Source organism: Pinus tabuliformis, chromosome 9 (assembly GCF_031772625.1).
Source record: "Pinus tabuliformis cultivar Carrire ecotype Pingquan chromosome 9, CPIR1, whole genome shotgun sequence".
In the NCBI taxonomy this organism is placed as follows: Eukaryota; Viridiplantae; Streptophyta; class Pinopsida; order Pinales; family Pinaceae; genus Pinus; species Pinus tabuliformis.
Window position 1 is genome coordinate 189,186,332 of NC_142307.1, and position 144,179 is coordinate 189,330,510.

Below are 144,179 nucleotides of genomic sequence, written 5' to 3' on the forward strand. Positions count from 1 at the left end.
GGCTTCTCCACTGTGGAAAGCTAGTATATCTCTTTGGAGGAGTAGGTGGAAGCGACTGTAACATTCTTCTGTCGGAACTAGTGGTTGGTCATGGTTTTATTGTATGAATAGAAATTTCACTCCTTAATATAACCGAGCCAACATGTTTCATGCATATGTCGTATTCTATTTCAGATAACGTTTTTACTCTAAATGATATATGTATATGTTTTCTTACGCATGTGTGTATAGACTCTTTCTGTATATGTATTTATGAATATTAGTGAAATGTGTTGTTGGTTTAACCATCAATTTGGATTACTAGCTTACTTGCCTTCCGTTATGTGATGCATCTTTGCTCGTGTGTTCCCTTCTTAACTCCGTGCTTTCACAGGTTTCCAAGGGACACACTCACCTCACCCTCCGCTTGTTAGAACCGCTCATGCACCTTCCTTAACTTGTTGCATATGTCACACCCTTGATACGAACAGGGATATCCTACTTACCTCTGTGTGCAACCATGGTTAAGGCGATACCGTATGACCCACTGCTAGGACTCCTACACCAAATGGTTTGAGGTCTAGTTGGGACTTCTTACTGGGGAGATCCCCTAACATGTTGGAGGGTCTAGCACTATCAACAACTTCCTAGGATTATTTTCACTCTCTTATTTTATCTCCATCTCTGTATCTATCTATAAAAAACCTTATCCCCATCACTCTTTGAAATTCCTGCCAACTGCCTATATTTTTCTTGTATGCATTCCACCATCTAGTAGGGGTATATTTCAGGGATACCAAGCCTGACAACCTTTGATTTTATGTACCTTGTTCTTCATAATCATTAAGAAAATTACAATAAAAACCCGAACGCCCTTTAGAAATAAAGGAAACAAACAAAGTATTCAAGAAAAAAGTAAGCAAGCAAGAAAAAAAAGTAATCAAGCAAGAAAAAAAGAAAAAAAGCAATCAAGCAAGTCACACCAATGATCAAGTAATCTCAATTGCACCAACGTCACCAACGATCAAGCAATCTCAATTGCACCAACGTCACCAACGATCAAGCAAGAAATAATCAAGAAAGCTCAAAAAGCCGCTCCAATGGCACCAACGATCAAGCAAGCACGAAGGGACATATAGCTCAACGGTAGAGCCTTAGTGTCGCATGGTTCGAGTCTTGCTATGTCCATCGAAATCTGAAGGGACAGTCATTGGCTTGGACAAGTGAGAAAGAGCCATTAGATTCCCCAAAGCAAGAGCCATCAGATTCCCTTGCTTCTGAGGTCACCTCACTGTAGGGTTATTTGACATGGCATGGCTATGGTTTGGGCCAACCAGCTTCCCGCAGAAAAGAAAGTAACCCCTATTAGCCTTACCTCTCCATGGAAGTGATGACTTCCAGATAGTGGACCGATTGGTAGTGAGAGGGTGGATGGGAGACTGTGTAAGGTGCTCCCACCAGGGTATGGCAACGGGAAGTGGCCAATAACATGAACTGAGCTCACCTCAGTTAGCCCGATAGGGTTCGTTTCTAGAGCTATCTTTGGGGGGGCTACACGAATTGGGTAGAAATCACCCAAGAAGTAGGTGCTAACCTCATGTAGCTATGACCTGGGCGGTAGCTAGATAAGGGATGGGTGCTCAAGACCCCAACTAGATGGTATATTTAGTAGAGTTCACTCGATTATTGTAGAGTTCATTTGGAAGGTTGCATCACTTTAGGATGTGACGCTAGGCCTTCAATCACCAAATAGATGGGACGCTAGTGAGAGACCCATAAGTCCCACTAGAGACAGGCTGCTAGCGAGTAGGGAGGCTAGCGAGTAAGAGTAGGGAGGCTAGTGAGAGACCTACACCTCACCAAATCAATCTGACTTGAAGACAATCACAATCAAGTCTTTCAGCCCACTTTAGTCAGCAGGAGATTGTCGAGCTTCAGAGTAGGCAGCAGTCAGTAGGCTAGCAGTAAGCATTAGAGTAGGCAGGTGCAGTAAACGAGGCCTTCAAGTTTCTAGCAGCATCAGAGCAGTCAGTGGGTCAGCAGGTTGCAGGCAGACCTATGACGGGTTTGGTTCTCTTTTGTTTTTCTTCTTAAAAAGAGAACCAAACGCCCATCGCCCACCCGAGCATGATCGGCTTGGCTATGAGGGAACGTGCAAGCCAAAGAGGGGATCCACTCGAGCCGAACTGTAGCCATCTAACAGAGGGGTAAGGCTTTCGAGGCATCAAAGGAAGATCCAGGGTTGTTCTATCAGAGTACGCTAATACGCTCGATTGCTAATGAGAGGGCTTTCTCCAAAGCCTATCTTAGAGCGCTGGAGCTCATCCGATGAGCAGAAGCGTACCATTCTCATATGTGTTGAAATGTTAAAAAATTCACTATATAATGCCCACGTAGTTCGTTGGTGAAACCAACGATTATTCGGACTAACTGAGGTGAGCTCAGTTCACGTTATTTGCCACTTCCTGTTGCCATACCCTGGTGGGAGCACCTTACACAATCTCCCATCCACCCTCTCACTACCAACCGGTCCACTATCCGGATGTCATCACTTCCATGGAGAGGTAAGGCTAATAGGGGTTACTTTCTTTTCCGCGGGAAGCTGGCTGGCCCAAACCATAGCCATGCCAGGCCAAATAACCCTACGGTGAGGTGACCTCAGAAGGAGGGGAATCTGATGGCTCTTGCTTTGGGGAATCTAATGGCTCTTTCTCACTTGTCCAAGCCAATGACTATCCCTTCAGATTCTGATGGACATAGCAGGACTCGAACCATGCGACACTAATGCTCTACCACTGAGCTATATGTCCCTTCATGCTTGCTTGATCGTTGGTGCCATTGAGTTTGCTTGAGCGGCATGTTGAGATTTCTTGATTGTTTCTTGCTTGATTGTTGGTGACGTTGGTGCGATTGAGATTGCTTGATCATTGGTGCGACTTGCTTGATTACGTTTTTTCCTTTTTTCTTTCTTGCTTACTTTTTTTTTTATTTTTTTTCTTGCTTGCTTACTTTTTTTCTTGCTTGCTTACTTTTTTCTTGAATACTTTGTTTGTTTTTTTTATTTCTAAAGGGTGTTTGGGTTGTTATTGTACTTTTTTACATCATCTAAGGCATCATAGTAAAGAAGGTTCCATACCTTAGATATCATACAATGAATTGATTTAGTAATTCTTGCACAACACCTTGTGGATACTTCATGTAGCCTATTCTGCCAGTTTTCAAATACTTCTTCTAAGTCTGAGGTACAAGAACTATCATGCTCCCAATGAAACGTTCCCTCTATAGTAGGGTTAACACAATCCTATTCCTTTGTTGTCATTTGATAGATATTGTCTATGTTAGTTGCACAATATTCTTCCTTGGTTGGTTCTGTATATCATACTCCTTCTGATGGATCCAAGGATACAATTACTCTCATATTTTTTCCTTCAAATATCATATGTCTCTTCTTCAGATTAATTATGGCCATATTTTCAAATGCCCAATCAATTTGAAGAAATGAAGGATAATCTTTACTATCATCGACAATATTTATTAGCTCAAAATCAGTAGTAGTGCGAACTCCTTCAACATCCACTGTGACACTTGGTAGTCTTCCTAGAGGGAAGATATTTTTCTGAGTTGTCATCCTTAACTGAATAGGTGACCACTATATCTTCAGCTTACCCATTAATTCCCAACGTTTGCTTCGTTAAGACATTAGCATCAGATCCCAAATCCAAAATAATTTCATCCATCTCATATTCTCCTATATACACACTAAGCGTCATTTCTCTTCCGATTATCTTCTATCGATGAAAATTATTGACTGCACACATCTCACTTCACGGTGTTTCTTTGGATGCCCAATAATCTATCAACTACTAAAGAACTTCTACATATTTTTGTTCTCTTAACAATTTCATACAGATCTGCAGAAAAGACTTTAAAATACCTAATTGTTCTCAAGGACCATCAAAAGGTCAATTTGTCAAAGTAAATAATCAAGTGAAAGGGTAATGTTTCAAAAATTTAAGTGAATGCCAAAGGGAGTTGTCTTTTCCCAAGGGTATTTAAATCATCATTTTCCACAAGCACTAAACCCTAAATTCCTCTCCCACTGAGCTAGGGTTGGCTACGGAATTAGAGACATCTAAATAGAGGAAGCCTAAGGGAGGTCATTTCAGCAAGTATGAGGCCATTCCAACTCATAAACATCATGCCTCCATCATTTTTCAAGAAGTCATTCCAAGGACAAACCATTTTCCAGAAATAGGACCAATTTTGCTTCAAAGTATGTCTCAAAGCAAATAGAGATGAATTTTACAAAAGTGAGAGGTTTTTTTTTCTATCATAAAAAAAACATGAAAAACCTCCTTACGCTTTAACACAGATGTCATGTTTTTGGAGAAATGTCAAAAATACAGTTGCTACAAGAGAGTTGCTGCACTTCTGGAGTGACCTTTGGAAACTCAATATTTCTCCTAGATGGATTGTCAAAATGACTTACTTGGTGAGTCAAATGATAACTAGGCAAGATGATATTTCCAATGAGGTATAAGAAAGAAGGGAGAATCATTAGACATGAGCAAACAAACACTAGAGAACTCATGGCATCTCCCATCACTGTGACAAGTTTTATGTATGTGGATTGTTTTGAGTTTTGTGAGAAAGTGGGAAGGATTCAGCATCATCTAGTGTTGACCAGATTATTCATCATCAACCTCCATGACAGCCACATAACCCTTGTTGGTGTCACATTCACTATATCTCTTGCTATCATAGCAGATGCCTCTGGGATCCCAAATATGGGGGAAAAATGGTTTAAAAAAGGAGAATTGGATCATTCTTATTACAAGCCATATCTTAAACCAAGATACAAGAACGAGAGAAAGAGGGTCCTTCCTTTCTCTTACCTCCTAGACAGAGATATTCCCATGATGAAAATCACCATGAAGTACTTCACATGTGAGGGTAGGTTTTCCAGACCCTATTCCTATCATATTCGGCTACTCATGCATTTTACAAGAGTCAAAATGCTCAATCTGCCCTACTATCATTACCGGGACATTGACAAGATGTCATTCATTGCTCAAAGGAAAGATTATGATCATCAAATGAAAAGCATCTTTCACCACTCCCTCATCAAAATGATAGTCCTACATGACCTTGATCAGCTTAACATTGCATGGGACACTTTCATATCTAACGAGATTTTTACAGTCCCACCTATTCAGCATGGCCAAGAATCACCTTCGTCTTCTCATACATCCACCTCCATTCCTCCACCTCAGCCCATACATCATCCATCTTCATCTGATGATTCAGCTGCACCATGACCTTCATCATAACCATCTCATGAGACTATTCATTCACTTGACAGAGATGAAGGTAGTGAGCAAGAAAACATTGAGCATGGTGATAGCAGTAAGTCCAAAGAGGCTGGTCTAGTTACCTTGGCATATACCTATCAAAGAGGGCATAGGAAAGTGTTTGCCCCACAGATTGTGGGAGGGGCCTTGCCTTCTTCATCAGAAAAGAAGTTACAGAAGGGTAAGCAAATGGTGACAGAGGTAGAGATTCAGTAGCAGGAGGAGGACCTCCATGAGACAGAGCATGATTTTTAGTTAGCTGACCCAAATGAGCATGATAATAGTGAGAACACAACCATTTTCATCAGGGAGAAGAATGCATTCATAGGAGATCTCCAGGTCAACTTGCAAAGGACAAAATACATTAACTCATACTATGAGCAGAGAACAGGCAATTTGAGGTCAAAAATAAGCTCATGGGGATTCAGCTTATCAAAGCAAAGAGAGAGGCTAAAAATGCTAAGGCCTTACTTGATGAGGCATATGGAAAATATGGTGAACATGTTGATGAACAGGTGCCAAGAAAAATTCCAAGGACAAGAGGCCTAAAGAGAGCTTTGGAGCTAGAAAAACTAAGGGAGGCCGAATTAACCAATTAGCTCACCCTAAATGAGCAATTTGCAAAAATGGTGAATGAAAACCAGGAATATTGGCTCGAGAGGGTGAAAACTCATATTGGGGGTCTCTTAGACAAGGCTAAAAGGGATATTGATATGCAAAGAAGGATGGCTAAGTACTATGCCATGAGAAACAAAACTGCAAGAGCCAAGCTCAAAAGAGCTCATGGAATCCTTGACCAAGAAAGAGGAGAAAAGAAGGTTAGATATCTTTACCGGAGCATCACTCCATGCCTCAAATAGATGATCAACCATCAGCTCACAAGTTTTGACAATTTTTTACCAAGTTTTGTAAGTTACAATTTTCTGTGTGTTTTTAAAGTATTTTCAACACAGTCAATATGTCAAATGTGCAGCACCTAGGGTGTTGTGCTCTTTTTTGAGGCATCTGATGGACAAAAGGCTAGAATTTGTGGATTTAGAATGAAAAGGACATGCAACTTGCTCATTTTCTAAGAATTTGGAGGAAAAGTGATCATCCAAAAGGATCAAAAACCATAAAAAAAAAAACAAAAACAAAAAAAATCACCTTTCTGCCTCTTTTTGGCCTAGTCACTGCGCCTTTACTAGTCTCAGGAGATTGGAATTTTGACATGGAAAATGACCTCCAAATAAAAAAATTAGGCATACATGGAAATTAGATTTGAAGGGATTTCCAACGAGCTATCTTGGATGAAATTTGGACACCGGGAAGGCACCCAAAAGCAGCTCTAAAGTTGGAGGGTGCATTTGACACTAAGAGGGTGCATTTGACACTCTTCTCCAATTTTCACTATTTCTCTCCAGATTGACTTTCACCTTTGGGAAATTGATGTTTTACTCATGTAACTGATCAATATGGTGCAAATATTGTGCTTTTTACTATTATCTAGGGTAAATACATCAGTCAAATGACCTACATGGCATGTAATGAATCAGTTTGCTAGAGTTAGGGATGAGTCACTTTGACCACCCTACACTCTAGCTATCAGTTCAATTTTTCTTGCAACTGATCCTCCTCTCATGGATTCAACCCCTAGGGCTAGGATGAGTTGTTTTGAGGACTATATTATGTATTTTCTCAGTCTTTTTATAGGTTGGAATTAGTTGGATGTTTGGCTATTCATCAGAGACACTAGTGTAATTAGTATTTGGTAGAATTTAATGAATGAGTTGTAGCTATTTTGGCGGCATACCTATGGTATGGAATTTTGACTTAGTTTCTTCTTATATTGCATATGTTTGAATGTTTTGTACTTCCATATTTCACTTCACTTCTATGACATGTATATTTTAAAGTTGATGAGCAGAATACATTTTATATGCTCTGTTTTGGGGAAATCTACATAGTTTGTCCAATTTCTTGAGTTTAGGAAGAATACATTCTTGTCTTTCTCTTTCTAGCACCTCACGAGTCTTATCCATCTCACTTCATAACCTTAAAGTGTTTGAGTGCCTACCTACCTTGCTCCATCAGATGTCTACAATCATACCCTCATTTTCTCTGACCTATTGTTTTTTACCTAATCCTCTTCCAACAACCCCACCAAATCAAATCAAACACCCTATGCACTTTACATCTAGCCTAAAACACTAATCTATCCAGCCCTCTTGGGTGTGATCCTTTGGATAGAGCCCTCTCTAGCTTGGTAGGGCTAGCTACCAAGACAAAAGATTGATTTGTGGTTACCTCAAATGGACTCTTCCTTAGCCTTGGAGATTCAAAGGAGTGCTAACAGATAGTAACCGTGTGTAGTAAGAAAAAAATAAACCATCCCACATAAGAAACACACATGAACACCAAGATTTAAGGTGGGAACCCAATGTGGGAAAAAACCACCTCCTACTGTCGTCTCTGTCTTCTTTTAATATAAATAAAATATTTTTACGATCTTGTACTGGTGGAGATGCATACCAGCACATAGGCACCCAAATGTAGAAGGCTACAGCCTTCGTTCATTCTCCAAATCCAACTAGAAGGGAGCTCCAACCCCCTCGCTCTTTTACTGGCGTAAACTTGTACCAATACGTAGGCACCAACCAGCTGAAGGCTACAACCTTCACTCTATATCCAAATGCTACTAGAAGGGAGCTCTAGCTCCATGATATAATTTACCAATTACTACTGTAAGGAAGCTCCAAATCACTCAACTCTGGGTACCACGTTTCACAGATTTTTATATTGTATCCACCTACTACAACACATCATAAATTGTAGGCCACATTTCATAAAATTTTCAGACTGGACCCACTACCAACATTTAAGCTCAATATCAATCATCAAACTATAACTCATCATTGTAACTCAATCATCAAACTCTGACACAAGTGAATCAACCAATCACTAAAACCCAATCAACTGAAACTCAATCAAAATCAACTAATCAGTCAGATCATTTTAACAAGAATATCACACATCATACTGCACATCACATAAACCAGATACCGTTACTATAAAACTTGATCAACCATTTGTCAAAATGTATATGATACTTTACAGTAGAAAACCCGCATGTGTATGCACCTTTCATAAAACATACCCACGTACAATTATTAAACCTCTAAACATTGTAAAACCAACAACTCCCAATCTAAAACAAACATTGAATCATACTAAGATCCACTATAACATTCTGAACTAATAACAAAACTCTCTCCTGTATTCAATTTCAATCAACATGTAACTTAAACATTCTTCAACTAATCAATTAACAATGAGACCATCACTATTTAACACTAGATCATCAAGAATACTTCATTGATAGACATAGAAACAAATCAAAATTGATAAACCTGATTAGACACCCTTTCATAAAAAACCGTACTTTATGTATGCGCTTTTCTCAAAGCATATCCACGTATGTATGTGATTTTTAGGAATCAAACCCATGGGTGTGCAACTTACCAAAAACACATCCGCTTGTGTACATGCCTTGCAGGCTATAAAACTCACATACAGATCTGCAAATTTAGAATCAATTCTTCGCTGCAACAAAGAAATTGACTCATACCCAGATCTCGACATACACAGACAAATCATGTATTAAGATGCCATCAACACAAATCAAATCATCCCATAATCATGATAGTCATCACAAATCTATTGAATCTCATCCATCATAAATCTCTCTAGTGCATACTTAGTTTAGGTCAAGCAAAGCATCAATAGCCCATAACATGCATATTTTCTTTATATCTAACTATTCATAATATTTCCATTACTTTCCCACATTGCACTATATAGCCACTTTGATCTTCATTACCTTATATAGATTAGTTTTTTTGGATACCACAAGTTAAAACCATACTTTAGCAGATGGTTTTCTTAGACAGGATCAAAACATCCATTACTAGGCTCAATACCACATGGAAATACCATGGTAAGGACCCTTGGTATCTATAATACCATGATGAGGAAACTGTATGTGCATTTGCTTCTTCAAACTCACGTGTTTATGTAGCTTTATGTAAGAGAACTCGTGTATACCTATTGAACTTTCAACTTTATCATACCTTTGCCTTTGAACTGATATTCCTTCGTCAAAAAACTCTGTCACATCTATAAAACACTCTATCACATCCTATTTACATATTCAACAAGTAGTTTTCCGTCAAGAGACAACTCATTAAGTAGGTTCCCATTCATCTTGTCATCAAGGAAAACTCATTAAGTAGGTTTCAATCAAGGACAACACTTAATTCATAATTCCAACAGTACAAATCTTGGCACCATTACGTAACCGAGAAACATCAAGTGGAAATTGTTGAGCTGGAGTTTCCCCAAACTCAAGGTTCGTTGTTTTGTCTCATTAGGTTTTCTAGTTGGCTCTACCCAATTTTTTCTTATATGGGTACATGTGTATTATAATCTTCCTTTGTAATTAATTGGTAATTGGAATTCCAAGTGTCAATATTAAAGTGTGATGAATGTAAAGAGCCATATTGTAAATAAGTTGAACAGTTACGATGGAAGTATAAGTGTCAAAAGGGGAAGTGAATAGTCACCCACTTTTTTATAAATAGAACCTCATAACTCATGTAAAGGGATCTTGGGGAGCCAAGATTTTGGCTAGGCTTGGGCTTAGAATTAGGATCTTGGGATTTTGTGAGAGCCTTGGCTTCTCCGTAGCATAGAGGGAGTATCCTTCTTTAGAGGAGCATGTGTAGACTTCATGTTCCACTATTGGGGCTAGTGGTCCTTCAATGGTATATGTATGATTGGATCTTTCACTTTATTAAAAGATTAGAGCGAGAACATTTTCATTCATATGATGTAAATATAGTAGGACTTTTCTTATTATGTTTGTAATGTATGTTATTTCACTTACGCTTATGCTTATGTACTATATCATTTTCAATGATACGAATCTTGTTGAATGCGTTCTCTTGTATATTTCCATCACATTTAACTTTTGAACTACTTTTCAAGATAGTTTGTGATGCCTTTATGATCGTGTGTTCCTTCTAAGATGCATACTATTATAGGTTTCTAAGGGACTCACTCACTTTCCATTCATGTGGTAGAACCTTCATGCATTGCACTTGAACTTATGTAGAGTCACACACTTGTTCCCACCAAATTCACCATACACCACTCTATGCATTATTGTCGCCAAGGCACATCATTAAAATCCACTACATCGACAACTTGACCATATTCCAGATGGGACCCCTACACCAAATGGTGTGAGGTCTAATTGGTACTTCATATCGGGGAGATCCCTTGAATGTTGGCGGGTCCAACATCGTCAACATTTCCAGTGCTAGAAGCGTGGCTAGATGACAAGATGAGCCCATCAAGTCTTTTTGAACTTTCTGCATATTTAAATGGATTCTTCCCATATCTTAACCCTAACATGCTTTTCCATAAATGAAAATATGAAAGTGCCTATGGAAATAACTAATGACTTGACAAATTTGAAATTCGATGGTGAGGGTGGAACAACCTTTCTTGAGCACATTGCTTGTTTTTTTTTAATTTTTGCAGTAAACATAATATTCGGTGTGAGGATACTGCGTACAGATTGTTTGTCCTCACGTTCAAAGTGCACGTAAAGGAATGGTGTTACACATTTCCAACCTCTTCCATTGACTCTTTCAAACATATTTTCAAGGATCTTTACCATGCCTTTAATAGCTATGATTACAAATATGTTTTCATGAAAATCATGTGATTGCGAAAAGCACCTGATGAATCTCTTAATGATTTTTGTGATCGTTTCATTCATTTTTGTTTTGAATTTTCGGAAGATGATATTTATTGGAATTTAATGAAAGAGAAGTTTGAATTCCTTGTTCATATTTCGATGAATCCACAGGAATATGTATCTTTCGAAAGTCTCCCAACATGCCTTGGTTATGGAGCTCCTAAACTATCGATGAAGTAAGTTTTTGTTCCAAGTGACTCTTTGTCTTCCCCTCATTAAATAGCCCCATTTCCACAAGTTGAGGTGGAAGAATGTGAGATTTAATTCACTGATTTACCACCATCTTATCCCATCCCACATTCTCAGAATTTTAGGGCAAGTTTGGATTGCGAATCTGATGTTTGTGATGATTTACTATCTCCTCACCCTCCATATATCAATTGATTTGGTCCTCTTGATTGTGGGTTGTTTGGATGTTTCCATATTTTCTTTTGATTTTCATGAGGATCAAGTTTAGGATGGAGTTAGTGTTGAGCAATAAACCTACAATATCATTTACAATGACTATGTGAGGGAGTTTATTTCTGAACAAGAATCTGCGATGAAGGTTGATTTTTCTCGTTCCGCACCTCTCCCTCATTATCTTGACATTTTAAATGATTCTCTAATTTCTATTGAACCTTCCAAAGAATCAGCTTTTGATGATGTTGTTTCTGATCACACTCAATGATCCTAATTGGATCCATGAAAATTATCAGAGTTCTATGACTATATCAAATCTTGATAGACTTCAAAAACTTGTGAACAATGAGCTATCAGGAAGACCTCTAGACAGTGGCAGTTTGTCGCCAGTAAGGAACAAAGAGGACCTCAGTCAAAGCACGCTGACTGAGGCCCATGGAGACTGCGCAGTGGCACAAACTGGGAATTAGGAAGCTTAGCAGAAAACGAAGGTCGTTTTTGATGCATGATTAGCACAATCGCGGATTGCTGGGAAGACCCCTTGAGAAGGAATAGCCTCGAGCACATGGTCACAAGGAAAACCCGAAAATTGTGGGAATACCATTGAAATGATAGGCGGGTCCCACTCTCCAAAACCGGTGGAATATAGGAGGCGTTTCGGGTAGTAAGTGGATTTGGCAGGGGGATGAGCGATTCCATACGATGATTGATGCGTGTCCGGCGGATGAGAGAGAAAAATGCTCTCATCGCGGGCTAATGTTTGAGCAAGTCAACCACACGATAAGAGCAAGAACCATAGGATTTGGAGGCCCCAGATCTAACGGCGGAGATTGCACCCGATGGAAAACCGGATTCGCAGGGAGGAAATAAGCCACAATGCATAAAGGTTGAAGTCTGATTTGACCGTTGAGTTGGCAGATGAATCATTACATAGAGTAACCAAAATACCGAACTGTTTGAGGAAAAGTTGGCGCAGTTCGTGAGAGGACAAGTGGCCACTTCCCTCTGAGACGTTACACAGTGGTGATGACGCAGAGGTAGGGAATTCCAAGTGAACAACAGCAGGTGATCCGAAGAGGTAGAAGAGGAAGTGAACAGTCATGAGACAAATTGGCTTTAAGCCGCGAATAGAGAACAGAGAAAGAGGACAGTGAAGAAGGAAGAAGGAGATAGTGAGATAGAAGAAACAGAAGCAAAGAACAAAGAGTCGAGCTGAAGTGCAGAGTTAAGGCAGCATCAAGCAGACAGAAATAGGCTTGAGAAGTTTAGCGATCCCAGTGAGGACATCTGTCAAGAACTGAGTACCAAATTGGACTCATCCCATTAAGACCAGTTGAGGTCGAGACTTGGTAAGGAAGAGCCTATGCACTCTAATGGCTTAGGGAATCCAAGAACCACCCTACTAAGAATCATCTATTCCAGAAGACTCAAAATGAGCTCCTCATTGTAAAAACTCTGTTTAAAGACACAATAAATGAAGGCCACCACTGAAAGTTGGACTGGAGACGTAGCCTAGGAGGATTAGGTGAACTCCTTATTAAATTTTTTTGTATTCTGTTTTTCTTGCTGTGTTTCTCTTACTGTTTCCAGTGTCTATTTATTTTGCAATCTTATCTATCTGTTGCCTAAGATAATATAGACACACACACTAGCACATGAGTCTATAATACCTTCATTCATTAATTAATTAACTAAGATCACTCTTGAGCGATTTTCAAATCAAGTGGTATCATAGCTCTAGGCTATTAAGGTTATACAAGATTGTTTTGGATTTAGTTGTTGAATGCTAACTAGATCAAAGCTCAAATTAGAAGAAGGAGAGTTGGTCAAAACTAATCCTGAAATTGGGAGAGTCTATCCTCAGAAGACAATGTCAGAGGAAGGTTTTGTGGGGCTAGACCCTCAATTCATAGATAGTTTCCTAGCCATAAGGTCCATGGTAGAGGAAATGTATAAGGACTTTAGAAAACACAAGGATGAAAATTCATCAGGCTCCAAGCAAGATAAAGGAGAAGATGAGTCTCTCCTCCATGACCACTCAAAAGGCAAAGGGAAAGAAGAAAGATTTCTCACACCTCCTAATAGCCCTAAACATAAAAAGAAGGAATCTTTGATTAAACTAGATGTTAAATTAGATTTACCTATATATGATGGGGAGTTGAATGCAGAAAAGTTGGACAATTGGATTAGACAAATTGATGTTTATTGCATAGTGCAGAGTATTGATTCAGACAAGAGCAAGATTCAGCTAGCAAGCCTATGCCTTGGAGGAACTGCCTTGGTTTGGTGGGAAGGCAGGACCCAAGCTGACATGAAGAGACATGGTAAGACCATTTCTATCTAGAGTGAATTTGTTTCTGCAATCAAAAAGCCGTTCTATCCACTGGCCTATATGCAGTAAGCCATGATGAGCTTGCAAACTCTTCGACAGTTGAAAGGGAAAAGTGTACAAGGCTACACCCAAGAATTTAGGAAGAGATCGTTGATTCTAGGAATCTCATTAGACTCACCTGAGACTCTATTGAAGTACATTGGTGGTCTACACAGCTACATGAGGCACACTATCCTCATGTTTAATCCCACTAGTATAGATGAGGTATCTGTTCAGGCTACTCATCTAGAAGCTAGAGGAAATAATGGAAACATAGAAGTTGGGGGATCATCCCAGCCCACTGCAAGCAAGAATAAGGAGAAAAGAAAATAGAAATGGAAAGCAAGGAAGGCTAACACTGCACAGAAAAGCAAGGCTTCATGCACTCACTATGAGAAGGATGGGCATGATGATGAGAACTATTGGATTCTGCATCTGGAGCTGAGAGCTAAGACGTTCGAGGGCAAGAAGAAGAAGACTACTGTAGCTATTCAGAAACATTTGGGGTCGGGCTCAGGAGATGAAACAACCATTGCAGCCATAGGTATTAAAGATAAGAATTCTGAAGCATCTACTAGTAATTCTGCAAAATCTACTATTGATGAAGAAAATGAGAGAAAAAGACATGAGCTTTTCCATATTTGAGTTATTTCCAAACATCAAAAGATTGATACTTTGTTTGATAGTGGTTCACAAGTAAATTTAATTTCTTAAGCAATTGTAAGGAAGTTGGGATTACTAACTACACCTCAAAAGAAACCATACCCATTAGGATGGTTGAATGATAAAGCACAACTACAAGTGACTAGACAATGCAAACTCAAGTTTTCTTTTGGGTCAGAATTTGTAGATGAAGTTGTGTTAGATATAATTCCTTTGGATATATGTGGAATTGTTTTAGGAATTCCTTACTTGTATGATAGAAAAGCTATTTTCTATAGAGCTGAGAACAAGTACCTACTTGTTAAAGATGGAATCAAATACTTTGTAAGATCTCATAAGCTCAAGAATAATTATGCTCTCATAAACTCAAGGCAGATGAAATGAATGATAAATTCATGCAAACAATTTTTATTGATGGTTGTAAAGGAGAAGAAACTTGATAAAACCAATCTATTTGAGGGCTATGATGCTAAACAACAAGCTTATTTAGAAAAATTTGTTTTAGAGTATGATATCTTGTTTCAAGAACCTAAAGGTCTACCACCAAAAAAGGAAATAGCGCATGATATTATTTTGCAACAAGATGCTCCATTGCCTAACATTGGAATGTACAGGTTGTCCGCTTTAGAGAACGCAGAAATCAAGAAGCAGGTACAGGAGTTGCTCGAGAAGGGGTTCGTCAGACCTAGCACATCACCATGTGGGTCACCAATCGTTTTGGTGAGAAAGAAAGATGGCTCATGGAGAATGTGCATTGATTACTAAGCATTGAACAAGATAACAATCAAAAATCGTTAGCCCCTTCCTCGCATAGATGATCTATTAGATCAATTGAAAGAAGCTGTTTATTTTTCCAAGTTAGACTTGCATAGTGGATATCATCAGGTCAGAGTTGAAGAATAAGATGCATGGAAGACTTCTTTCAAAACAAAGTAGGGATTGTATGAGTGGCTAGTTATGCCTTTTGGCTTAACTAATGCTCCTGCTACTTTCATGAGATTAATGAATGATGTACTCAGACCTTTTCTTGATGATTTTGTTATTGTATATTTGAATGACATTATGATATTTAGCAAAAAATGGGAAGAAGATTTAAAGCATGTTAAGCAGACACTAGATGTTTTTAAAAGAGAAAAACTTTATGTTAAACTCTCAAAATGTGAATTTGGAAAAACATCTCTAAATTATTTGGGACATATAGTAGGGGGTGGTGAATTGAAGATAGATCCCTCTAAGGTGGCAGTCATTGTGAAATTTCCTAAGCCCAAATTTGCTACAAAAGTTAGGAGCTTCTTAGGAGTAGCACAATATTGGATAAAGTTCATTTCTAACTTTTCCTTAATTGTAGCTCCCTTACATGCTTTAACAGGATTGAACAAGGTGTTTCAGTGGGGAGGCCAATAGTAGAAATCCTTCAACACCTTGAAAGAAAAGATTAGTACAAAACCTGTACTAGCACTGCTTGATATTCAAAGACCATTTGAGATCCAAACATATGCTAGTGACTATGCCATGGGGGAAGTATTGACCCAACACGGTAAACCCATATGTTATGATTCTGAGACATTTAATTCTACAGTAGTTAACTATCCTACATATCATAAATAATTGTATGTATTAGTACAGAGTGTGAAAAACTGGAAACATTACTTAATGGGCAAAGAGACAGAAATACATACTGATCATCAACCACTTCAATATCTACACTCCCAAACTAAGTTGCAACAATCAAGACACTATAGATGGATGGGTTTTATACAACAGTTTCATTTAGTCATCAGATATAAAAAGGGCACACAAAATAAAGTTGCAGATATGTTATCTAGACCCATTATAAATGCATCTACTATACTTAAGAATAATTCTGTGTTACATGAGAGCTACATTGAACAATATGCTCAAGATATAGACTTTAAAGATGTATATGCAACTTTAAGTCAAGGCAAACGAGTAGAAGAATTGGATTATCATGTCAAGGAACGACTCCTATATCATTGTGGGAAGCTATGCATTACACAAACTGAAAGAGTAAAGATAATTCAAGAATCACACACTTCTCTAATATCAGGTCACTTTGGGGTAAGTAAAATAGTTGCACAGCTGAAAAGATTTTTTTATTGGCCAAAAATGAATGAGATAGTTTTTAGATATGTAAGAGGGTGTACTATGTGTGCTAAAATCAAGCCCAGCAATAGAAAACTAGGCTTGTACACTCCATTACTAGTTCATTCTCACCCTTGGGAAAGTGTTTCCATGGATTTTGTTGGAGGAGTGCCTAAATCTAGGAAAGGTCATGATTATCTATATGTTGTTATGGATAGGTTCAGCAAAATGTGTATTTTGATACCTTGTAATAAATAGATTACAGTTGAACAAACAACAAAACTGTTCTTTCAACATGTATGGGTTCATTTTGGATTACCCAATTTCATTGTGTCTAATCGAGACACCTGATTTGTGGGTGATTTTTGGTCAAGTCTGTGGGAATTGATGGACACCAAACTGAAGAAAAGCACAACTTTTCATCCACAAACTCATGGCCATGTAGAAGTAGTGAACAGGACAGTGATCGAGTTGCTCAGGGGATATTGTAGCAAATCCTAAGCTTTGGGATGAACATTTATGTTATGTGCAACATGCTTACAACCAAGAAAAACATTCTTCTACATAGAGATCTCCTTTTGAGACATGTTTTGGTTTCACATCTAGGTCTCCTTTGGATTTTGTCTTTGGTAAAGACCCCACAGTTGACAGACACAGTGAAGTGGACAGGGAAACTAGGTTCATTGAACAGATCCAAGAGATCCACCAAGCAGTACAAGAATAGCTAGAAAAGAGCCAAGCCAAATATAAGGCAAGGCATGAAAAGCATCGGATAGAGCATAGTTTCCAAGTTGGTGACCAAGTCTAGCTGTATATCAGCAAGGACAGGATGCAAGGTGAAGGTAAAAAGCTAAAGCCTGTCAGGTATGGACCTTTCAGGATACTTGAGAAAATTGGTGAGAATTCTTTTCACCTTGATCTACCAGCTTACATGCACATCTACTCAGTCGTGAATGCAGATTGCTTGAGATTGTTCGAACCTTCACTAATTGAGGATCCTGAAGAGTAGAGTCAATTGCCTTCTATTGATGACCTATTACCTGAATATCTTAATGAATTGCAGGAAGACATAGTTCTCGACAAAGGTGAGAGCGACGCGCAAGGGAGATGTTGAGTACCTCAGAGTTGGGCTCAAGGGTTCAAAGCCGAGCAGTGCAAAGTGGATAGAGATTGGACGAGTGAGACAATTGTACCCTTACTTAGTCGATGCTTGGAAACCAACTTTTGGTGGTCCAAAAGCTTTTTCAGTGGGAAGGTCGTGATCTGAATTGGATCCATGAAAATTATCATAGCTCTATGACTGTATCAAATCTTGACAAACTTCAAAAACTTGTGAACAATGAGCTATCAGGAAGACCTCTGGACAGTGGCAGTTTGTAGCCAGCAAGGAATGATGAGGACCTTGGTCAAAGCATGCTGACCAAGGCCCATGGAGACTGTGTAGTGGCACAAACTAGTAATTAGGAAGCTTAGATCAGAAAATAGAGGTCGTTTTTGATGTGCATCGCTGGGAAAAACCCCTTCAGTAGGAAGAGCCCCGAGCACATGGTCACAAGGAAAACCCGAAAACCATGGGAAAAGCGCTGAAATGATAGGCGAGTCCCGCGCTCCAAAACCGACTGAATATCAAAGGCGTTTTGGGTAGTAAACAGATTTGGCAGGGGGACGAGTGATTCCATACGATGATTGACGTGTGTCCGGCAGATGAGAGAGAAAACTGCTCTCATCACAGGCTAACCTTCGAGCAAGTCAACTACGCGGTAAGAGTGATAACCATAGGATTTGGAGGCCCCAAATCTAATGACGGAGATTGTGCTCGATGGAAAACCAGATTCAGAGGGAGGAAATAAGCCACGGTGCATAAAGGTTGAAGTCCGATTTGACCGTTGAGTTGGCAGATGAATCAGTAAATAGAGTAATTGAAATACCGAACCGTTTGAGGAAGAGCTGGCGTAGTTCATTAGAGGACAAGTGGCCACTTCCCTGTGAGACGTTACACAGTGGCGATGACGCAAAGGCAGTGAATTCCAAGCGAACAACAATAGGTGATCCAAAGAGGCGAAAGAGGAAGCGAACAGTCATGAGACAAATTGGCTTTAAGCCACGAACAGAGAATAGAGATAGAGGACAATGAAGAAGGAAGAAGGAGACAGTGAGACAGAAGAGACAGAAGTAGAGAACAGAGAGTCGAGCTGACCTGCAGAGTTAAGGCAGCATCGAGCAGACAGAACTAGGCTTGAGAAGTTCAAGCAATCCCAGTGAGGATATCTGTCGAGAACTGAGTACCAAAGTGAACTCATCCCATTAAGACCAATTGAGGTCGGGACTTGGTAAGGAAGAGCCTGTGCACTCTAGTGGCTTGGGGAATCCAAGAACCACCCTACTAAGAATCATCTGTTCCAAGAGACTCAAAATGAGCTCCTCATTGTAAAAAATCTGTTTAAAGACACAATAAAGGAAGGCCACCACTAGAAGTTGGGCCAGAGATGTAGCCCAGGAGGATTGGGTGAACTCCTTATTAAATTTTGTTGCGTTCTATTTCGCTTGCTGTGTTTCTCTTATTGTTTTCCAGTGTCTATTTATTTTGCAATCTTATCGATCCATTGCCTAAGATAATATAGACACACACACCAACACATGAGTCTGTAATACCTTAATTCATTAATTAATTAACTGAGATCACTCTCGAGAAATTTCCATATCACTCAAAATTCGTGCAATGTCATTTTTACACCCAGATGCGGAGAAGAAAATTATTCTTTTCTTGATCTCTCCATTCCATCATTTGATCATTGTGAATAAACAAAGGGAGAAATTTCTTGTTTTCAGTATTCCCCTCTTTACACTTCATTAGGTCATGAGGATGCTTCTATTTTTTATCTTCAACTTTCTGATCTTAGCCGTAATGATATTTTCACTGATTCATCTAGTCACAACTCTGATGTTTATGTTGTTGATCTTTCTAAGCCATTGGTTTTTGATCATCTACCTTATGATGTTTTGGAACTTCCACAAGTTGTTAAGGCACTCAACCCGAGATTATGGTTATGTTATGTTCTCGTAGTCTCAAGGCTAGTTCCAATCTTGATCAGGATAGTTTTTTATCTTCAAGGCTCCTCATCACTGCTCCACGCAAATTGAAAATCATTTGTATCTCAATTTTTGCATCCTCCATATGTTTTCCACTATCATATCACACAATATTTGGAAGAGTCATGCTCAATGAGCTCCGTTGTGAACCATAAGTTTTCTTCTTTGTTTATGTTTGCCCAGATAGAAAGTTCGAAATATTATTCTTGCATGTCATATTTTCATAATGTGTTCGAAAACCATAATTCCTCCATAGAGTGTTTTTCTTGCATTTTTTTTGTTATTCTCTGCGTGCATTTTCAAAATTCAAATGTTATGGTATGTATTGCTCTATCTTTCTTATTTTTTTTTTATTGTTTAATATCTTTCTTGATATACATTCCCTCTCTTATATAGGCGAGCCAATGCGTTGGTGGTTACACTGGAAATTTAATTTTATCTAAGTTTTTCCTATTCTTTCCTTCATTTTGGTTTTGATTTACTTTCCACCTCACTCTTTTATTTTATTTCCAATTGTAGGATAGCTTCCTGTCACACGGAATCAGTCGTTTGTGCGGACACAACTGACCTTCCTAGAAGTCTAAGACATTCTAATGACAAACAAAACAAACTGGAGCTATCCTTCTCTAAACATACATTATGATATGAGAAATCAAGTGTTTCGTTCTTACCTTTGTCCAAACGCTGTTGTAGAAGTCCAAGCTTTGTTGATCTGGATGAGATCCTCCCTTTCTCCAAAACCTGCAATCACCAACAGTCAAACAATTAAATAGCACCTGATTATAACATAAAACAAATCATATTCAACACATAGACCAAGGAGTACATGAAATAACCCATTAACAACAAGTTATTGAGAAGAATGGACCAATTTGCATTAAAGGTAATCAAAAGGAACCATTACAACCTGAGCCTTGGTGTTGTGCAAGCTCCTTCCAGGGTCCACAAGAGTCTTCCTCTACTTTGACAAAGCTCACCCACTTCCAAATAGAACAAGTAAAGATGACAATCTCTCCTCACAAGCTTCTAAATGGGAGTCCTAATTCCTGCAGCATTTACCCTTAGAAATCTATAGCTTTCAACCTCCTCTCCCTCTGGCTCAATGCCTTTATTTATAGTACTGTAAAGAGGTTATTCAGGTCCACCATCAATGGGATAATCCCCCTCTTTGGGTGGGATAGCTCCCTTATTGATGGGATAAGTTCCTCCTTAATAGGGATACATGAACCAACTGGAGGCGCATCCATTTCATCAAACCGACCTCTAGAAAGTTCTAGAAGTAACCACAAGTAACTTTTTTAAGATGAAACTTGCGCATTTTGCCTTTTACAGAAGGACGCACCTGTCCCTTAACATACAGAGCGTCCAAGGATGCAGCCTTTGTGAACATTGTGAGCGTCCCCGCAGGTAAGGCTTGAGAGAACCTGCGTCCCCAGAGATAAACACATTTTTTACAAGACTTTCTCTCTTCTTTGAGTTTGAGATGGATATCAGAGGCATAAGACTTGCCTAAGAGGGTAGCATGACTGTTGATTGAGCCATACTAACTGTAAATAGTCATGGTGACATTTTTTAGTGTAACAGATTGCCCCCTAAAGTGCGAAGCCTGGAATAGATTAGGGTTTTGTAATTCTAGGAAGGGTGAAGCGCTTTATCATTTCAAGGATTGTCTTGTGGATGACCTGGTTGGAACCTGCAATTTTCAACACAAAATACATGTATAAGATTATATCATCACTGAGGTAGGCATTCCCATACTCAGATTCAAAACTTTAACTAATGGACTAACTACTCTGATACAGGAATGATCTTGCAGTACATCATTTTTATAGACTTTTGTAGACACAGTATGGACGCAGCCATCTGTTTATGATTAGTCTACATAGATAATGAATACAAAACTCCTCGCAGCCTGGATGGTAGAAACTAGATCCAGGGTCTTCACTTCTACTTCCCGAATTGGTACGATTCTAGCCATGTGATTAAATGATTTGATGTCGAACATGTTAGAAACCACTTGATTACCAGTCGATGATGTAAACTGTTAACAAGCGTGAGAGAGACCACCAGTAATGTCAATGGTTCTCAAAGTACCAAGCACAACCCGTGAAATGTGAATAGATGTTTTGATGTCGAACAATTCACGGAATCCTTTGATCGAAAGTCAATGATGTAAACTGACGTCAAAGGCGAGAAACCTGCCATTGATGCATGCAGACTTCAAGGTATTGTCGATTCCTAAGTCATCTTTCTAGATAATGTGTCGATGTCGATAGAAAGCGACCCGTTGCAGGCAAGCCCGCAACACGAAATCATTGTTCAAGTTGAAGAAATGTTGCTGTAAGGACTGACTCAGGGATGGTCAAATGGATGACAAGTATTTTGCAGATGAAAGTTTTGCTTGCAGACCTCTTGAACACATAACGACACGACAGATGGCTTGGTGACGAATAACTCAAAGTTAATCCCCGGAACCCGGTTAAAGACTTTCAAAGTGGTTTGGTCAACTGTGAGGTAAAAGATTTCCCAACCCAGGTGAATGAAAAGTGTCGTGTTCAAGAGTGGTAATAAAGTTTCTTTTGAGACAAAAGGTAACAAACAGGTTCATTCTTCTCTCTTTTCCCCCACCATTTCTGGCAAGTACCTCTTTATTTTTAACAAGCTTGAGGAGGATAACATATGCTTGATTATAAGCTCATCCTTCGGACAAGTCCAACCTAGTTTAAATTCGAACCCTAGGAAGGAGTGGTTCGTTCCTGTTTGTAATTGAACAGGTCCTCTACTGTAAAAGTTTAACGAGCCCAGTATAGGAGAAACTCGGCGTTTTTCAATTTTAGAGAGTCTGAAGAAACTAAAGGAGACTCCACGTTGAACTTTTTCATACATTTGTGTCCCTCAAGCCCGAAAAAGTATAAAATAATACCTGGGGGAACCGCTTGATCTTGCGACCAAGGAGTACTTTCATAATTAGTGCCACTGACCTGAAAAGTAAAAAGCGATCAAGGACACGTCGTTTTATTTCCGTATCGAGTTTGAAACGACAAAAACCCGGCAATATTTTCCTGTTTTTACAGTCAGAGAAGAGCTAAAAGGGGACCGTCTTTTAATTCCGTTTTAACGAGTGTAAAAGAAACGCTCGGCAATCTTTTCATGTTTTAAGAGTCTGAAAAGGGCTTAAAAGAGAACTCCAAGGTTTCACTTTTTCGTAAGTTTTAACGAGTTCGAAAAAGGGATAAAAATGTACTCATGGTTTTCACTTTTTCGTAAGTTTTAACGAGTTCGAAAAAATGATAAAATGTACTCATATGGCCGACTTTCAATTTAATTTACGAGTAGGAAAAGACGGAAAGATCTCGGCATTTTCATTTGTTTTACGAGAATGAAAGATAGCAAAATAATCTCGGTATTTTCATGAGTTTAACGAGTCTTGAAAATAACTGAAATTGACTCGAGATAGGTTTCATTTTTACAAAAGCTTGAAACAGACAAAAACTATGCTTCAAAGTAGTTTCATTTTTACACAAGCTTGAAACAGAGAGAAAACTGTGCTTGATGCCCCCTAAGCATAACTGCTAGAGCGCATGCCCCCCAGCTTCATTTGGATGAAATGAAGGTTGAGTTACGAGATCATTTGAAAGACTCGACCTAAAACTATAAGAAAACTATGCAAAACCGAAATAACTAACCTAAATATACAACTTAACATCTAGGAGGTCTAGTCAAACTTTCGACTCAATTAGAGGAGGATTTGTTTCATTTTTTAACGAGCTTGACACAGGAAAAGAACTATGCTCGGATTCGGTTTCATGTTTACGCAAGCTTGAAACGAAAAACTATGCTTGCTTCAAGTTCGCATGCCCCCAGCATAATGACGCAAAACTAGGTACATGCACAACCCGTGAAATGTGAATAGATGTTTTGATGTCGAACACTTCACGGAATCCTTTGATCGAAAGTCAATGATGTAAACTGACGTCAAAGGCGAGAAACCTGCCATTGATGCATGCAGACTTCAAGGTGCTGTCGATTCCTAAGTCATCTTTCTAGATAATGTGTCGATGTCGATAGAAAGCGACCCGTTGCAGGCAAGCCCGCAACACGAAATCATTGTTCAAGTTGAAGAAATGTTGCTGTAAGGACTGACTCAGGGATGGTCAAATGGATGACAAGTATTTTGCAGATGAAAGTTTTTGCTTGCAGACCTCTTGAACACATAACGACACGACAGATGGCTTGGTGACGAATAACTCAAAGTTAATCCCCGGAACCCGGTTAAAGTCTTTCAAAGTGGTTTGGTCAACTGTGAGGTAAAAGATTTCCCAACCCAGGTGAATGAAAAGTGTTGTGTTCAAGAGTGGTAATAAAGTTTCTTTTGAGACAAAAGGTAACAAACAGGTTCATTCTTCTCTCTTTTCCCCCACCATTTCTGGCAAGTACCTCTTTATTTTTAACAAGCTTGAGGAGGATAACATATGCTTGATTATAAGCTCATCCTTCGGACAAGTCCAACCTAGTTTAAATTCGAACCCTAGGAAGGAGTGGTTCGTTCCTGTTTGTAATTGAACAGGTCCTCTACTGTAAAAGTTTAACGAGCCCAGTATAGGAGAAACTCGGCGTTTTTCAATTTTAGAGAGTCTGAAAAAACTAAAGGAGACTCCACGTTGAAATTTTTCGTACATTTGTGTCCCTCAAGCCCGAAAAAGTATAAAATAATACCTGGGGGAACCGCTTGATCTTGCGACCAAGGAGTACTTTCATAATTAGTGCCACTGACCTGAAAAGTAAAAAGCGATCAAGGACACGTCGTTTTATTTCCGTATCGAGTTTGAAACGACAAAAACCCGGCAATCTTTTCCTGTTTTTACGGTCAGAGAAGAGCTAAAAGGGGACCGTCTTTTAATTCCGTTTTAACGAGTGTAAAAGAAACGCTCGGCAATCTTTTCATGTTTTAAGAGTCTGAAAAGGGCTTAAAAGAGAACTCCAAGGTTTCACTTTTTCGTAAGTTTTAACGAGTTCGAAAAAGGGATAAAAATGTACTCATGGTTTTCACTTTTTCGTAAGTTTTAACGAGTTCAAAAAAATGATAAAATGTACTCATATGGCCGACTTTCAATTTAATTTACGAGTAGGAAAAGACGGAAAGATCTCGGCATTTTCATTTGTTTTACGAGAATGAAAGATAGCAAAATAATCGGTATTTTCATGAGTTTAACGAGTCTTGAAAATAACTGAAATTGACTCGAGATAGGTTTCATTTTTACAAAAGCTTGAAACAGACAAAAACTATGCTTCAAAGTAGTTTCATTTTTACACAAGCTTGAAACAGAGAGAAAACTGTGCTTGATGCCCCCTAAGCATAACTGCTAGAGCGCATGCCCCCCAGCTTCATTTGGATGAAATGAAGGTTGAGTTACGAGATCATTTGAAAGACTCGACCTAAAACTATAAGAAAACTATGCAAAACCGAAATAACTAACCTAAATATACAACTTAACATCTAGGAGGTCTAGTCAAACTTTCGACTCAATTAGAGGAGGATTTGTTTCATTTTTTAACGAGCTTGACACAGGAAAGAACTATGCTCGGATTCGGTTTCATGTTTACGCAAGCTTGAAACGAAAAACTATGCTTGCTTCAAGTTCGCATGCCCCCAGCATAATGACGCAAAACTAGGTACATGCCCCCCAAGCTTCATTGCATTCAATGAGGTGGATGGAATGAAGCTTTACTTTCAAGATCTTGGAAAGACTCGTGGGAGTTGTTTCATTTTTTAATGAGCTTGACACAAGACAAGGAACTATGCTCATAACTACTTTCTACAATCTACCTAACAAAAAACTATACTCTAAAAAACCTTGATTCATTTTTTAACGAGCTTGACACAAGACAAGGAACTGTGCTCTAAAATCCTTGATTCATTTTTTAATGAGCTTGACACAAGACAAGGAACTATGCTCTAAAATCCTTGATTCATTTTTTAATGAGCTTGACACAAGACAAGGAACTATGCTCATGACTACTCTCTACAATCTACCTACTTAACCTACCCTTGTTTCATTTTTTAACGAGCTTGACACAAGACAAGGAACTATGCTCAAAAAGTTCGCATGCCCCCAGCATAATGATGCGAAATGAGGTATATGCCCCCCAGGCTTCATTGCATTCAACCGGCTGGATGAAATGAAGGTTTACTTTCAATATTTAACTTGAAAAGGGAGTTGTTTCATTTTTAAAGAGGTTGACACAAGAAAAGAACTATCCTCATACCTGATTCATTTTTTAACGAGGTCGACTCAGTAATAGGAACTATCCTCAAACCTGATTCATTTTTTAATGAGGTTGACTCAGTAACAGGAACTGTCCTCGCACACACTGATTCATTTTTTAATGAGGTTGACACAGTAAAAGGAACTTTCCTCACACACACTGATTCATTTTTTAATGAGGTTGACACAGTAAAAGGAACTTTCCTCACACACACTGATTCATTTTTTAATGAGGTTGACACAGTAAAAGGAACTTTCCTCACAATCCTACTTTCTAACTATCTATATGACCTAAAAACTAGCTGATTCATTTTTTAATGAGGTTGACTCAGTAAAAGAACTGTCCTCATACACTGATTCATTTTTTAACGAGGTTGACACAGTAAAAGGAAATTTCCTCGCATCTGATTCATTGTTTAATGAGGTTGACTCAGTAACAGGAACTATCCTCATACCTGATTCATTTTTTAACGAGGTTGACTCAGTAACAGGAACTATCCTCAAAACTCTGCTTTCTAAAATCTACCTACATATCCTAAAATCTAGCTGATTCATTTTTTAATGAGGTTGACTCAGTAAAAGAACTGTCCTCATGCTAGCCTATTTCATTTTTTAACGAGGTTGATACAGGAAAAAACTATCCTCGTAACATTGATCATGGCTTCCAACTGGAGGAAAGACATGTCAATGGACACACCTTGATCATGGCTTCCAAGAGGTCTTCATCCGAAGGAAGAATACTTCTTGGGAAGGAACACATGTCAAGGGACTCAAAAGGGATAAGAACATCGTGTTCAAGTAATCCCATAGAGTTTTCCATGTCAATTACCGGAGCTAAATCAAAGGAAGATGAGCAAACAGTGAGAGGCTCACTTACATCGGTAACTGAAATCATGGGACCGGTTGCCACATAATTAACCCGTGGCAGGGTAGATACCACTTTAGAATCAGGAACATTTAGGGGTGTCATATTATTGGTAGTTGAAACAAGACTAGGGAACGAAAGCTGGTCTACAGTCACAATACTGCCATTGTGAGGGAAAGACATCACGCGAAAGAGTGTCGATACGACAGCTTTCATTGCATAAACATAGTCTCGCCCAAGGAGTAAATTGAAATCCAAGGGACCTCGAACTACCATAAGATCAACACAAACAGTTTTACCTTCCAAGGTAATAGAAAACTTAGGAAGGATCCCTAAAGGTTCACTAATTGTTCTGTTAAAAGCTTTCAGATTCTGCGTAATAGGCGCAAGCTGAGGGGAACCCAAAGCTTTCCAAACAGCTGAGGATAAAATACTAACAGAAGCACCTTCATCTACCTGAGTACGATGTATGTCCCTACCACCCGCCTTGACAATGATTTGGAAAGGGATGGAGGAAGGAAGACGAGGTTCTGTCAGTCTATTCCAATCAAAGGAAAAGACCTCAGTACTTGGAGGGGGTTCTGTAGAAACAGGTGAAATGCCCCCCGGCATAGAAGAATCCGATGTAACAAGAAGAACATCAGCGGTATGAATTTTACTCTCGAAAAGGAGAGTGTGATCGACCGAATGTGAAATTGAATCGACCACTTGATCAACTAATGGATCATCAACCTGAGTGACATGAGTTTCACTCTCCAATGGGAGAGTGTGATCGACTGTACTTGAATTTAGATCAATCACTCCGTCAGTTGACGGTAGGTTGGGAGAAAGTTTACGGTAACCAGTTGGAAATTCTTGCTGTGGAACAGTAAGGTTTTCCAACAATGTTGAGGCTTCATCCATGTGAGGGCAAATGTGAGTTTGATGACTCCCTTTGCATAACTTACAAGGAAACCTAACTTTACCCTTTTTCCCAGGAACCTGACTATCACTGGTTGATGGATCAATGGAAAGTTGATGAGATTTTTCTGACCATACTTCCAAGACCTTTGGAATACCAGGACAATTGACAAGGAAGTGGTCACCCTTACAAAGCCTGCAAGGGTATTTGGGTTTACGATGCATGTCGGAATTTTCCTCAACACAACTAACACTTACATCCATGGTTGGTTGGTTGACTTCTTTCTTATCTTGCTTCTTCTTCTTCTTCTTCTTAGCCTCCTGGTTACTAACATCAAGGCTTTTACCAGGCAAAGAGGAAGAAATGGAGGAAGAAAAATTAGGCGAAGAAGGTAAAGGGTCAATAGAAGGTTGGTGATGTTGAGATGGTGAACTCTGTTGAGGTGAAGCATCCGGTTGAGATGGAACAATTGGAGTATTTTGGGCCAACGAAGTTGAAAATAACCATATCGGTAAACCTATTGTAAATCCAGGTAATGACAAAGTAGCCATATAAGGAGGACCAACATTTCCAAAGTAAGGAAAAGTACTAGGATTCTCATTAGGAGGGGTTCCTAGGTTGATAAATTCCGGAACATTTGCCATTATATTCAACTTCAGTGAATTTTATTAACAATTTAAAACTAAAATTAACAATTCACAATTCACACTTAACAACTAAAATTCACAATTCACACCTATGGTCTCTAAAAGTAAAAACAAACAAATTAACACGCGTTATCAAATCTAGGAGTCAAACCACACACAGACAGTAAGCTCTCCGGACCTGAAAACACTAGTTGGTGATGAAGCCCAACCTCGCAGAATTCAGTACAGAAATGGCGGGTGGAACAGTTACCCCGGCAACCTGCTTAATGAATAGATCGGCACAAGTTCCTCCACTTTAACCGTCTCGAAGTGAAGTGAACCCCCCGGAAAATCCAAGTGAGTATAACCGACGTCTGCTCCAGGTACAGTGGGACCTTCCCTCCACCGTCACCTCGGTAGAACCCTAAAGATTATGGTCACTAAGGTCACCAACAGTAACAAATACACCTGGGGGAACAGTCTAAACTCCGACAGCACGCAAGGGCAGAGTAGCAAGCTCAATCCCCTTACCGGTTCCTTGACAACAATCCAAAGTTTACCGATAAGTGACCCCTGGCTCCTCGACAATGGTTAATCCGAGGTTTACCGTTTGTAATACGTACTGTCTGGCGTCGTTCCCAACGAGGGGGGAATGATCCCCTCACTGGTTCGGACACAAGCTCGTGCTTCTCCTTTAAGAGGAGCTTTCCCAGAGTGCAATTGAAACAATTGGATTTATTCTACTCAAGATAAACTATATGTTTGGTTTTGTAGTCTTGGAGAGTTAAGTACTCACCTACTCCAAGACCCTAGCCTAAGCTATGTTGGTGTTTAAGAGCCCTAGAAATGTAAAAATTACTAGATGAATTTTAATTAAGCGCTGTGTTATTAAGGCTGTTATTACTCACTTGGGTAAATGGAGATGAAACCAATGGTGTTATGACCCGACTCAACTGAATGCAATCGAATATGATAATGCAATCCTTTCAATTCGATGAATCCTAACTAGAGTAAGGAGAGAGTTTCCATTCACTTCCAACAATGCAAAAAATTGATCATTAAGAGAAAATTTAACAAATTCTCTAATGCACTAATTTCATCAAGAAAAACTAATGCAAATCAATTCCAAACCAATTTTTATTTTTATTTTTGTGTAAATTCAAATCAAAGAAAGCTGATCTAAATCTACGATTGATTTTTCAAAATGTAAACTATGCAATTGTAATCTATGCACAATTCACATGAAAAGTATGCAAATGTAATCTATGCACATTTTTCATTCATATTCTGAAACTGAGAACTCTAATTATGCAAATGTGATCTATGCAAGAGAATTCTCAAACACAAGATGATTCTAATGTAATCTAAGAACCAATCAAGTGCAGGTCGAGAAAATTGGGTGAGAGTTCCAAAGATCAAAACATAAAAACACTCAAAGGCGATTAACACTCATACAAAATTTAGCCCCCCCCCGGCGAATGAGGGGGAAATTTTTTTGCAAAAACAAAAGCAAAAAGATGCAAAATTGTGAAAAGACTGAGAGAAACCTCCAAGTAATGACCAAAGGAAATCAAATTAAGAATTTCTCAAAAAAGAGACTCAAAACACCCAATTGATGAAAGCTAAAAGCAGGAATGCTAATGAAACAAGTTCAGGTGAAAATTTTTGACAGGGTACTAAAGGATCTGGGCAGAAAACACTAAGAAAAACCAAAATCTAAAAGCAATTAAAGCAAAAATGGAGTTTTCCTAAATTTTTACAGGAAGACACAGGCAACTGGTTAGAACAGGCGCGGGCCCGCTCTGTGCAAACGGCAACAGCGCGTCCAAAGACGCACTGTGCAGTACTCAGAGGGTGCGTCCTTCTGGAAAAGTTAAGAAAAACCAAATCTAACTAAATCTAAAGCTAAGCCACCCAAATACTAATTCTCACAGTCAAAAACCAGAAAATAAAAATGATTTTCTCAGAGCAAAGTTCACACAAAGGAAAAGACTTTCACATTAATGGATTCCCCAGTGGAGTCGCCAATTTGTCACACGGAATCAGTCGTTTGTGCGGACACAACTGACCTTCCTAGAAGTCTAAGACATTCTAATGACAAACAAAACAAACTGGAGCTATCCTTCTCTAAACATACATTATGATATGAGAAATCAAGTGTTTCGTTCTTACCTTTGTCCAAACGCTGTTGTAGAAGTCCAAGCTTTGTTGATCTGGATGAGATCCTCCCTTTCTCCAAAACCTGCAATCACCAACAGTCAAACAATTAAATAGCACCTGATTATAACATAAAACAAAGCATATTCAACACATAGACCAAGGAGTACATGAAATAACCCATTAACAACAAGTTATTGAGAATAATGGACCAATTTGCATTAAAGGTAATCAAAAGGAACCATTACAACCTGAGCCTTGGTGTTGTGCAAGCTCCTTCCAGGGTCCACAAGAGTCTTCCTCTACTTTGACAAAGCTCACCCACTTCCAAATAGAACAAGTAAAGATGACAATCTCTCCTCACAAGCTTCTAAATGGGAGTCCTAATTCCTGCAGCATTTACCCTTAGAAATCTATAGCTTTCAACCTCCTCTCCCTCTGGCTCAATGCCTTTATTTATAGTACTGTAAAGAGGTTATTCAGGTCCACCATCAATGGGATAATCCCCCTCTTTGGGTGGGATAGCTCCCTTATTGATGGGATAAGTTCCTCCTTAATAGGGATACATGAACCAACTGGAGGCGCATCCATTTCATCAAACCGACCTCTAGAAAGTTCTAGAAGTAACCACAAGTAACTTTTTTAAGATGAAACTTGCGCATTTTGCCTTTTACAGAAGGACGCACCTATCCCTTAACATACAGAGCGTCCAAGGACGCAGCCTTTGTGAACATTGTGAGCGTCCCCGCAGGTAAGGCTTGAGAGAACCTGCGTCCCCAGAGATAAACACATTTTTTACAAGACTTTCTCTCTTCTTTGAGTTTGAGATGGATATCAGAGGCATAAGACTTGCCTAAGAGGGTAGCATGACTGTTGATTGAGCCATACTAACTGTAATAGTCATGGTGACATTTTTTAGTGTAACACTTCCACATGAGATCATGCTTGGTTTTCAAAGCAAGCATGGTGAAGTTCAAGAGGAAATTTTACTATTATCAATGCTTGGTTACCTGTTTGTTCCCTCTCTTTGTGTGAATCTTGCATCCTTGAGTCAAACATACCCTGATGGAAAATACGTTCTTTCCAGAGAAAACCATAGTGGAATCACGATGGTTGAATCTTTAACTAGTACTACCTACTATAATGGTCTTTTATAATTTTTGGTTCCCTGTCAACTAAGTCAAGTAGAGTAAGGAGGGGAAGAAATTTTAACAAGTATGTCATAGGTATATAAATATCCTTCTCTGAAGGGAAAACCTCTTCTTATCTCAATAAGTCAAGATCCCTCTTCCGCCCAATGAAATTAATAAGTGCCCATGCACATTTCCTCAAAAAAAATACAAAAGGAAAAAAATAATAGAAGGCAAAAGAAGAGAAAGGATTCCTGCACGTAGAGGCAAAGAAAACAACACTGTTGGGTATTGTTTATGAGCACTGGTAGTGGAGCAATGTTTATGTCCCTAAAGTGACTCCATCAGGGTATTGTCGAGTCTTATTGGTAGTGGAGCAACACTAGATATGAGAAATAAGACTTTGACAATCAATTTAGTTGTATATCTATATACTCCTCATCCTGAACCGAAACAACTGAGTTTAAATTGGCTTGGTTAAGTGTGTCACTGATGAAGAGAATGGTAGGGACTACATATTTAACGTGAGCTAAGTGAAGAATCTACTGTGATAAATGAGCTAAAAAATAATTCTTTAAGAGATAGACCTGTTTTTCTTGAGACAAGACCCATACAGAGAGGTAGAGTTCTACCATTGTGTCACCAAGTGTTGTAACTACTACAAAAACCCTCCAAAAATTTTCCCATCCTTTGATTTTGGAGCCTCGCTTATGTCCATGAGAGCTTATATTTTACCGTCATCAAGTACTCATGCTATGATACAAGACTTATCTTTTCATGATTTTCTTGTGATGCACAAATGCTAGTTTAATGTATTCCAAAAAAAAGATAACTCTTTACTTGAGCTTGTAGCATTGTTGGGCTTGCCTCCAGAAACTGCGCAATATTGGAAGGTAGGCGAACCTTGTCTCCAGAAACTGCGCAATATTGGAAGGTTGGCCATCCTTGCCTCTAGAAGCTACAAAATTCTTCTTCACAGGCCAAACTTGAGCATGAAAACTGTGCAATTCTAGATGGCAGCCCAACATTGATGATGGAAACTACGCAAAGAATCTCATTAATGCAGAAACTGCATAATGTGCTGAGTGAAGGAGTTCCCCAAACCTTGGGGATTGCACAATCCTTCTTGGTAGTGTGCATTCCCAGTTCCTAAAAAATCAAAAAGAAAAAAAGAAAAAACTTCCCTAGAAAATAGGGTGTCATTAATTATTTTCCTAAAGGTTACACACTTAATATTTTTGGAACTTTTTGCCGAGTGTCATTTTGTCCTTGATTTTAGGCATTTGCATCATAAACCCTAATCGATCTAGATATATGTTATAGACATTTGGGCACTGCAACCCCAATCATAAATGTCCATAAACCAAGGGCTCTTAAGTCCCTAAAAGTGTTGTTCCAACCTCTAAAAGAGCAAGGTCAACTGATTACATCTTCTCCCAGAAGTTCTCCATGAAAAACTACTCAGAACTGGTCAAAACTGGACCATCTCACCTGCTCCATGGTCAAAGTGTGCTCCATCCCACCTAAATACACACAGGAGGTGTGATGCATCTTGAAAAGCCCTTCTATGGGGTGCGATGGGCGAGAGTGAACAAATGGCAGGGTCAATCTTCAAGGTGGAGGATCATGGAATCTTTTAGAAACTTATCCTGTGACACTTGCCTCTCTGCATTCGCCCAGGGATGAGTAAGAGATCATCAATCTCCAAGTGGAATCAGGAACTATCAGAGAGAGGACACTAATCAAATCTCAAAATATGACTCACCCCCTTGCAAACATCTATATATGGATCCCTCATCCCAGAGATCCAGGGAGGCTGGAATTTTGTATCTTGTAAGGAAGTGCCGCTGGTTTCTTGGTGCAACATCATAGTGTTAGGCGATCTAAGCTTTTCATGAGGTGAAGAAGGGCTTTCTTGCTGAGAGGATGATGCTGGGTCAGAACAATTGGTTGTAATCCTCTTTGCTATTCTTGATTATTAATAAGGCTATTCAATTTTTCCTACACATTCTTGTATGATTGATGATATATGCATTTGTGTGGTCAATATATATCTGGTCCTATATTGTTTATGATAATAGATCTATGTTCTTGGATAGTGTTATGCTGCTTTGATTCTACAGGTGCTCTTTGAAGTTGGGTATACGAGGAAGCAAGTGGCAATGATCTATTAGAAGGGAGAGGAATCAAGTAAGGAACCAAGCACAAGACAGAGGTTGGTCTCCTTTATTCCCCTCTTATCTATTTCTCATAAAGGAAAAGGAAAGTAGTTTTAGTTTGTTTGTTTCTAAGGTAGCTACTAGCCTTAGTGGGACTAGCAGCTCTACATAGACACTAGTTTTCCTGATAACAAAATGGTGACTCTGCTGGCAAGCGAATAGATTGTTTGTTTATCTACATTTGTTTACTTTATAAACTTACAGACGGAGCCTGAAGTCAAGCCATCTAGCCTTCGAACTACATTTGCTATGCAAGTGCAAAGTAGATCAACATTGCTTCAGTCTATCTCCGGGTTTTGTTTATGAACTGAACAATTGATTGACAAGCTCTCTAATTGCCCTTGTGGTGGCTCCAGTAACCTCTTTAGATCTACCCCTGTGATTGATTTACTGATTACCACTTGCTCGGCCTAAATCCCTGAGCTAAGTTGCAAACTGTGACCCGGAACCCAGATAAAGTCTTGTCCCTGGTCTAGCGCACTGTCTCTTCTATGAATTCTGGATGCATCACACCTCCCGAGTGTAGTAGGTGCACTGCATCTCTTCTTCACTGTGTTATAGGTGTGCTGATCAGACAAGGCCTTTCCTGCTCCTACATTTTGGTTTCTGTGTTCCCTCTTTTCAGCTCTATTCAAGAGTTTTGCTGCCTGTAATCAGTACACCTCTGTTGAAACCCCCTTCCTTGACATTATTCCCTCTCCATTGTGCAAAGGACTGTAAATGTTTTTATGTATTTTGAGCCATTTTCAGTTCTCTTTTACAAAGAAGTAGCATAATTGAACTGTCGTTTCTTGATTTGAAAGTGTCGCAAGTGTCGTTTTCAGTCATAGAAGAGAATCCAATTGTTCTTGATAGTTGATTACACTGTTACTCTTGTATTTGATTTGAATTAGTAGTTTTTCAAGTGTCGAAAGCAAGTTTTCAATTCCAAATCGCAAAGTGTCGTCATTGTCTTCATTTTGTCTTGAAAAGAAACTTGTTAGTAATGTCACTTTGAAAAATAATTCAGATTTGCGCTTAGCTTTCTTTTTATCATTCACACATTAAGAAGGCTGAAAACAAATACATGCACGTGAATTTGCATTTAGACTGTTTGTTGGTTTGATTTAGGACAGTGCATATAGTGTGTGCTCTCTGCTCTATGTTGAAAGAACGTCATCTCTCTTTCCTTAGTAGCTAGGATTTTCATTGCAAAAATAAGATTAAACAATTGTTTATCATCTTAGATTGCATTTTAGGAATTGTACATATACATCACGCGGTGAACCTGAAAGGAAAATTTCTTAAGCAAGATCAACTGTAAAATAAATTTAATGAATCTAAAAACTCTTTGGAACCTAATGCACAACATTTAGAAGTCTAGGCTAGAGAAGTATTCCGGCGTCGTAAAGCCTGGTAACTGTTGTTCTCATCGATGGTTGGGTGATTCCTCCACTTTGAGACGATAAGTGCTAGTACGGACTAGTGCTCCCACGTACCGTCGAGTATATATTGGGAGACCACAATAGACTTTATCCTTTATCCATAGGAAGCCGTGTCTGCTGCCCTATCGATTGCAATTCACTGAACACAACATTCGGGAAGATTGACTGCCGTACCGTAAAACGTATTCTGCAGTTTTGCGATTGGTTTGGTAATCCCTCTGTCTAGATTTCTAGAGCAGTCTCTTTCGTTCCTTCTCAGACTCCTTAAAGGAAAAGGTCCATCTGATCACCTGTCACTTCAGGCTCACTAAAAATCGAAGGAGACTAGAGTAATCTTTTGTTTTTCTCGACTCTTAAAAAATGAAAAAACAAGTTGTGTCAAAGCGTCTAAAATTTATTTTAATCTGAATAAATATCACCTTTCCTATGTTGGTCTTAGGTTGAGAAAGATGGAGTCCACCAACCAAGGAATTCCCCTTGGGGGAAATCCTAGTCCTTTCTCCTCTTGGGGAGATGTTGGTGCACCCCATATGGCCACATTGTCGCTTCCAGGATTGACAATCGGCTTGCCCGTATGGCTCTTCTCAACCTCTGTTGTTCAGAACACTGTGATTCCTAAACAATCTAGTCAGCAAATGAACGATACCAGAGTTACCCCCAGCCTTATACTTCGTCCAATTCTTCCTCTCCTCCTTCCTCTTCACTTGATGAAGCTGGTAAAGGCAAAAATCAAGTAACAAAGAAGAAGAAGGAGAAGAAGAAGAAGGGGCCAAAGGCGAAAAGGGGCAACCAAGCATCGTCTAGCGAAAATCCACACACTGCACCGTCCAGACCTAAATCGCCATGTGTCATTTGCAAAGGAGACCACTAACATCGAGATTGTCCTTGCATCCCTCGGATCTTAAGAGACTAGTCTCCTCGTTTGCACAATCCAGTGTCGTCAACCTCTGATGATCATGTTGAAAGTACACCGTCAACTAGTGAAAGTGAAGCCCCTGGACAAAAAGGAAAATGTAAATTTCCTTGTAAACTATGTGAAGGCGATCACGCCGTCCACCGTTGTCCCTTATTAGACGAGGCTAAAAGAGTTTTGGACGACTGTCCGGTTTCACCGTTACGGCTTCCTCCTGGGTATAAGAAGATCTTGCCAAGTCCGTCACTAGTTGAAAATCCGGCTGACATGCCCTCGTGGTCGGCCGAAGCATCTATTATTGAAGATAAACCATCTGAATCCACACCAGACGAAAGTCAAAAGGTCAAGGTGGTAGTTGACCCGGTCTTTCCTTCAGAGGATCCATCTTCATATGATACAGTCACCGAAGAGGACAAGAACGACATCGTTCAAATTCTCTTCGTAAGCACAGACTCCAATGAACATGGGGGCAGTCTACCCATTCCTTTACCGCAGGAAGGAAGTTCGTTAGAGTCATATCCGGCCATCTATTCGGTCCCACCTCCAAGCAACCTGGTTGTTCCTTTGATTGGAATCTACTAGGCAGACCCCGTTTACTGGCTAGTGTACCATTTCGAATCATTGCTCAAATATATAGAATGGTCATGGCCAGTACCATCATATATGAAGGGGCTTCTGTGAGTATCCTTTCCTCAACTACTTGGAAAGTGCTTGGTTTGCCATCGCTTTTGCCTCAGATGAGAAATCTAACAGGCTTTGACAAAGGAACCAGTCGACCGTTAGGGATCCTTCCCAATGTGCCGATAACATTGAGAAGGAAAACCATTCACATGAACGTGATGGTAGTCCAAGGACCCCTGGATTATAATCTACTCCTTGGACGAGACTATAGTTATTGCATGGGAGCCATTGTCTCCTCACTATTTAGAGTAATGTGTTTTCCGCATGAAGGAAGAGTGGTCAAGCTTGTAGACCAGCTTTCATTCCCTGGTTCACACATAGCAAATAGTCATATACCAACCCTAAATGGTCTTTTCATGCAAGGAATGTCTCATCAATCCCCAGTTCATCCTCCTGATGAGTGCGAGTGATTCGGAGGATATGACTGAAACCCAGGGAGCATGCATCCTGGCCTGTTTCGATAGGAAAACCTTGGGTATAGGGTAGGTTTCCGCAGAGGATATATGACTGGATGACACACCCGTCCATTTTGGAAAATGGGATTAGACCAAAATAAGATACCTCTGTTAAGGTAGGCCTTTCCCGATAGAACAAATGTTTTGTCTGCAAATTGAGGGGTAACCTAGAAAAGGTAGGCCTTTCCCGATAAAACAAGTGTTTTGTCTGCAAATTGAGGGGTAACCTGGAAACTCTACTTCGCTATACCTGGGGGCATGCAAACCTTTTGGCATGCAAGTGAAGAGAGACCATTTATTTTTTAAATTTATAGGTCCTCTAACCCTTTAAACTCATAGGATTGGTCGTTTCCTAACTTGCATAAAGAAAGGATGCGGGGCAAAGCTATGAAAAAATGTCGTTTTTATATGAGACATCCTTATTATATGACTGGATCGAGCAATTTTAACGTAGAATTCAAGCTCGTTAAAAAATAAACATAAGCAATGAGCAAATGTTCCCCCAGAGTTTAATCTCATTAAAAAATCAACCATTCTCCGGTAAATAACCATTGTGAATGTATTACCATCAGCCTTTGAAGCCTTGGTCATGTTCTCATCATCACCTCCACTTTGTTTTGGCTGATCATTCACCTCCATTTGATTGTTTACCCTTTTTGAGGAACAGTTGCGAAGAGTGATCCTCCTAGCCATCCTTGTGACACTGCCATGATTGGAAAATTCCAAACCTTACCTGGAATCAGCTGCTACCCAAATTTATCACTCGTTCCTCAAAAAACGAGTCTACTTTAAGCTCTTTTCAACTGACTCATAAAATATGAAAATATTGCCGACCCATTGGCCTCTATAGCTCATTTTTAAAGTGACCGGAAGTGCTATCCCTCTTTTATATTTTAATCTTTTTGGACTTGAGGGATTATTACACAAAAAGATCGATCGCTTGTTTTGTTCGGCTTGTTAAAAGTACCGAAAATTCATCCCTTTTGTATTGTTTTATACTTTTTCGGACTCAAGGGATTATATGACGAAAAAGGATTATTGGAGTTTTCTTTACGTCCCTTTTTCAGACTCTCTAAAATTGAAAAGGACCGAGTTATCCTTGTCGTTAAACTCGTTAAAACCGAATAGCGACAAACTTGTCCATACAGATAAGAACGAGTTTCACTATCGCTAGGCTCGTTAAAACATAGCGATGGGTTTGCCCGAAGGGCAAATTATAGAACAAGCATATGTTATCTTCCTCAAGCTCGAAAAAAATAAAGAGGTACTAGTCGGCAATGACTGGGGAAAAATTAGGAAGAAAACTTGAAGAAACTTTATTGGTAGCAAGTCACTCTTGAACATGACACTTTCACTCTGCATCCGAGTCAGGTTGGGTTGTTCCATTCACTGGTCACATCACCATGGTTCCATCACACTATCCATATTTGGGGTTAATGCTACCAATCCATCATGTCAGTGTCGCCGATATGTTCAAGAGAAGTCACTCAGGAATTCACCTGTCTCACCCACTGCAACACATTTACGCTCCATTCTTTCATGACCGCCACCCTGAACCTTATATCACCAGATCATTTTAACCTCCATTAAAATGATTTGCTCCGTTCCATGTCATTGATGTGGGATACACTACGGCCCTCCTATGATGGATCGCTTCTTGTCAACATCAGCTCAGTATCCAAGAAGTCGATCTAGGAACAACCCTTTCAGTACTTTGAAGCTTGCATGCCTCAATGGCAAGTTTCTCACTTCGGGCGACAGGTTTACATCAATGGCCTTCGACCGAAAGATTTTGTGTGGTGTTCGACTCCAAGTCCCTTATTCACACCACGTGAATTGTACTATAGTACCTTGAGGGTCATCATCATTATCGGTGACTCCTCTCGTGCCTGTTAACAGCTTACATCATTGGCTGGTAATCAGGCGATGTCTTTCCATGTTCGACTCCAGAACATCTCTCACATGGATCGACTTGTACTTTGAGTGAAGATCGAACGAGATTGAAGACCTCAGATCAAGTTTCATCCATCCGGGCTGTGATATATATTCAGGAAAATAAAGACATCAAATGTACATCATTATTGCACATATAATCATCCAACCTAAGGGATGATGGCTCTACCAGAATTATCATTCTACACTCAAACGATTGTCTGTCTTATGTACATGAAAATGAATTTATAAAGCTGAGCATGGGAATGCCGCCTGAGCTAGATCATGAAAATATTATGAAGATAACGTATTGTATTGTATCTTATTACAGGTCGCCTTCCAGCTTGAAATAACTTTAGATTCTCATGATAAAGCATTTCACCCGACATCAACAGATTAACGACCTCATGCTTTAGGGGGCAACTGTTATAGACATTTTTGGGCACTGCAACCCCAATCATAAATTTCCATAAACCAAGGGCTCTTAAGTCCCTAAAAGTGTTTTTCCAACCTCTAAAATAACAAGGTCAACTGATTACATCTTCTCCCAGAAGTTCTCCATGAAAAACTACTCAGAACTGGTCAAAACTGGACCATCTCACCTGCTCCATGGTCAAAGTGCGCTGCATCCCACCTAAATACACACAGGAGGTGTGATGCATCTAGAAAAGCCCTTCTATGGGGTGCGATGGGTGAGAGTGGACAAATGGCAGGGTCAATCTTCAAGGTGGAGGATCATGGAATCTTTTAGAAACTTCTCCTGTGACACTTGCCTCTCTGCATTCACCCAGGGATGAGTAAGAGATCATCAATCTCCAAGTGGAATCAGGAACTATCAGAGAGAGGACACTAATCAAATCTCAAAAGCTGACTCACCCCTCTTGCAAACATCTATATATGGATCCCTCATCCCAGAGATCCAGGGAGGTTGGAATTTTGTATCTTGTAAGGAAGTGCTGCTGGTTTCTTGGTGCAACATCATAGTGTTGGGTGATCTAAGATTTTCATGAGGTGAAGAAGGGCTTTCTTGCTGAGAGGATGATGCTGGGTCGAAACAATTGGTTGTAATCCTCTTTGCTATTCTTGATTATTAATAAGGCTATTCAAGTTTTCCTCCACATTCTTGTATGATTGATGATATATGCATTTGTGTGGTCAATATATATCTGGTCCTATATTGTTTATGATAATAGATCTATGTTCTTGGATAGTGTTATGCTACTTTGATTCTACAGGTGCTCTTTGAAGTTGGGTATACGAGGAAGCGAGTGGCAAAGATCTATTAGAAGGGAGAGGAATCAAGCAAGGAACCAAGCGCAAGACAGAGGTTGGTCTCCTTTATTCCCCTCTTATCTATTTCTCATAAAGGAAAACGAAAGTAGTTTTAGTTTGTTTGTTTCTAAGGTAGCTACCAGCCTTAGTGGGACTAACAGCTCTGCATAGACACTAGTTTTCCGAATCACAATATATATAATGGAAGCTACTATAGCTTATTTTCACATTCAATCTTGGATCTCTAGCATTCTCAAGGAGATCAAGGAGCCTTCAATGGAGTTTGTGGCACTTTTTTCGGTGAGTTTTTCTTTTAAATTCCTTTGTCACTTTTTCTGTGACTGTTTGTTGTTTGGCATATGTGAGTGTTGGTTTTCTTGTTTTTATTCATGGTTTCTTGTGTTTTAATGTATAATAGATTTTTGAAAGTGTTGGCTTGGTTCGTCGTTCGCCGTTTACAAGTGTCACATCAATTTTCTTATTTTTTCCCATTAGTGGTCGTCATTTTGGTGACTCTTCATGCATGCTTTTTTTCCTTTGCATGCTTATCTTTTTCACTTGATTCACACTGATCCATCTATCCTTAGTCATATCTGCACTTTAAACTTGCACCATCACTCAAATTTTCTTTTTTGCCACACTCTTACTAGGAATATATGCTCATCCCTTGGTCAGTGTTCACCTTGTCTAGATGGGCATTGCTCAAGTCCAAGGCTCAATTTGTTAGATTGGACTCTTAGACTACATGATGCGTAGTACCTAGCTAGCCTACCTACGCATTGTGTAGTTCTAGGGCTCAATCACATCCCTTGCCTAATGGGACTACACAATGTGTAGTCTCGACCTCTGTCGGCCCAAGAAGAACTACACATTGCATAGTATCTAGCCTCAAGTTGAACCACAGGCTACTAAGGCTACATAATTTCGAATTCAAGAAGCCAATCTCCCTCCTTCACCTCAAAAATTGGGCAATTTTCCTAGTCAATCCACTGGTTGTTGCTGTACTTATCTTCATCAGTCATTGACATGATGGCAACAAAGATATCTGCATCAAAGGACACCATAGAACGAAACACTAGGGAGGTAGTTGAGAGTACGCCAATTAACTTGCTAGTGTACTGAGATACTCGATTGTTCATAGAAAAGGAATAAAATATCACATGGTAGAAATTAAATGAAGCATTCTTAACAGGAAGCTTCAAAGAGGACCTTGAATACCAACAGGTGTATATCAATGTCTTGAAGTTGGGGTTACATAATGTTGCATGCAAGTACCTGGCTTTTCCATGTGCATACTTTGTCAGCTGGATAGTTTCTCATATAGATCCAAAGACTGTGACTCTGAACAATGTGAGCATACAAATGATTGCTTCTTTTCTGGCACCAAACTATCATCTCATGTAGCATTTTCCGGAGCCAAAATCGCTCATGGATTCCTACTTGTATACTACCACATGCTACTTGAGCACCAAGGATATTGTTAAAGGCTAGGTGAAAGAGACAACAAATTTACGTTAGACACCCACCAATAACTACAAGACAAAATCTCTAAGGAGGGTCTATCAACACCTGATAGTTCTATGTTGAAAAATATATGGTCAGTTGAGCACTGAGACCTTCCCTAAAGGTGGTAATTCTTACTGGACTAGGTTATGAACGAAGCTAAACCATTAAACTGGTCATATTTGTTGGCTCGATAGCTAAAGATCCATGTAGCCAATGGCCTGAATCCTACCAAGGGTAGGAAAGTTAGATTTTACATGTATGCATATCCACTGGATGCAATCTACGCACACAATGCATTCCCTAGTATGAATTGGACTTGGATACCATGAGACCCTACCTTGAAAATTCATTGCAAGATGCTTTCACAGTGCATCCATAGAGGATTAATGGAAAAGCTGACTCATCACTTCCTCATTATGTTGTACAAGTTTATCTTTGAGAAAGAGCCATATTGCATGTCACGTGAGGCAATCGAAGTAGTGTTAGAGATAGAATATTAGTTTGCCTCACCGAATGGAACTTTCTTTAGGGTGTTCGGTGGTCAAAAGTGTCCACATATTTTACCAAGGTATGTCGTCAATAAGTTAGTCATACAAGAAGTTGTGTATCATATCTCTACAGGGTTGTCAAGATCTTTGCACAGGAATAATAAGGCACCTTGCCCAACTCTTCCATTGAAGATTGAGTTGTACAAGATCAAGAATATGCAATTCACGGATATCGAAGGAAACATGATAGAGAAATTTTCATTTGGTACTCTAGACTTCAATCTGTATGATCCATGAAGGTTTTGTAGAGACCACTAAGTGAGGATTCATTTCTAGTGGCTAAGCAGGACCTTTCTCAGACCAGAAGAGGAAGCATGGAATAATTTTTATAATCCTCCAATTCCCATGAACCAATTAGCTTCGTTATAACTTTGCAGGTTACTCCAAAGAAAGAAATAACTTGAGAGGAAGTACTAGTAGAAGAGAACAACCTAGTGCACGAGAAGGGAAAGAAGATATTTGTGCACAATCCAAGGGGAGAGCAAAGCCACAATATGAAAGAAGTTCCAATCATACTTAAAGTAGCCATATCAGTAGAGAAGAAAAGGAAATAGAGGATGCAAGAACCAGAACATAAGCAGAGGAAATAACCAGAGAAAATGAGATTTGAGGAACAATGAAAAATTAGGAAGAAGAATAAAGGCAAAGAGTATAAGAAGAAGAAGTCACATGAAGACAAGCCGAAGAGTAGGAACATAACTGATAAATAGAGGAGAAGAGTAATGAGATGCAGGACAAGGAGCTCACTCAAGAGATTAAGGAGCTGATTAAGTTTTAAGACATGGATGTGGAACCGAAGCTGAAGAACCAAGATCTTGACTTGATGTGAAGTACACAACAGGTCACCATTTAGTCTCCCCACCCTCCAACATAGCAAGCTAAAAGCGATGAAGAGGAAATCATTCCTCTTGATGACGGTCTAGTTATCGACACGTACAATCTGACTTATGATGAGATTTAGAATAAGATTGTATAAGTGAGGAAGAGATGTTTTCATGATGACCTCAAATCTCCTCGATTCATCAGAGAAATGTTTATCGTGACAGTCACCAGAAGAAATATAGGTGCCATTTCCGTAACCAAAGTGGTCTTCGCAGGTGCTATAATGTCAAAGATGGACAATTTGATGGATAAGAACAAATAGTTGGCAAAGAACTTGCAGGCTACTAGGAAGGCAATTGAACAAAACTGAGCTGACTTACAGAATGTAGCTCCCGTATAGGTCTATCTCGAAGAACTCAATGCAACGATACTCAGATCAGTATCAACATTGGGAGAGATCATGTGGAATATTTATGAGGAGCTTATTAGCATGCATAAGGTAGTTTTCCACTTCCGCGGATTGTAGTAGACATGTAAAGATAATGTCGAAACTCTCAAGGTTGTACAATCAACTCTTACTACTCTTCATGAATGGTCAATGCAATATAAAGGGGTACCACTTGAATTGGGAAAAAAGACAAGACAAGAGGTAGAGTTGAAGAAAGAAAAGGTTATGATGCTCATCCAGAATAGAAAACAACTCATGTATTTTATTGCCAACACTCAGGCCTCATATGCATGATTGTATAACAACTTATATTTCTTGGTGAAATCACACAGGATCCCATCTGTTGGCTCACTCAATGAGACCAAGCGTATAAATCATGTTAGGTAGGAGGTTAAAGAATTTCTTGGAATATTTGAGATACATATCCATTAAGGACGATCTTGAAGTAAACAGGTAGAATGTGAAGATATACATTGGTGGCCCTGTCCAAATCAATACTATGTTGCTCCTGCTGAAGAACAAAACACAAACTAGTTCCAAATCAGTGTACCTAGATGCCATGGAGTGTAGAGCCTGCTTCCAGGCTAAGACCATCGCATATTTTGGGGATTTCATCACACAATACAAATTTTGGCACCATTATGTAGCCATGAAACATCATGTGGAAGTTACTGAGATGGAGTTTCACAAACTCAAGCTTAATTGTTTTCTCTTATTAGGTTGTCTAGCTGACTCTACCCAATTTTGTCTTATATGGGTACAAGTGTATTATAATATTCTTTTGTAAGTGGAATTCGTAGTGTCAATATTGGAATGTGAAGAGTCATGATGTAATGAATGTAAAGAGTCATCTTGTAAAGAAGTTGAAGAGTCATGAGGGAAGTCCAAGAGTCATAAGAATAAGTGAATAGTCACCCTTTTTGTTATAAATAGATTCTCGTAACTCATGTAAAGGGATTTTTGGGAGCCGAGCGTTTTGGTAGGCTTAGGCTTATAATCAAGATCTTGGGAGTTTGTGAGAGGCTTGGCTTCTCGATAGCATTGAGGGAGTGTCTTCATTTGGAGGAGAAGATGTAGACTTCATGTTCCACTATTGGGGCTAGTGTTCCATCAATGATATATGTATGATTGGAAATTTCACTTTAATAAAAGTTCAGAGTCAACACGTTTTCATGCATATGTAGTGAATATAGTAGGACTATTCTTGTTATGTTTGAAATGTATGTTGGTTCACTTACGGTTATGCCTATGAACTATTTTGTTTGAATTGGTACACATCTTGTTGAATTCATAATTATGTATATTTCCATCATGGTTAACTTGTAAACTATTTTGCAGTATCGCTTGTGATGCCTTTATGCTCATGTGTTCCTTCCAAGATGCCTACTATTATGGGATTCTAAGGGACTCACTCACTTTCCCTTCGTGTTTTAGAACCTCCATGCATTGTAGTTAAATTTCTATAGATTGACACACTTTTTCCCACCAAAGTCACCATACACCACTCTATACGTTATTGGAGCCAAGATGCATCATTAAAACCTACGTCATCGGCAACCAAGCTATATTCCATATCAGACTCCTACACCAAATAGTGTGAGGTCTAATTGGCACTTCATATTGGGGAGATACCCTGAGTGTTGGTGGGTCCAACATTGTTAACATAACATGTATCCAATCCCATGGATTGATGACCTTCTCGACCAACTAAAGGGGGCCAAGTATTTCACCAAGATCAATTTGAAGTCTAGATATCACCAAGTTCCAATAGAGCCCACAAATGTATTTAATACCACCTTCAAATCTAAGGAATGCCATTTTAAATGGTTTTTCATGCCCTTCAGGTTGATAAACTCCCCTGCTTCTTTTAGGAGGCTGACTGATGACATCTTGCAGTCCTCCACCAACTCATTTATGGTTTTTTATCTGGATGATGTCCTCATATTTAGCAAGAGTTCGTAAGAGAACTTTCAACACATTTGACAGGTCGTTCAAAACTTATGGTAGCAAAAACTATGGTAAAACTTGGAGAAGTGAACCGCTGGCATGAGCAGGTCTAGTATTCTTATATGTGGAGCCTGATTATCTTCCTAACTCATAGGTCTTGTTTTAGCCACATTTAGATCTAAATCCCAAACAATGGTGTGTGGGAGGGATTGCTGCCCCACTATTTCTTCCTGGGGTGTCCAGGGGACGATGACTAAATGTTTGGAGCCCCCCCTGGCGGGGTTTTGGGGGTAGTTCCCTCGAAGCTAAAAATAGATGAAAATTTATCTTGTAAAATATTATAATTTCACAGTCAATCTAGGTCATTAATTAGGAAGATGAATAGATGGTAGAAGTTATGTTAATTTAGGGGTTTTTTCCCTAGAAGGAAACCCTCATTTTATCTAAGGTAATTGTATTGTTGTTTTGTATTATTATTCTGAGCGAGAGAGATAGGACATTGTGTGAGAGAAAAAAGGGAAACTACAACAGATCTATTGTAGGTTGTATCTCTTCATTTTGCTAGATAATATAAAATGAAGGACTAGTTGTTTCTCTATGGATGTAGACCAAATTTGGTGAACCATGTATATCTATGTCTTTCTTATTTTACATGTTTTTGTATTTATGTTTCTATAATATTTTGTGTATTTCATTTCACTATTAATTAACAACTGGTATCAAAGTCGAAGGTTTATTTGGCTCATAAAATTGCAAGAGAGAAGGGTTCCTAGTTCGTGTGGGAGCGATGGAAGACGATGGTAGGTTTAGGGTTGAGAAATTTAATGGCCAAAAGTACCAATTGTGGAAGATGTAGAAGGAATATTATATGTATAAAAATGATCTATACCTATCATTAAACAGAAAATAAAAGAAGCCAACAAGTATGATGGATGCAAAATGGGATATTGTCCACAAAAAGGCACTAGGAACAATATGGTTGTGTCTAGAAACGTTAGTGGCATTCAACATTTCAAAGGAAAAAATAACAAAAGGTTTAATGACGAAATTGGACAAACTATATGAAAAAACCTCGACCTCAAATAAGGTATTTCTTACGAAGCATCTATTTAATATGAATGTGTCAGAACACGGATCTATTGCCGATCATTTAAATGACTTTAAGATGGTTACCAGTGAATTAAGTTCTATAGAGGTAAATTTTGATGATGAAGTTATGGCTCTATTATTTCTGTGCTCATTGATAGAAAGTTGGAATGGCTTAGTTATGGCTATTAGTAACTTTTTCTCTGGATCTAGTACTTTCAAGTTTGATGATGTTGTTGGTGCCATCCTTAGGGAGGAAATGTGATGAAAAATCTCTAGTGAGACATCAGGGAATGCTTTGAATTGTAGGTTTTGACGCTCTCCAGAAATTACCTACAAACTAGTTTTTAAAAATAGAAAATATACAATGGCGAGAAACATAAAACATAAAATAGATATATATAGATATTTCCCCTGGATGCCAAAGCTGGGACTACCAGATTGAATTTCAATTATATTCCTTTCAATGGTACAATACATATATATACATGTTGAAGCATCCATAAACCCGAATCCATTAACCTTGGGTTAGAACATAACCGTAGTTCCCTCGACCGGGTCTACAAATACCATGGGCAGAAAACCATCTTGCCCAAAACCATGTGCAAACTCCATGCAAAAAACCATAGATAGGATCTCCAACCTAATATAGGGCCAAAAAAAAAACATCTAGGGTGTTTCCCTTAACCTCGTGCAGGGGGTCTATCGCCCCATTTCACACCCCCCAACAAAGGCACTTTCCACCCCCCCGTGATCCCTTTGCTACATTCCACGCAATAAAGGGTGAGCTACTCGCGCCCCCCCCCCCCCCCCCCCTCCTCTAACCCCTGGTCTTCATGCCTGTGGCTAGTCATGGAAAGAATATAACACACAACCAACATTTTCCCACTTCTTGTCTTCTTTCCATAGGGGGGCCACAAGAGAGCTTAGTCATTGGTCGAACCCTACAACGCCCATTATTTCTGTACACCAAGATAACTTCTTAGTGCTCACATAATTTGTCAATGCATTTGCAGTATTGTTCAAAGTGTCCACCATTACTGGTAACAACTTTTTTTCCTCAACCATATCCTTCAAAAAGTGATAATGAACATCATTGTACTTTGTCTTTGAATGATAAGCATGGCTCTTTTCCAATAAAATTTCACTTTGGCTATCACAGTCTATCCTTATAGCTTGATGTAGTAACCACATACTTGAACACAATCTCTGCAACCAAACTGCTTCCTTGCTTGCATGAGTGGTTGCCATGTATTCTACCTCTGTAGTTGAAAGTTCTGCTACATATTGTCTCTTTCTCATCCAATTGACTACACCTCCAAATAGGTTAAACACGTACCCACTTGTAGATCTTCTCTGATCTAGATATCCAGCCCAATCTGCATCAACAAAGCCATGGACGTCCAAAACTATTTCCAATGTTGATCTTCCTTGGTAGCACAAGCCATAATCACTAGTGCCACGAAAATACCTTAAAACCCGCTTCACTATTTTCCAATGCTCTTTCCCTAGTTTTGACATAAACCTGCTCAATACTACCACTGCATGTGCAATGTATGTTCTAGTACAGATCATTTCATACATCAATCTACCAACTACACCTGCATATGGAACATGAGACATGACCTCTTCCTCTTCTTGTGTCTTGGAACACTGTTCAACAGATAATTTTACACCTACAAGAGAGGAACCTTCATTGGTTTACTATTTTCATATTAAACCTCTATAATATTGTCTCAACATACTTCCTTTGGTTTAACCGTAGCTTCCTCTTTGCACAATCTCGTTTAATTTCCATGCCCAAAATATAGTTTGCAACATCGAAATCTTTCATGTCAAACTTGGACTCGGACAATTGGGTCTTCAATTCCTGGATAATTTCTTAGTTATTTACAATCATCAACATATCATCCACATACAAGAGAAAATCAATAACACAGTCACCAATTAATTTAAAATACTTACATTGATCTGTTTTAGTTCTTGTGAAGCCAATTCCTTGTATATATGTATCAAATTTATGATACCACATCCTTGGTGACTTTTTTAACCCATACAAAGACTTTTATTAACCTGCATACCATTTCTTTCTTACCCTTCACCACAAAGCCTTCAGGTTATTTCATGTAGATCTCTTCTTTGGGATCGCCATAAAGAAATGTTGTCTTCACATCCATCTATTCTACCTCAAAATCAAAAGCAGAAGCAACAAATAAAAGTAATCTAATATAATCAACCTTGGTAAGAGGAGAAAAAATATCACCAAAATCAAATCCTAGCACTTGGAAATAAGCTTATGCTACCAAACTATATTTTCGTTTCTCCACCTTACCTATTCATCTTCTTCTTAAACACCCATTTTCTGCCAATGGGTTTCCTTCCAGCCGAAAACTCTACTAGATACCAAGCCTCAATTTTGTGCAAAGATTCCATTTCATCAGCCATGGTCTCCTTGCATAATTATCCATCCTCTGAATATACTGCTTCCGTGGCAGTTCTGGGATCATCATCAATAATAGATAAAGAAAAATTTGAATAGAAAGTAGTTGGACTATACCTTTTTGGTTGCCTTCTTTCTGGAACTGATCTTCTCATAGCTGGAGTTTGTGTCTCTTCATATTTTGATTCCTCTTCTACTATAGAGTCTAATTCTTCCTCCTTTAGCTCAATCTCTATCTTCTCAGGTTCCTTTGGTAGGACTTCATGTTTAATAACATATTTCACCTCTTTAAACATGACATCACGATTGTATGCAAATTTCCTTGTTTCTAGGTTCCAAAGCTTATAACTTTTTGAACCATCCATACACCCAATAAAGATTCACCTTTCAGATTTACTATCCAACTTGGTTCTTTTCTCCTTTGGAATATGTACATATGCATCACAGCCAAATACCCTCAGATGTGAAAGAGAGGGTTTCTTACCAGTCCATACATCTTGTGGAGTCTTATCCTCTAATGTTGATGAAGGTGATCTGTTGACCAGGAAACATGCAGTCTCCTCTGCCTCTACCCATAATTCCTATCCTAACTCAACACCATTGAGCATGCTTCTTGCCCTTTCCATCAATGTCATGTTCATTCTTTCTACAACTTTGTTATGCTAAGGTGTGTATGGAGTAATATTTTGTCGTGCTATACCACACTTCTTACATAACTCTTGAAATTCCTTCTTGCGTAACTCTCCACCATTATCTGTCCTCAACACCTTTATCTTCTTCTCTGTCTAGTTTTCCACTAGATACTTAAATTCCTCAAACCTATCAAAGGCTTCAGATTTATTCCTAAGGAAATATATCCATGTATTCCTTGGGAAGTCATTTATAAATGAAACATAGTACAAAGAATTACGAAGTGATGGAACCAACACAAGTCCCAACACATCATTGTGAGCAAGCTCTAATATCCCATTTTCCCTCTTATCACCAGAGGGGAAACTCACCCGATTATGCTTCCCATATACACAATGTTCACAAAAATCAAATCTCGAGAGAAATGAAACATACCTTCTACCCTACCATTACCATGAAGTATTCAAAGGCCCTTCTCTCTAGTATGTCCAAGCCTTTTATGCCATAGCATGGAATTTTCTCTAAAGACCACAAGGTTTTCTGCTCCACTTTAAGGAGCAATAGAACTGTTGCACCCATCAATAACAATGCTAACGAGAAGCTTGTGCAAAGTTCCAATCTAAAATCCCCACATACATATTAGGACTCCCTGAACCATCTTACAGGTATCTTTCTCAAACACTATTTTTACACTGACATCATCCATCCTTCTTTCAAATATCATATTTTTTGCCAATGCAGGAATATGCAGAAACCTCAAAGGTGATCTAATCCTTCCACCTTGCAACTTCATCTTGAATTTTATGCATCCTACGATTATAGCCTTCCTATCATCCCTTAAGAAGATATCACCACCATCATATTTATCGTATTCACATAACTATTCCTTATGGGGAGTGAAGTGAAAGGATGCACCTGAGTCAATCAATCCTGCCTCATTACCTACATGTGTACTTGAAGAAGAAGGCAAGTACACATTCCCACCTTCATCTGAGCTAGTTTTTTCCTCTGTATAAGGAGCATCATTAGACCCCTTTACTTTCTCAGGAGCCTTAGATCAAGAGTCCTTTTTGAAGTGTCCTTCCTTTTCACATTTCCAACACACCTTTATAGGATTTCCTTGAGATTTAGATCTCCCTCTAGATTTATATCTCCCGCAAGGCATCACCATTCTGGTCCTCCATATTTTTCTATCTCATCTCCTCCGATAGTAAGGATGAGACTATTTAATAAAACTATGAGGTAGTTTTATTGTTACCTATTGGAACAATGAGACTATCCCATGAATCTCCTAAAGCATGCAACAAACTGATGCACTTATCTTCATCTAATATTTTAATATAAAAAGATAAAAACTAGCTTACCACGATACTAAATGCGTTCATATGCTCTTTCAACAAGTCTCTGCCCTTCATCCTTAGGTTATACAACCTTCTCGTAGGAACAATTTATTCACAAAAGACTTAGATTGGTACAAATTCCATAAGTTGTCCCACAAATCCTTCGTCAAATATTCCCCTAATACATTCAACAATACTAAATCCGAGATACACAAACATATTGTGCTCTTTTCTTTCTGATCCACCTTCTTCCAGTATTCATTAGAAATTATCGTTGCTTTAGTACTTGGATCTACCATGATCCACTAATCTTTATCCACCAGCAAATCCTCCATCTAGACTTTCCATAACTCAAAACTTTGACCATAAAATTTCTCAATCTCTATCTTTCCATTTCTCGTCATCTTCTTTCACTGCAACAATCGATCTCGCAGATCACCACTGAATAGGGTCTACCATAGGCTCGAGTAGAAAACCCCTCAGCAACAAAGGTGTCCCCTTGAAGCCGAAACAAATATTCTACCAAATGTAGGTTTTAACCCTGTACAAAAATTACCTGCAAACGTATTCTTAAAAACAGAAAATATACAATGGTGAGAAACGTAGAACATAAAACATATATAACCAGAGATTTCCCCTGGATCCCAAAACTAGGACTACCAAATTTATTTTTCATTATATTCCTTTCAATATTACAATACATATATATACATGTTGAAGCATACATAAACCCAGATCCATTAACCCCATATTAGAACATAATCGTAGTTCCCTTGCCCAGATCTAAAAGTACCATGGGCAGAAATCCATCATGCCCAAAACCATGTGTGAAATCCATCCACAAAACCATAGGTAGGTCCTCCCACCTAATATAGGGTCAAAAAAAAAAAACTAGGGCACATGAAAGGGGGCCACTTCCCCCCTACAAAACACCTACAAGGGGGCTATTACCCCCACCTGCGCCCTATGACCCCCTCGCTACACCCGAAGCAACGAAGGGGGTGCTAGTTTCCCCCCACTAACCCCTCAGCTTCACGCCTAGGGCTAGTCATGGAAAGAATATAACACACACCCAAAATTCTCCCACTTGCTATTTTCTTTCCATAGGTGGCCACAAGAGAGCTTAGTCATTGGTCCAAACCTACAATGCCTTGGGATTAGTCGTGGCAAGAATATAACACACACCCAACATGAATGTAGAGACTAGGGAAAGAAATTGGAAAGAGAAAGGAGCACAAGAAATCACAATAACTCAAGAAAACGCATATCCAAATCTAGATCAAGGATAGTGTGCGAGAAATGTTGGAAGAAAGGACACCTGAAGAAAGACTACAAATCTTAGAAGGGAAAAGAAAGATATGGACAACAAGAGAATAATTATGAAGTAAATGTGACAGGAGATGTATGGAAATATGCATTGATGATTTCATTAGAGATTATTATTGATTCATGGGTGGTACATTCAAGGTTCTTTTTCCATGCCACACCTGATAGGAAACATTTTCTTGACTGTGTTCAAGGGGATTTTGGACATGTTCATTTGGGTGATGTTAAACCCTATAAAATCTTTGGAATGGGTAAGGATTTTATAAAGAAGAAAAATGGAAACTGTAGGATATTGAAGTAGTTAAGGCATGTTCTAGATATGAAGAAAAATCTAATTAGGGAATTTGGGTGGTGAAGGTTGCGTAACTACTTTTATAGACAAAACTTGGAAGGTCACTAAAGGAGCCCTGGTAATACAAAAGAAGATAAAAGGTTGGTACAATGTATTTATGTGATAATTTTTTTATTTTTTTTAATGCTTTAGCCTCCACAGGAGCATATACAGAACTTTATCATGATAGGATTGAGCACATGAGTAAGAAAGGGATGCATATTCTTCACTAAAGAAATTTGTTGCCAGGTTTGAAGCATGTTGATTTGGATTTCTATGAAAATTGTGTTTACAAAAAACAAAAGAGAGTTAGATTTATCAGCGTTGGGCAGGAAAAGAAGAGAAAAAAATTAGAGCTTGTGCATACAGATGTATGGCGACCTATTCATGTATCATCTCTTAGTGACTCTCACTATTATATTACTTTTATTGATGATGCAACTAGGAAAGACTATATTTATTATATTCAAAATAAATATGATGTATTTGATACTTTCAAGAAATGGAAAGCTTTGGTTGAGAATGAGACAAGAAGGAAATTGAATTGTCTCAGATCAGAAAATGAAGGTAAATATCGCAACAAAGAGCTTGATAACTATTATTCATATCATGGAATTTGCATAGAGAATATAGATCCAGGAATACCAAAAGAAAATGGTGTGTTAGAAAGGATGAATAGGAAAATCATGGAGCATGCAAGGTGCATGAGATTGCATGCAGGATTGCCCTTACAATTTTGGGCAGATGTTGTAGATACTATTGTTTATCAAATAAATAGAGGGACTTCAAGTTCGTTGCATGGTGGTATTCCAGAGGAGGCATGGACATGTAAAAAGGTAAACTACTCATTTTTAAAGACTTTCAATTGTGAATCCTTTGTTCACATTAATAAAGAAAATAGAACAAATCTTGAGGCAAAATCAAAGAAATGTACCTTTACTAGATATGGTGTAAATGATTTTGGTTATCACTTATATGATTATGAAAATCACAAAACTATTAGGAGCATGGATGTCATATTCAATGAAAATGTCTTGTATAAGGATTAGATGCAGGGAAAGAAACATGAAAAATAAAACAAAGAATACACAGTGCTTGATGAGATCATAGAAAAAGTAAATGTGTTTGAAAATCATAATGAACAACAACAACAACAACAACATGCACCTCAAACACCTAAAAGTAGTGTTAAAATATCTACGAGGATAAGGAGAACCCTTGAATGATACTCTCTATCATTATATTATTTATTGTTGACTCATCATGGTGAACCAGAAAGATATGAATAAGCAATGTAGGTAGAAATTAGGAAGAAGTGGGAGTAATCTATGGAAGAAGAAACGTACTCCTTGACGCATAATCAAACTTGGGACTTAGTCAAGTTTCTTGTAGGTAAAACAACATTGCAGAGTAAATGGGTTTATAGGTTGAAGGAAGAAGATGGGCGTAAATAGAGGTATAAGGCTAGACTTGTGGTGAAGGGATTTGCACAAAAGAAAGGTATATACTTTGATGAAATATTTTCTCTTATTGTTAAAATAACTTCAATCAAAATTATTTTAAGTCTAGTGGCAGTAGAAGATTTTCATCTTGAGCAGTTAGATGTAAAGACAATCTTTCTCCATGGGGATTTGGAGGAATAAATCTATATGCAACAACCATAAGGTTATGAGGTCAAATAGAAGGAGAAATTAGTGTGCAAATTGAAGAAGAGCTTGTATGGCTTAAAGCAAGCTCCAAGGCAATGGTATCTAATATTTGATAGGTTTATCTCTGAACAAGGTTATAATATATGTCATTATGATCACTGTGTTTATGTTAAAAAATAAAAATGATGGAAGCTATATTATATTGTTATGGTATGTACATGACATGCTTGTTTCATGGTCTAATATGTAGGAAATAAATGTGTTGAAAGAAAAATTAGCAAATTCATTTGTAATGAGATATTTGGGTGTTGAAAAATAAACCCCTATCATGAGAATAACTAGAGACAATAAAAATCATAAATTAACACTATCTCAAAGTGAATACATAGAAAAGGTGTTGGAAAGATTTAATATGCAAAAGGCAAAACCAATTAGTACAACTTTGGCTAGCCATTTCAAACTAAGTAAGGAGGTTTGTCCCAAGACTCATGAAGAGATGAATTATATGTGTAAAGTTCCATATGCATCAATGATTGGAAGCTTAATGTATGCAATGTTCTGCACAAGACCACATATTGCACATGTAGTGGGAGTTGTAAGTAGGTATATGAAAAATTCAAGAAAAGAGAATTAGAGCGCAGTGAAATGGATTCTCAGGGATTTGAGATGTACCACAAATGAAGAATTATGTTTTGGTGGTTCAAACATTGATATAGAGGGATATGTTTATGCAGATATGACAGGTGATAGAGATAACATGAGGAGCACCATAGGGTATGTGTTTACTATAGGTGGAACAACTTCTAGTTAGGCTGCAAAGTTGCAAAACATTGTTGTATTCTCAACATCAAACGCTGAGTATGTTGCTGCTACAAATGCTAGTAAAGAAGTTATTTTATTATAAAGGTTTATGGATGAGTTGGGAAAGAAGTAGGAGATGGGCAGGTTATAGATTTGATAACTAGAGTGACATTAATCTTGAAAAAACCTCATCATTTCATTCTAAGACTAGACATATACAACTTAGGTACCATTTCATATGGTGAGCATTGGAAGATAGACAATTGAAGCTGGAAACAATACACACTAGCCAGAATCCTACAAACATGTTAACAAAAGCTGTAAGGTTTTCAAGAATGATGATGAAGATGAGAAACAACCAGGTCCAAAGTGGAACCATTGTCCAAGGAGTGAAGCAGCGATGGAGTTGATATAATCAGTGTACAAGTGGGAGATTGTTGGATGTGGAGTCTGATTATCTTCCTGCTTCAAAGATATTATTTCAGCCATGTTTGGATCGCTCCCCCCCCTCAATTATTGATGCCTGAGGGCTTCAGGGGTGGAAACTGCATGTTTGGAGCGCCCCATGACGAGGGTTTAGGGGAAACACCCCCGAAGCTAAACATAAATGAAAATTTTCCTCGTAAAATATTATAATTTTGTACTCAATCTAGGTCATTCATGAGGAAGATGATCTAATGGTAGAAGTTATGTTCATTTTGGGTCTTTTTCTCTAGAAGGATACACTCAGTTTATATTAGGGAATTATATTGCAATTGTGTATTATTAGAGAGAGAGAGGAGGTTGTGTGCGAATGAAGAGGAAATTACAACGGATATACTATAGGTTGTATCTCTTCATTTTGTTAGATAATATAAAAGTAAGGATTGGATGTTTCTCCGTGGACATAGTTGAAATTGGGTGAACCACATATATTTGTGTCTCTCTTGTTTTATGTGTTTCCACAATATTTTGTGTATTTCGTTTCTTTGTTAATTAATTTCTAACAAGTATCTGGGTTAAATCATAGATGAGCAAGGTGTGCATGTGGATTTAGCTAAGATCTAATTCATTCATGATTTTCAAACCCTAACCACTCTAACAAAGCTTCACAACTTTTTAGGCCTTGAAATTTTTTATCAGAGGCTCATTTTAGGATTATCCCATATCACTTGTCCTTTGAGTCATATTACCAAGGGTGGAGAAAAATATTTGTTTTCTTCATCTGAGTCCCAATAGAAGGCGTTCATTGACCTAAAGCACTGCCTCTTCTCTACACCTGCATTAACATTCCTATACTTGTAGCAACCATTTGAAATTGAGATAAACACCTCTGACTATGCGATTGGTGCAATCCTCACCTAACACAAGCATCCAATAGCCTATCATAGTGAGACACTTTCTGATATAATTTGTAAGTACCCCTCCTATGATAAAGAGATGTATTCTATCATGCAGGCTTGATAACAATGGAAACATTACATTCTAGGGAAGGAGGTGTTCATCCACATTGATCACCAACCTATTCAATTTATACAGACACAAGGAAAGTTGCAAAATGATCACATTCAGAAGTGGCCTACATCTCTGCAACAATTCCACTTGAACATTAAATTAAAATAAGGGGGCACCAATCACCTTGCACATTGCCTCAGTCGGCTCCTAGTTGTAACACTGACTAGTGTTCTCAACTCTCGTGGCCACAATACCTCTGGATGGTCATAACTATACAAAAATGATCCATAGTTCTCCACCACATCCCAGATGCTTGTGGATGGAAACAAATTTCATGATTTCCACCTATAGGATGAATTATTATGCTACCTAGGCCACCTTTGTATTCCTTCTAGCGAGTGCACCAAGGTGATTTGGGAGGTGCACTACAGTTGGGTCACATGACACTTTCCTGTGGAGGAAAATGTGGTCATACTCCAAAAGTAATTTTATTAGCCAAAAATCTGATATGATGTTGGAAAATATATAAGGTCTTGCACATATTGGGCGATCACCAAGCCAACCATCAAGAAGAAAGGTATGTACACTCCTCTACCTAATCCCAGCTAGCCCTGGGAGTCCTTCTCCATGGACTATATGTTTGGCCTCCCTTATATGAAGCATGGTAATGACTATGTATTTATGGCCATGGACATATTTTCTAAGATGTCTATATTGGCATCTTCCAAGAGGAGTATCACAACAAAGGACACTGCCAAACTCTTATTTGAATGAGTGTGCATAAATTTTGGGATCCCACAAACCATCATATCAGATCAGGATAAACGTTCTTGAGCACATTCTGGTCGAGCTGATGGACACTATTAGACACCAAACTCACCAAGGTGACTACATTCCATCCCCACACTTATGGTCAGACAAAGGACACCAACAAGATGATAGTACACATATGGCACATGTAAAACTCGAAGCATCCATGAACATAGGATGAGAACCTTCCCTATGTGCAACAAGAAAATAACAAATCTCTCCATAGATTGATTGATCGAGGTCCCTTTCAAGTGGGTATGGGATTTTAACCATTTTGTTCGATCGATGTTGCCATGCCTCATGTGACTACATAGACATAATCCACACATGTACAGTCTGAGGCTGATAAAACTACTAGAATTATTGAACACATCCAACACATCCTCTAGAAAGTTCATGGCATCTTCAATAATTCCAATGCCAAGTACAAGAAGTGACATTATCAACATCAAGTTCCACACACGTTTCAAGTGAGCAACAAAGTTTGGTTGCATTTGTAGAAAGAATTCCTTACCAGAGCCCATCGAAAGCTTAGACCACTCTGATATGGGCCTTACACCATCAACACAACTATGGGAGACAATTATTTTGAGCTCAACATTCCCCATTACTTGGCTTGCACCCAATGTTCAATTTGGACCACCTTCAGCCATACTTTCCACCGTTGTTGGAAACATCAAACATTGCAGAACAACTCACACTAACATAGCTAAACCTAGACGCATCTAATAGGCCACAATTGATCGAATCATGGACATGAATATCAAGAACACTCTCTAGTAGAATATCCAACTATATCAGGTAATCAAAGCTAGTCAACTCCTACACCATTCTAAGTGGCTCACTAGGGACCAAGTTCATCACAAGTTTCCCCATCTCATGGAGGCACTCAACGCAATGGGGATCATTGCATCTTAAGAAGGTACAACTAATGCAAGTGGATATTTGTGGCCACCCACCTATTCCACTTGGACCCCCACTAGTATTTCTTTCAGTTTCCTTAGTTGTAGCACAATATACCAAATTTGGCAATTTTTATGGCCCCGAACTTTCAGAGTCGTTTTGAGGCCTTAAACAATATTTGTTTTGAAAAACAAGCACACTTATAGCTTAAGGATAAGATTTATAGATGAAATTTGTTTTCCTCATATATATATTTCTAACAAGGTATCGTACATGTCAAACAAAGATCATATGACAAAGTTACAACCTCGGGAAGTTGATGTATCAATTTACCCCAATGGAGCTCACAAAATTTTAGCACCTCATATCCTACGGTTAGGTTTTCAGATGTTTAGGATTTTCCATTTTTTCTCAATAATAAATAGGCCTTTAAGACTCATTGTAACATAGTTCAAAAGGCATGTAGCTACCACATCTCTTCTCTGAGATAAGTTACCATCGCCTGACCTAGTGTATTTAAACTCTACATCTAAACAATTTTTAGTATTTTGTTATCAATGAATTGAAGTTCAGTTTTCGATATAGATTCGTGTTTATGTTTAAATTTGTATTTCATTTATTTCCTGCATAAATATGGATGAAAAATTGACCCTGGTTGTACTTATTTCACTTAAAAAACTAAAAGCAAAATCACACTACATTTGTTCAATACAAATAAAAAACTCTTATGACTTGGAGGGGATAACATAAGTGACGCTCCTATGTTGATGGATATGTTGAGATCCCAATGTTTTTTTCCTTTGCGCATCCAACATATTTCAAAAAAGTAATGTTTTCATGATATTTTTCAAATGAAATATAGAGAGTGATAAGAAAACATCTTTGCTTCTGCAATTTAGCAAAGCACTCCCTGAGCTCAAGTTTGTTCACTTCTTGGAGGAGAAGAATTGGGCCAAAAAATTATGAGTGTGCCACTAGTACTAAATAATTTAGTGTCTCAAGTTTCGTTGCTTTTAAAGTCCAATACATAGTCTTCGATCGTGAGATCAATCTCAAAATTTATTTGATAAGTCATTTCTACTTTAACATTACCATTTCAAATCTTAAGCCTTTGTTTCATAGTTGAGAAGAAGGAGAAGAGGAAGGGCGTGGCTTCAATGTGTGCTCCCAACTATGATTTGGTTTGTTGAGCCAAAGCTTTCCCATGATAGGTTAAATAAGGGTCCATGGAAATGAAAGATAATAAGAGATAGAGAATGGAAGGGATACAAATAACATAATTGGAAGCATCAAGCATAAGGACATGATAGTGGGTTTTTAAAAGAAGCCATTGAACAACAATGGACGTGAAACCATACATTCCCCATATGTAATGAATTGATTATTGTACCTTTCATTATCATTATTACTACTTCTCAATCCATCATGTTGAAAGCTCGACCCTCTACTATACGAAAGTTCACCCTATGCACGATGTAATTGAGTGGAGGTGGCATTTGGATCCACATGAGATGGGGTGTGCTTGTGGTGGCACAAGTTCTCCTACTACCATGGATCATTTGATAATAATGTAATTAATATCGTCAACCCTTCAATCACTAGATGTGGGGGGGGGGTGGGGAATATTGTGTTATTCATTTTCATATGGGTGTGGGCATCATATTTGCAATACAATAGTGTATATTGTGTGGTACAAAATTTTACTAATGTTGAAATTTGAATTATTTGAACTAATTTGCCTAAAATCAATGTGAATGTTGTGTGAAGTTGATAGAGTTGTGTTGTGGGAATTATTACTAATGTCATGAAAATATGGATTTTTAATGCTATAACATGTTGGCTTCATGGTTGGCTTATTATTATTTTTTGGCATTTTCTGTATATTCTACATATATTATATTCATCATTGATGAGTCCATATTGCTACCTTATTTATCTTATGCTTGTTATAATTATTATCAAATTTATTTCTATTATGAATTCTTATTATTTTTGTAATTATGATGTATTACCAATAATAGTAATACAGTTAGTAAGTTAATGTTTTAACATGTAAATTGTAATGGAAATTTAGAAAATACTATATAGAAAGTTGACCTGTGCATGGAGTAAATGACTCGAAGTAGCATATGGATCCATATGAGATGGGATGTGCTTGTGGAAACATGTATTCTCTTGTTGCAATGGCTCATCTCCTAAGCATGCAACTAATCTCATCAACCCTTCAATCACTCGATGTGGGGGTTTAAATCTTAAGTTACACATTTCTATATGAGCATCTTATTTACATCATAGTAGTGTATAATGTATCATATTGATATTTTACTAGTCTTGATATGTGAAAGATTTGAACTAGTTTGTGTGAAATCTATGTGAATGTTGTATCAAATTTAGGGAAAATTTTAGGGGTGGAATTTCGTAAATGGGCTATTTTTTAGACATTTCCTGAAAAAAATATTCGTTAATTTGGTTAAAAATTCACCTAGCTTTTACATATATAAGATTAAATGGATGATATTCACCAAAAACAAATACCAATTTTACTAGTAAATTACATGCTTTTTAATGAATATTTGCATACATTATTATGTATGAATAGTAAATTGATAATGAGATTGTATTTCAGATTAATCACATTCTTGAGATTTAGTCAATGTTTTGAACCAACTAATGTAATTTGGTCCAAAAATATGATTAATCCGAAAAACAATCTAAAATTTAAAATATTAAATTCTAAAATATAAATCACAAAAGTCTAAAATCTAAAATATTAAATTCTTAAAAAATACCCTAATCAAATTAATCATTATAATTATTTTCACTTACTTTAATTATTAATTTATTATTATCATTATTCTAATTATTATGAATTATCATTATTATTACTTCTAATAATTGTTAGAATTATGATAAATTAGTACAGTAATACAATTAGTGCAAGTTAATGCTTTCCTTTTGCGAGATGTGAACTATAATAAAAATCTAAGCAATATTATACATAAATTCATGTGTGCATGGAGTAAAGGAGTAGGTGGCATCCAAATCTGCATTGGGTGGGGTGTGCTTGTAGTGCCATGTGTTCTCCTGTTGTGATGGCTCATCTACTAAGCATGCGATTGATCTCATCGTCGCTTCAGTCATCGGATGTAGGGATCAGATACCGTGTTATTCATTTTTATATGGGTATCATATTTGTCTCACAATATTGTAATGTGGTGCTGATATGTGGAGACATTGAACTAGTTTGTGGTCAATCAATGTGTCTTTTGTGTCTGTCGTGGCATTTATTATTGATCTTACATTAAGGTGAAAATATAAATTTTAATGTCATAACATCATTTTAGCGTCATCGTTTTCTTATATATTTTTTATATATCCTATATATTATATGTACCATAGATGGTTTTATATCGCATTACTATTTAGGTTAGGGTTATTATAATTATTGTCATTTGTTTTGGTTAATAATTTATTGTTATTATTATGTTAGTTATTATATTTGCGGTAAGCATGGTATAGGGCATTCATTTTTGTTTTTATTTGGGTATTAGTTTATTTTTGACAAAACATTTATGATGTTTATTAGAAATTCAATTTTTATTATTTTTTCTTATTATTGAAATTTATTTATTTGTAAGGTGATTGGTTGAAGTTTTATTATGGGTTGTTTAGTGAATTCTATTTTTATTATTTACTAATTTTTTATTTTTTATTTTATTTCGTTTTTATTTAACTTTTACTTTTATTTTTACTTTTTCTATTATTTCTATTTTCATGAATTATAACGTTTCCATGATATTTTCAAATTAAAGTGACTTATTATTATATTAAAAAAATATTTTAATAAATTTAATTATAAATAAATTATTTCTAATTATTTTTATTATTATCAATACTAATAATAAAATTAATAAATACAGCGTGAGTAAGCTTAATGGTTAGGAGCATGTGTTTCCTACTAAGAGGTCACAAGTTCAAAACGAGAGGGGGTAGAGTATGTATGCCTTAGTAGACTTAGCAGAATGGATATTATTATTATATATGTATTTTAATATAAATAATATTAGTTTATCATATTTTTTAATTTTTAGTGATGACATTCAACAATATAATATTTTATTAATTGTTTTATTATTATGATGAAATATTTATATTTGTTATTTTTTTGTTTCATTAAACTATATTTAAGCTAAATAACAAGTACTAACTACTATCCAACTCTTCTTATTAATCACCACCATTATTATTATTTCTAATTACTTTTATTATTATCAATACTAATAATAAAATTAATACAAACTATAAATATGTAAATTTAAAAAAAAAAAATTCCATATATATATATATATATAAATAAATAATTTTGCTTTTGAAAATGGTATACAATTTCTTAAAATTTACATTTTACTCAGAAATAATATGTTTCTTTGCTTTTTCGTGTAAGTAATGACAGAATAACTCAGAACAAATATATATATATCTATAAACAAATTTCATCTATTATTTATTATTATTAATTTTATATATTTTTAAATCAATAAAATTAATAACTCTATAACTTTAATTGGGCAAACAGCATCAGCAATTTGAAACCCTTAGCTCAACCAATCATAAATATATACTAAAATTATAAGATATATAAAAATTAAAAAATATATTATTTAATAAAAACCATATATTTTTATTTCGTGTCCATACCGTTTCCTCATCCATTACTTTTTAAACTAGACAGGTTTTCGGTTTTGCATTTTGTATGGTTGTCATTTAGTCATCATCATTTTTTTTTAACTAGACAGGTTTTCGCACATAAAAACATTATAATATATATGTTTGTGCATCGCATGATTTAAAAAATAATATAAAACATCATAATATATATGTCGAATTTTGTATGGATATCATTTTGTATGTATATCATTTATTGCAAATCAATTTTTTAACTAGGCTGCCAATGGAATTTTCTGGGAACAAGATTTCGGCATTTTATTCCTTCAAATTCGATTGTATTACATTTTTATTTTTAATAGCGCTTGGAAGCAGCAACTAGGTTATAATGTGTTTCATAAACTCCGACTGTCTTCCGTATTGTTGTATTCCAATCTATGTTTAAAGGTCAGCGTATCAATTATTATTATTATTATTGGTAGTGGTTTATTATTTAAAGGTTAGGGAATCAATTATTAATAAGAATCAGTATTGTTATTTTTAAATGATGGTTTAGTATTATAGATAATAATATTTTTTTGTTGGGAGAAGAATTATAATAATAATTTAATTTTGATTTTAAGGTTCAGTTAAATATTAAATTGGTGTAAGAATTTTTTCGTTACTTTTCATTTTTTTACTAAAATCTTTTAAGATGTATATACCTTATTTCTTTTATTTGAATTTGTAATTTTTATAACCAATATTAAAACACTGTCTATCCAAGTTTAAAACTTCTATTTATCCATCCAATATATTTATGAATCATTTCTTTATGTTAAAAAATATAAAACAATTTCTTTAACTCAATTCCAAACCTCCTTGAAAACCAAAAACCAAATACACATTAGTGAATTTATAAATAAAAATTCAATGAACTTCCCTATTTTCTCAAAAAAATTCCTTGGATCAGTTTCAATCCAAACTTATAAACTAGCATTTGCATCAGTGATTGCAAAGGAAATGTTGTAAGGTATAAATTGGGGAACAATGGTGACATAGGAATAAGCAAATCTAAATAAGATGCAGAGATGTAACAGAAATGAAATTCTATGGTTCACCGTGGTTAACCATGAATAATACCGGTGGTATGTTGACGAATAATAAGGGTGCTTTTTACTGATAATTTTAATTAGAACTCAGGTAATGATTTGATGATTAAGATGCAATCTTATGTTCATCGAAAATTATTTTCAAATTGATAGCATCCAACTTTTTAAATGAAACTAATCAATTAAGATTTGCAATTTTAGAAATTTTCCTCTGTCAATTTTCTAATAATATATATTTGATTTAAAACACTATTAACACTAATTCCAAGGAAACAGAACAAGATAATTAACCCAATTACTCTATTATGCAAATAAGTGTTTTTCACGAGTAATTATGTTAATTTTTTTATAATATATGTTTTATTTAAAACACTACTAACACTAATTCCAAGGAAAGAGAGCCAGATAATTAACCCGATTACTCTATTATGGATATAAGTGTTTTTCACTAGTAATTATGATTGAAGTTTGATCATGGATTAATGATTTGGGGCTAGCCAACATTCATTGAAAGTTATTTAAATCAACTGACTTTGTATAAATCAATTCAACAAGAGTGTGGAAATATTTTACAACATTCAAATTATTTTAAACTTTACAATTTTATGTATATCAAATTTCTAAAAATAAATATTTATTTTAGATATTATATAATTTTTTCGGGACAAAATTTGCAAAATAATTAACTCAATTATTCTACTCCATATTAATTAAATTCTACATATCTCTAATACACATAAAAAAACACTGCCCAAAACATATAATATGTTATTGAAAATTTTGCCAGAATAGTGTACATATTTATATAAATAAAAATGATTAAAAAAAATATCAATTATGAATTCAATTATTTATATTTATAATTATTTTTCCTTTCCACAATGTAAACAACTAAATATATATTTTACTAAAACACATGATGTACATTAAATTTGCTACCGTTATAACTAAGCACTACAAAATCTGAAAGCTATGTAAGTTTTTTTTTTTTTTTTTTCTAAGTAAAGGCTAATTCTATTAATAAAAGGTAAAAATACAGTTACAAGGAGGTCGAAACCTTAGAGGAGAGACGAAACTGTCCATCAGTACACACAGACTATCCCAGGGTTGGGAAAAGCAGATACACGGAGCCCAAAAGCCATACAAAGAGAACTGGCCATGTTGGTAAGCCATAGAAAGGTCAGAAGAAAAGTTGTAGCCATACTATCTATACTGACCAGATAACCATAGGCAAAACTACATAACCAAAGACTTGATACAACTGCATAACCAAAAACTGATACAAAAAGACATTAACAAAGCCATATAGGCATAGCACAGTGAACTGAAGAGCAAAGAGAGAAACTGGGTAAGAAGACATGGCCCAGGAGGCTTCAAGTGACTGTTTCGTGGTCCGGAGCTTCCTCCTCCACTGGACATGGATTTCCCATCCACGAGTCATCAACAGTGTCCTCCGCATCTATACCGCTGCCACCTGGAAGAGCTGCCAAACACCGGATGCCCCCGGAATCACTTGCCGGGTGAACAGAAGTCGTGACTCCCTAGAGGTTGTCGTCTGGTGGCTTGAAGACATCAGGAACACTTCCCTCTACCTGCATATCACCGCAATTGAACACAATGCCAACGTCTGCCCCCTGCCGCTCATTTCCATCCTGAGACTACGTTGTCGAGGTATGCACAGAGTCACTAGGCTGAGCTTCTTCCTCCACAAAGATTACAGTGATGATGGCCGAGAGAACAGGCTTATTGAGGCGACTTTGAAATTTGAAGTGGGTGGTCTGGAAAGAGTTATGCGGGAAAGGCTTGCCATTGGCTGAGGGAGGGGAAGCAGGAGCCAGAGGAATAATAGGCGAGGGAGCAGGCTGAGAACGCCGACAACCTCCACGACTACCACCGTGACGACAACTAGCGCGACAACACACCATTGTCAAGGTGGCAAGACAGCATGAAGGAGATATGGAGCAAGGCGAAACAAAGTAGGTGCCGAGGTAAGGGAGACGATTGATATTCAGATTCAAAAGCCAGACATTCGAAGTTACCTTCGGAGCACTGCAGGGATGCAGAGTCTAAGGCCAGAGGGAAATAATAGCAGAGAGAGCCGATGAAGCCATAATTAAAACCTCAGGCAAAGCGTCTCGACCAAACGGCGCATTAAATTTTGAATGGCAAGTGATCAGCAGGTACCCTGTATGATCCTGCTTCATCCGTGGGAGAGCATGGAGGAGTGTGCGGTCCTGCCACCTGCAGGACCAGATGCTGACGCTGTATAGCCCCTCCATTAATATGGCGTTAATACACCTGCATCCGGGTTGAAAGCTATGTAAGTTTTTCAAAATACAAATGATTATTTTTTTGACAAATAAAAATGATAGTGTCGCACAGTTCTTAGTGTGTGTCTTCCCTTTTCTTCTTTAATTTATGTCCAACCCCTTATCATCAAGGTTTGTAACATATTGTTTAAAGCTGGTGAAATCTCAAGGAATATTGTCCTGTCATTCCCCAAGCTAATTTTTCAAAGTTATTTTTCGTTTCTTTTCTACCGTCCAAATATTTTTGCTTGTGACACTCCCTCAAGGAGATGGTAGGCAAACATAAACTCACCTATTTTGCGTTTGACAATAGACTATGAAAGGGGATGTTTTAAAAAGATAAATTTTCCAGGGAGGCTAAAATTCACATCTTTGGGTTCTGCCAATCCCTGAAAGGATGCTGGAGAGAGGGAAGCCACATCACATGATGATTAGGGTCATTTACATTGAAGATTTGACAAGGAATTTGGTGTTATATTTTACTCGGGTATCTTTGAATTAAAAGAAGTGAATTTTACAGTAACCACATTACAGTATGATTAAGGTCCTTTCTATTGAATTTTATTTCTAACCATATTGTTTTAACACCAGTTTCTTTGAGAGGCTCAAACCTCAACATCTACACCATTTTTACATTCTAATTCCACATTACTTGTATTCTTGCGATATGAGTTACATATAACACTGAAGTTTAACTAGGTCAGAATAATTTATTTTTAATTTGTTAAATTCTTTTTTGACTTGCAAAGGGCTCACTACAGACGTCGAAGCCTTTTTAAGTCCCACTCCAAACCTCCTCCAAGCCCCCCGTGTCACAGTCACTAGCTAAAATCAAAGTCAAAGCATATCAAAATCAATCTCTTTGTTTATTGTCTGTACAGTGAGACAAAATTGTCTCAAAATCCAAATTTCCACAACTTTGTCTAGAAATTGAAAATCTTCTGGAAGTCAAATTCTCTATTTTTATCAAGAGAGACTTTGTACAGAACACGCTGAAATTGTTTAAATTGTATAGTTTCTCTAGTGTGATCAAGGGTACTAATCAAAATCAAAATCAAAATTCTCCATCTTTTGCAAGAGATGCTCGAACACCAAACACCGAATTTTCTTAATCTGATTAGGGTGATAATCAAAATTAATTTCTATGTCTTTTGTCAAGAGATACGCTTTGTAAATAGGGCACTAATTCTCTTTCATGGTAACAACCTCCATAATGTGATTAAGGTAAATAATCAATTATTTACTAGAGCATTAAATTTCCAAACCTATCTGAAATGAATTGGGTTTTACTATGGACTCAAATTTATAATGGCACACAACAAAGAATGTGTTGGTTTCTGAAAAAATAGTTGAGATCTAAAGTATAATGTAAAAGAAAGCTAATGATTTGCTAATTAACATCACATGATATTAACTTAATTAAAATCACCAAAATCAATACTAATCTATTTGAACCCCATAGCTTTTAAGCAACAAGAAGTTAATTTTTTTTATGTTAATCTCTGAACCCTGGAGCTTTTAAACAATAAGTCTACAATTGTTTCTATAATTTATGATCCCAAGGTTGAGAAGGATTGTTGCTAGTTTCACTACATGAAAATATTACTACATTCATCATTTAAACATATTCGTTAACCCAAAGACTTGAGATTAAATAAAATCCTTTTTGAATGAGAATTTGCCAACTTGATCACAAGAATGTGCTCAAAAACCCATCTGCAAAAAGCCATTCACTGTTTCAAAGGGACTAAACGTAGAATGCTCAATTATAGGCAACAAGTCACTTCCCATTAGGAAGATGGGAAAGATAAAAGAGTTGATTGGGGTATGCACAGATGAAGGGGTAGATCAATTTTTTGTAGATGGTGCCCATGCTATTGGGAATGTAGATATTGATATGCAAGAGATTGGTGCTGATTTCTATACCAGCAACTTTTACAAATGGTTTTTTTGCCCTCCCTCTGTGGCATTTCTTTATTGTCGATGCATGTTCCATCCTATTATGCATCACCCAGTTGTTTCTCATGAATTTGGAAATGGATTACCAACAGAGTTTGCTTAGGTTGGTACTAGAGACTACAGTGTGCAGCTTTGTGTGCCTTCTGCTTTGGAGTTTATTAAAAAATTTGAGGGTGGTATTAATGCTATCAGGCAGAAGAATCATGAGAAGGTAGTTGCTATGGGGGAAATGCTACTTGAGGCCTAGGGAACCAAGTTGGGGACATCTCCAGAATTATGCTCATCTATGGCGATGGTTGCTTTACCAAATTGTATGGAGGTTTCATCAGATCAGGACGCCTTAAATTTAGGGTCTCGTCTAAGGAAGGAGTTTGTTGTATAGGTTCCAATTTATTATAGGGCACCAAAGACATATTTGCATTCAAATAGAGGACCGAGTTTCAAATATTATGCAAGAATCTCTCATCAAATTTACAATACTTTGGATGACTATTTGAATTTGACCTTTTAAACAACAAGTCTACAACTGTTTCTAGAATTTATGATCTAAAGGTTGAGAAGGATCATTGCTAGTTTGACTACATGACAATCTTACTACATTCATAATTTAAACATATTAGTTAACCCAAAGACTTGAGATTAAATAATATCTCTTTTGAATGATAATTTGTCAACTTGATCACAAGAATGTACTCAAAAAACCATCTGCAAAAAGCCATTCACTGTTTCAAAGGGACTAAACCTAGAATGCACAATTATAGGCAACAAGTCACTTCCCATCAGGAAGATGGGAATGATAAAAGAGTTGATCGGGGTCTGCACAGATGAAGGGGTAGATCAAGTTTTTGTAGATGGTGCCCATGCTATTTGGAATGTAGATATTGACATGTAAGAGATTGGTGCTGATTTCTATAGCAGCAACCTTTACAAATGGTTTTTTTGCCCTCCCTCTATCTTCATTATTTCCGATGCATGTTCCATCCTATTATGCATCACCCAGTTGTTTCTCATGAATTTGGAAATGGGTTACCAATAGAGTTTGCTTGGGTTGGTACTATATACTACAATGCGCATCTTTATGTGACTTCTTCTTTGGAGTTCACTAAAAAATTCAAGGGTGGCATTAATGTCATCAGGAAGAAGGATAATGAGAAGGTAGTTTCTATGGGGGAAATTCTAGCTGAGGCCCAGGGAACCGAGTTGGGGACATCTCTAGAATTATTCTCTTCTATAGCGATGGTTTCTTTACCAAATTGTTTGGAGGTTTCATCAAATCAGGACGCCTTAAATTTAAGGTCTCGTCTAAGGAAGGAGTTTGCTATAGAGGTTCCAATTTATTACAGGGTACCAAACGAATATTTGCATTCAAATAGAGGACCAAATTTCAAATCTTATGCAAGAATCTCTCATCAAATTTACAATACTTTGGATGACTATTTGAATTTGAAATCTGCTATACTTCATATTGTAGTAGGGCTTCTCATAGCAAACTATATCATCCACGCCCAATTGGATGCATCAACGAAAACCACATTCATTAATGTCGTCATAGATGAAATCACACACAAGAAACAAAGAAAAATAAAAAATTTTCTTTAACCACTTGAGAGTATAAAATCCTTGAATCTATGTTGAAAATGCCTGGTACTAGCCTTTGCCTATCATAGGTCGGGCCACAATTTTATCTAAACCACCAAACTTCCAGAATCCGAGTGATCCAACAGAAATTGAACACCAAAAACCTTGGAATAACCAGCTACAAATATCTGCCAGAAATCTCTAATCTGTGTGTCAGTAAATAGGCCAGAGCTCCAAGGACCTTGCCACAAGACAAACAATACAAAGCTCTCAAATAAGTTGAAATACCTTCCCTTGAAAGTATTACCCTCCATTTTCTATTGTACAAAGCTTAAAATTAAGACTTGGTCAGTGTCGTAATCTATAACCCTAGGGGAACTCCATGCAACCATGAATACAATTAAGCAGAGCAAACGATAACCCAAATGCTAAGTAAACCCATTAAATTCTTCGAGCAGTTCAAAGGAGAAAGACTTACCTGGAAAGAAATTACATGACTGAGTAGTTGTATGTGGGAGGAGTTATGATAAAAGCTAAGATCAGTCACGGATCATTTACCTGAACAAAACAAAGCATACGAAGGCTCTGTCAATGAAACTGAGGGTTTCTAAAAAAACATAAACGAATAATCACAAGGAAAAGATAAAAAATACCAAATGTAACCAATTTCCTTGCCAAAGCAATAAAGGCCTTGTGCATTCTGGCACTAAAGGGGAATTGTCACACGAGTCATAGAAAATAGGACATTTTATCTATGAAAAGTATGTACTTTTAGCCAATTTACAGAAAGTGCACTTTGAAAAGGAATAATGAAAATATGAGCATCCCATGTGAAGAGAAAACCACCATATCAACAATCAATGAATAATATCGAAATGGAGCTGTACGTTTGAGAGATTGGGGTGTGGAGATTCAGTCCTTGTGCATTAAATTTAGCTGATAGTTTGATACCACTAGTTGGGAAATCTAGATCCATGTTGAGAGTTGCAGAAATGGAGCAGTTCGGTGTTAAGCATTGTAGAAATGGAGAAAAAGAGAAACCGTAATAGGGTAGTTAGGAAATCTAAATCCATGTTAAGCATTGTAGAAATGGAGCAGTTCAGTGTGTAAGTAAAACAGAGAAACCGAAACAAGGTAGGTGGTTACCTCGTTACCCTAATTACCAAGGGAATCATCTAACGACAGGAAGTTTTTTAATCATCTAACAAGTCATCGGAGGGCACAAGAAGGTACATGTGGCAGTGGAGGGAGTTCTTATCATAGGGGAATGTCTTACAGTGTACTTATGGTTTTACCATTATTAAGACCTTTCGTAGTAAATATTTGTAATCCTAATGTTAAGGTAATACTATAAGTTAATAAAACTAGCAATTAGGAAAGAGTAGCATAAAAGATAGAAGTAAACTTTTCATGCAACCTTGTTTATTCACTAGCGTTTGTGTGAAAAAAAATAAATTTAAATTTTACAAAATTGAGATACAACAGTTAGGAAGGACAATAGTTTGAGGAAACCCATCAATATATGTATCTCCTGAAGTATGCTCATAATGTGTGCTTCTTCAGAATGTCTGTAGTATGTACCTTTCAACTGCAGAGACCAATACTGGTGTGTGTTCTGTTGTGGTACAGACACATTGCTACCATAGTGCCACAACTAGGTAGATGGAAGCAAAAATGGAAGTGAATCCTAGAAGGTTCACATTGAAAGCATTAGAAACATTTTATTACATGAATTTTTATTATTATATATTTACATTATTTAAGTTCACTACAAAATTCAAGGGAAGAAGATACATTTATAAAGTGCCTCCATATTGTGATTAAAATCAAAGGTTTCATAGCACAAGTAATCTCATATCACCTTTAATTGACAATGCAATAATAATGAGTTGTAGATGAAAATCTTAGTGGAACAAATTGTATTTGCAATGATAAATTTCAATGGCTGGAAGAAATTATATTTGCAAAGGAAAACCTAAGAAACACCTATGGACGTAATTTTAAAACCTAAAAATTGATGCTCATGTTACAAGGAAAGAAATTGTCTTCCCTTCACAAATTATATGAAACCATCTAAAATAGTTGGTTCAAAAGTATCAGGTACCAATCTTCGTTCTTGAAGGAAAGAAAGATGATTGTTATACATCTTCTTGTTTAATAGTAAATATGTTTCTCTATATTCCATTTCTAATTTGCTTGATGCATTTTCAAGTGCAATTTGTATTAAGTGTTTGGTATGCTACAGGATGGTTGGATATGTTTATTTACTCCTATTCTCCTCTATTGTACAACTGGAAAATGCCGCACATTGACCATAAGGCTAGAAGCATCATGTCATTGATCCTTTTAATAAGAGGTCTTATAGACTTGTGGTAAAGCTTTCAAAATTATAAATTTGGAAGAAGGATTTAGTTTTCAACAGTAAATTGAATTAAACTTGGACTCCATCTCCTACTCCCAAATTAAAAAGAGGAAAGATTAAATACTTGCATGTTGGAGATATTATCACCAAAACAAAAAGAGAATGTATTTGATATCCTGCTCCCATCATAGTTCTAACTACTACATAAAACCCAATTGCTCATAATATTTCATATAATGTCAAACATACTAGATCCACAATTGCAGAAAATATTTCATATAATATGAAACATGTTAAACAAATTCCCAAGTTGGCCGCAAGATTCCATATAAGATCAAAACAAATTTAAGAAAATCTCACACAAGATCATTATGACAAAGCAGGAAACGTGTTTAAAATAGGTTTATCACTTTTTAAAATCCAAAGCAATACCTTGTGCAAGAAATAGAGCTTTACACTTAAAGTATCATCTTTACAAAATTTTCTTTTGACAGAAAATTATAGCTAGTGACATCCACTACCAACAGTGACTGAAACGTATTCTGAGTTGCAACTGCATGAATCAATCTTAGAATGGATGTAGAGTCTTGAGAATTATGTTGAACGTTTGAGGAACCAATATTCTCTCGCTCACATGCAAGAAAGAAGGCACCAGTTCCTATCATGAAGAGGAAATTCATGTCGGTTGAGTGAAAATTCAAGGATAGAAGGTGCAATGGAACTTCAAAGTTTACACATAAGATAGGAAAAAGGCTCATAATTTTAATATGGTAATGGAGGGGTAGAGTTGCTTGGGACCTATTTTTGTATGGTTTCTCTTAAGTACACCTTTTTATGTGTTACATAAATTGGAAGAAATCCTTTGTAGGAATAAGTTGATGGTCCTGCAACTATAGGCTCATTAGATTGAAAGCCATAGATTACCAGTTACACTCAAAATGTTTCTCTCTGAATGAAGTAAATCCCATGCTCAAAACATTACCCTTTAACAATGTCAATTTCTTCTTGTTTGAACTGATCATTGTAGATATGATGAAATTTACATTTTCCAGATCACATTGATTGCTCATTCATTTGACACAAACAATGGGTAGAAATGGTTTGTAGAGTTCTGTGGTGTGGTTTTTTAGAATCTAAATTCGGATATTCCACAGTTTTCATCTTTAATTTGTCGACATTTCGAGTCTAGACCAAGACTCATCATCAGGACTGATTTACAAAGAAGAGAGACAGTAGTAATAAATATGGTTATGGTTGTGTGAGATGTCAAGTATGTGAGCCGACCAACCCAATGATTTGAATTAACTTGATTTTTAATATTTAATATATTCTTATAATTTTTATGATATATTATAAAGTTCTTTTTAATTTTATTTATTATACATGAATATAATTATTATAGTTTTTTATTAATTGCTTGAGTTAATTTCTTGAATACATTATTTATATTTGTTTTTTGTTTAAGTGAATTGTTTATGTAATAAGTTTTCTATTATATTTTATTTAAATAAAATAATTTATAATAATGATTTTGTTTTAATTAATTGTAATTTTATAGTAATAATTTTGTTTATATTTATTTAATTTTGCAAGTTTTAGTTTTTTAGGAGGTTAATGTATTATTAATGTTGTGTTTCTAAGCTTATATGCTTGTTAATGAATTATAAAAAGTTTTATATGGTTAGGAGAGGAGCTGATTTGATCTAAAGATGAGAGGGTAAGAAGAAAGGGAGGGTCATTTTAATCCATGGGGGTGAGGAGTGAGGTCCAATTCCTACTAATTTCCAAGCCTCCATCCCTGTTGAGGTTATGTGGGTGTTTTATGATCTCAAGAGCTTCTCGGACTTTTCGCTTGAAATGGTGTTTTTCATTTGCAATGACTTTTGTGTTTTCAAGGCATATATGGTGGTTTGTCTTACCTGCATGTTCAGCCAAGGCTGAGGAATGGGTTCTTTCCCTACAGATATCTGCACTATGTTCTTTGAGCCTGATACTGACTGACCTACCTGTTTCCCCAATATATTGTTCTCCACAGGAACAGTTGATAATATAAACACCTTTTTGCTAGAGTTTTTTGGGTTGTCTTTGACCGATTTCATTCTTTGTCTAATAGTTGTCAAGGGTTTGAATGAGGTTTTGATATTCTTTTTTATGAGAATTTTGGCTAGTTTGTCAGTTACACCATGAATATACGGAAGGTAGGCACTAGTGGCTGGGGAATTATTAGTTTTGTTTTTATTGTTTCCAGATTTGGCTTTTTGAATGGCTTTGAAGATATCTTTATTATTGTATCCTAGTTTGGAAAATGTTCTTTTTAAGTAGGTGATTTCTTCCTCGGTGTGGCTCTCATTTGAAATTCTACATGCTCTAGTGAAGAGGGTTTGAAGAACACCCATTTTTTGAGCTGGGTGGTGGTGTGAATCTGCGTGGAGATAGTTATTAGTATGCACCTTTTTCCTGAACACTTTGTGACCTATGGAACCATCCTTGTTTCTAACAAGCATATAAGCTTAGAAACACAACGTTAATAATATATTAACCTCCTAAAAAACTAAAAATTGCAAAATTAAATAAATATAAATAAAATTATTACTATAAAATTAAAATTAATTAAAACAAAATCATTATTATAAATTATTTTATTTAAATAAAATATAATGGAAAACTTATTACATAAATAATCCACTTATACAAGAAACAAATATAAATAATGAATTCAAGCAATTAACTCAAGCAATTAATAAAAAACTATAATAATTATATTCATGTATAATAAATAAAATTAAAAAGAACTTTATAATATATCATAAAAATTATAAGAATATATTAAGTATTAAAAATAAAGTTAATTCAAATCATTGGATTGGTCGGCTCGCATACTTGACATCTCACACAACCATAACCATATTTATTATTGTTGTCTCTCTTCTTTGTAAATCATTGTTGATGATGAGTCTTGGTCTAGACTCTAAACGTCGACAAATTAAAGATGAAAACAACGGGTAGAATGTTTGAATAAATCCATAAACCTTGTTTGTAGCAGGTTTGGGAAGAGGATCTCAAAAGAGACATGTTAAAGAATATTTAAACCTAAAAAGATCGTGAAATTGAGAATCGAAGTAAGATTGTTATAGACATTTTTGTGCCTTACAACTCCAAGCATGAAATGTCCATAAACCAAGGGCTCCTAAGTCCCTAAAAGTGTTGTTCTAACCCCTAAAGGAACAAGGTCAACAGATTACAGCTTCTCCCATAAGTTCTCCACCAGAAACTGCTCAGAATAAGTCAAACATGCTCATTTCAGCTGCTCCACTGGCTAGGTGTGTTGCATTGCACCTAAATACACTGTGAGGGTGCGTTGCATTTCAAAAGTCCCTTCTGTGGGGTGCGATGAGTGAGAAATGACAAATGGCAGTGTCATTCCGCGAGGTGGAGAGACAATGGAAGCTTCCAGAATCTTCTCCTGTGACAGTTGCCTCACTGAATTCAACCAAGGATGAGTAAGAGGCCTTCAGTCTCCAAGTGGAAGCAAGAACTGACAGAGAGAAGACACTAATCAAATCACAAGCTGACTCATCCTCCTTACACATATCTATATATGGATCCCTCATCTCAGAGATCCAGGAGGCTGGAATTTTGCATATTGTAAGGAATTGTTGTTGGTTTTTGAGACAAACATCAGGGTATTGGGTGATCTATGATTTGTTTGAGGTGAAGAGGGGCTCCTTTGCTGGGAGGTTGATGCTGGGTCAAGAACCGCCGGTTGTAAATCCTCCTGGATCTTTTCTTGTTTATCAATAAAAACTATTTGAGTTTTTCCTCCATGCTTTTGTATCATTGATGCTTGTTACATTTGTATGGTTAACTTAAATCTAATCCTAAGTTGTCTATGAATATAGATCCATGTCTTTGTATAGTGTTCTTCTTCTATGATCTTACAGGTACTTTGTGAAGCCAGGCAAGTAAGGGAGCAGGTAGCTGGAGCCTGCCAAAGAAGAGAGGGATTGGATCAAAGGATTAGCGCAAGACATAGGTTGGTTCTTTCTATTCCTCTCTATCTATAGTTCATAAAGGAAATACAAAAGTAGTTTTTCTCTGTTTGTTTCTAAGGCAGCTGTCACACCTTAGTGGGATAGAGCAGTTCTAAATAGACACATTTCCCGGTAACAAAATGGCAACTCCACTGGGGAATGTCTAATTAGTTTGTTTGTGTATCATTCTTTGTTGTTTGTTTCATAAACTTATAAGTGGCGTTCGAACTGCATTTGCCATAACAAATGCAAAGTAGACATCTGCTGCTTCAATCCATTCATTGGATCTGTTTATGATCTGAACAGCTGATTCACAAACTATCTGATTGCCCTTGTGATAGCTCTTAGACCCTCCTTAGATCTACCCCTGATTGTGCATTATTGATTGCTTTTACTCGGCCAAAAACCAAAGACTGAGCTGCAAACTGTAACCCAGAACCCGGACAGATTCTCATTTCTGGCCCAGCGCAGGTACTGTTAAGAGATCCTGAATTTCAGCGCACTTCCCGAAAGGGCAACCTACGCTGCATTTCAGATTCTCTGTGTTACAGGTGCGCTGATCAAACTAGCCCTGTGCAGCTGTGGTTCTTGCGCTTCATTCTTTCCAGTTCTATCTCTGAATTTTGCTGCCTATGATCAGTATATGTCTGTTTAAAACCCCTTTTCCTTGTTGTTATTCCTCCTCCTTTGTACAAAAGAACTGTAGATGTTTTTGTGTGTTTGTTGAGTCATTTACAGTTTTCCATTGCAAAAGTAGAATAGTCGTACTGTCGTCCTTTGATTTGAATCTGTCGCAAGTGTCGATTTCGATCATAGGAGAAAGTTTGATTGCTGTTGATGGTCGATTATATTGTTACTATTGCCTTTGGTCTGAATCTGTGATTTTCTAGTGTCAAAATGAGTATTCATTTCAAAATCGTAAAGTGTCGTAATCGTCTCTATCTTTTGATTTCGAAAAGAAGCTTGTTTGTGTTTGTCGCTTGAGAGCAAATTCAGATTTGTACATCAACTTTCTTTTTGGCATCAATACTAAGAAAGTCGAAAACAAATACATGCATGTGCATTTGCATATAGACAGTCTGTTTGGCTTGATTTAGGAAAGTGCATTTACAGTGTGCTCCTTTCTCTTTGTGAAAAGATTGTGTCTTTCTTTTCCTCTAGTAGCTACGATTTTCATTGCACAAAAGAGATAAAAGTTTGTTTATCATCTTTAGATTGCATTTTAGGAATTACATCTACATCTCATGGTGAACCCAAAAGGAAAACTTCATAAGCAAGATCAACTTAAAATAAATTCAATGAATCTAACAACGCTTTGGAACTTAACGCAAAACATTTAGAGGTCTAGGCTAGAGACGTATTCCGGCGTCGTAAAGCCTGGTAACTGTTGTCCTCACTGATGGTTGGGTGATTCCTCCACTTTGAGACGATAAGTGCCAATACGGACTTGTGCTCCCACATACCGTTGAGTATATTTTGGGAGACCCCTATAGGCTTAAATCCTTTATCCTTAGGAAGCCGTGTCTGCCACCCTATCGATCGCAATGCACTGAACACAACATTCGGGAAGATTGACTGTCGTACCGTAAAAAGTATTCTGCAGCTTTGCAATTGGTTTGGTACTCCCTCTACATAGATCTCCAGAGTAGTCCCTTTCGTTCCTTTTCAGACTCCTTAACGGAAAAGGTCCATCTGAGCACTTGTCACTTCAGGCTCATTAAAAATCGAAGGTGACTAGAGTCATCTTTTGTTTTTTCTCGACTCTTAAAAACTGAAAAAACAAGTTGTGTCAAAGCGTATAAAAATTTATTTTAAACGGAATATTCATTACCCTTTCCTACATTGATCTTGGGTTGAGAAAATGGAGTCTACCAACCAAGGAATTCCCCTTGGAGGAAATCCTAGTCCCTTCTCCTCTTGGGGAGATGTTGGTGCGCCCCATATGGCCACATTGTCACTTCCAGGGCTGACAATTGGTTTACCTGTATGGCTCTTCTCAACCTCTGTCATTCAGAACACCACTATTCCTGAACAATCGAATCAGCAATTAGATGAGTCCAGAGTTGCCCACCAGCCTTCTACTTCCTCTAATTCTTCCTCTCCTCCTTCCTCTTCGCTTGATGGGGCTGGTAAAGCCAAAAGTCAAGTTCCTAAGGAGAAAAAGGAAAAGAAGAAGAAAGAGAAGAAGAAGAAGGAGCCAAAGGCGAATGGGGGAAAACGAGTGTCGTCTAACGAAAATCCACACACTGCACCGACCAGGCCTAAATCGCCATGTGTCATTTGCAAAGGATACCACTTTCACAGAGATTGTCCTTGCATCCCTCGGATATTAAGGGACTGGTCTCCTCATTTTCACAACCCGGTGTCGTCAACCTCTGATGATCATGTTGAAATCACACCATCAACTAGTGAAAGTGAAGCCCTAGGACAAAAAGGGAAATGTAGATTTCCTTGTAAACTATGCGAAGGCGATCATGACGTCCACCATTGTCCCTTCTTAGACGAAGCTAAAAGAGTTTTGGATGGTCGTCTGGTTTCACCATTACGACTTCTTCCTGGATATAAAAAACTCTTGCCGAGTCCGTCACTAGTTGAAAATCCGGCTGGCCCGCTCAGGTGGTCGGCTGAAGCACCTATCATTGAAGATAAACCATCTGGATCCATACCAGACGAAAGTCAAATGGTCGAGGCGGCAGTTGACCCGGTCTTGCCTTCAGAGGTTTCATCTTCAGTCACTGAAGAGAACAAGGATGACACCGTCCAAATTCTCTTCATAAACATAGACTCCGACGAACAAGGGGGCAATTTACCCATTCCTTTACCGCAGGAAGGAAGTTCGTCAAAGCCATACCCGGCCGTCTATTATGTCCCACCTCCAAGAAACCTAGTTGTCTCCTTCGACTGGAATCAACTAGGCAGACCCTGTTTACCAGCAAGCGTACCATTCCGAATTATCGTTCAAATATATAGAATGGTTATGGCTAGTACCATCATAGATGAGGGGGCTTCTGTGAGTATCCTTTCCTCAACTGCTTGGAAAGCGCTTGGTTCACCATCGCTTTTGCCTGAGATGAGAAATCTGACAGGCTTTGATAAAGGAACCAGTCGACTGTTAGGGATCCTTCCCGATGTGCCCATAACATTGAGAAGGAAAACAGTTCACATGAACGTAATGGTAGTTCAAGGACCCATGGATTACAATCTACTCCTTGGACGAGACTATATTTATTGCATGGGAGCAATTGTCTCCTCACTCTTTAGAGTAATGTGTTTTCCGCACGAAGGAAGAGTGGTCAAGCTCGTGGACCAGCTTTCATTTCCCGGATCATACAGAGCAAATAGTCATATACCATCCCTGAATGGTCTTTTCACGCAAGAAATGTCTTAATCTCCAGTTCGTCCTCCCGATGAGCGCGAGTAATTCGGAGGGATATGACTGAAACCCAGGGGGCATGCACCCTGGTCTGCTTCGGCAGGAAAACTCTGGGTATAGGGTAGGTTTCCGCGAGAGAATATGACTAGTCTGTACTCCCGTCCGTAATTGGAAGAGGGGGTTGGACTAGAACAAGATTCTCTTGTCAAAGTTATGTGAGTGGAGTAGCCTCCTTCACTCACCTTTGTTTATCTCGGTAGACATTGCCGAAGAAGTGTTTTGTTTGCGCTGTGAATAGAACAATCTTTGGGTAACCTGTAAGAGGTATACCCTTCATGATAAAACAAATGTCTTGTCAGCTCGAATAGAGGGTGACCTTGAAACTCTGTTTTATACCTGGGGGCATGCAAAACTTTTGGAGTGCAAGCAAAGAGCGACTATTTATGTTTTAAATTTTTAGGACCTCTAACCCTTTAAACTCGTAGGATTGGTCGTCTCCTAACTTGCATAAAGAAAGGATGTGGGGCAAAACTCTAAAAATTGCCGTTTTTATATGAGACATTCTTATCATACGACTGGATTAATCGAGCAATGTTACTGCAAGGTTCAAGCTCGTTAAAAAATAAACCCGCATTGAGCAGTTTTAGCACATAGTTCAAGCTCGTTAAAAAATAAACATAAGACATGAGCAAATGTTTCCACCCGCGTTTAAGCTCGTTAAAAAATGAACTATTCCCCGGTAAATAACCACCGTGAATGTAGTACTTCAGCCATTAAATCCCTGGTCGTGTTTGCACCGTCACCTCCACTTTTTCATTGGCCGATCATTCACCTCCATTTGATTGTTTAACCATTTTGAGGAACAGCTGCGAAGAGTGATTTCACTAGCCATCCTTGTGACACTGCCGTGATTGGAAAATTCCAAACCTTACCTGGAATCAGCTACTACCCGTTTTATCACTCGTTCCTCAAAAGACGAGTCTCCTTTAAGCTCTTTTCAACTGACTCGTAAAATATGAAAAGATTGCCGAGTCCTTGGCCTTCCAGCTCGTTAAAGGGATAGGAAGTGCTATCCCTCATCTAGATTTTAATCTTTTTGGACCTGAGGGATTATTACACAAAAAGATCGAGCGCTTGTTTTGTTCAGCTCGTTAAAACTATCGAAAATTCATCCCTTCTGTATTGTTTTATACTTTTTCGGACTTAAGGGATTAGATGACGAAAAAGGAATTTTGGAGTTACCTTTACGTTCCTTTTCAGACTCTCTAAAATTGAAAAGGACCGAGTTATCTTTGTCGTTAAACTTGTTAAAAAGATTAATAGTGACAAACTTGTCTTTAGACGAGAACGAGTTTCACTATCGCTAGGCTTGTTAAAACATAGCGATGGGTTTGCCCGAAGGGCAAATTATAGAACAAGCATATGTTATCCTCCTCAAGCTTGACAAAAATAAAGAGGTACTGGTCAGCAATGACTGGGGGAAAATTGGGAAGAAAACTCAAGGAATCTTTATTGGTAGCAAGTCGCTCTTGAACATGACACTTCCACTCCATGTCCGAGTCGGGTTGGGTTGTTTCATTCACCGGTCACATCACCATGGTCACACCATACCATCCACACTTGGGGTTAATGCTACCAATCCATCACATCAGTGTCACCGATATGTTCAAGAGAAGTCATCCAGAGAAGTCACCTGTGTCTCACCCACTACCATACATTATACTCCATTCTTTCATGACCGCCACCATGAACATTATATCATCAGATTGTTTTCACCTCCATCAAAATCATTTGCTCCGTTCCGTGTCATTGATGTGGGATTCATTAAGGCCCTCCTTTGACGGATCACTTCTTGTCGACATCAGCTCATTATCCAAGAAGTTGGTCTAGGAACACCCCATTCAGTACTTTGAAGCTTGCATGCCTCAATGGCAAGTTTCTCACTTCCGGCGACAGGTTTACATCAATGACCTTCGACCGAAAGATTTTGCGTGGTGTTCGACACCAAGTCCTTTATTCACACCACGTGAATTGTACTGCAATACCTTGAGGATCATTATCATTATCGGTGATTCCTCTCGCGCTTGTTAACAATTTACATCATTGACTGGTAATCAAGCGATGTCTTTCCATGTTCGACTTCAGAACATTCCTCACATGGATCGACTTGTACTTCGAGTGAAGATCGGACGAGATTGAAGACCCCGGATCTAGTTTCATCCATCCGGGTTGCGATATATATTCAGGGGAATAAAGACATTAAATGTACAGCATTGCAGCACAGATAATCATCCTACCAAAAGGATGATGGCTCTATCAGAATCATCAGTCTACACTCAGACGATTGTCTGTCCTATGTACATGAAAATGAATTTATAAAGCTGAGCATGGGAATGCCCGCCTCAGCTAGATCATGAAAACAGTATGAAGATAATGTATTGTATTGTATCTTATTACAGGTCTCCTCCCAGCATTGAAAGAACTTCGGATCCTCATAATAAAGCATTTCACCCGACACCAAAAGGTTAACGGCCTCATACTTTAGGGGGCAACTGTTATAGACATTTTTGTGCCTTACAACTCCAAGCATGAAATGTCCATAAACCAAGGGCTCCTAAGTCCCTAAAAGTGTTGTTCTAACCCCTAAAGGAACAAGGTCAACAGATTACAGCTTCTCCCAGAAGTTCTCCACCAGAAACTGCTCAGAATAAGTCAAAACAGGATCATTTCAGCTGCTCCACTGGCTAGGTGCATTGCATTGCACCTAAATACACTGTGAGGGTGCGTTGCATTTCAAAAGTACCTTCTGTGGGGTGCGATGAGCGAGAAATGACAAATGGTAGTGTCATTCCGCGAGGTGGAGAGAAAATGGAAGCTTCCAGAATCTTCTCCTGTGACACTTGCCTCACTGAATTCGACCAAGGATGAGTAAGAGGCCTTCAGTCTCCAAGTGGAAGCAAGAACTGACAGAGAGAAGACACTAATCAAATCACAAGCTGACTCATCCTCCTAACACATATCTATATATGGATCCCTCATCTCAGAGATCCAGGAGGCTGGAATTTTGCATATTGTAAGGAATTGCTGTTGGTTTTTGAGACAAACATCAGGGTATTGGGTGATCTATGCTTTGTTTGAGGTGAAGAGGGGCTTCTTTGCTGGGAGGTTGATGCTGGGTCAGGAACCGTCGGTTGTAACTCCTCCTGGATCTTTTCTTGTTTATCAATAAAAACTATTTGAGTTTTTCCTCCATGCTTTTGTATCATTGATGCTTGTTACATTTGTATGGTTAACTTAAATCTGATCCTAAGTTGTTTATGAATATAGATCCATGTCTTTGTATAGTGTTCTTCTTCTGTGATCTTACAGGTACTTTGTGAAGCCAGGCAAGTAAGGGAGCAGGTAGCTGGAGTCTGTCAAAGAAGAGAGGGATTGGATCAAAGGATTAGCGCAAGACACAGGTTGGTTCTTTCTATTCCTCTCTATCTATAGATCATAAAGGAAATACAAAAGTAGTTTTTCTCTATTTGTTTCTAAGGCAGCTGTGACACCTTAGTGGGATAGAGCAGTTCTAAATAGACACATTTCCCAGTAACAAAGATGGAAACTTTCCACTACTTCATAAATAGGTTTTCAGTAGTTTTGTGTTTTGAGATAAGCCATACTTATTACACATCAACATTTTTATATTGGCTAAGGAGATTTACATGGGATGTTAGAATTTTTTTTATCAACAAGGTTTACCTACTTGTGAATTCAATGAATCCACTAATATGACATGATCTTGAAGATATTCAACAATGTCATACACTAGTTATATTGTTGTGGAGGGTGGGGAGGGAGGCCATCAGAAAAACCTTTAACTCTCCTAGAAATCATACATAGAACATTTGAATCACTACCAGGGGAATCACTCAAACAACCCTTATCGTATGCACTATTCTCTTCCTGGCAAAGCATAGGCTCCATAGGAGCAAAAGTAATATTAAGTTAAATTGAAACATATGTTCCTTCACTGCAAAATGGTTAGCCATCTTACCATCAATACCAAACATGTTGATCATATTTTCCAAAGGCTTAAACCATGTAGGATCTATTGAAGAAATCCCTTCTACTGTAATTTGGCCACTGTATTGGCTAAACACTTCCTCAGTGGGGTGAAGGACGTCGGAATCTCTAATCTTCTAATTGGAAAACTTGTATGGTTGCTTTCTTTGATTTTCTCCATCTGAACACCTACAACATGGATGAAATTGCTTCATCAATTTAGAAGTAGACCATAGATATAATTTTAGAAGATATATATATATATATATATATATATATATATATATATATATATATATATATATATATATATATATATATATATATATATATCTATATATATATATATATATATATACAGATACATATATATATATATATATATATATATATATATATATATATACAGATACATATATATATATATATATATATATATATATATATATATATATATATATATATATATATATATATCTATATATATATATATATAGATATATATATCTGACTAGTTGCATACTTTGTAAAAAATGGATAGCGTGGGAACAATTCAGTCTCCTCTATGGAAGTTCAATTCCGCACACAGATATCTTTGGCCACATGCAGAAGGCATTTCATACACCAAAATGTGAACCTTTTCCACGTCCCTCACATCCACATATGCCTGAGCTAAATTTTTATACGTCTTGGTTGACCATGGAATCCATCACAATTAAATTATTAATTCACTTACCTAATACATAATGTATGGGTTTATTTTTAAAAATCATATCCATTTCTAAATCTTAAATCCTAGCCACGGATATTAATTATACTGAACCACAGGAAAAAATTTCAAATCCATTTTTAATGCATAATTCTTCTTAATAATGAAAAATGCATTTTTTATATTAGTAATGAAATTTGTTAGTAGAAAGAGAATGTACATATCCAATTTTTTAAGATTCCAAAATTTTCAAAATAGTTCAAAATCAAGAATTAAAATGACTTAAAATTTTGGATAAAAACCTAAACTTTTTCTTAGTAGATGATTGAAATTTTTCCAAAAATTGACCTATACAATCATGTAAATTCTAAACACAATTTTCATATCCATTTTGAAGTCATACATTATGCTTAGTAATGAAATTTGTTATCACAAAGAAAATATACATATCCAATTTTTTTAAAGACTTCAAAATTTCTGAAATATTTCAAAATCAACAATTAAAAAGAAAGAATTTCCTATAAACATCCTCTCATATTTTTCCAAGATTCAACATAGATAAAATATTTGAATCACTATGTCTAAGGAAAATTCAAACTTAAATGGGTTTTGGTTCAATGGTAAGGTAGGGGTGTTACATAGCCCCACCTTGGTTCAAAGGCCATTTCACCGGCTTAAGAAACCTAGTTGATGGGTAGTTGATGAGAAGAACTACAAGTCAAGACAGTTGATGGGAAGAACTACAAGTCATGGGAAAATTCGTATGAAGAGATAAATCCAGAATAGTTGTAAAGCAATGGCATCATCAAGAAAATAAAGAGAGAGAAAAATAAAATCAAAATGAGAACATGAACAGAAGCAATGAACACAATAACCAGGAAAATTGTTATAGATTGCTTACCTTATTATCCAAGTTAGTATGTAATAGTTTTAGACATCTACCCAGCCTTAATGATAATTTTGGTGAACTCTGGACTGAATGGTAGCAGAGAGTACTTTATGGAGTTTAGATCATAGCTAAAAGAATCAAGGCCCTTGGAAAAAAATCCATGTTTGTTTTTCCTTGGGGTATCATATCTTCTATTGGAGATAGAAAAATTGCACCCATTGTCTTCATCATGTGCATCCACATCTCAGATTTCATTTTCAAAATAAGATGTATAGGATTCAAAATGCAAAAATTCAACAATTCCATACACTAGTTATATTGTTGTGAAGGGTGTGGAGGGAGGCCATCAGAAAAAAATTTAACCCTCCTAAAAATCATACATAGAACATTTGAATCACTACCAGGGGAATCACTCAAACAAACCTTCTCCGATGCCCTATTCTCTTCATGGCAAAGCATAGGCTCCATTGGAGCCGAAGTAGTAATAAGATAAATTGAAACATATGTTCCCTTACTGCAAAATGGTCAACCATGTTACCATCAATACCAAACATGTATATCACATTTTCCAAAGGGTTAAATATTGTAGGATATATTGAAGACATCCCTTCTACCATAAGCTGGCCACTGTATCGGCTAAATACTTCTTCATTCGGGTGAAGGCTAGGCCCAAATATCTGAGCTTCTGACTGGAAAAATTGTATGGTTTATTTCTTTGATTTTCTTCATCTAAACACCTACAACCTGGATGGAATTGCAACAACATTTCCACATATTGTTTTGTTAAGACTATCCTTGCTTTCTACATATACTACTACTAGTAATGGCAGGCCCACAGGCTCCCCACAAGCGGAGACCGCATGCCCCATGTCAGATTTCTTACTCAATGACATTGGGTTGTGCCAGTCTGAGGTCTCAACTATGTTTAAAATAAGGCCAGCCTTGGTCAGAAAGAGATCCACTCGTACACCCCAAGAATTGGTTCACTTCCTGAGAGTTTCAGTATTCACAGAATACCATGTATAGAAAATCATTACCAAAACCCCAGGTATTCTTACTCTCAATACTGATAGGATGTTGAAGACTAGGCTTGAGTTGATGAAAACGTTGGGCCTTACTACATAAGAGTTTGGAAATTCCATATCCCAACAACCCAGATCGCTTGGCAACAATCTAGAGAAAACTCTATACCCTAACGTCAAGTATGTTCGAAACCTGTTCGAATCATACACTGATGTATCCATGGTTTTCAAATGGGCATCTCAGGTTTTAATTCTTGGTAATGGGATTGAAATTTTGAAAAGAAATTGAAGCATTTGGCAAGTTTTGGCCTCCCAGAAGATGATGTCAAGGAGCTTCCTAGGAGGAACCCAATCATACTAGATCTTTCCATGGATAAAGTGCAAAAAATCATGGACTATTTCATACATATTGTAGGGTTTCCTGGAAATTTTATTTTAACTCATTCTACATTGACGTTGTGTAGTTTGGAGTGTATAATCAAGCCTCGTCACATAGTTTTGAAATCTATTAGTGCAATGCAACCCTCGAAACATCTTCCCAATCTCACTTATGTTTTTCTTTTAAGTGAGAAACAGTTCCTTGAAAAGTATGTGAAATGCAATCCTCATGCCACAAAGTTACTTGAAATTTAAAGTGGCAAGCCATTTAATCTTGACATTATCCAATGACAATGTCCTCTTCCAAAAGAATGGAAAGTTAAGGGTTCCTATTCATTCAAGGTTGGATTGGATTGCATCATATTGCTCTTATTCAATGTGAGAAAGAAATTCAAGTACATTAACCAGAGGATCATTAGACTCTAAGGATCCAGTGTGATCCCTCTCACTTACATGAGTATAGAGTGAGAGTTAGTATATACAAAAGACATTCACATAGGTCATGACATAGTCAGTCTAGGCTAGGATTTTTGTTTCATTCATTTTATCATTTCACATCGTAATCATAGTCAACAAGAAATATTGAAGGATACTCAATTGTAATACAATTTTGCAGAAATGACCTCTGGGGTGTAGTAGGTAATGGATTTTGAAAGATGAAGATAGAAACTATCATCATAAGAGACTTTTTGTATGCTATTAATGTTTTGACTATTCTACATTGTTGCTCCCTTTTAATTATAACAAGGATAGATGTGGAATTTATACGTTTGTTTAAGTCATGGATAACGGTAATTTTAAATGCTCAAATCCCACATGAAAATGTAGGAAATTCAAATTTCTAATATTTTTTATAGTGGTATAAATTGTTTGTTTTGTGATCAGCCATATCACTAAAAGACAACTGGAATCAATACATATCTTAAATCCAAGCTAAAGATTGGATACTATTTGTTTACTACTGATATGCTGAGTTGAATTTAAGCAAGACTCTCATGCGTGCTTTCTCACTGTGCTCTCTCAAGGACTTCTATTTTTTCGCTGGGGGGAAATGCTCATGGCAATGAATTTTATTCCTGCTATCAAAAACTATCCTAGTGATAGTGGAATGAGATCCTCTTCAATCATGCCTATTGTAAAATATAACTCTAGTCACTATGCAAAAAGATTGCATTGCAATAATTTCTAATGTTGTAATCTATCCGCCGTTTCGGCTAAATACTTCTTCATTGGGGTGAAGGATAGGCCAAAATCTCTGAGATTTTGATTGGAAAACTTGTGGGGTTGCTTTATTTTATTGTCTTCATATGAACACCTATAACCTGGATGGAATTTCTTCATCAATTTAGAATTAGACAATAGATATAATTTTAGAAGATATATATATATATATATATATATATATATATATATATATATATATATATATATATATATATATATGACTGTTGCATACTTTGTAAGAATCGGATAGTGTGGGAACAATTCAACCAACATGTGAGTCAAAAATCCTCTATGGAGGTTCGATTCTGTGCATAGATATCTTTGGCCATAGGCAAAAGGCATTTCATACACCAAAATTTGAACCTCTGCCACGTGCCTCACATCCACAATGCCTAAGTTAAATTTTTATGTCTTGGTTCACCCTAGAATCCATCTGCAGGGCCTCGAACAAGAGGAAAATTTTTCAAATCCATTTTTAAAGCATAATTCTTCTTAATAATGAAAAAATCATAAATATTTCTTAGTAATGAAATTTTTTAGTAGAAAGAGAATGTACATATCCAATTTTTTTAAGATTCCCAATTTTTTTTAAAATAGTTCAAAATCAACAATTAAAATGACTTAAAATGTTGGATAAAAACATGAACTTCTTCTTAGTATATGCAAGCAATTTTTCCAAAAGTCAACCTATACAATGATGTAAATTCTAAACACCTAAAACCCTATACAATTAGGTTTCTTCATCTAAAACCTGCAACATGGATGAAACTCACAACTTACCCATTCTGTGGTCGGTAATCCTCACCCAATTCTCTTCAAATTGATTCATAGGTTGTACATCATTACAAACTTTGATGATTTTTCTTGTTTTCGAGCCATAAATACTAACGAACTCTGAAACCTAATTCACAAAATGCATGCATATCACACCACAAGAAAAACACAACTTACCTAAGAAAAAACACAGATTCTCAGTTGCCACTAGTGAAGCCACCATCCCTGGAGGTGAGAATGTCTCAACACAGAGCTCATAAAGCCTATGAATCATTCTCCTCTTATTATTATTATTACTATTATGCAAACCCTTAACGACCAAAGGTTTCCTGTTCCATTCAAACCCTTGTGTGGGTTCTCCATTTTTTGCAAACTTCTCCCTAACTATGGGCTTCACAGGGCCATTGTTCACCTAGAGATAGAGCTTCCCTTTGTTATTCTCCATAATTTGAGCTCTCATCAGGGGATAATGCACTAATGCAATCATTGAATTATTAATGCTCATTCCCTAGTCAGTTATTTTTCCATATTCTCTTCAAATTGACTAACAAGCCTGGACATCATTACAAATTTCATGCAAATCATGATAACTTTGAAACTTGATTCAAGTCTATAACTTTGAAACCTGATTCTAGTCCAACTAATAGGTATGGACATCATTACAAACCGCCAGCAATCATGATAACTTTGAAGGCTGATTCGATTCCAACTCGCAGGCCTGTGCATCATTACAAACGGCCTGCAAATCACGATAGCTTTGAAACCCAATTCGAGTCGAGTCCAACTCACAGGCTTGGATATCATTACAAACTATGTGAAAATCACGATAATTTTAAAACCCCATTCAAGTCTGGCATTTGACCCTCGCCATTGAACTCGAGGAGCACCCAACTTCTAAAGCTTCGTCACAAACTAACTTGCACTACGAAGTGCAACAACTAACATAACCCTAACCAACCAAAAGTCGCATCGATAAACCCTAACCAACCAAAAATTGCATCTAAGGGTTGATAATATTCCAATCATCTAACACACAAAATCAATGGTGGAAAACAGTACAGAGTGGTAGTTGGGGGAGTTTCTTTCAAAGAGGAATTCGTTACGGTGTAAGTAAATTTGATTTAAATAATATAAGTATAGTGCAATTATTAAACAAAATAGTTTTTTATGTAAAATTTTGACGTTAATTTTGCGAAAATCTAATAAAAGTTTATAAGTATCTTAAATTGTTTAATTTGCAAAATTCAGATATCATGGGGTTTTTCAAAATGTTGATAGATTTTAAACAATAAAAAACCATAATATCCCTCCAAATTATTTCTGAATTCAGGAGAAAATATCATTGTGTCTATTACCTAGACCGCCGAAATAATATTCGATTTCAAATAATTAAAATTATTATGATATATTAATATTCATAATCACATTAATTAATTTTATTAATAATACAATAATTTTATATTACTAACAAGGGCTACATAGTATCTAGTACATGTCACTTAGTTTAAATATATTTTAATTAAACTAAAAAATAATAAAGACAAAAATTACATCCCAAAAATAAAACAAGTAATAAAACATTGTATTGTTGAATGCCATCACAAAAAATTAAGAAATATGATTAACGAATATTGCTTATGTTAACATATATACACTTTAATATATATATATCTATATATATGTTTCATTTTTTAATAATATATATATATATATATATATATATATATATATATATATATATATATATATATATATATATATATATATATATATATAGATATATATATATATATATATTAAATGTATTAAAACATGTTGTTTATATAACAAGTGCTATGTAGTAGCTAGTACCTATCACTTAGTTTAAATATAGCTAAATTGAAGTAAAAAATAATGGTTTGGCATAAGCGACCATTAACCATATAAAATTTAAAAAATGAAACAAATTCTTGAGTATGTTCCAAGAATCCCCACATGTCCATGAACCTCAATTGACTACACAACATGAATGTACAATTTGCTAAAATGTGTTTTGTTCTCTAATTTGTGATATGATATATAATAATGTGTAGATATAAGGTTTCAAACTGAGTACCAATCAAACTTAATTGTCAATTTATTTGGACCAAAAATTAAATAAAAACAAATAAAATTTTTAACCAAATATCAACTAAATTAAAAAAAATAATAATAAATAAATAAAATTAATATAAATTTTGAATATGTTTAAATAAAAAAGATATTGATTTCATTATTTGCTTTAATATTTTTTTTCTTAGAAGAACTTTAAACTTTCAAAAAAGTGATGAACAATATTAAATTAGTTAAATCTTAGTCTGGAGTTTCTCATTCGTGGGCAATTTGTTAAAAAAATTAATGAGTCTTTTAATAAAATTTCACACTCTGAATGATAATATGCAAGATTAAACTCTTTGAAATCAATAGAATTTCATATATTTACGCCGTAAGGAATTTCCTCTAGGAAGAACTCCCCCAACCGCCTTTATGTCCTAATGTTGACTACTAGATCCATTGTTAGATGATTAAACAATGGTCTGTCGTCAGATTTAATAAAAATTAGTTTAAAAAACATTCAAAAACCATAAGCGACCATTACTTAATTAAATATTAGTTAATTAGTTAATTAAATTTTAGCTGATAATTAATTAATAAAACAAACCTACCTGACCCAACCCCTCTTGCGCACGAATAGTCGCATTTCCTGCAGGAGGAGGGGTAGGCATGCAAATAACCTTGTTTGCTATAGGAGGAGGGCCAGGAGGAGGACTACTGAGTTTCCAGTTTTCCCCTGCATCTAAACCTGGCGACCTCTGCATCAAAACCAGTTATGGCCCAATTATAGCCTGGTATTTATTAGTTAGTAGGTATTGTATACGTTCTAAGTTTTGGCTTATTGCTTATCACTCATTGAACGTAGCTCTCATCTCGTCTGGAATTTTTTATTATCAAAGAAGGACATACCAATCTCTGAGATTCACAGCTTTCATGTTTTCTGTGGGGCTCAGATATGGCCTTCCACCTCTTAGGTTGTTAGGTTCATTACTTTTCAAGGTAGTGTGGTAGTTTAATGTTGGCTTGCTTTTCTCCTTTAGAAAATGTAATTAATGGCAAGAAACTCTTGTAATGAATGTTTTAGTTTTGGTCTTTAGCTTTGTGCATGTTCATGCCACTATTCCTTTCTAGAATAACTATGTGACATGCTCATTACAGTGACTTATAATCCACGACAAAGACAACTACACCAGACTGTGAGTCTAGGGATGTAGTTGGTATGGTTGATAAGAGTTGTTTCTACACCTTGTGAGTGAGTAATCCATGGAATAGAATGATTACCCATACTTAATATAGATAGCTCTTCGATGACTGAATATATCTCCTCGGTGGGAAGCATTCGATTATCACCAGTAGTGTTAAATGCACCTTGAACCCACACCCGTTTGCATTTACAGCTTGGTAGACCAGACGAAATTTGCCCCAATAAATATGAGAATTGATCTATGCCAATAATCAAGCAAGAAAATGCATCTTAGGCCCTATCTTTGCATCTTCTGTGTTGGTTGAAATTATGATGTCCCAACCTGAACTCTCTGTAAGACCATGACCTTGATAGTTATTTAAATCTTGTACTTCTTACCATATCGGTTGTTGATATATTTTATTTCTTTGAGGCCTATTAGGTTTGGCGGATTTTGTTATAAGTGTTTGATTTCTTGTCACCAATATCCATCCCTAGTTTCTTTCTTGGAGAGCTGTTAGTTTACCATGCTAAAAGAAAATTTTGGTTTAAGTCATCTTATGGTTGATTTGGTCATCAATGGTCCCAACGTTTGCTAACTATGCTCTACTAAATATGAGAATTGATTGCTTCCCACTGAATATTCTATGTTAATGAGCCAGGGTGTTGATCCAGTCGTTTGGCTTACTAGGATTTTCATAAAGCCATCTAGCCATTCTTTCATCTACTGGACTTCAATTTTGCTAAGTAGATTCTTCCATCATAGCAGCAAATGATAAGTTGAAATAATCAATTCAAATAAAAATATGAGATTTGGACCTGATCAAAGGCACTCTCCTTATTCTGTGGTCCATAAACTCGATAGTTTTGCACCAACTGCTCTAACCAACCAATAATCACACCACATGTTTCGGGTATGCCCAGATGGAGTTTTATATTCAACATTTTCCTAGAAATTGGAAAAAAACACAATATTGAGTATTACTCATACATTAACTCCTATCTGTACTGAAATTTTGAAGATTCCATACCTATTCTTAGAATGTTACTATAGTTTTTAGAAAAAAATTGACAATCTTTAAAATACATTACACCACATCTCATAGTATTTACCCAAATCATTTTTTTAAATAAAAACTATGGAAATATTCAAGGTAACTGCCATCAAAATTTTAAAAGCAGAAAATATTTTCATGTATAACCATTAATCATAAAATGCAAAGAAAAACAAATTACTAGATCATATGTCATGGTCAAAAAAATATCCAAAGTTCATACTTCATTCACTTTTGTTATTTACTTTTCACTTGGTAAACCTCCCAACCTATTTGACATAGATGTTTAAATTGATGAATTTCAACTCGCAAAAACGATATTGGAACATCTTGTCAGAGAGGTGATCAAAATTTAGTGAAATCATGATAAAATTTAATGATTTTATGGAAAGTGTCTGTAAGAAAACGTTTCACTAGTAGTAGACCTATATGTTTAATGTTGTGTGTTATTTTCAACTATATGCATTTACAAATTATTGCTACATCCCAAAATATGCATATGATAGTGTGATTATATAAATACTCAATTATCAATATCATAAGTTCATCCTTCAGTGTAGTAGCTTTCCTAATTAAAATTGTCTTTCTCTTTTCCTTGTCACCTCTAAATCCTGAGTTGTTCTTTTAAATTGTCGATCATTATCCTTGGCCGTGAGATCAACATGAATCTTTTTCACCTGCACATTAGATAAATGTGTGATATTGATTCCGAATACTTTGAGGCCTAAAGGATCTGCATCATCAACATTGAAAATGTATTCTTTAGTCACTTGTATTTATGAATTCATCTTTGTACCTTGCCTTTTTTTTCTATATTACCTGCTTAAAGGATTTATGCATGAAGTAAAATTTCAATGTATCGATTTGGCATTTTGTCCCCATGTCTTGTTGAGTATTATGAGTTAATGAGCCAGGGAGTTAACCCAATTGTTTATCTTACTAGGCTTTTCATAGAGCCCTTTTATAGATCCAACTAGCCATTCTTTCATCTACTGGACATCACCTTTTCTGAGTAAATTCTTCCATCAAAGCAGGCAATAATAACTTAAAAGAATCAATTCAAATAAAAATATGAGATTTGAAAATATTATGTTTGTAATTAATTTAATTCTTCCATAATAATAATAATAAGAAGGTGTGTTGTATATTGTCCCAAAAGTTAATAGTGGTTCAAAATGATGGTCTTAGATCTATTGGAGCTGGAGGCCTCTCCACATGCCACCTACTCATAATCACATTTAATGTTGACCAGATCCAACTTTTCTATCAAATGAAATTCCTGCAGTTACAATCTTTTGACAAAGAGGATTCCCTTCTGTAGGGACCTTATCAAAGGCACTCTCCTTGTTCTGTGGTCCATTAACTCTGTAGTTTCTTGAGTTCCCATCATAGTCCATTGCATCCCATTCATAGATCCCAAGTTCATGTTCACACAACGATCATAAATATTTTCTTTAGTGCAGTACTTTTAGTTTTGTGTAACCATTGGTTTGTTTTGTTGTTTTATTTGTAGATATACAAAGCAACAAGTAACAAAAATCTAGAAATGAATAGAAATTGTTCAATTTGGACTTCAGAAAAAATGACTTGCAAAAATGAAATCTCTCGAAATAACTGTGGAAATTAAGTAGTAGATTGGATTAGGTCACTAGAGAAAATCTTCCCTCTCTGCCTATGCCATTCAAGAGTTGAAGTAAGTATCTCTACTTTTCATTATTTCATGTAAACTATATTAAAATTTTGCTAGCTAGATGTAGTGTTAAGGACCACAACAAATGTCGAACCAATTTGCAGTCCTAATTACATATTTCTTGCTTGGGTCCAAAGAGAATGATTTTCATGGTTGCATTGTTAAAGAACATATCATTAGCTTAGTGTAATTCATTTATAAAGATCAAATTACAATTATGTGAAATTTCCTTTATGTTTTCTCATTTTTTCTTGTTTCAATTTCCAGATTTTAAAGTTGGGACATGTTTTATCTTTAGATTTCACGGGAGGTTACATTTTTAAAAAATACTGATACTTTAATAAAAGAAAACCTTCATTATTGCATAAGTAATGGTCCAATATTTTTTAATAAGATCACGCCATACATTCTAGAAAATAAGCTCCAACTTTATTTATGTCTTATGTATTAACAAACTTAAACGTCAAATTCAATAAAAGTGTCAACTTTTACACAACTAAGCCTCCAATATTGGCCCAATAAAGTATCCCAAAATTGGATCTTTCTTGTTCTAGAAAATGAGCTCTAGCCTTTATTTACAATGTTGTGTATTCACAAACACATTTACTTACAATAAGAGCATCATCTCTCACAAAGCTTTTTCTAAATTAACTACATATAATTTTGACCTTATACATAGCCAACCTTTAAACTTCCTTAATGATTGTGGTTTTGCCAATAGTTTCCTTAAATTAAGCTTTAACATGGGTATAATATTACAACACTTCCATAAGTATAGTTTTATTTATCATCTTCATAATAAGGTCATCACCTTAATTTTTATTGTTTTCTTATCCTACATAGTGAATACATTACTAGAGAATCAATTGAAGACTAAAGTTTTCATGTTCCATAAGGAGATTTATGGAAACTTTCTTCTAGATATTAATTTAGTTTATTTTGCCACAAAATCATGATCAAAATTAGTTTACAATAGTATAAAATAGCCCTTTAAGAGATTGCTAGCATTTGTTATATATAATTTTCACAACAAAATATATGAGCCTTCAGGTTGTCTATAAATTTCAGATATCAACAAGAAGAAGCAAGACTTCCAAAGATGAATATGAAACCAAAATGATTGAGCTATAGGGAGTGTGCCTATAAATAGTTGTACACATTTACGAAAATTTCCAAAATTTTGGTTGTTTACAGCTTTTAGAAAAGGTGAATAGATATGTTGATATTTAGGTCATTGACATAATGTACACACTAAATGTTATTATGTAGGTAAGTCTTCCTATATTTGTAATAATCATAAAATGCATTACTCGAAAAGGACGCATCAATGCATCTTAACATTTTTCTGTTAAAATATTCAATGATGTTTAATTATTTTTAAAGGAGAGAAATTGAAGTATTTTTTTAAGCTTTATCTTTTGAACAAAATGTAACTTGTAGGCTCCACATTCTATGTTGTATCATATTTGTAGTCTCTATAAACATCTTATAATAATGTACTCTTAAAAAATTCTAGCCCTCTATTTTCTGTTTTATACGTTTTGCTCTGAAATGTTGTGTATTTTTTATTTCACATTTTTTGTTGTGAATACTCATAAAGATATTATTGCATGCAGTTTGAAGTTATGATACATAGGTAATTTCCTTACAATTAGGTAAAAGTTAAAAGCATCAACCATTAATAGTTGAGTAGGCATAGATGACCATCACGTCACAAACCTCATAAAAGGTACTTCTCATTTCTAATGCTTCCCATCCTCTAGTGTTCCCTCCAAAAAACAAAGACTTGAAGTGGTTTTATTCTGATTGCATATGAAATCAGCATACGTTTATTGAATATTATCATCGGGTGCTAGGGTGCCTATCTGATTGTTTCTATCACGCGTAGGTTTATGAAATTTCCAATTTACAGTTTTAACTATGTTTGAAAGAGAATATGGAAGTACTTGTCATAAATCTGTTCATTTTTATGTTTACAAGCCTGGATAACCACTCAACTACAAATTATATGAACATGATTCCTTCCCCTTAGTTCATAAATTTTTATATTGTGTTATAGGAATGTTATGAATGTTAAACATCTAACACGAGGAAAACCACATTAAAACAATTTTAAAGAAAAAAGCACCTTTATGAATATTTTTCTCTATAGTACTTATTTTGTTATCTATACTTTCCGAAAATGACAACAAACCCTACTGAGAATGTTATTTTCTCAATGCTCTCTGGATCTATTGTACCTCCCAGAGACGACCTTGGATTTCTTACAAGACCAATGCCAGAGCACTTCTAGATTTTGTGTATGTCATATGATTTTCTAGAGATAGAGACGTCACATATAGTATACGTGTATATATAATGGGTTATTTCATTCACCTAAAGGAGTAAGACATGAATTTCTTGGTACTTTTTCCCATATACAAATCTTAGAAATATGTATAGAACAGTGGAGGCCGAGTAGTCCAACGACTTATAGTTTAATAGACTTTTGCAGGGAAATATAGAGGATTAGGAGGAGTAGTAACTCATCATATGGAGCTTATAGCATCAAGAATTCTATGCATAACACATAGAGCTTGCAGCTTTAAGAATTCCTATACTTATCTGAGTTAGAAGTAGATATAATGGGAAGAAGAGAGGTTGTGTGCTATGATTCATGAAGAGAAATTGTTAAAGATATAATTTCAATAATCCATGCAGGCACTAGCATTAACAATGTCGATACAAATGAATCTGTGAGGAACTTATAGGCACATGCATAACATATTGATACCAGTGAATCTATGAGGAAGTCTTGAAATATTTCTAACAGCAGTAATTACATGAATTCAGAGAAGAAACATGAACAAAATGGGTTTTAATAGAGGGAGAACATATTGTAATACTTGGAGGGGGAATCACCACCATTTCTCTTCATATTCTGGAAAATTTGTATTGTAAAGCCATATGGTATGAAAATAACATATAACATTTCTTTATAATTTATGAACCTTTTTTAAGTCTTTCTTTCCCTTATTTATCTAGCGAGGAGTGCAAGAACATTCATTACAACAAAATATATCTAGTCTACGATCATTTGTCGGGTCGACTAGTTGTCTCAGTCATAAATGGCTCTATGGCACAAAAATATTATAGAATGAAATGCCTCATGAAAGGAGGCACATTATAGTACAACAAATAGAAAATAATCAGATAAAAAATACAAAAAAACTCTCCTTTCCCATCTCGTGATCATCTCTAATGTAGGGCTTGTTCTACTTGCTGTATGGCTCCCCGCACCACTTCGCCAACCTCCATCATTTCTGTATTTATTTCATTCGATGCCAACATCTGAATCTATGTCACAGTAGGATTCTTCTGGATCATCCTATCCCATTCTTCGAATGCACCATCTTTTTTTATTAAAACCACAACTGCCGACCCATCATTCCCTTTAAATCTTTGTCCTGCACTATCGGTGCCTTGATGTACTGGGTCAGTCTCTCTTGATGGAAATATGGGGGAACTCGCTAATTTTTGCCTCTGGTTGTACAAAATGTTGTGAAATAGACAAAACCTGACCTCCCTTAGCCCTTTTCACTTTAGCTCCCCTTTTGTAACTTTCTTCGTATCACTAGGGGTTGGAACTAGGGGCTTAGCCCTTTGGGCGCTAAGGCTTTCCATTGTTGTATGGGGGGGCTTTTCCTTTATAATACCAAAAAAACCTTTGATAACTCTTTATACCACATCGGCCAATATCCCAGACGCGAAATGTTTATAGACCATGTCGTAATAACTTATCACATCTGGGGGCCTTTTTCCTTATCGCAATTGCAATCGCATGCCAAGAGGGATATCGACGAAGAATTAACTTTCTCTTTGTGCGATCTCTGATCACCAATCCCAAGGTGATGTCATCACTTCCACATGTCACCCTCTGAGTGATGACACATGTCACCTAGAAACGGCCCCATAAGACCCATGAAAACGCTGAAACTGAGTGTTGTGTGTCCTCGGTACTACCATGTCAGCCATCAGGACCAATCACATTGCGCCACGTGGCCCCTAAGAAGAGAGAGAAAATGGCCCACCCAACCATGTTCTTGCATGGGTTTCCTCCATGAACCTTCTAATCGCATCATTGAGCTCCTTACCTTCTTCTATAAATCATTCGATCTGCTTAATAATCAGCTCAGAGCCTCCTAACACAGTCGAGCATTCGACATTCACATTCTTTGTTGTCTATAGCCCAATGAGCACTGCTTCATGTTCTACCACATTGTTTGCTGCCTCAATATATAGCTTGGATGATCCATCAATGTATAATTTACACACTTGATTTTCAATTGTATGCTAATGGTCTAACTACCTTGTTAGGTGTACTGATGCTTTCTCTAAGATGACCTCATCTTCTTCTAGGAATATACCGGAGTGGTCATTTTCTTTTCCATGAGCTCGGGAGTCCCCCACCTTGGAACCCCAAGATTTTGATAAGAGCATTCTGAACAGAGGAGGAATATAATCCACCACTATGTCCATTACCACACTCTTCACTGGGATCTGAGCTAGGTTCATGACCAGATCCTTTATCAACCCTAAGCATTTGACTCTCTTGGAGTCAAAGGAGTACAGGTCCTTGTATGGTTTGGTGATCTCCAAGCCCAGTTGTTCCATTACTGCTAGTGGCATGAGGTTTTGTAAAGCTCTGGAGTCCCACATGCAGTTGTGTAATAAAAGATCATGGATCACCAAATTCACATAGAAAGGTGCAGTAGAAGGATCAGGTTCTTCTACATGTGGCCCAAAAACAACCATTGGCCTCTCCTCTTGGAGGTTTAAACTATCACAGGTTGGTGCTAAGGTAGAGGGATGCATGAACTGAGAGACTTGAGCTTTATAATTAGGCTTGTTTAGAAGCTCAATCAGAAGGACATGAATCTTTACCTTTTCAATCTCCTTCTCGATATTGAATGTAGGTTGGGATTTTTCTATACATCTGGGCTTTGTTCCTTCTTCATTGCCACTACCAGTTTTAAGCGAGCAGGTTCCTCATTGTCAATGTGTCCCTCTGCACTATTTATTTCCTTATTTCTAGAGACTTTAATCTTGGAAGGGTCAGGATTTAGCTTTCCTTTTTCTTTGTTTAGTACAGGAGGAATAACTCGAGGAGTAGTTTCCTCTTGTTGCTCTTGTTCTGTTGACATCTTCTTTGAAGATATTAAATTATATTTATGTTGTGGTTGTGCTAGCATGAACTCTACAAACTGTTTGCAATAATAATCTATATCTTCCTCATGTGCTACTTCTCCATCACGACTGACCTCATGGTGAACCATATTCTCCTATTCTTCTTCAAGGAAAGTGGAATATAAATTTTCTTGCATCTCCTGTGTATCTAAAAATTGCTCGTCGGGACCATATTCAAAGTATAAATGATGAGGGATCTCGTCAAGCTTCTCATTTCTCTCCCTTGGAAGTATTTGCAATAGAGGTATTCTATACTACGGGTTGTAACCCCAGTTGTTGACTTCAACATTTTGTTTGGAGAGGCTCTTGTTCTCAATCTCAAGCTTTCCAACCTTTTGTGATAAACTCCTGATGTGTTTTTCTAGTTCATCCATCTTTAGGTCTGGTGATTCTCTATCTCAATCGGAGGAATATGCCTCTTCTTTCCCCTTTTGTTCTCAGTAGTTTCTTGCTTTCCTCCTGACTTTCCTGTTGAGGTGAAATTTTCCTCCACCTCAGTTGCATCGATTTGGAATTGATCTAGAGTGATATACCACCTTTCCATTAAATAAATCCGAATTCAAACTCAAATTCTCCCAAAAATGCTACTTGGGAAGCAGTTGGAGGAGGCTTTATCTTAGCTGGCAGGTTATTGGATTTCTTGTTGAGCCTCTTTATAAATTTTGAGATGTCCTCTTTTGGCTTCTTCTTTATGGAGTTAAACTCTGTGAGGAGGTACTCATAGTTTCTCTTTTCACCCCATTTCTTTGTGAAAGAGTTTTCTAGTTCCTCCCAGGTAGTGATGGAGGCATTGGGTAGGGATTTGAACCACTGTCTAGCCTCTCCATCGACGGATTGTACAAAAAGTCTCATGACCACATCCAACTGTTCCACGCTTATGTTCTTGAAAATATTAGTGAAGGTTTCAATGTGACTATGTGTCGTGTTGTCATCTTCTCCATTGAACCTCAACAACTACTTTAGGTAGTCCTGGGGCATTGCACTCAGAGGCTAAGGTAAATTTAGAGGTGCATATTTATTAAGAGAAAAACATGGAAGATCCATCTTGATAAAATGAGGGGGATTGAGGTTTTCCTGAGGAACTTGGCCCAAAATCATAGTTGCGTGAGTGGCTGGACTAAATGCAAGGTATGTGAGGACCTTAGAAACAACTCCTAAGTAGTGAGTAACAATAGGTTGAGGGCTGGACAAGGAAGCTCCAAAGTCTTGTGAGATGGTAGTATCAGCATGGGGTTTTCTCTTTCTAGACTTTCTTGAAAATTAATTTTTTGGGTTCAAATACAAATGGGGCTTTCTATTGAGATGTATCTGAGCGAGTGTGAGGTATTTTAAAGTCCAAGATGATGAATGACAATGGGGGGTGTGGAATCGCCAAGGTGATGTGGATGCAATCAGAACAGACTTTTCTCACCTACATAATGAGTGTTCAATTTGTCGTATCCCAAGGGAAAAATCCTTCAAGACGCTCCCCAACAACGACGCGAAAATATGTTGTAGCTCCCAGAGACATGCTTGGATTGCTTACAAGACTAGTGCCTAGGCACATCTAGATTTTGTGTATCTCATAGGATTTTATAGAGATAGAGACATCACATATAGTATATATGTATATATAATGGGTTGGTTCATTCACCTAAAGGAGTAAGACATGAATTTCTTGCTACTTCTTCCCATATACGAATCTCAAAAATATGTATAAAATAGTGGAGGCCGAGTAGTCCAAGGACTTACAATCTAATATACTTTTGCACAGCAATGATAGAGGATGAGGAGTAGGGGTAACTCATCATATGGATCTTACAACATCAAGAATTCTATGCATAACACATAGAGCTTGCAACTTTAATAATTCCTATACTTATCTAAGTTAGAAGTAGATATAATGGGAAGAAGAGATGTTGTGTGTTATGATTCATGAAGAGCAACAGTTAAAGATATAATTTCAATAATCCATGGAGGCACTAGCGTTAACAATGTTGATACAAATGAATCTGTGAGGAACTTACATGCATATGCATAACATATTGATAGTAGTGAATCTGTGAGGAAGTCTTGAAATATTTCTAACAATAGTAATTACAAGAATTCAGAGAAGAAGCATGAACAAAATGGGTTTTAACAGAGGGAGAAAATATTGTAATACTTGAAAAAGTTGTATTATAAAGCCATACAATCTGAAAATAACATGTAGAGTTTCTTTAGAATTTCTAAACCTTTTTTAAGTCTTGCTTTCCCTTATTTATCTGGAGAGGGGAGAAAGAACATTCATTACAACAAAATATATCTAGTCTAGACTTAGTTGTTGGGTCGACTAAATGTCTTAGTCATAAATGGCTTTGTGGCCCAAAAATATTATGGAATTAAATGCCTCATGAAAGGAGGCATGTTACAGTAGAGTAAATAATAAATACTCATATAAAAAATACATAAAAACTCTCCTTTCCCATCCTGTGATCATCTCTGCTGCAGGGGTTGTTCTACTTGTGGTATGACTTCCTGCACTTCTTTGCCAACCTCTGCCATTTCTGCCTATATTTCATTCGGCACTGACTTCTAGATTCGTGCCAGATTAGGCTTCTTTTGGATCAGCCAATCTTGTGCTTTGAACGCACGATCTGTTTTTCTTAAAACCACAGTTTTAATAGTCTCTCTTGATTGTAATATGGGGGAACTTGCTACTTCTGGCCTTTGATTGTACAAAATGTTGTGAAACAGACAAAACCCAACCTACATTAGCCCTTTTCACTTTAGCTCCCCTTTTGTAACTTTCTCCATATGACAGGGGGCTAGAACTAGCGGCTTAGCCCATTGCGCACTAATTCTTTCCACTGTTGTATGGGGGGCTTTTCCTTTATGATAGAGAAAACACCTTTGATAACTCTTTATACCACATCGGCTGACATCCCAGACATGAAATGTTTATAGACCATCCTGTAATAACTTATCACATCTGGGGGCCGTTTTCCTTATCGTAATCACAATCGCATGCCTAGAGGGATATCGACGGAGAATAGACTTTCACTTTGTCCGATCACCAATCCTGGGGTGATGTCATCACTACCACATGTCACCCTCTGAGTGATGACACATGTCGCTCGGAAATGGACCCATAGGACCCATGAAAATTCTAAAACTAAGTGTCATGTGTCCTTTGTACTATCATGTCATTGATGTCATCAGTTGCCATGTCATCCATCAGGACCAATCACATTGCGCTACATGGCCCCCACAAAGAGAGATAAAATGGCCTATCCGACCTTGTTTTTGCATGGGTTTCCTTTGTAAAATAATCTCGGCCTTCCCCGATGATTTTACACAATATCACAGAATCACAACCCACAAGGTTTTGGAGTGGTAGCCCCTCTGTTCTACTAATTGCCGATAATGCAGGATTGCAGGATGGGGGACTACAGGATTTCCCATCATCGACATGTTGTACCGCCACGTGGAGGAGAGAGAAGGAGGTCTCTAGGCCTTGGTCCTTTCATGAAATTCCTTTGTCAACCTCTCTCGACAATGTAACAATATATCACAAATTTGGTGATTCGCCAGTCTTTCAAGTTTAGAACCCTGTAGATATGCTGATCGCCGATATCGCTAGACTACAATATTTTTGTTTAGCACATTGAATCACTAATAACCATAAGTCTATGCCCCAAGACCCTAACAATAGTCGATATGAGTGATATACTGTGAAGCTGTAGGACTTCGGGGTGCAGTTTTGTAGGATGCGTGATATGCAGGAGTGTTGCATTTATTATATTCTGCCACGTGGAGGAGAGAGAAGGGGGCGGCCTAGCCTTCTTTTTTTCTTTGAATTCCTTTGTTAAATGAAATCAGACCTCCCTGGTGACTTAACACTACATCGGTGATTTCCCCCCACAATTCCTTAAGGATGGCCCATCAAGTATTGTGGGGGACATACGGGACTACGAGATGCGGGATATGCACACCACTGATCTCCGATAAGAATATGAACTCTCGGGGCCCACCAATATGTCTGATAAGCTAATGTGTGGCACTACGATTATGCAAGATGCGGGATTGCAGGACTGTAGGGTGCGAGACTGTGGGGTGCCCAATATGCTTGACTTGTTATGCTTGGGGTCCTATGATAAGCTCTTGTCCTTCATTTCAAGGGAATAAAACTCCTAATCTTCAACATGCCATATCTTCTTATCCAAAAGTCCATTTTGGGACTTCTATATACTGTTGGAAAGCACGTTTAGGGCACTATGAAATGGGGAGGGTCCAATTTAGCTTTGAGATCTTATGTAACCTAGGAAGGTGACTTCAAACTTAACTTCCCTTGGGCAACCTTGACCAACTAAAACCCACAATGCATTGAGTGACAACATGATCAACTCACATTCAAGCATTGCTACAAATTGTTGAACTTGACCCCATTCAATCAATGCAAATTTCAACTCTATGATATCACACTCCCATCTCTAATAGCACACATATGAAACACCTTGTGCTTCCAACAGATTTCAATGACCTCATAGCAACATGCTTCCTACAAAAGGGTTATGTTATACATGATAAAAGTTAGAATACTTCAGCTATTGGTCCATCAATATAAGTTTGTTATAAATTCCTTATTTCAACTATACATTTTATGTCAATACAAATTTTGAGTCTAACAATTAATCCTATGATTATCATCTAATGTGTAGGTCTATAACGCTAATAGACTTCAAGATTTTTGTTTCACTTGCACCCTTAATTGGTAATCCAAAAAAATTGAGTATTCTGATCACTTCTGAAGAAGACACTCCCTCCTCATCGAACAAAGATCCTTCATCAAAAAAGCCCTACCCTCTTCCAACTAATCCAACCCCATCCCTCATGCCAATCCAAATTCCCATCCACTAAATCCTTACCATTCAAACTCGTGCATAAAAGCCTACATTCAAAGAAAAACACCTCTTCAACAATTTCAGAATCAATACAGACCTAGTAAAGTGTTTGGCTTTGACCTGTTCAATACATAAGGTGAAGAAATTCATATTACATGTTTCAACAATGCCGCCAATTATTTTTTTGACAAAATCCAACTTGGAAATGTCTACGTTATCTCTAAAGGGACTATGAAAATGGCTAATAAGAAATACAACCACTTAAATAATGACTGGGAAATTTTGTTAAATGCAACATCTACCATAAAGCATGTTTCCAATGAAAAAATGCAAGCCAATAGTGCATTTCAATATAAAATTAATCCATGATATCAGAACAACAAATGTCAAATCGATTTTTGATTTTCTTGGTATTTTCACTGACATTTCCAATTTGTGCACTATACGTAGAAAAGACGGCTCTGAAGTTACTAAAAAAGAAGTACATCTTCAAGATATGTCTAGGTATAACATGGATGCCATCTTTTGGGGAGGACATTTTGATGTCGTATCACAAGAAATATCCTCCTTATGTGCTTCAGGAAATAACCCCATCATTGCAATCAAGTTTGCCCATGTTGGATAATTTAATGGAAAAAATGTCGGCACTACAACAAGATCCATTATTCTTGTAGATTCTGACATTGAAGAGGCCCACATGCTAAATTCATGGTTTCAAAAGGAAGGTTCCACTACAACTTCTACATCCTTAACAACAATATATTCAACTCCTTCTGGTCATCAACCAAAAAGGATAACAATTTCTTATATTTATAGTATGGATTCCTCAGAGAAACCGACATTCTTCCAATTGAAGGGCACAATAACAAAATTTTGGATGAATAGTGTTTACTACCTTTATTGCTTGTCTATCGTTGATGGGAAAAATGCATGAAAAAACTTATTCCACAAAATACAGGCATGTGGTATTACCCAAAATGCAACGTTGAAGTAACTCATTGTGATTACAGATACTCACTTAATATCGACATACAAGATCACACTAATGAGTTAGCTTAAAATTTTTCTTTTGAATATGCAACATCTACAATTATTGGGATTAATGTGAAGGACTTCTATTTGTTATCCTCAAATCGAGATCTAATGAAGGAAATTGTCTCCAAATCACTATGGACAAATCACATCCTCACACTATCAGTAAAGACAGAAACATTTAAAGGAATACCACAGTTGAAATGTGTTATCATGAAAGAATAAAGCTTGCAATTCACAATAGAATGCAACAACATCATTCGAGCAATCGATAACATGTTGATATCATATATAGATATTGCTCATTGTACTTTTTGCTTTTTGACAGTTTGTATTATCTTAGTTTGTAAATACAATTTGAGACCACATACTATTGTATGCCTTCTCGGCAAATTTTCATACTTAGAATTGAAATAAATATATGTCCTCCATTTTATCTATTATTGCATTATGTATGTACACTTATTCGCGTTCTTTTCACCTTCTTTCTTTTAACAAATGAGAAAAATTGATGCATTACACATGCAATTATCTACATGTATAAATGAAAATTACTTAAATGTTCTTTCAAACACATTTTTCTAATCATAAATTAACACAAAACTATTCAAAACTTCAATTTTTTTTTTTATCTTTCACTTCTATACAATAACATGGTTGTTCTATATCCAAATAACATGCTTGTTTTCCCTTGTCTAGCTTATAGGTACCATAACTTATGCAAATGTCTTCTTCTTGTGATGATGAATGCGAACAAAGATACTATGAAGCAAATAAAGAATGAATAAATGCACATCGACATGAGCTTTATCACGCAAAAAAAGGTGTCATAGATTTCCCAAAAAAAAGGAAAAGAAAAACCAACATTCATCATCTGAAACATATGATGCAAATTCACATTTTCCATCAAGCCTCTTTGTATTTACTTATCCCCACCCTGAAAGCAATCCTCCTTTCTAATTATCAAACTCTCTATCTTTTGAGAAAACCTCTCAAACAAATACATTGATAACTCATTTCCCCAGCCCCTCCATTTCACATGCTTTCAACGAAGTTCACACGAACGAGGCACATCGAGATTTCCGTACAAATATTGATAAACTTGCACCTATATGTCCATGCTCCATTTGTATTGAATCATATCCTAGAATACATATCCACAATTCGAACCAAATGTATTGTTGCTCCAGATGCATATCTAAAACAAAAAGTCATCTCTTCTCATTATCAAACAACATGGAAGCTGGACCTCAACCAGTCATCCTTGCTTCTCTTTCACAAATAGAAGAAATGTTCATTGCTAGGGTTAACCCTATACTCCAAGTAACACACGCACGTGGTGAACAATATAAATACACTAGCCACAAAATTTTGTTTCCACAAGACATTACAAAAACCACAAGCATGTTTCCATGACGTGTGGAAGACTTGGACATTCTAATTGTCACCCGTCATAGTAGTCACCATCGTGCTTATGATTGCATTGTCAGTAGATATCGTGTACTCACTGCATTAGAATACAAATTGGCAAATGACCCATACTATAAGAATGTTCATATTGAAAACAACGCACTAGCATCCTTACCAACATTCCCCATTTATCTCACCTCCTCCCTTCACCATTCCAATACCACAGACCCAACTTCCCACCTTTCACCTGAAACACCACTTGACCCCACTAGAGATTCTGCAAACCCATGCCTGCACCACACATCATCATTCATACCTATTATTCCTATTACAAATACATAAATCTAAGAAATACGACATTATTTACATGCCTACAACCACCATTCTAATACTACAATTGAATGGCCACTAATTGGCCTATCACAAATCAAGGAATACAACACATAAGGTCTACTCTCTATGGATTTCCCCACCCTTTTCCCCACAGGAGCTGCAATGCCAAATCAACCAAGAATAAAAGCAGTGTAGTTACATGAATACGTACTTCATCACATAGGTTACCATGATAACAGGTTTGAAAAGCACCCACACTTTCATTACTACATATACAATCTCATGATGCGACATCGCAGTCAAGCAACAACCTCCGTTTTTGTAAAAAAGAAATTCGTAGCTAACTTTCCAACATCTATTCAAGATCTTAACATCTAATTAGAACACTTCCCAGACGAGCAGTTGCCAGAACAAGTCATGCGATTTAGTTTCTCTTTACATGGCACACGATATTTTTGGAAGAAAGCTAAAAATTGACTAATAGACATGATAAATCAGCTCAGTTTCCCGATGTTGTTCTTCACATTAAGTGCAGGTGATACAAAATGGCACTATCTTCATGCAGTCATGCTTGGATGTCAACCTCCTGATATTGCAAAACAACAAAAGTGGAGAAATGACAACATTATCTCTAACCCCCATTTAACATATCTATATATGCACCATAGATTCACAACATTTCGTGAAGTTATTTTAGAGAAACAATTGCAGACAAAAGAATACTGGTACAGGTACGCACTCCACCGCATTTCTTTCGTATTCTATAAACATCAAAACTCATCTATTATAAAATTATCTTACATAAATTCATACTTGATAGGTATGAACGGAAACATAGAGGATCTACACACATCCATGGTTTCATTTGGATAGAAAATGCACCTGATATGGAAAGCCTCAACTGGGAAGACACAGAAGCAGTTGATATTGCTAATCATTCCTTGACAAATATATTTCATCTTGGAACCCTCACCTTCCTTCTCTTTCAAACCAACCCATTACTCAAGCAAATTCAAAAGACCCTTGTCTATTGTCCATGCCACATATTTTCATAATCAATCCTCTCAATGATTATGAACAACTTGTCAATTGAATTGAATGACACACAAAATGCACCGAAAGAACATGCCTAAGAAAGAAATGCTCCTCATTCGAATATCACTATAAATCACCTTGGGAATTACATCCAAAATCATCCTTGTTCATAGACTTGAATGGAAAAAAGCATACACCCCTGCTCGCAATGATGATGGACTCAATACCCATAACCCTACCATCCTATCTATTTGGATTGAAAATGTTGACTGCCAACCAATACTCTCCATCCATGTCGTACATAAATATATTGCAAAATATGCATCAAAAGCAGAAAAAAAATATGAAAGCTTCCACCACATGCTACATAGAATTGTCCTCACTTCACCCAACGTTGACCCACAAACATCCATGTTTCGAAAATTCCTTGCAGAAACCCTTGTTGATCATGACATTGGAGCAAAAGTAACCTGCCATATGCTACGAAAATTACTATTGAAATTGTGTAGTCAATCCTTCTTTTCTTTAAATGTAAGACAAAAAATGTATATGCTTCTTCCAGAAAATAACACTACCTCTTCTCCAACACCACACATCAAAGATACATATATCCAATGCCCACCTACCCTAGAATCCACATCACTTATAGAACTAGCAAGATCTTGGTCATATGATCCGCGTTGCAAGACAAACAAATGGAAACTTAGACCTACAAAAGCAATTATTCGGGTCATACCATGCTACTCCTCCATACCATCCACTATGAAACCTTGCTATGATAACTTTTTTCAAGTTGAACTTATCTTATATAGACCATTTCGTCATATTGCTGGAGATATAGGAGATTCTACTGAAGAATTCATCACAAACTAGCAAACATTTCATCGTTTCCGCAAACCTTGGCATTAACACTACACACTCTCTAATATTGAATATGTTGCAAATGATAACTCAAATATTCGTGAAACCAATCCTCCTGACAACATGGAAATAAATGAATCTAAATTACTCTCCCAATTACACCCTACAAATGAGCTCCTCATAAATGACCTTGACATGCTTGGCCTTCATGGTTTTGATGACAACCATACCTAGAATCATACCCATATCCCATTAGATCCACAAAATAATTGCATACAATTCATTGAGCATAGCCTCTTTGTCCAATGCATTCTTCAAAAACATAAACATATCATGACAACCCTTAACTCATTATCTCCAATGCAAAGAAAAGCTCTAAATATTATCTCTAATCATTCACTAAGAAGGATATTTTAGCTACTCTAAGAATGATGATATAAGGAACTGTTGGTACTAGAAAATCCCTCCTTATAAATTGCATCAAAGAAATTCTCATAACCCTTGCAAGCTCAAATCATTCACCAGTCATGCTCCTCACCCCTACATGCATTGCAGCATTCAACATGCAAGCGTCGACAATCCATTCTACCCTCCACCTTCCTATAAAAGATCTTACACCCTTAGAAGGCACTGCTCTTGCAAAATTCCAAGAATAACTTAAGCATATTAGTTACATTCTAAATGAAATGAGCTTCATTGGGCCAAAGCTTCTCTGCCAAATTAACGAACGTATTCGAGAGGCATTTCCACTGCAAAGAAACACTCCTTTCGGTGGTTGTTTCATTATATTAATTGGTCATCTCGGCTAGTTACCTCCCATCAAAGACATACCTCTATATGTAGGCACGAGCCACAGAAGCACATTGTGGAACACATTCAAAAAAATCATTACATTGGACACAATATTTCATCAACAAGGTGACAACATCACACAGGTTACTTTCAGGAATTTCCTCCAGAACATTAGAAATGCAAAATCCAACAATTGATGACTACAACATCCTCATGTCACGCACAAAATACTTCCTATCAAAATATGAAATACATTCTTTCTATGATTCCATGCATTTATTCCCAGCCAATGCTTAAACAATGGTCCATAATAAGCAAATGATTAAATCTCTAAACACTCTTGTCGCAAGATCCATTGTTGAATATGACAACACATATTCCAACCTTTCCTGAAAAGATGAGCATCTTGAGTGAATTGTCTTTCCACGCAAAGGCCAAAAAGTGATGCTGACTTTCAACCTTTGGGTTTCAGCCATACTTATTAATGGTTCCCTCAGAGAAATTATATCCATCTTTTACAAAGAATCAATTGCACCTCCACAACTTCCAATTTTTTTGTCGTAGCTTTTCCCAAATACATTAGGCCTCCTTGGGATGAAATAAATCCCACTCACTTGCTTATTCCAGCAATAAAAATAAATGGACATATGAACATTCCACTAAAGATGGCTTGTGCATTAACCACATATAAATATCAACTTATGACACTGCCAAAAGCAACAATTGACATTGGAAAAACTTAACGTCAACATCTCACATTCACAACAAATTCAAGAGTCCCTTGTTAAAATTGGCAACCAAGGCAAAACTTCATATGGGTCATCTTATTCATGGCTAATAATATTTTTATTAGATTCCTCTCGTCGAGAGGTGTAGGATTGATATAAATATCATCCAATTCCGATAAGTATTCATGGAGATATGAATTTATTTTGATTATGGAATTATTATCAAGCCGACCTACAACTCATGTAGGCTCAGAAGCCCAACAGTCGCATCTATTCACCCACCAACGTTGTGTATAAATATAAGAGGACTTTTCCTCATTTGGACTCACTCATCTCATCACATCTCTCTCTCTCTACTGCGCATATATGAGTCTCTTCTCTACTGCGCAGATATGAGTCTCTTCTCTACTGCGCTGAAATGGGTCTCTCTCTCTCTCACACATGTGAAGCCGGAAGCTGTTGAATTTGAAGCTGCAACTGCAGAAGTAAAGATTGACTTGCGTGGCCTAAAAGATCTCCTATTTGGAACTGTGCTGTAGGTTCATCTGAACCTCCTTTGAAAGCCGCAACTTTTGGTGGTGGAATGAAGTCAATCCGATGAACGGTTTGCAAGATATCGACTGCCCTAGTTTGAAGCCGAAAACTGCTGAAACTGAAGTTGCAACTACAGAAGTAAAGATTGACTTGCGTGGCCTAGAAGATCTCCTCTTTGGAACTGCGTTGTAGGTTCATCTGAACCTCCTCTTAAAGCCGCAACTTTTGGTGGTGGAATGAAGTCAATCCGACGAACGGTTTGCAAGATATCGACTGCCGTAGTTTGAAGCCGGAAACTGCTGAAACTGAAGCTGCAACTGCAGAAGTAAAGATTGACTTGCGTGGCCTAGAAGATCTCCTCATCTGAACTGCGTTGTAGGTTCATCTGAACCTCCTCTGGAAGCCGAAACTTTTGGTGGTGGAATGAAGTCAATCCAACTGTTGGTTTGTGAGATATGGTCTGCCCTAGTTTAATAATGAAGCCGCTAATGCTGATGCTACTGATCCTGATATGAATCAGATTTATTGTACTATTTCTCTCTGCTGAATTATTGAAGATAAAAGAAGATTTGATCAAAGGGTTTCCCCACACATTGTGGGGTTTGTCCCTGGCTAGCCGCCACATCTTGTGTCTCTTGTCTTGGCTTGTTTTCTGTCGATCGTTTAATGTTCTATCTACACTTTACTTTATGTACATGTGATTGCTAATCGGTGGAATATAATAAGAAAAAGAAGTAAATTGTTATAAGCATAGAACATACCATAACTTAACATGGTATCAGAGCTGAGGTGAAGACAAAGCCCAAGCAAGAGCAAGAGCAATCATCGAAGAGAATATTGGCAAGGCTATCCTAAAAGAACTATGGGGTCCTCAACACTCTTTCCTGCTGAAGACAAGCTCCATGAGAAAGATGACTATCACGGATGGAAGATGTCTATCGATCTAACCCTTGAGAATCAAGGATTGTTGGATCATGTGAGAGGCAATATTGTTGAGCCTCCATCAAATGCATCTGCTGCTGCCTGGAACAAATGAAAAAATGGAGAAGTCAAAACAATAGAAGATCATCCGGGACTCTATCGACAAGCACTTGGTGGCCTACATCTCTGAACGGGACACCTCCAAGGAAATCTATGATAGACTGGTGAGTTTATTTAAAGTAAATGATGCAAATCAAGTTTTGTTTCTTAGAAATAAGCTGAGGGAAATCAAGAAGGGTAAAGATGAAAGTATGCAAGCATACTTCTTAAGAATCACCGAGATCAAGAACGATCTCCTATCTATTGGGTAAACTATTACTGACAAAGAAATGGCACTCACAACTCTCGGAGGATTACCATCTGAATGGTATGTGTTTAGGACTACTCTTCTGAACAATAATGTAATTCCTAGTTTCGAGGAATTAATGGCTAGATGCATTCAAGAAGAAACAAGGGAAGAAGTGTAAGAAATGCCCATGCCTAAAGGTCCTCCTGCTGCCTTTTCTTCTCATGCAAAGAAAAGAAATAATTCCGGGACTAAATCGAAAGGAAAGGCTGGACCTAAGGCTAGAAGAAAATGACGATGTTACTTTTGCGATAAAGCAAGTCACTATGTATGAGATCATGGACATAAAGGGCAACATGAGATCATGGACATATAGGATAGCATGATGATGATGCACACTAGTTTGACCAGCATTATGATGGATAAAATCATGGACATGGGCAGCATGATGATAATCATGATTAGAGAAGCATGGTACAATATGCAGTGGTGCAACTCGAAATCCCTCTGATGGCAATCAAAGGAATGACAAATTCAACAGCGAAGGTAAGAGGAGAGCTGGGAATCAAGGAAGAGGACAATCATTCAAGAAGGCTAGAAATTCTAGGATGTATTAAATGCACCTGACCTCAAAAGGAACCTAGTTTCCATCTTGGCAATGGAAGACATAGGCTACAAGGTAACCTTCAGCAATGGCAAGGTATGTGTATGGAAAAATAATGTTAAAGATGCCTTTACTCTTGGGTTTAGTGTTGATTCATTATATCAGGTCGATGGAAGTCCACTAGGTGTCATGTCTTGTGACAAAACTCTTTAGTCCGAACTTTGGCATCGGAGGTTTGCCCACCTTCATTACAAAGCTCTACCCAATGTAAGACAGATGGTAACAGGGATTCCTGAATTCCAAGTAGAGAAAGAAGGTGTATGTCCGGGATGTGCCAAAGGGAAGCTCAAAAGGGGACCATTCCCCTCAAGCCAAAGCAAGACCTCCGATATATTACAATTGGTTCACTCAGGCATACCTGAGGTTGGCATTAAGAGGGAGACTACTACACCACATACTCCTGAGCAGAATGGTGTGGTGGGAAGGAAGAACCACATGATGATGGAAGCTGTCTGGGACATGCTACATGATCAAAGACTTCTGATGTTTCTATGGGCTTAAACTACAATCACCGCCGTATATGTACAAAATCGATGCCCTCATCAAGCATTGGGTTCTAAGACTCCTGAAGAAAAGTTCACCGCAAGGTGAACAATATTCCGACTTTGAGGAGCTCTCAAGAAGCCAACACTGGGGAACCGAAAGAAAAGGATGATGAATCAATGCCTGATGTAGAAGAACTCATGGATCTGATTGATCCTCATCCACATGAGCCTTCCTCTTCTAAGAAGAGGCCTTCATGGCTTAGGGGGATACTTGATGATGCTGAAGGACATGCTGCACCCTGAGGAACCTTTTGTGAAAGTAAGAAACTTAACAGGTATCAGGGATACCTGACCATCATGAGCATGATCATACAAAATGAACCTTCATCATTCTCAGATGTCATCAAGCATTAACTAGGGAAGGATGCTATGACCATAGAATATGAGTCTATTATGGAGAATGATGTCTGGGAAGTAGTTCCCAGACCCTGGACAAGACAATTGTTACTTCAAATGGCTTTACAAGATAAAGCATGCAGAAAATGGAAGTATGGAAAAGTATAAGGTTCATTTTGTTGCTCGTGGTTTATCCCAGAAGGGAGGTATAGACAATGATATTTGCACCTGTTTCTAGATATACGACCATCCACTTGATCATAGCCCTTGTGGCTTCACAAGGATGGAACCCACATCAGATGGATGTTAAGACCGTGTTCTTGCATGGTTCTATCAAAGAAGAGGTCTATGTGGAGCAACCTGAAGGATTTGAGATTTATGATTGAAAATCTCATGTATGCAGGTTGAAGAAGGCTCTCTATGGGCTGAAGCAAGCACCTCGAGCATGGTATGAGAGGATCGATAGCTACTTGATGAAGCTGGGATTCACTAGGAGTGAAGTTGATCCTAACCTTTACTTTAAGGTTGAAGATGACAAGCCTCTCATACTGGTGTTGTATGTGGATGACCTCTTTCTAACAGGTGCAAACCCTCTCATTCACAAATGTAAGAGGGAGATGAATTCTGAATTTGAAATGAAGGACCAAGGACTTGAAGTGTGGCAGAAGCCAAGGGAAATTTTCCTATCTCAAGGAAAATATGTGGTAAATATATTGGAAAGATTCGGTATGATGGACTGCAAGCCTGTGACTACCTCGAGGATCTTAACTTTTAGAAGTTATATGGTAGCGATGTCGGACCAAACTTGGGAAATGCCTCTAAGTTTCAAAAACTCATTCGCATTGATGTTCCTGGTGAACCTCCATCCGAACATATTTTTGTAGTTAGCATTGTGAGCTCATATTTGGTTGAACCTCACTGGATTGATGCCAGGAATCTTCTGAGATGTCCTCAGGACACAATCCCTCATATATTAAGATACACTACCAGAGATGTGAGACTACTTGGATATACTGATGTTGATTGGGCAGGCAGTGTGGTGGACCGTAAGAGCACTTCCAGGTACTGTTTCACCTTGGGATCTGCTTCGATATCCTGGATGAGCAGGAAGCAGAAGTCGGTGGCTTTGAGCACTGTCGAAGCAGGATATATTGTTGCTAGCATAACCTCGTGTGAGGCAATTTGGTTGCGAAATCTCTTCAGTGAGCTGTTTGGATTTACATTGGATACCACTGTGATTCTGATCCAGGTGGATATTGGTGGCCACCTGCCAAGTCCACCTGGACCCCCACCATTGTTTCTCTTAGCATTTTCAGTTTCCTTAATTGTAGTACAACTTACTATTTTTAGCAGTTTTTCGGGTCCTGAACTTCTGGAGCCGTTTTGAGGCCCTAAACGATGTTTTTTGGGAAATGTGGGGGAAACATGAGTCCAAGTGGTAGTGCTCGGATAGATCTTTCTAACGAGCTATTGTACGCGTCAAACGGGGATCATATGCCAAAGTTACGACCCCGAGAAGTTGATATACCAATTTACCCAAACGGGGCCCACAGTTTGGCGTTTCATCTCCTAGGGTTAGGTTTTGGAATGTTAAGGGTCTTCCATTGTTTCTCAACAATAAATAGGCCTTCGAGCCTCATTGTAACACAGTTCAGAGGCATGTAGCCACCACATGTCTTCTTAGAGATAAGCTACCATCGCCCTAGCTGGTTTATTTCCATTTCTGGTTGTAAGCATATTTCAATATTTTCCATTAATGAAATGAAGTATTATTTCCACTGCATCTTTGTGTATATGGTTATCTCTATAATTTGTTGCATTCCTGTTTAAATCCAGATCAGTGGTATCAGAGCGGTCTGCTTTTTCTCTGTTTTTCTTTGCATGTCCCCAACAAGGTCGGGATATAAGGAGTTAGGGCTTGAACTGGTCGAACCTTTGCAAGACCAGCCTCGCAAATCCCGACGACCTCCCATGGCAGATGAGAAGAAAGACGAGGGGGCAGGAGATCCCACCAAAATCTTGCTCGAAGAAGCCCTTGAGCGACAACGGAACGCGATGATGGACAGCTTTGCCCAGATCCTTCAGCGGCTACCCAGAAGCGACGCATCAGCTTCCAGCAGCTACTCTGGAAACGCCACGCCCTTTAAGGTACAAGTTAATTTTGAAATCCCCATATTCGAGGGTCAGATAGATGCAGATGCCGTAGATAAATGGTTAAATCTGCTAGAGGGTTATTTTTCTGTTCATGAATTTTCGAGTCAGGAAAAGATTGTTTTCGCTCTTCTCAAAGCAGCCCCCCACGTCAAGGACTGGTGGGAAACCTACTGTGAGCAGAAGGATGAAAGTACTGGCTCACTATTTTCAGCCACACCCACCTGGAATTCATTCCGGGATGCCATCAAGGAGCAGTACTACCCTGTCAGAAGCTATGAGGATGAATACATAAAGTGGACCACGCTGCGGCAGGGAAGGGACCAAGACGTGCCGGAGTTCACCAATCTTTTCCATACCCTTCGCCCAAAGTTGGGTATCAAGGATTCGGAGCAACATTTGATACTCAAATACCGTGGCTGCCTGCACAAGTACATCCAGGAAGAAATACAATTCCTGAACATCTCCTCGCTCGGCGCAGCATACCGATATGCCGTCAAGGTCGAGCAAAAGTTTAAACAAAAGAAGCGAGACTTTGGATCTGCGAATCCAAAGCAGGGGAAAGGTGCCCCTAAACCACAGAACAAAGGACAAAGCCAAGGCGGGACAGTCCAAGACAACCTGCCGAAGCTGCAAGCAAAGAACAGCACCGCGAAGCTGAAAAAGGACACTGGAAAATGGTGTGAGTTCCATAAGAGCTCCACTCACAACACAAGTGAGTGTCGGGCCAAGCAGTCACTAGTGGCTGAGCTAAAGGTTTCAGAATCAGATGCATGTTACGACTCTGAGTCAAAACCCGATAAGGGGAATGACAAAGGGAAGCAGATCATTGATGCGAATCCCAACGCCACTGTTGCTACCGCCAAGATCCAGAAAAATGAACCCGAAGATCCAGAGGAGGAGGAGCGTCTCTTCCACTCCCAAATGTGGGTAAAGGGCTCCCCGATATAGTTCATTGTTGGTAGCGGGAGTCAAAAGAACCTCATTTCGACAAAGGTCATGAAGCGGTTGGGCTTACCGACCACATCACATCCACAACCATACACCATTGGGTGGCTTCACCAAGGACGAGATCTTCGCGTGAGCCAGCAGTGTCGTCTTCCATACAACATCAAGCCCTTCACAGATGAGGTATTGTGTGACATTGCTCCCCTTGAAGTTTGTGATGTATTATTAGGACAACCATACTTGTGGAAGCGACATGCTGTGTATGAATCAAGGCCCCGTGCTGTTATTATTACATTGGGGAATAAGTTGTACAGGATACCAGAGGTAGCACCACCTACCGCCATCTCTTTGATTACTGCAAAACAATGCAGTAAGATCATTTCCAAAACCAGGAAATTTGTTTTCCTGATGATACGCCCTCAAGGAAAGAAGAAGACGATGGCCGCGGCCTCCAGACGCATTCCCTCTGCACGACAACTACAGATGGACAAGGTTTTGGAGGAATACGAGGACATCTTCACCTCCCCTGTAGGGGTTCCTCTGCACTGTCAGGTCAAACACTCCATCGATTTGACCCTAGGTGCGCCGCTACCCAATGGACCAATTTATCGGCGATCCGTTCTGGAGAACAATGAAATCAAGAGGCAGATTCAGGAGCTCCTACAAAAAGGTCACATCCGTCCGAGTTCATCGCCTTGTGGGAGCCCGATTGTGTTGGTACAGAAGAAGGATGGTACGTGGAGACTCTGTATTGACTATCGGGCACTAAACAAGATCACTGTCCGTAATAGGTACCCGATCCCGCGGATTGATGACCTCCTGGACCAACTAAAGGGGGCGAAATATTTCAGCAAGATCGATCTGAAGTCAGGATATCACCAGGTACCAATCGAACCCTCTGATGTGTGGAAGACTGCCTTCAAATTCAAGGAGGGCCTTTTCGAATGGTTGGTTATGCCTTTCGGATTGACGAATGCTCCTGCAACCTTCATGAGGCTAATGGATGACATCTTGCGGCCATTCACCAACTCCTTTGTAGTAGTATACTTGGATGACATTCTGATCTTCAGCCAGAGTTGGGAAGAGCACCTCCACCACATCCGACAGGTTCTCCAAACACTGCGGCAACACAAGCTATGTGCCAATTTGGAGAAATGCACTTTTGGCATGACCCAGGTTCAGTATATGGGATACATCATTGATGAACAGGGGGTGCATGTCGATCCAGCCAAGATCCAAGTCATTCGGGATTGGCCATCTCCAACCACTCTAACAGAGCTCCGCAGCTTTCTAGGTCTTGCCAACCTCTACCGCAGGTTCGTGTTGGGGTTTTCTCATATTACTTGGTCCTTGAGTCAAGTCACCAAGGGAGGGGCGAAAGCAAAATTCTTTTGGTCTAAATCTCAACAGAAGGAATTCATGGAGTTGAAGGATCGCCTCTGCATGGCACCAGTGCTCGCATTACCAGATTTACAACAACCATTTGAGGTCGAGACAAAGGCCTCTGACTATGCTATTGGGGCAGTCCTTACTCAACATGGACATCCAGTGGCATATCACAGTGAAACACTTTCAGAAACAGTCTGGAAGTACCCCACTTATGATAAAGAGATGTATTCCGTTGTACAGGCCTGCCGACAATGGAAGCATTACATTTTGGGGAAGGAAACGGTCATCCACACAGACCACCGACCCCTGCAGTTCATACAGACGCAAGGGAAATTGCAGAATGATCGCCATCAGAAGTGGTCTACATACCTGCAACAGTTCCACTTGAATATCAAGTATAAGAAGGGTAGCACCAATAATGTTGCAGATTGCCTCAGTCGACCACCGATCATGGCGTTAACCACCGTGCTCAACTCTTGTGGGCACGAGACTTCTGATTGGCCACTTCTCTACAAAAGCGACCCAGAATTCGGCCACACATACCAGACACTCTTGGAGGGTCGGCATGTTCCCGATTTTCACCTCCAAGATGCCCTGTTATGCCACCTGGGTCACCCTTGTGTTCCTTCAAGCGAGCGTGCCAAGATGATTTAGGAAGCACACTACAGTCGGGCTGTTGGGCATTTCGGGGTTGAGAAAACAATGGCAGTACTACAAAATTATTTCTATTGGCCGAATCTTCGACAGGATGTTGGGAAGTACATCAGATCATGTAGTGCCTGTGCCATTGCCAAGCCGACCATTAAGAAGCATGGACTCTATACCCCGTTGCCTATCCCTAGTCGACCTTGGGAATCCATCTCCATGGATTACATGTTAGCCCTTCCTTCCACTAAGCATGGAAATGACTGTGTTTTAAATCCGGATCAGATTCTCTGTAACAACCAGAGGTGGGATTCGATTATTGAGGAATCTCGTATTCGTCAATTGCTCCAGCAGATAGACATCATCTAGGATATGGTAAGTCGATGAGCAAGGAAGCTCCATCACATTAAGATGATGTACAGGTTGATACACCTTGTCAAAGCCCCGAGGAAATATCTAATCTGTGATTTTCCCAAACGAATTGGAGTCGGCAAGAAACCCTTGTACAAGGGTCCTGCATGTTGCATACATTGAGCTCTGGGAGCTCTGAGGGCTTGCGGTTCCTACTGGAGCAACATATGACCACAGGGTGACTCACCCTCCCCTAGTGGTGCACACTGGAACAATATGATTCGCTCTCTTGTGGGACAAGATGATTCACTCTCTTGTGGAACAGGATGATTTGCTCTCCTGTGTGGCAGGATGATTAGTTCTCCTGTGAGGCCTGGATTGATGTGTTCTCCATGGCAGCCTGGATTGATGTGTTCTCCATGGAAATTGTAGCAGGATTGATGTGTTCTCCATGGCAATTGTAGCAAGATTGATGTGCTCTCCTGTGAGGACAGGATTGATTAGTTCTCTTGTCAAGGCATCCTACCCATGCAGTCTAGGACTCATGGGAAGTACCTCTCATCTGATCAATGAGCAGGGAAATGAAGTTAGGGACCATAGTAGTATCGATGGACGCATCGTTGTAACTACCATACTCCCTACGCTAGGATGACCTCCATTGATCCGGGATCAATGATACTGGTCTGGGACCAGTGGTAGGAGTTGTACCATACTATGACGCTGACTTCGGGTCGGTTGAGACTAGTCTGGGATCAGTGGTACATACTCTGAGACTGACTTTGAGTCAGTGGAGGATGATATTGGTCTGGGACCATTGGAGTTGTACTCACTATAACGCTGACTTTGGGTTGGTTGAGACTGGTCTGGGACCAGTGGTACATACTCTGAGACTGACTTTGAGTCAGTATGATACATCCTCGATCATTTCTTCTTCTTCATAATTCGGACAAAAGCAGAGTAGAACAGAACAATGCAAGAGCAGAGCAGAGTAGAACAGAACAAAATAGTACATATTAGTGCAGAGCAGAACAAGAAAAAGCAGAACAAGCAAAATAGAGCAGAGCAGGGCAAGGGTCAGGCTATATAAGGCAGTGCATTTGATGGATGAATAGTAACCATCGATAGACAGATTACAGATGAATTTCTCCATGGTTGAGAGGGAGTGTTAAAATTGGCAACCAAGGCAAAACTTCATATGGGTCATCTTATTCATGGCTAATAATATTTTTATTAGATTCCTCTCGTCGAGAGGTGTAGGATTGATATAAATATCATCCAATTCCGATAAGTATTCATGGAGATATGAATTTATTTTGATTATGGAATTATTATCAAGCCGACCTACAAATCATGTAGGCTTAGAAGCCCAACAGTCGCATCTATTCACCCACCAACTTTGTGTATAAATATAAGAGGACTTTTCCTCATTTGGATTCACTCATCTCATCACATCTCTTTATCTCTACTGTGCAGATATGAGTCTCTTCTCTACTTCGCTGAAATGGGTCTCTCTCTCTCTCACACATGTGAAGCCGGAAGCTGTTGAATTTGAAGCTGCAACTGCAGAAGTAAAGATTGACTTGCGTGGCCTAGAAGATCTCCTCTTTGGAACTGCGTTGTAGGTTCATCTGAACCTCCTTTGAAAGCCGCAACTTTTGGTGGTGGAATGAAGTCAATCCGACGAACGGTTTGCAAGATATCGACTGCCCTAGTTTGAAGCCGGAAACTGCTGAAACTGAAGCTGCAACTGCAGAAGTAAAGATTGACTTGCGTGGCCTAGAAGATCTCCTCTTTGGAATTGTGTTGTAGGTTCATCTGAACCTCCTCTGAAAGCCGCAACTTTTGGTGGTGGAATGAAGTCAATCCGACGAACGGTTTACAAGATATCGACTGCCCTAGTTTGAAGCCAGAAACTGATGAAACTAAAGCTGCAACTGCAGAAGTAAAGATTGACTTGTGTGGCCTAGAAGATCTCCTCATCTGAACTGTTCTGTAGGTTCATCTGAACCTCCTCTGGAAGCCAAAACTTTTGGTGGTGGAATGAAGTCAATCTGACTGTCGGTTTGTGAGATATGGTCTGCCCTAGTTTAATAATGAAGCTGCTAATGCTGATGCTACTGATCTAGGGTTTGCTACTGCTGATATGAATCAGATTTATTGTACTATTTCTCTGTGCTGAATTATTGAAGATAAAATAAGATTTGATCAAAGGGTTTCCCCACACATTGTGGGGTTTGTCCCTGGCTAGCCGCCACATCTTGTGTCTCTTGTCTTGGCTTGTTTTCTATCGATCGTTTAATGTTCTATATGCACTTTACTTTATGTACATGTGATTGCTAATCGGTGGAATATAATAAGAAAAAGAAGTAAACTGTTATAAGCATAGAACATACCATAAATTAACATCCCTTCTCTACAAGATCTTCGGATTTGCCCCGCATTAAGTGATCATTACAATAAAATGAAAGACAACAAAAACATTGCTCACAGAAAACTTGCAAAAGAAATTCTCCATTCAATGCCACCTCGAGCCGATCTACTCCAATCTATACATTAACATCACCAAAAGGTTTCCCATATTTACTAAGATCAAATTATTTTATGAGATACCTTTTATATATATATTAACAATAGTCAAATATAATCATTATTAATACATGGTTGCAAATATTACATTTTTATTATATTTTTCGTTTACTTTCTTCTAACATTATCTATCTTATGCAACATGAGATATGGAATCACAAATATAACAAATATATATCTACTGCAACGAAATATAACCATCAATACTTACATTACAAAATATAGAAGGAATATTTCTACCAGTGCCAAATCCAAAAGTATCGTTATACAACCTTCGTCCAACTATGCAATTATTACTACAAATAAAATCTACCCTAGAACGCATAATCCACATTCATCAACATGACAGAATGTGAAAAATACGAGTAGACTAGCAATTAAGAAATATGCATCTTTAACTACGTATAAATCTTGAATGGTGTTCGATATTCCATCATCCGCATTGCATTTTCGACTAAAAGTATTTAAATTCCCATGACAAAGGTAAATTCATTTCCATTCATTCCAATTTCATTTTAACACAATTCGCATGCAAACTATGAATAATGAATTTCCAAAATTAATTTACATATTTCAAATACGAATAATACTTCTACATAATTTGAATGAAATATACATTTTGCAGGTTCATTAATGGTTCTTCAAGTCTCCGATGTCTCCAACAAGTTTTGATGCAATTTCAAATATGGAATGACAACCATGATGTTGTTCACAATGTTATATTTATTTTTTCACCTCTTCCATTACAATCTACTACTTGTATTTTTCTATTGAAACTTAAAAAGGAATATTTGAAGATCAAGAGGAAATCTCTGTTACAAACATTATACTATCTGTAAATTTCACCTAATGTAAATCATTTAGCTTTATATTCCACCTTTACATGCAATCTTGTTTATTAATTATTATTTTCAATAGACTTTTCCATGTCACGATTATTCCTCAACTACCCCAGATGTCAAAAAGCAATGCCATAAATAGGTAACATATGGAAAAATAACATTAATGAAGAAAAATATCATATGTTATGCAATCTTGTGTTCCTCAAACTTATTTAAAAATTAAAAACAACAAACCTTAAAATAATATACCATAACATGTTCACATAGACAATAGCAACTAAATGGATAATGGATAACCTCTACATGAGACTACTGTTATTTACAAAATATCCATATTCTGAATAATCACAAGTAACTCAAGGATATCGCTGCAATTGTAACTCATTATCCTCAACCCTTGCTTTCAACAATGCCCATTCACATGCCGTTATTCTTCCTCACTTTATGTCTTACGATGTTTCCTTTGCAACATCTGGTTCAAATGCTAGTTTATTCTTTGTATATGGAAAAAGGAAATTGAAATATAAATTAAACAATCAAATTTGTATATTTAATGATATTTCAACATCCAATGTCACCAAAAATGGAATTCATGAAACCATGACATGTGGAAGGTGCATTAATAAGGCCAAAAGGCATGACCAAAAATTCATAATGACCTTCATGAGTTCTGAATGTTGTTTTTGAAATGTGTTCAATATTCGTTCTAATTTGATGATATCATGAATGAAGATCCAACTTGATGAAGTAGATTGTTCCATGCAATTCATCCAACAATTCACCAATGACAGGAATATGAAATATATCTTTAATAGTGATCTTATTAGCTTCCTATAATATGGACACATACGCCATGATCCATGCCTCCTTTGCAATAATGCTACTAGGGGAAAGGAATAACTTTGGCTAGGTTGAATTATACCGACCTCTTAGGATTTCTACAACCATACGTTCATTTTCACTCTTTTGGGAATAGGGATATCTATAAGTCCTAATGTTTTGAGGAACACTTCATAGAATCAAGTGAATAGTATGATCATAATCACGAATATGTGGGATATTTTTGGGAGTCTCAAATACTGTGGAATGATTGTCCATGTCCTTTTGTAGATATGGAGAACTTAATGATTTCGATGTTTGAACATCTAGAGAGCATAATTGTGAAATTATGCCCCATTTTTCTTTCTTCAAAAGTTTTTACATGTCATTAGAGATGAGTATCTTCGCTGGTTTCCTTGCGATAATCATTAATTCAATTTCCTTTCCTTCCTAGAAAAAATTCAAGAAACGTTCTTAAAATTTAAAAGTTATCATCCCAAAATATTGCAACCATTGGACTCCTAGTACAACATTGACACCACCCATTGGAATGGAAAGCATTGGACTTTTCAATAAATATTCCCCCATGGTTATTTTTATATTTTGGCACTTTCAGGAGAATTTTATATTTCCTCCATTTACAACTAGCACTTGACACTTTGGTGCTGGATATATAAAGTAATTCAATTCCTTGGCTATATTACAATGAATAAAATTATGGATACTACCTGAATCAATCAACAATATTACCTTAAATTTTCTTCTTGATATATCCTTCTATCTTGAGATTTTGAGGAGTAGCGATTCCCCTCATTTCTTCTTTTTCCAAGTTTGGTTCATGGTGTATATCCTCTAATTTTGATGTTTCTTGTTCCTTTTCTTCCTCCTCTTCAAAATCTATGTAAAATAATTTCTTCTCATCACACTTATAATCTTTAGTGTATTTTTTATCACAATTATAACAAATCCATTTTTCTCCTTTTTCCTCTATTTTTTTTGGTGTCAACCTTGTAGGTTGTGGGAGGCTAGTAGAAAAAACACTTCCATATTTATATATGTGAGTGGTAGACTTCCTTGTTGCCATAATATTTCTTTCAAATTTTCTTTCCACCCTGAATGTCATCTCTAATGAATTAGCTTCCTAAATGTGAACCTCATGTTGGAGGTTATCCTTTAAGGTCCATATGAAGACACCAATCCTATGCTCTGATGGAATATTAGTTACCTTGATACTCAATTTTTGGAAGTTCTCAATGTGCCCTACCATTGAACCCTTTTGTTTGAGATTTATCAATTGGATATAGAATGTGTTGCTCTTTGTATCCTCATAATGTGTTATCATTTCCTCCATAAAAATTGAGCAAGTCATAAGTGGTTTGAGAGAACAAAGCCATTGATACCATACAAACCGATTATGTTCTAAACTTAAAGATCCAATGTGTACCTTTTGTGAGTGATGCACATAATGTAGATCAAAATATTGCTCCATCTATAATATCCATGTTACCAGATCCTTTCCATCAAAATTCCTCATATCGATCTTTGGAATGTGGTTGGTATTCAAACCAAATTTAGAGTCTCTAAAATCACAGTTAACATTCCTTTTGTTCTCATCATGAGTTTCATGGAATACCTTGTCGCCATTAGGAAGCATTTATTGTAGAAACTTGTCAACCCTGCCTTCAAACCTTCCATGTCTTCTTTTATTTAAGGTTTTAAAATATCCATGATTCCTTTAATTTCTATAACATCCCTCATATGTATGTAACACTCGATTTCTATCATGTCGGACCTAAGCTAAGACTAAGTGGTAAAACTAAAAAGCTAGGTCTAAGGTGTAACAATGAAAGTAAATACTTTATTATTAAATAAATAAAGATAAAGCAATTGCTTGGAAAACAAGACACCAAGAGATGATATTATTGCCAAATAAAATCCCATTTGTGAATGGGAATGGATAATTCTTTCATGATAAGACTTCTAGATCAAATTCTAGATAGGCTTAATGGAATGGGAGATAAATATCCATTAAGTTTCTTAGTTGGAGAAATATGCTAAGTTTAACATAAAAGCATTGCAGGAGAAAAAGGAAAGCTTTTATGGGAAAAGTATCGTGGTAGAGAAAGGAAAGAATTATAATCATAAAAGCCTTGCAGGAGAGAAAGACAAACTTCTATGGGAAAAGCATTGCGGGAGAGAAACGAAAGATTTTCTGGGAAAAGCCTAGGCAAGTGGATAAAAATATCCACCTAAAAGTGGGGCGTCACTAAAGGAAACCATATAGTTTAAGAGGGTATTAAATACCCATTTGCGAGATCAACAAGGGGAAATTGATCCATGGCAAGAACTCTTGGCTCGGGGGTGAACTGGAGGAATTCAGTTCTAGTTTGGGTGTTTCTACTCAGTTTTCCAAGTGATAGTCTTTACAACTAATCTGAGTTGATTCAATTGCATGGGATGTTTTGTATGTTGGATCCTTACTCTTTATCTTCTCAAATCATAAGAATATGAGAATAATTGCACATGTTATCATTGTTTATGAGATGATTGAATACTTATGCATGTGACAACTATTGAATCTAATTTAATCGAAATTAAATTTAGTGATCGAAGCATAGTAGGTGATTGTTAATATTGGGTCATGTGGTATGTGACAAATGGTATCAGAGCTATAAGTTCAAATATTGTGGCCTAAGGGTCAACCCACATCTGGAAGATATGAATGAGTTGAAGTTCCTATTAGCACTCCTTAGTGTCCCAAGGCTGAGAAAGGAGACTAATGGAGGTAACCTCAAACCACTTAGGATTTGGCAGCTAAGCCTGCCAAACCAGAGAGGGCTCTCTCTATGAACTCACAGCCAATGAATGATTGGAGAAGGAAAATATTTTAGGCTAGGTATGTTCATCTCCAGGGTTTTGAAATTTTAGGGTTTTAGTGGATTAAGAGTAGGGGTCAGGGAACTAGGTCGGGTTTGAAAAGATTCAGTTGTAAGGGATATAGAGGAGCAAGGTAGGTATGTTTCAGTGACACTTTTAGGTTTGTCAATGTAGTGTAGGTTTGAAATGAGCATGAATATCATGAATTCATTTATCATAAGATAGATAACATAAACGTGAAATTCCTAACAAGGCAGAGCTTAAGCTTAAGAATTATGTTTAAAAACTCATAGGAAGATCTCTGAAAGAAAAGATATGGAAAGAAGGATAACTAATCATTCTTTTGAGTGATTTATAGAAGAAAAACAATGTCACAAAATCATACCACAAGAATTCCTAAATAATAGATGCAATTGGTCGGTTAATTTCATGTAAAAAGATGATGAATACAAGCTCCAAATCCTTTTACTCTCTGATGTCCAACCCTTTGCTTGAGTTTGATCTGGGTAGATATAGACCAAAACAACTCCTTTCCACTCTCAGGGGTCGAACCCCTCATGATAGGAATAGTTTAGATGATTATCTCTAACCAAACCTAAACCTAGTTAAGTTAAAAACAAACTCCCTAATTAGACCAACTAGTTCATTTTGACTTTACAAACATAAGTGAACATGAATCTACATGAAATTTACATTGTCCACTTCATTTATATTTAATTACATCACATTATTACCTTGGAGGATTAATATGACCAACATCCTTGTCTTTTACTAGAGAAAATCCAAATTCATGTCTTTCTAGGAAAAGCGTAGCGAATTCAGGGAAAAGCCTGGCTCCATTTCGGAAAAGCACATCGCCAACTTAGAGAAATGTTTTGGGTGACTTCCAATGTTCAAAAATATGATTTGAAGGAATCATTGGAAATCTTAGGATGTCTAGTTATCCATAGAGTCCTTCAGCATGAAAAATGGTATGTCCAAGGCTAAGAAAAATAGATTCTCCGAAGGCCACTCTAAAAGCGCAGCGCTAGGGTAAAAACAATGGTAGAAAGTGGTTTTTTGGCATGTTTTGGGCATTTTTCTTCCATCCAGAAGGCTGGAATGGAATAAAAACTACATGGATGATACATGCAGGTCACAAGCTATCTAGGTATATAAACATTTTTTCATTTGGAGGCCTCAGGGAAAAGTGCAGTGCTAGGGCCCTGCACTTTTGGCTGATTGAAATTTCCTTTTATAGCCAAAATTCACAAAATTTCAAAATTTTCTTCCAAAATGGTTCTGACTTTCTCCTTTAAGTTTGAAAATCATATTCTAGGAAATGAGTGAGTAATCAGCCAACAAATCAAGGTTATCCCTCTTCCTTATCTTAATTAGGGTTTTCCTCAATTTCCTTTTCATGTTTTTGACCTTGATTTGCATGATCAAGTTCTGAGTGTAGTAATGCCTTGGCATGTGTATCTATAAGTTGGTGTTCATATTTTACTTCTTCAGGAGCATTTCCAAGTGATCATTAATGGTGTCAATCCAATACTCCTTCTTTTCCTCAAAATCTTCTTCAAATGATTTTCCAATGTCTTGCTAACCCAATGGAGGAGATGACTCACTCCCTTTCCCTACTTGTCTCTATAAACCTCTGGTATTTGGCCTTCTGAGCTTGACCTGAAACTTTGTGTCTTCAATCTATTCTAGATCAATAACTGTCTTTCCTTTGTGATGCTCTGCCACCACATCAGTTTTAGGTTTGTTTAGAAAGATATGTTTTACCTTTAGTTGCCTGTTTTCCTGCAGTAGGAATGCAATCATATAGTTGACCTTCTCCAAGTCATCCTTTAGTCCTCTAATTTATACCTCTTTCTCTTTTATTATTTTCTCATGTGCCTTGTCCTCCTCATGCATTGTTATATCTTCCATATAGGTGTAAAAGTCTACCTGTTATTCCTCTTGCAAAGGTGCCTCATGATGATGTGTCTTTCTCAACTAAAGTAGGCTTGGCCCTTTCCACACTGCTAGGAGAAAACACAAGCCCCTTTCCTTTGGTATATATATTAGTCACCTCATCCCTAGATGTTATTGTTCTAATTCTACTTCTACAACACACTTCTTGTGGTCTTCATGATGCCAAAGGTGTAGACTAACTACTAGATTGCGTTGGAGTAGGCAAAAGAGAGGTTGATTGCATGAATGCCTCCCAAGAAAATTTGACCTGTGTAAGTTGATGGAAAACAATGATTTTCACTAAGCCATGATGGAACAAGAATGCTTGATGGTCTTGCCCTTTCCAATGTACCTTTTCTGCCATTTTGACCTAACTTCTATAGAGGTAGTGAGGTAGGTTAAGAGGTTTAACACCTGTGAAATGCATCAGTAATCTAACATGGTACTGATATATCCTTGAAAACATACCCTCACATGTGAAGTATTTCATGATCATCTTCATGAAGGGCATACTTATCAAGCAAGTTTCTAAAAGGAAAATATTCTTTGGAGCAGCTTTGTGAGGAGGCTTCAAAAACATTTTATAATTTTCAATGTCTAGGTCTGTCCTTTTGAACCAAACCTCTCCATGATTTGGGAGCCCAGTGGCTATGGAAATGGCCTCTGCTGAAATGGTAAAAGTGACCCCTACAATATTTTCCTTATCCCTCCTTAGACTAGTGGCAAAGGTGCTTGTTAATTTATCACTAAAACCTAGTTCTTCAATATTTTGGCATAAAACAAGGCAACTAGCATCTTGGAATGACTACTTGAGAAATGATGAAGCCATGATATCATGTACTTTGGTGGGTTCATAGCTAATAATATGACCTCCTTTATGCTTCCTCTAATCAGTTTTTGTGGTCTCACGATCCATTGCAAAACCCTAGCTCACTAGGAAGGGGAATTAGGGTTTAGTATTAAGAAAATAGGGGATTAGATGTAGTTTTGTGAAAGGAGGGAGATAAATGGGTTTGACAGAGTCTAAATTCTTGGGGAAATTTTGGGGGGTAAGGATAGATGTTAGGGAGCGTAGGGAGGTGAAAATTTTGGAAATTAGTGAGGGGAATGGGCATAGAAATGAAAAACACAGTCCTAGCCTAGGAAAGTGTACTGTAGACTAGGGTTTGTAGGGAAATGAAGTAAATGAGGGGAATGGGCAATGAAATGAAAAAAAAATCCTAGCCTAGCAAAGTGTAGTGGTAGGGTTTGTAGGGAAATGAAGGAAATGAGGGAAATGGGTGAGGGGAAGTTTCAAGGAAGGTGTATGTAGCGTGAGGGGGGGTTTTTGAGCATGATATTTAGGGTTTTTCACAGCAAATGAATTAAAAACATTATGAGACCAAAAGTGTAGCCAAACCCTAGGAGAGGGTGAATTTTTGAGCTTTCAAGAATGAACTGAAGCAAAAGAAAGGTAGAGGAGGGAAAAATGAATCCCGCTTATTTGTTACTAATGTGTTGGAACCTAAGGTTTATGAAGAAAACCCCTCCTAAAGGTATATTTTTCTCCCTTGAGAAAAACGTAGCAATTTGGAGAAAAGCATAGTGCGGCTGACAAAATGCAGCGAGGGAGGAAATTTAGCACTTTTTTGCCAATAAATTTATTTTCAAAGGGTGGAAATGCTTCTTGTTGGTGGAAGGATGTCTTATGGGTGTGGAATGAGAAAATGGGTTGCTCCTTTGGTCTTCTTATAGGCTGGTGGGTCGACTTTCTCTTAGGTGGTGATGTGGATCCACCTTGTCTTTTCAGAAAATGATATGAAATGCTAGTATACTGTAGCTTCAAACCTTATTATACATAATTACATCTTAATAAAGATCAAAATGAACTTTAGAGATCATTATAGAACATTATTCCCTATTACTACTCGCACAATGATGATCTAGATTATATCATTACTCTTTTTTGACCTTTTGATGACTTGATCTAATGATGACACCTAATGGAGTATGAAACTGATGATTTGGACCTTGAAACATGGCTAACCATGAGATGATGACTTAGATGATGATCAAGACACTTCACTGATGACTCATCACAATGAGTGTTAGCATGATTCAGATGACAATTTGACCATGAACTGGTGGGAGTAGCAACATACCTAGACACACTAACCATTGATCAAATTTGTATTTGAAAAATTATTTGAAAATATAACAATTTGACCTAATGACCCTATCAACCACATGGAAAGAGTACATATGATCATTGGTGACTCATAGATGCTAACATCAGCTCCAACTTGGGATGGAATCTCCTTTAGGAGGTGTCAAGAACATGGTATACCAGGTAGCCTCCTCCATTGGGAAATGGAGTCAAAATAAAACACTTGACACTCAAAAGACTGACTAACTAAACTTAAGAAAAGCTGAAACTGACTTGACTTGACTGAAAAACTTGACTACTAACTGAACTTACTTACACATGGCAGCAGATCATTGGGATCTTAGGGCCTTCACCTCGGGCTTCAAATCCTGATGATAACCGCCACCTGCTAAAGATATATATACAAACGTGTGATATGATCCCTCTAGTGTAACCAATTCAACAAATGGCTACTTACTTGAATCATGCTTGTACTTTCCTTGAGAAAGCACAAAAAACAAAACATAGGCAACTCCAGGCGTCCATTGAAGATGTGCTCATGATCCATAAATACAAGAAAAATCATCTTCCCAAATGGTTGCAACAAATTGGTAGTAGGGTCTTCAATAATATCCAGAAAAACAGAATTTTTTTCTTGAAAATATGCATTTGAGGCAACCATATTATCAATAGAAAAATGTGCACATCCATATGATCTGGGACAAACTACTCTTCTTCAACAAACTCTTCATTTTCTGAACCTGGAGGAAGATCATCCTGTGCAAGAGGATCTAAAAAAACCTCCTCTTTATCGTTGCTCTCTTCTTCATACTCTGCTTGCAATGTTTGATGATTATTTTCTGCCATAATTACATTGTCTGAAACCTCCACACATGCCAATTCAATATTATAATTTGCACCAATCTACCCTTGAAATAGTGCTTCAGAAAATGGCTGAGCTCAAGAGACATATGAGTGATGAATGTCTAGAGATTTTTGTTCATGCATTTCATCAAAAACCTCATCTTGGTCTTCACAACCCTGATCTTGAAATAAAAACTCAGAGAAAGAACAATCTGAAAAAACGAGTGAATGACTATCTTCATACCTCTCATCCAAAAGATAGAGTTTTGGATTCTCATGGAAAACTTTAAATGCAACACCACCTCAAGTATATTTGATTCCTCATGTGCTTCAACAAGAAGAATATCAATTTGACTATCACAAGTATCAAGGAAAACAACTTCTTGTTCACTATTTCCTTGCAAAACTATATGATCATTACCATAAGATGGTTCACTACTTAAGTTTTTTGTATATGCAATTTTAGAATTCTGACTTGGACCAATTTCTGCTTGACTGTTAGGATGCAAATTTGTTTCATATTCAAGCAAAGAAGGAGTTGATGTGTGTTGTGAATGATCCTTTGTATAAAATCATCTAATCTCTGTTGTTTTATGTTAGGAATAAAATTCATAAAGGGCCTCTATGATCTCATAATCTAGACATTCTTCATCACCAAAAGTCTCTTCATGGTATTGAATCAAGTTTTCACAGGATTCACAACAATCTTCTAACAACAAGAATGAATGATGAGATTTTCCATAAAACTCAAAGAATGTCATGTGGAAATATTTAAGAGTGAATAAGCTACCTAGCTTCAATCCTTCATACCATGATCTTGCTTTTCCTTCCAAGGTAGCCATAAAAATTTTCATCCAACAATCCTCATGAAACCTAATCCCAAGCGTATGTATATGCCAATGAAATTTTATTAGATGTAGAATAGCCTCATCCTCATTTCCATCTATGAATTTGGGCAAATTAGTTTCCCAATCTATGCAAGGAATTCGATTTGAAAAATGAGGAATGTGAGCACAATTCATAGGAGCATACCTTCTAGCAATTGAATCCATCTTGAGAACAATAAATGATCTAAGGCATCCTTTAGGCTACTAATTCTTCTACCAATTGGATCACCAATAAAACCCTGATATCTAGATCCTGATGCTAGTGGAGTCTTTTAATCAGGTTCGAGTTGCTAGGTGAATGATTTTAGCCTTCATATGTCTCTAACTGATGTCCACCGTCAGCAAATCAGATCTAAACTTTGATGATCTTGCCCTAGGAATATGAAATTGTTCGCTCCCCAATGGATTCACCAAAAATGTTAACACTCCTCAGTGTGCCAAGGTTAAGAAAGGAGACTGATGGAGGCAACCTCAAACAACTTAGGATTTGGCACCCAAGCCTACCAAACCAGAGAGGGTTCTCTCTATGAACTCACAGAGAATGGATTATTGGAGAAGGAAAATATTTTAGGCTAGGTATATTCATCTCTAGGATTTTGAAATTTTAGGGTTTTGTTGGATTAGGACTAGAGGTCAGGGAACTAGGCCAAGTTTCAAAAGATTCAGTTGCAAGGGATATAGAGGAGAAAGGTAGGTATGTTTCAGTGACACTTTGAGGTTTATCGATTTAATGTAAGGTTGAAAAAGAAAAGTTTCTAAATGAGCATGAATATCTTGAATTCATTTATCAGAAGATAGATAACATAAACATGAAATTCCTAACAAAACATAGCGTAAGATTAAGAATTCAGTTTTAAAACTCATAGGAAGATCACTTAAAGAAATATATGGAAGGAAGGATAACTAATCATCATTTAAGTGATTTATAGAAGAAAAGCAATGTCACAAAATCATACCAAAATAATTCATAAATAATCGCTACAATTACCCTGTTAATTTCTTATAAAAAGATGATGAATACAAGCTCCAAATCCTTTTACTCTATGATGACCAACTCTTCCCTTGAGTTTGATTTGGGTAGATATAGACCAAAACAACTCTTTCCCCCTCTTAGTTGTCCAATCCCTCATGATATAAAAATTTTACGAGATTATCTCTAACCAAACCTAAACCTAGGGAAGTTAAAAGCGAAATCCCTAATTAGACCAACTGATTCCTTTTGACTTTACAAACATAAGTAAGCATGAACCTACATGAAATTTACATTGTCCACCTCATTTATATTTAATTACATCACATTATTACCCTGGAGGAGTAATTTGACCAATATCTTTGACTTTGGCTAGAAAAAGTCTGAAATCCTGACATTCTGGGAAAAGCACAACAAATTCTGGGGAAAGCACAATTCCATTTGGGAAAAGCATAGCGCCAACATGGAGAACATTTTTTAGTAACTTCTAGTGTTCCAAATTCTAATTTGAAGGCATCATTGGAAATATTAGGATGTCCAATTTTCCATATATTCCTTAAGCATGCAAAATGGCCTATCCAAGGTTGAGAAAAATGGATTCTCCCAAGGCCACTCTAAAAGCGCAATGCCAGGGTGAAAACAGAGGCAGAAAGTGGTCTTTTGGGATGTTTTTGGCATTATTCTTCCAACCAGAAGGATGACATGGCACAAAAACTACATGGATGATACATGCAGGTCACAAGCTATCGAGGTATATAAACATTTTGTGATTTTGAGGCCTTAGGGAAAGGCGCAGTGCCAGGGTACTGCGCTTTTGCCTCACTGGAATTTCGTGTTATAGCGAAAAGTCACAAAATTTCAAAATTTTCAAAATTTTCTTCAAAGAGTTTTTAACTTGCTCCTTTAATTTGGAAAATAATATGTTAGGTGATGAGAGAGGCATTAGCCAATAAATCAAGGTTATCCCTCTTCCTTAGCTTAATCAGGGTTTTCCTCAATTTCCTTTTCAAGTTTTTTATAATGATTTGACTGATCTAGTGCTGAGTGTAGTAATGCCTTGCCATGTGCTTTTGTAAGTTGGTGTTCCTATTTTCCTTCTTCAGGAGCATTTGCAAGTCATCATTAATGGTGTCAAGCCAATACTCCTCATTTTCTTTAAAAGATGTTTTAAAAGATTTTCCAATGTCTTTCTGACCTAATGGACGAGATGACTCACTCTGTTTCCCTTGTCTCTGTAAAACTATAGTCTTTGGTCTTCTAAAATTGACCTGAAACTCTGTCTTCAATCTGTTCTATATAAATCATTTCCTTTCCTTTTTCATGCTTTGCCACCACATCAGTTTTAGGTTTGTTGAGCAAGAGATGTTTTACCTTTAGCTACATGTTTTCCTGTTATAGGAATGCAATCATATAGTTGGCCTTTGCCAAGTCATCCATCAGACCTCTTATTTATGCCTCTTTCTCTTTGATTATTTGCTCATGTGACTTTCCCTCCTCGTGAATTTCTAGATCTGCCATATAGGTGTCAAAGTCTACATGTTCTTTCTCTTACAAAGGTGCCTCATGATGATGTGATGATATCTCTTTCTCAACTGAGGTAGGCTTGGCCCTTTCCACACTATAAGGAGAAAACACAAGCCTCTTTCCTATGTTATATGTCTTAGTCACCTCATCCCTAGATGTTATTATTACACGTCTACTTGTAGAACCCGCTTCTTGTGGTCTTGGTGATGCCAAAGGTGTATATTGACTACTAGATTGAGTTGGAGTAGGCAAAAGAGAGGTTGACTGCATGAATGCCTCCCAAGACAAGTTGACCTATGTAAGCTTATGGTAGACAATGATTTTCACCAAGCCATGATGGAACAAGATTGCTCGATGGTCTTGCCCTTTCTATGTACCTTTTATGCCATTTTGACCAACCTTCTGTAGAGGTAGTGAGATAGGTTAAGAGATTTAACACTGGTGAAATGCATCAGTAATCTATAATGGTACTAATATATCCTTGAAAACCTACCCTCACATGTGAAGTATTTCATGATCATCTTCATGAGAGGGGCATACTTATCAAGAAAGTGTCTAAAAGGAAAAATATTCTTTGGAGCAGCTTTGTAAGGAGGCTTCAAAAACATTTTATAATTTTCAATGTCTAGGTCTATCCTTTTGAACCAAATCTCTCCATGATTTGGAAGCCCAGTGGCTATGGAAATAGCCTCTGCTGAAATGGTAAAGTGACCCTTGTAATAGTTTCCTTATCCCTCCTTAGACTGGTGGCAAAGGTGCTTGTTAATTTATCGCTAAAACCTAGTTCTTCAATCTTTTGGCAGAAAACAAGGCAGCCTGCATCTTGGAATGACTTCTTGAGAAATGGTGAAGCCATGATATCCTATAATTTGGTGGGTTCATAGCTAATAATCTGACCTCCTTGATGCTTCCTCTGATCATTGGTTGGATCCATTATGAAAGCCTAGCTCACTAGGAAGGGGAATTAGGGTTTACTGTTAGGAAAACAGAGGATTTGGGGCAGTTTTGTGAATGGAGGGAGATAAATGCGTTTGAGAGTGTCTAAATTCTTAGGGAAATTTTGGGGGGTAGGGATAGATGTTAGGTAGTGTGGGGAGGTGAAAAAATTGGAAATGAGTGAGGGGAATGGGCATAGAAATGAAAAACACAGTCCTAGCCTGGGAAAGCATAGTATTGAGGGTGAGGGAGTGTGTTTGAGCATGAGATTTAGTTTTTCTCACAACAAATGAATTAACAACATTATGAGACCAAAAGCACAACAAAACCCTAGGAGAGGGTGTTTTTCTAAGCTTTGAAGAATGAAATGAAGCAAAAGAAAGGTAGAGGAGGGGAAAATGAATCCCACTTGCTTATTACTAATGTGCTGGAACCTGTGGTTGATGAAGAAAAATGCTCGAAAAGGTAGATTTTCTCCCTTGAGAAAAACACAACAATTTGGAGAAAAGCGCAGCATAACTGATAAAAGCGCAACGAGGGAGGAAATTTGGCACTTTGTTGGAAAGAAATTTGTTTTCATAGGGTGGAAGTGCTTCTTGCTGGTGGAGTGATGTCTTATGGGGGTGGAATGAGAAAATCGTTTGCTCCTTTGGTCTTCTTATAGGCTAGGGGGTTGATTTTCCCTAAGGTGGTGATGTGGCTCCACCTTGTCTTTTCACAAAATGACATGAAATGATAGTATAATGAAGATTAACACCTTATTATACATAATTACATCTTAATAAAGATAAAAATGTACTTTAGAGATCATTATAGAACACTTTTCCCTATTACTACTCCCACAATGATGATCTAGATGATGTCATGACTCTTTTTTGACCTTTTTGATGATTTAACCTAATGATGACATCTAATGGAGTATGAAACTAATGATTTGGACCTTGAAACATGATTGACCGTGAGATGACGACTAAGATGGTGATCAATACACTTCATTGATGAATCATCACAATGAGCGATGGCATGATTCATATGACAATTTACTCATGAAATGAAGGGAGTAGAAACATACCTAGACATACTAACCAATGATCAAATTTTTATTTGAAAACAATTTGAACTAATGACCCTATCAATCACATGGAAATAGTACATTTGATCACTGGTGACACATAGACACTAACAGTTCCTAAAATAGGTCCTACACAAATAAGAGTTTTCACCAAAGGATTTGGTTATAAAATTGCCATAAAAATATTCCAATGAGTTCTAAAGTAGTTCCCTAAGGCATTAGAATCCATAAGGATTGAAACTAAATCTTAAAATTATTTATTGGAGGACTACATTGAACCTGAAGGTCATTTGGAACCGAGGTTGTTGATTTATGGATTTTGAAAATAGCTAAAGTTGGATATTTTAATGAAAAATGAAATCTCTTATATATCTTGACAATCATGTCACTATCAGTGTTTCAAATTGCACAAATGGATCATTTAAAAATAGAAGTAGTCTGAAACCCTGGTTCAAATCACTAGATATTGAAGAAAGAAGTGTAAAATCAGTTTATATGCCTATATTGAGTTTTTCCCAAGAAATATTTATATATTCTCATGAAAAATTTCTTCTTATAATTTCCAATGATTTAGCACTAGCTTGGATTTCTACCTAGTTGTTTAGGTTTGTTAATGGTGTACAACACCTTGATAGTAACGAGAGGAGACAAAAGATTTGATTGAAATATCTAGTGAAATTCATATTAGTCAAAAATAAATGTTTATCGGTCATAATATCTCTATCATTCTTCTCTCGTCCAGAGGTTAACATCACTTTTGTTTCACCAGAATTGTCAACACTCTTGTAATTTCACTGGAATCTTGGATGAAGAGAAAAAATACCTCTCCCCAAATTCCAAGAAAATAGTCGGTAGTTTGCCCAATAATTTCCAATAGTCAATCTTCTAATTTCAAAGTGCTTTCCCATCCATGTCATTTGCAAGTTTTTATCGGAAAATAATATGGCTTTAATGTGTAAACTCCTCTCTGATGGTAGTTGGACTTCAATTCATATAGACTCTCATAGTGGAAGGTGTTGGATTGTCCTCTTTAGTTGAGTCCCTTGTCTATATGATTTGCACTTCTCTAAAAATAAGTCAAATGGATTATGAATGTGTATATTTGATTAGTTTTACACATTACAATTGAGTAAAATCCAAATAAATTCTTGCCTCTTGAATCTCATATTCCATGGTGTATCGATAGACCTCAGACGCAAATATGATGGAGTAAATCAAGCACTGGAGTGGCCAAAGTGTAGTGACCCATGTCGTGGATGAGATTTTCCCCAACATTATTGCCCTGCAAAATGCATCAACAGAAATCCACGTACCGACGAAGCCACGAGTTCCCGATTTCTCTGTGAGCTACCGAATGAGCTACCGAATGGAGCCACATAAGAACCCTGAATGAGTCATCATTTGTCATGCTTCAAAAATCTTGAATGCGTGAGTTGAAAGTGAAAATAGCTCTTGGAAATGTCGTACTTGTGATGGTCGTTGAAGAAAGATTCGATGTTTTAAGCTAAACACTGCTAAGGAAAAATGTTCCACGTTGACATAGGATACCCCAGTTCTTCCCAATCTCATTGCCAAGGTCACGACCTAGCTTCTGTTTAATTAAATATGTCACTCATTACATCACTTGATTATTGGTCATGGAATTGTGGTGAACAAAGAGTGTGAGGGTCCCCATGTTGGCCCCATAATTCTTCACAAAAAAAATGTAAATACACACACTAAACTATGGTTGGTTGCAGCCTCAAGTCTCATCCTAAGTGCTTTGAAGCAAAGACCTACCGCACTTACTCGATGAACAGGGTATTATGACAAAAGCGTAGAGTTAAAAGGAACCAATTACTAAATAGGATTCTCTGGAGGGTTACCCCTTCAATATTCAGCTTCGACAATGGCTATTTGGTCCATTGTGTGAACTACACAGTGTAAAATAGGGCCTAACAAAATCGCAACGAGGAGATCAATGACGATGAGTTTTTCCCTTTTACTATGGAATCCAGAGTTGGTTTTCACTGGAACCTCATTTATGACTATCAATCCTCAGACGAGGAATTTTTGTAGACATGTGCTCAGGAGATTTTCTAAGACTTGCGCCTTCGAGCCTCTAAGGCATGCTCGATTAGGGCAGCTTTAGGAAACATAATAAGTTCTTTTTCCTGGTAAATTGAAAGCACAACATCACTTTATTTTCCGAGAAAATCCACAAGGTCAACTATTGTTTCCTTTTCCGGAATGTGAACTATCATTTCCCTTTCTATCCACACTGTCACCTTTCTACTTGCCTTATCCTTTGATTTGGATAATGGTTATCCTTATGGTCATGCCCATAAAAGTAGTTAATTTGGATAGTGTTTATCCTTACATGCACGTGGAGAAGTCATACTGAAAAAGTCACATTAATCCCATCTTCTCCTTGCATGGAGGTTAAGTGTACACAGTGTCTTCTCAATCGTCGTGATCGATTTATTGTTTCTCGATATAAATACTCCCCATGCCCATTATTTGGTATTGAAGTATTGGGGATGTTCTATGTTGAAATTCTTTGATGATAGGTTCAACGCACCAAGGACAAATGTTGCTATCCTCACATGTAGGTTATTCGCCTACTTACAAAATTACAAGAGGAAGACGTGGAAGTATCAAGTGTTGGGTTGGGAATTCATGCCCTGCATCCTTTATTAGTTTTTCATTTATCCAATCCCATCAATATATATATGGCACCATGGCCCATATTGCTCTTATGTTGTGGCTTAGCATGCGAACAATTTGTAACATGAGACTATATAGCCATCACCTTGAATGTACAAGGAGCTTGGTAGTGGTAATGAGGATTTGGTCCTTTAGCCAGAGAATTGTATTAAGAATAGTTTTCCCCATGGATGGTTAAGCTAGAAAAGGCCGATCCACCATGATAGAGCATGCAAATGAGGCAAACATAACATAAAATCTGAATTAGTCAACTATTCGTCAACCGAGAAAGGTTGGACTATTCTTTCAACCTGCAAGTGGATGAATATTTTCGCAACGAGGAGCATAGCCACCATTTCTCTAGCAAGGTGATGGGAACATGGAAACCAAAATGGTGTGACCAATGTGTTGACCACGCTCTATTTTTGACTGAATGGCTTATTACAGCAGAGTGAAGGCATAATGTTTTGTGCTCGATATGCCTAGGTAGAATCTCTAGAATTCTTAACCCTTGTCAAACTTTCGCTTCTCTAAAGTCCTACGACGATATTGTTTCCATATTGTTCTGCATGTCATTATTAAGTAGTAATTACATACACAAAAGACGATGGATATACAAAATGTGTATAAATAAACTACAAAAACGTGTGTATAGTTATATGAGCAAAAAAAAAATTGTTATGCATAAAGCATCCCATTCGAATACCTTCTACTATTTTCTCATCGGAGTTGTTAATTTACATTATGCTTGAAGGATGTATGTTATCCTTCTCATTACATATGATGAGTGGATACTATCCCAACTTCATGACATGATTACATGCATGTGCTTACATATATGTATGGCTCACATGTATGGTTCATTTGTGTGATTACAATGAGTTGCAGTTGTATGCTTACATGCATGGATGTTGAAAATTTTCACTATTTATCATGATTTAAAATTTGATTTAATATACTTTACAACGGGTATAGTCAAGCTTGATTTAATCCCTATGCTTATATTGAATTTCTCAATTCTAAGTATTAGAAATAGATATAGAAGCATTGTAGGGAGAAAGAAACCGTGAAAGGTTATATGGGAACAAATAGCTTTTTGCAATGTGTTATATAACATAGAACCTTGCGGAAGAAAATTCCATTTTGTTTGAAATGTTTTAAAAACACTTTGTTCCTAGACTAAGGAGATAGCAAAGATAGAGTTGGTGTGCCCTCGCCCTGACATGAGGTAGGCCCTCTGCAGTAAACCTGGGTCCAGGTCGTAGACTAGCTCCGTTTCCGTTGCTCCTTGCTCATAACTAGACAATGACCCCCATTCATTCGGTTCATTCTTATCTCCAGAAATGGTGAATCGAGCTAGCGTTTTCAGTTTAGTGCTATTGGGTTTGGTCTATGCCTATGTCGATTTCCCTGGTTTACAACGGCAGCTGGCGTAACCCCCGGAGCAACAATGGAGGGTGACCTTATAGACCATTCGAAGGACCCCCTTTAGGGCATCTCCATTTTTGGTAGATATACCAGCAACGAGGCATACTTTTCGTTCAGCAGGGAGCTCACTGAGGTTATTGCTCCGCTTCCGTCACTTTCAGGACAACCCAGCGCCATTATTGACCTCCCAGAGGTTCCTGTGACCTCGCCAACTTCCACTATGACTCCCCTAATGTCGATCCCCCAACATTTCGGCCCCAGGACTACTAGATCTAAATAGGCCACTGGATCTTCCAGCTTATCCTCCCTCCACCCCTCTGCAGCCTCACACTACCCATCTCAGTCCCCAAACACAGAAGCTCTGCCCCTTTCTACTCACTCCTCCCCACCCTTGGAGCCTGCTCAGCCATCCGGTACCTATACTACTATCCCTCCTCTCCCAGACACCTTCCCCTCTGGCTCTGCACTGTTACCTTCAAACCCTAACCCTAACCCTACCCCTCTAGACCCTAATCTTGAAGTGGAGGCTGCCCTCGGGAAGAAGCAAAGGTGTGTCAAACCCAAGACACATGAAGTCTTCATTGATTGGGAAGAATACTTTCAGTGGCAAGACATGACACCATGGATATGGCAACGATGGTCCTGGTCGGTAGGGTCAAGGGCAGGAACTACACCGCAGCAAGACTCAAACAGTGGGTTGCGGAGATTTGGGGCCATCACCTGGCAGATCTTCCTATCGTACAAACCTTTGTTCGTGGCTGGTTCGCCCTATGTTTTGCACAAGCTGAACACACTAACTGGGTTCTATCCTCCTTCTGGCACTTCGAACAAGCCTAGATCATGCTAAGGAGATGGAGTCCGATGTTCGATCTAGACCAAGAACAACTTCAGGTGGGGCAATATGGGTTCGACTCCCTAGTCTGCCTCTCCACTTCTGGACCGAGGATATTTTCAGAAGAACTGGCAATTCTATAGGGAGATTCCTAGATTATGATAGACCATATCTCTCTACAAGGTTCATGGCCTATGTTAGACTACTGGTTCACCTAGATATCAGAGGCGACTTACAAGAAAAAGTCACACTCCATTGGAGGAATTACAACCGGATCCAGATACTGGACTATGAGGGGGTCCCCTTTCACTGCAGATGATGCCATAAGGTTGGACACCTCTACAAGGACTACCCCCTCCTCACGAAATCAAAAATGGGCTGCAAATGGAAGACCTCATCAGCGAGGGGAGCATAGACACAGGAAGAACAATCAGATGGGGCCGACATGATGGACAATGGTGCAGACGGATCCTGGCTTGCCTCATTGTCTCCGAAGAAGCACAGGAATGCACCCCTTCGGCCACCTTCACCTCCACTGACCAGGTCTAAGGCGGTCACTGGAGTCGCGCTATCTTCGGGTATGTCCAATCCTAACCCTTGCTCAACATCCATTATTTTTTCATCTGCACACAAGGAGATCTCTAAGCAACCTGGGCTTAATTTGGACAATCCTCATCTCTGTTTAAACCACCCGGAAATCCCCTTCATTCCTCATTTTCTTGTCCCCTCACCATCTGCGCCCTCGACCATACTGGAGCCACCAAAGGCATCAACTCCTAGATCTGACCCCGCTCCCCACTGATATCATCTCCGATCACATTCTTGCGCACTAATGTTGGATGCTATTGGTATTGATCTTACACCTTCCTCCTCCTATCAGAAGCTCCCCCGAGGCAGACCTTCCTCCCTGTCAAAAGCTAAACAGAAGGCAGGAATGGAGGTGGCCTCCGGGAAACAACTTTCACTTGACAGGGTCCTTAGAGCACAGAGCCCTCCTGAGTAGTCTCCCCCATGAAGGTTCTCTCCTTCAACTGTAGAGGGATTGCTAGTCCCGAGAAAAAGCTAGCACTGAGGAGGCTTCTCCAGAAGGAGCCGAGTGATATAGTCTTTCTACAAGAAACCTTGGGTGTAGCTGCTATCATTTCTCCTCTATTGGATTCTATCCTCCCTGGATGGAATTTCCAAGCCATTGATGTAAATGGATGTTTGGGGGACATTGCCCTGGGATACAACCCCCGCACAATTAACCTATTGGGTTCCTGGGGGGGTATAGGGTTCATAGGGGCAGACTTATATTCGACTGAGCTGGGAGCCGAGATTAGAATGATAAATATATGCAGGCCCTGCCACCAAAGAGAGAACTTCTGGGAAAGAATCTTGGCAGCCAATATTTTTCAGTCTGATAATATCATTCTAGGCAGAGACCTAAATTTCTTCCTAAGCTACTCAGAATCTTTGGGTCACCATGCTCAAGCCGACCCCTTAGCAGGTTTCTTTGAGCAACTCCTCGACCGTCACAAGCTCATAGATATCCCATCTTCCAAACTAGTCCCTACATGGAGGAACAAAAGAAGCGGGGAGGCTAGCCTTTCCAGGAGACTCAACTGATTCCTCATCAAGGAACAATTTCTGGAGCAGGGATACACTTA